Source organism: Lepidochelys olivacea, assembly GCF_965140295.1.
Source record: "Lepidochelys olivacea isolate rLepOli2 genome assembly, chromosome: 3".
Classification (NCBI taxonomy): domain Eukaryota; kingdom Metazoa; phylum Chordata; order Testudines; family Cheloniidae; genus Lepidochelys; species Lepidochelys olivacea.
The window spans coordinates 174,281,534-174,385,475 of NC_140413.1; the positions used below are offsets into that span (position 1 = coordinate 174,281,534).

The following is a 103,942-nucleotide window of genomic DNA, read 5'->3' on the forward strand; positions in this document are numbered from 1 at the left end:
TAATTTCTTGCATGATTTCCAGCTAACTTTCCCTTTTTTTCCTCCAGTGTGTGGCAGCATGTGATGATTTCTTGTTTGAGGTGGTCACTTCTGGGGTGTGTTAGGTGCAGTAAATGATTCCTCAGTTTTCTCTGAAGTCTGTCTGCAGAGCTGTTCAGCATATCTGGAGTTGTATGTACTGGTCAGAGGATTATATATGGTGAGACTGCTGGGGATGATGTTTTGTTTTTTGCATTTTCCCAGGAGTAAATGTAGCTGATAAGTTTTGCTTCCTTTTTTTCATGTTGTGAAGATTCCATTTCAGCTGGCTAAATGAGATCTCTTCTATTGTTGTATGCTGTGTAGTTGTAACCATGTTGGTCCCATGATGTTAGGGTGACAAGAGACAATATATGTTTTATTGGGCATTGTGTGAAGAAGTACTTCCTTATGTTTGTTTTAAATCTGCTGCATATTAATTTCATTGGGTGTCCCCTCCTTCTTGTGTTATGTGAAGAGTAAATAGCATCTCCTTATTAAGCTTCTCCACACCATTAATGATTTTATAGACCGTTAACATATCCCCCCTTATTGTCTCTTTTCCAAGCTGAAAAGTCCCAGTCTTTTTAATGTCCCTTCATCTGGAAGCTGTTACATACCTCTAAGAATTTCTGTTGCCCTTCTCTGTACCATTTTAAATATATCTTATTTGATATGGGGCAACCAGAACTACCTGCAGTATTCAAGGTATGGGCATACCATTGATTGATATAGTGGCATTATGATATTTTCGGTCTTCTTATCTATCCTTTTTCCTAATGGTTCCTAACATGCTGTTAGCTTTTTTGACTGCTACTGCACATTGAAGCAGATGTTTTCAGAGAATTATCTAATGAGTTCAAGATGTCTTTCTTAAGTGGTAAGAGTTAATTTAGACCCTGCCATTTTGTATGTGCAGTTGGGTTTATGTTTTCCAATGCGCATCACTTGGGATTTATCAACACAGAATTTCATCTGCCATTTTGTTGTTACAGTTCATACTATTCCTTTATTTTTGGACTTTAATACCCCAGAAGGGGTTGACTTAAAAGGTGACCGGGCCAGAGGGTCAAGTCAGAGGGTCCGCCTCTTCCCACAACAAGACAACCAGAGTGGCTGTGATCATGTGGTGCCAGATGTGGGGGAGAGGGTAGCTGCTACACCTCACCCACCCACCAGGAAACACTCCAGCAGTGAGTCCACTTTTTTACAAGCACGTACTTAAGTAGATTAATAGAGAATAGCCTTCTCCCACAATGAAAAATCAAAGCCTTTTCCAGGGACTGTTCATGAACTTTTGCCATTGCAGCCACTCTTTTAGACCTGAACAAAAGGAAAATGCCATGTAAACTGACTTTAATGCCCATGATCATGAGTTCTGTTCTTGACAAATGTGATGCATATAATTTGGGGGAAATGCAACTTTAAACCAATTTAATGAAAGGGGACGGGGCATCACATTGTTTACATCACTAAAAACTATTAGTAAAGGAAATATTTTATGCTACTGTAGAGATAATAGATTACAGCATGGGCACTCCAAAAACAACTTTGTGTGAAGTTTGGGTCAACTTTTTTTAGTTGAAGCCAAGAGAAGTTTTGTCATTGATTTCAGCGGGACCTGGATTTCACCATTTATGTAGATAAGAACATGATGGGGGGTGGGAGGAAGGAGAATGTACCTTGTTTTCCTTTTCTGATTAAAATGGATGACTAGGGCTAATGTCAAATTATAGGCAACAATACTCCTACAAGACTATGACACTACAGAGGTTAAAAAAAATACCAGCATCAATGGGTTCTTCTGCAGAAAGAGACCTAAATTCAACAGAACCTTCTGGTAGCCTGGAGCCACTAACCAGAAGGAGGATGGAAAAAAGGAGGGAGGTGCGACGGGCAGGTGCCTCAGGACACTGTGCTGATCGCATGCTGCTACCAAAGATATTTCGGAGGCCACTTTGTATTTGAAAGGAGAGAGTTAAATTAACAGCTGCGTTGGCTGTATACTAGCTGCACAATTATAATATGGTCTAAAAGGGTGGCACTGGCTGCTCACTGGGCATAGGACACACCCTGTCCTGTTACTGAAAACCACTGGTTGCAGCTGCTATCAGTCAAGTACCTCCCCTGTCCGCCTCCTCCTTATTGCTATTGCAAAGCCCTGGGTCCAGCCTGCAGCGCGGGACCCCGAGGGCGGGGACCGGGGCAGGGCCCAGTCCTGCTCTGCCGGACAATGTGCAGGCCAATGATCCACTGGGCTGGACCGCATGCGGGGTACCCAGGGCCCCAGCCGCCTTCTCCCTTAAGCCCTGGCCTTCCCCGCCTCTGCGCTGCGGCGGTCGGTCCCTCCTTCGAGGCCGGGCGCCTCCGCCCCTGCCCCCGCTTGTACTCCCAGCGGCCCCCGAAGTGCGAAGCACCAAAACGCCTTCCCTCCCCCCGCTGCGGTGGGAGGCTGAACCGCTCGCTCGCTCGCTGATTGGCTGGCGGTGATGTAATGGGCGAGCACATACGGGCATTTTTCATCACCTCTCCAACCCCTGTCTCCCCTTGCAGCTACCTGGGGAGGCCACCCTCTCCGCCTCCCGCGCAGCCAATCACAGGGCAGAGCGCTCTGCCGTTGGGGGTGGGGGGAAACGCTTGCTTGTTTTGTCAAAGCCGACTTCGCTCTCGCCGTCTCCTTCGCCTCGTCCCTTCGGAGGAGTGATTGGCAGGCATGCAGCCCAATGAGAGCAGGGATATTACAGCGACGTACGTGCCCGCCCTTTAGCCGGGCCGCTGTGAGGTATGGAAGGGAGATGGGATGTAATTGGACTGACAGCATCAAGAGCCTATGAAGTGTGGGCCACCAACGTGCTGTGTGGGAGGAGGTTGGTGTTCGTGAAAGAGGCTGCGGCGGGAGGGGCGGTGGGTTTAACTGACAGCGACGCCCGTCAATCATGCCCAGGCTGCAGTGCCCGGGTAAAAAAGTGCGCAGAAGTAAGGAGGATGACAGGAGAGGCACTTGATTGACCGTAGCCGCGGCCAATAGCTTTCAGTACTAGGCTAGGGCACACGGCTATTGCCATCTGGGCGGGCGGAGAGAGGATGGGGCAACTGGTGAGTGGCAAAGGGGTTAACCAATGCCGCTTAGCATATGTGCAGCAGGCAGGCGTGTTGGCCAATGGGAGTCAGGAAGAGGTGGGATTAACTGAATGGCAGACATGATAGCCAATAGAATGGGGCTGCCAAAGTTGGGTTCCGAGGCCGGGCTGTTGGGGGCGGATCATTTCACCCCGCACCCCGCCTTCTGCCTGCTGACGTGAGCGGCGGGAGGGGGAGGGCCCAGCATCGGGCGCTGGGAGAGGGGTTCCCAACATGTCGGTGCTGCTGGTTGCGTTCGGACTACGCGAGCGGGCGGCTGTTGCGGCGGGGGGAGGCCAACCCGGAGCGCCCGCAGCGTGAGACCCTGCCAGCCACACCCCACACCGGGCCAGGCCGGCCCTCGGACACCGGGGCACAAACGCTGCCCGCGGCCAGGTACAGGCCAGGGCCCGACTCGCCTCGGGGGCATTGCGAAGTGGGAGGCCTCTCCGCGGCGCCGGGAGCCCTCTGTCTGCGCGTACGGGGGGCAGGCGGCGCCTCTGCGTGTGTAGGGGGGAAGGGGACCGGCAGGCGGGGCCTGTGCGTGTGGGGGACGGGCAGGTGGGGCTGTGCTCGTGTGTACTGGGGGTGAAAAGGGAAGGCGGGCCTGCGTGTGAAGCGGGGAGGCGGGGCCTGCGTGTGTATTGTGGGAGGGGAACGAGGAAGGGGGCAGGAACGTGTGTCTGTGTTATAGGGGCCAGGCGAGGTCTGTGAGTGTGTATTGTGGGGGGAGTATGGGGAGCGGGCAGGCGGGGCCTGTGCACGCATGTACCGCAGGGGGTAGGGCAGAAGGCGGGGTGTGTGTTTTGTGGGAGGGATATGGGGAAGGGTGCAGGATGTGTGTGTGTTAGGGTCAGGCAGGGCCTGTGTCTGGGGAAGGCGGGGCCTGTACGCGCACGTGCGTGTACTGGGGAGATATGGGGGTGATAGGCAGGGCCTTGACCTGTGTGTGCTGGGACGGTGGGGGGCATGCGTGCAAGCCTGTATTGGACGGGAGTAGGGGGACAGGTGGGGCGTTTCTATATGCACACGTGTATGTGTGGGATAGGGGATCTGTGTATATTGGGGGGTGGGTATGGTGGCATGTGGGCCTGCGTTCCTATATTGGGGGTGCTGTGGTAAATGGATGGTCTGTGCGAGCATGTGTGTATGTGCAGTGGGTGGGTCGGGTAGCAGCTGGGGGGGCTTATGTGTCTGTATTGGCAGGTAGGGTGGCAACTCGGGGGGGGCCTGCCTGTACTAGGGGGGCAGGTAGGGTAGCTACTTGGGGGAGGCCTTCCTTGTGCCTGTACTGGGTGGGGGGGGCTTGCCTGTGCCTGTACTGGGTGGGGGGGCCTGTTTGTGCCTGTACTTGATGGGGGGGGGTAGGGCAGTAGGCGGGAGAACTTACCTGTGCCTGTACTGTGGGGTGCTGCCTGCGCCTGTACTCGGGAGGGAGGTGGGCAGGAGGACCACCTGTACTCAGGAGGAGGGCCTGCCTGTGCCTGTACTGGGGTGGGGTGGAAGGGCCTGCTTGTGTGTGTACTGGAGCGTGGGTCTGGTGGCAAGCGGGTGGGCCTGCGTGCGCTTATATTTGGGGGCGGGTAGGGTGGCAGGCAGAAGGGCCAGGGAGTAAACAGAGCTGTTTGTGCATGTGCTTAGCGGATGGGGGGAAGTGGCCTGCATGTGCACTGGGGAGGTAGTAAGAAAGGTGGCAGGCAGGGCCTGTGGGTGTATTGCGGGGAAGGGTCTGTGTGTTGGTATTTTGGGGGGGGGGAGCTGGGGCCTGTTCCTGTTTTTTTGAGGGGGTGATGGAATGGGTAGGCAGCGGGAGGGCCTGTATGTGCCTCTACTGGGGGGCGGGCAGGGCGGCAGTTGGGAGGCCTAGTACAGGCAGGCGTGTGTATGTGCATTTGGGGACTGCAGGAGCAGGTGTTGCCTGTGCATGCGTGTGCGCATTGGAGGGGTGGGGGAAGTGTAGGCATGGTCAGTGCATGCCTGTACTTGTTTGGGGAGGCAGGGGGTGGGGGAGGAGGTGGAGCCTGTGGGGGTGTGTGCATGCGCACATTTGGGGAGGCTGTGATGGGGGGAACGTGGCACCTGTGTGTCAGTGTGCGTTTGGAGGGGGCAGTGAGAGATGGGGCCTGTACACATGTGTCTGTGTTTTGGAGGAAGGAGGAGGGGGTGCTGTGGTGGTGGGAGTCAGGGCCTGTGCATGTATTTTGGGTGTGGGACTGTGGTGAGAAGTGGAGCCTGCACATGTTTTGGTGGAACAGCAGTGGCTACAGGCAGGGTCTGTGTGTGTCCATGCATTTCAGGTGCTGCTGGTGGCTGGCAGCATCTGTGCATGTGTATACGTAGTGGGGGTCGTGGCGACCTGTGCATGTGCGTATTGGGGGGGTGGTTAGGGCCTGTGTGTGTGGCGGTGGGGTAGCAGGCAGTCAGAGCCTGTGTGTATGTGTGGGAGGAAGAAGGGGCATTTGATAGTGAGGCTTGAATGTTTGTTGGGAGGGGAGGTTGGCAGGTTAGGCCTGTAAGTGTACTGAGGTGTGGATAGGGGGAAAGTGGCACACCTGCCAGCCTGTGTTTTTACTAGGGGTGGGAGGGTAGGAGGAAGGGTCTGTGTATACTGGGGGTGAGAGTTTAGGAGGAAAATGGCAGGCTGGTTGGCTGGCCTGTGTGTGTATGGGTGGGGGTTAAGGGGAAGGCAGCAGGCAGGCATGTCTGTTTATAGGCAGGGAAAGTGACTGCCTGGTTGGTAGACAGGCTGACTTCTGATGTTTTGGAGGGTGGAGGAAAGTGGCTGGTGTGTAGGAATGCCTGTGAGTGTATGGGGGTGAGGTGGCAGGGAGGTTGGCAGGCATACCTGCAAGTGCATGGTGGGGGAAGGGGGCTGGCAGACATTGGGAGAGAGGAGGAGTAAAGTGGCAGACAGGCACAATAAAAATCAAAGATTTTATTTAAATTGGATAATTTTTGTTTTTAATTTTATAATTTTTACTTTTAAAAAGCAAACCTTTTTTAAAATAAAATCTGAATTTAATACAAAATGGTAAGGCCTGAATTTTATAACTTGTTAAAACATTTAAATGAAATAAATATGCTGAATCTATGAGCTTCTATCAAAAACTTTGAGTTAAGAGGTTTTTTTTTCTGTATAAAGAAAGAATCGGGAAAACAATTTAACCTTTGAGGTCAAGCTTTATAAATATGGCACAATGGGTCATGTAGTGTATTAAGGGCTTGTTTTGTTTAGTAAGCATACATTTTATATCCTGTTTGGTATATTTAAATTCCAGTTACCATCCTAATGCAGCTTGCATGAGCAGACACTTAATTATATAGTAAATAAGCAGTATATCGTTCACAGTTTTCTAGCATACTAAGTGTACAGTTAATAAGAATCTGAAAATATTACGCTATGTGATTGCGTAAATAAATGTATATAGCTATAGTGTACCCTCCTAGGTAGCAAAAAGAGTACCAAATCTAGTGTAAAGGCTCTGTTTAGTTGTAAATCAACATGTATTAGTGGTTATATCAACCAGTGAGAGTGTACCTTTCTTTAGAAAATTACTGAAGTATAAATGAAAAGACTGATTAAAATTTATTTAAATTTAGGGTTTCTACTTGGTGATTTCCATAATTTGTCACCGACTTAAATCAATCCGCCCTATGGGCAGGCTTCTGTTGTATGAGGTGAGGGAAAGGAAAGTGGCAGGTAGGCTTGTGTGTGTATGCGGGTGGAAAGGTAGCAGGTAGGCCTTTGTGTGACTTGGGGTGTAGGAAGTGACAGGCCTCTGTAACTATTCCGTGGGAGGAAGAATTGTTGGGGGGGTACTGATATGTAGGCAGGCCGGCCTGTTTCTATTCGGGGGGTGGTGAGTCAGGTCTGTGTATGTATTGGGGGGCCAGAGGTCATAGGAAGACAGGCAGGCATGTGTCTTTATTTCTGGGGTTAGATGGCTAGCTGACAGGAAAGCAAGGCAATCTTGTGTGGTTTTGGGTTTTTTTTCGGGAGGTGGTGGCAGTTAGGCAGGCAGGGTTTGTGTATGTTTTCTTTGGGGAGTGCATTGTGTATCGAGAGAGGAAAGGTGACAAGCAGGCAGGTCTGTTTGTGTATTGGGGTAGTAGACAGGTGATTTATGTATTGGGGGGCAGATGACCGCTGAGTATATCGGGGCAGAGGCAGAGATGATGACAAAGCAGGCCTGTGCATGTCTGGGTTGGAGTGGAGGTGGCAGAGAGGCAGACTTCTGCGTTTTTTCTGGGGCGATGTGGCTGGTAGATAGGCATGTCTCTGTATTGGCAGTGGTAGGAAGTCATGCCTGTGTTTGTACTGAAAGTGATGGAGATGGCTGGTAGGCAGGCCGGTCTGTGTGTGTGGGTGGTGGGATGCCGTAGGAAGGCCTCTGTGTATTGATGAGGTGGCAGGCAGGCCTGTGTGTATTCTTGATTGGCTGGCAGGTAGGCTTGATGGGTGATGTGTCTTTTGGGTGGTGGGCTGGGCTGTGTGTGGTTATCGGGATGGTAGCCAGGCTTATTTTGGGGGATGGCAAGGAAGCAGCTGTGGGCTGTGCTGTGCACAAGCCTTGTGGGGGCAGGAGAGAGGAATTGGTGGGTGGACAGGGTTGTGCGGGCATTGATATAGGGGTAAGGTAGACAGGGCTGTGTGAGCATTTGGGGCTGGGTGGAGAGGGAGGACTAGATGTGCATTTAGGACTGATGGAGGGGATGTAGTGGATAGGTGGGCATTGTAGTTGGGGGAGAGGGGAGACAGAGGGTAGGCTGGGCTGTGTGTGGGCATTTGGGATAGGAGTGGGCTGTGTGTGGGCATTTGGTGCTGGGGGGAGGGGACAGGCATTTGGGGTGGGGAGGCAGGTGAGCCTGTGTGTATTTTGGGTGGAAATTGAAGACAGGTTGGTGTATTTTTTTTTTTATTGGGCTGAGGACATCTGGCAGGCAGGTAGGGAAGCTTGTTTGTGTATTTGGGGAGGAGGCAGGCAGTCTGGTGGGACCTGTGTGTGTATTGTGAGACGGGGTGGCAGCAGGGGAGGTGGGTCTGAGTATGCCAGAAAACATGCACAGGCCTGCCAGCCTCCCCCTCAATACAGTCTGTAGTGGGTAGGCAGTGAGACTGGCTGGGCCTGTGTAGGGGATTTGTGTGGCTGGTGGACTTATGCATGTATTCTGTGGGGGGCAAGATGTGGTAGTATGGGTCTGTGTGTGCGCTTTTTAGGGAGGAAGTTGGGAGGTGGTCAGATTGCAGCCAAGCAGGTGGGTCTACTTCTGGTGGATTGAGGTTCGTGGTTCTTTTTCATGCCTGATGCGCGTATGGCCAACCATCCTCCAAGGGAGCTGAATTCCATAGAATCTGGTTCATGGCCTGTACAGTAACCACTCTCACCAAGCTGTCTTTCCAAATCTTGTCCAATAATGCCAGCCTCTATATGAACACTTAAGTTTTTCTCATCTATCCAGAGAATTTGATTTATTTTTTATGTATCCAATGAAACAATAGTTCTTCTCTCATCTGCAGGACATTCGAGAGCACTAGAAACACTTGTTCCTCCACCAAATGGTATTATGCAAAGATTATATTTGCAGGCTAGTTCCACAATTTTAACTACGTCATCATGGCAACCTGGCCCATACAACTGTATCGGGAATTCGTTTAAACATTCCTTCGCTTAGCACAAATATCTCGTGTAGGCAGTGACAGGAGCTCTGAACACCCTATGTTCTGCTTCCCATGAATATGAAATTTTAGTGGCTCTAAGATTTTGAAGAAATTTTTCATTTAAAATAGATGGGGCAGGCAGGCTAGTCTGCCTGTGTACTGGGTGGATAGAGGAGTTGGCTGGTAAGTGGGGCTGTGTGTCTTGGGGACAAGGAGAGGATCTGGGGGACATGAGTGTTTTTCAGGGTGATACTAGGAGCTGGGAGGTCTGTATTGTCCTGGGGAGGGGAGAGAGGAGGCCTGTTTAAATATTGGGATAGAAGGGGCAGCTGGGATGCCTGTGTGGGGGAGAAGAATTGGGGGAAATGTCTATAGCATGGGAGTAAGAACAGGAGAAGCTGAAGGCTTATGCAGGTTGAGAAGAGGGAAGGAAGAATAGGAGAAGCTTTGCGGGAGCAGTGGCGGTTGTGAAGTGGGTGAGTTAGGAGAAGCTTGTGGGTGACTGGGGTATGTATCGGGGGAGGAGAAGTTGGGGGTGCCTTGTGTGTATATATTGGGAAAGCTGGGGGAGGGCTGTGTGTATTGTGTTACCTGCCTTGGCTCCATGCCGCTCCCGGAAGAAGCCAGCACCATCCCTGCAGCCCCTGGGGAGGGTGGAGGCAGGGGGTCTCCGTGCGCTGCCCCCATGCCAACTCTGTGAGCTGCAGGGGCAGTGCTTGCAGGAAGTGGTGCGTGGAGGCCTCCTGCCTAGGAGCTGCTGCCAGAGGTATGTGCTAGTTGCTTTTGGGAGCCACCCGAGGTATGTCCTGCCCCTCTCCTGCCCCAGCCCACACCCCCTCCCACACCCTGCATTCCCTCCCAGAGCCTGCAACCTGCATTCCCTCCTGCTCCAGCCGAGAGCCTGCACTCCTTCCCAGAGCCCGCACACCAATGCCTTACCCCAGCCTGATGAAAATGAGTGAGGGTGGGGAAGAGTGAGTGATGGGGGGTCAGGGCCTCAGAAGGGGCAGGACAGGGGCAGGGTAAGGGTCTTTGGGTTTGCGTGATTAGACAGTTGGCAACTCTGAGGCATGTATATTTGTATATGGGGGCTGAGGAGAGAGTTGGAAATCCTATGAGCGTGTTATGGGATTGGGTGTCAGATGGATGGCTTATGTGGCACGGTGGATTGATTTAAATCAAAGCAATTTTAAATCACCGTTTTCCATCTTGTTTTTGCATTTGAACTTTTCCTAAAGAAAGATTGATTCTCATTGGTTGGAAACCATTAAGACATGTTGATTAGCAACTAAATATAGCCTTTTTGCTTAAATGTAGTAGTTTTTTGGCTAACTAAGATAATATATTATATCTATTTTAAGCAATTATATAGCTTATGTACATTTATTCAGATTCTTAATTGTGGTTTTTTAGTATGTTAGAAAATGGGTTCTGTTTGGATGGAGATTTGCATTTAAAAATTCACAAATAGCATTGAAAACTTTTTATTAAAGTATCTTAAATGTGCTGTTTACATAAGGAAAAAAATAGGTTTATCAAAATGTGTTTTGTGTTTAAAACAGTCTGCCTTATTAAACAAAAGAAGTATTATCTGTAGGTAGTGAGTTGAACTGATTGTTTCCAGTCACCATGTCCTTCAGAATTTTAGAGCTGATAGGTCTCATCCTGTCACACACTTAGGGTATGTCTACGCTACGAGATTAGGTCGATTTTATAGAAGTCAATTTTTAGAAATCAGTTTTATACAGTCGATTGCATATGTCCCCACTAAGCTGCCCATTGGAATTCTGGGTTAAGCTCCCAATGCCTCATGGAGCAAAAACATTGTCGCGGATGGTTTTGGGTACATGTCGTGAAAGCAACGCAGACAATCGTTTCATGCCTTTTTTCGTGGGTTACCCATGCAGACGCCATACCACAGCAAGCATGCAGCCCACTTAGCTCACCGTCACCACTGCTGTTAGCATTGTAAACACCTCGTACGTTATCCTGAAGTATATGCAGAGCCGGGCTAAGAGACGCCAGCACGAGGAGGATTTTGATGAGGACATGTACACAGACGTTCCTGAAAGCACAGGATGTGGCAATTGGGACATCATGGTGGCAGTGGGGCTGGTTGATACAGTGGAATGACAATTCTGGGCCAGGCAAACAAGCACAGACTGGTGGGACCGCATAGCGTTATAGGTATGGGATGATTCACAGTGGCTGCAAAATTTTCGCATGCATAAGGCCACTTTCCTGGAACTCTGCTTTCCCCTGTCCTGAAGCACAGGAATACCAAGATGAGACCTGCCCTGATAGTTGAGAAGTGAGTGGCGATAGCCCTGTGGAAGCTTGCAACGCCTGACTGCTACTGGTCAGAAGGGAATCAATTTGGAGTGGGCAAGTCTACTGTGGGGGTTGCTATGATCCAAGTAGCCAGTGCAATCATTGACGTTCTGTTATCAAGGGTAGTGACTATGGGAAATGTGGAAGTCATACTGGATGGCTTTGCTGTAATGGGGTTCCCTAACTGTGGTAGGGCGATAGATGGAACTCATATTCCCATCTTGGCACTGGACCACCTTGCCAACCAGTACGTGAACCGCAAGGGGTACTTCTCAGTGGTGTTGCAAGCACTGGTGGATCTCAAGGAACGTTTCACTGACATCAGCGTGGGATGGCCGGGAAAGGTGCATGACGCTCACATACTTAGGAACTCCGGGCTGTTGGAGCAGCTGCAAGAAGGGACTTACTTCCCAGACCAGAAAATTACCACTGGGGATGTTGAAATGCCAATAGTTACCCTTGGGCACCCAGCCTACCCCTTGCTCCCATGTCTCATGAAGCCGTACACTGGCAGCCTGGACAGTAGTAAGGAGCAGTTCAACTACAGGCTGAGCAAGTGCAGAATGGTGGTAGAATGTGCCTTTGGACGTTTAAAAGCTTGCTGGCGCTGTTTGACTAGGTCAGACCTCAGCGCAACCAACATTCCCATTGTTATTGCTGCTTGCTGTGTGCTCCATAATATCTGTGAGAGTAAGGGGGAGACGTTTATGGCGGGGTGGGAGGTTGAAGTAAATCACCTGGCATCTGATTTTGAGCAGCCAGACACCAGGGCGATTAGAAGAGCACAGCAAGACGCGCTGCGCTTCAGAGAGGCTTTGAAAACCAGTTTCGTGACTGGCCAGGCTACAGTGTGACTGTGTGTTTCTCCTTGATGCAATGCAAACCCGCTCCCTTTGTTGATTTTAATTCCCTATAAGCCAACCACTCTCCCTTCTTCGAAATAAAGTAACTGTTGTTTTGAAACATGCATTCTTTCTTCATTAATTTAAAAAAAAAAAGATAACGGGCAAGGTAGCCCAAGTGGGTTGTGGGGAAGGACAAGGCCACGTTGTTTATTGTAGCCACACTAAAAATCAAACTGTTTGAATGACAGCCTTCTGTTGCTTGGGTCATCCTCTGGAGTGGAGTGGCTGGGTGCCTGGAGCCTTCTGGCCCCCCCCCCCCACGTTCTTGGGCATCTGAGTGAGGCGGATATGGAACTTGGGGAGGAGGGCATGCGGTTATACAGTGGATACAGCGGGGGGCTGTGCTCTTGTTGGCTTTCCTGCAGCTCCACAGACGCTTCATGATGTCCATTTGCTCCTCCGTTAGCCTCAGCATTGCATCCTGCCTCCACTCTTCGTGCTCACTTAATTCTTTCCTGGCCTCCGCCACTGAATGCCTGCATGCATTAAGCTGTGCCCTATCAGTGCGGGAGGACTGTATGAGCTCGGAAAACATGTCATTACGAGTGCGTTTGTTTTTTTTTCTTTTCCCCCTTCTAATCTGCTATAACCTCTGGGACAGAGATGATAGGGGGAGCGTAGAAACATTTGCACCTGGGGGGAGATAAAAAGGGAGAGTAAAATTTAAGATGATACATTTCTGAGACCAAAAGGAAGACTCTTTCATAGTGAATCAAGCAATTCACAGCAGACAGCAGTCTCATTTTGCCTTTTATATTGAGCGCCTGCGGGTATGGTGACACCACACACGGATGGGCAACAGAATTCGGTTTCCAGGCAGCCGTGGTAAGCTTTTTGGTATGTGGGGTTGGCTTCTTACGCCTACATAACATGGGGGAATGTTTTGAAACTGAAGCGCTCTCCTTTCCCAGAGTAAGAAATAGGTTGGGTTTCGCATTTAAAAGGAGGGCCTGCGGTTTTCAGGTGGATGTGCAGCACACATGTACCCCCACCCCGCCGCGTGGCTATTTTCTGGGATGATCCCTTTTAGCCAAGTGCAAGCTGCCCAGCATGAACAGGGTCCTTTTACTGTTCCCTTACAAAAATTCCCCTATTTCAACCAGGTGACCATGAATGATATCACTCTACTGAGGCTAACACAAAGATATAGACCGAATGTTACTTGAATGCAACCAAAACCCAGGACCATTCGCTGCCATGCTTTGTGCTGCAATGATTCCAGAATACTTGCTACTGGCTTGGCGTGGTAAAGTGTCCTACCGTGGAGGATGAAATAAGGCAGCCCTCTCCAGAAACCTTCTGCAAAGGTTTTTAGAGTACCTCCAGGATAGCTTCATGGAGATGTCCCTGGAGGATTCCCATTCCATCCACAGACACGTGAACAGACTTTTCCAGTAGCTGTACTGGCTGCGAATGCATCCCAATTCTTCAGGGCAAATCAAACATTAAACACTATTGCTCTTAAACCCTGTACTGTAGTTACAAATGTGCACTCACCAGAGGTGCCTTTTCTAGCTTCAGGGTCGGGGATTCCGCCTTGGGAGGGTATTGGCTCCAGGGTGATGAAAAGGTCCTGGCTGCCAGGGAGAACAGATTCACTGCTTGCCTGCTGCGCGTTCTCCTCCTCCTGCTCCTCATCCACAAAATCCTTCTCCCTGTTGTGTCAGACTCCCAGCTTGCAGTGTCCATGGACAGTGATGGGATAGTGATAGGGTCCCCCGCTAAAATACCATGCAGCTGATCATAGAAGCGGCATGTATTGGACTCTAACGCATGAGATTTTGGCAAATTTTGCATTTCTTCTTTTAGATCAGAGTTCGGCCTACACAGATGCTTCTCCCCATACAGCAATCCGATCCAGTGTCTCCTTTTCGGTCCCTGCTGGAGCTCGTTTGCGGTTCTGGGGGCACTGCATGGTCACCTGGGCTGCTGAGTTTGCCACACTGTCCAAACAGGAAATGAAATTCAAAAGTTCCCGGGACTTTTCCTGTGTACCTGGCTAGTGCATCAGAGTTCAAGGTGCTGTCCAGAGTGGTCACAATGGAGCACTCTGGAATAGCTCCCAGAGGACAATACCGTCTATTTGCGTCCGCACTACACCAAATTTGACCCAGCGCTACTCCCCTCATCGGGGAGAAGTACAGAAGTCGATTTTAAGAGCCCTTTAGGTCGACGGGATGGGGTTGGTTGTGTGGATGCAGTCATTTTTAAATCAACCTAACACGGCTAAATTCGACCTAACCCCATAGTGTAAACCAAACCTTAGACTTGGTCTATCCTACAGAGTTAAGTCAACATAAGCCAGCTTATGTTGCCCTAACTATGTCAGTGTCTACACTACAGCCTTGCTCCTGCCAATGTAAATGCCATAGTACACCGACATCATAATTGCACCTCCATGAGAGGCATAGGGCTTTTGTTGGTGTAGTTAGGGCAATGCAGTATCTAGGCATCAGCTGTTGGCTGTCTTGTTGGACAGCTGGGAGCAGGGAGGTGAGAAGCCTGTGGGACAGCTAGGCTCCTGGTGGAGAGCTGCATGGTGGTGAGAGCCAGGGCTCTCTTCAGTTGGTGGAAGCACTCTTGGTAAGGACACGCACCACTGACAGAAAGAGGGTAGTGTGGACATCAGCCACCGCAGTACTTACTGCAGTGGCTTTAAGCTAACCTAACACAGGTTGACTTAATATTGTAGTATAGACAGGCTTTTAGTCATAGATAGGAGTAAAACAAGCTTTTTTGTTTTTCCAGTTAACAGTTGGTTTCTTAACTTTGAGTCACAAGTTGTTGAACTGAATTAGTTAAACTGAACTGAAAAAAAATTCCTTCTGCACCTGCAGAGGAGACTACTGCTGTCAAAAATTGGTTTAGCACTTTAGCAAACTCAGGTTCCAGGTGCTTAGCCAATTACTTCCACCAGGTCAGTGATTTGATTCTCTTTAAAACATTGATAGCAAACATGCTGCTCAATATTTGAAATTTGAATGATTTTAATAGATTATAGGTTTCAGAGTAACAGCCGTGTTAGTCTGTATTTGCAAAAAGAAAAGGAGTACTTGTGGCACCTTAGAGACTAACCAATTTATTTGAGCATGAGCTTTCGTGAGCCTCTAAGGTGCCACAAGTACTCCTTTTCTTTTAATAGATTATGAGTTTAGGCCTACAACATAGGTTGTCATACTTCAAAAATAAAGTTTAAATTAATTTGTTTTAACTTTATTTAAAATAGATTTTTAAATTAAAAAAAAAGCCTTTACATTTTTTTGGGTGAAAAATCATTCATTTTTATCCATCCTATGCATGTGTGTATTGAAATGATGGGGCTGGGAGGCCTTAGTAGTTTTGTCTTCATCAGGCAAAAGGTGCATGCTTAACTGGTGTTAACTAACAAGGTAGAAAATTAGCAGAGATATGGCAGTTTGTATCCTTCACAATGTAGAAGGTTGGGGTAAATCTTATGCTCTCCCATAGTCCTGACCTCAACCTGTTAACACATGTGAAGGCTACAAACTGTCATGTCTTCACTAAGAGTTGTACTCCTGGGGGAATTCTGCACCAAAAAATTAAAAATAAATTATGCACACAATAATATTTTAAAATTTTGCAAAATTCTGTGAATTTTATCTGTCAATAAATAAATGTCGCTCCAGCATGGCAGTGTGGAGCACAGGTCACTGGCTGCACTGAAGTGGGAGATAACTCTGAAGCCCTCACTTCCCCTTGTACAGGGACTCAGTGAGGCTGCACCCAACCCTGACACACAGTGCAAGGGCTGGACCTGGTCCAGAAACACCCTGGGGTCCTGCCCCTCTCCACCCGGTGTGGGTGGGCATGCTCATCCCAGCAGGATCCACGTGTGGAGGGGCTTAGTGTGGGGGAATCTCGGTGTGGTGTGAGGCAATCTGGATGTAAGTGGCTCAGTGGGAGATCTGGATGCACGGGGGCTCATTGGGGGTTCTGGGTGCAGGGCCAATGGGACTCTGCAGGGGATCCAGGGGAAGGCGGTTGGGGCTCAGAAGGGAGGTCTGGGTGTGGGGAGATGGGGCAGAGGATTGGGATGGGGGGGTGGGCGAGGGCTCTGTCTGGGAGGATGGGCTGGCTAAGGGGTTTGGGGTGCAGGCTGCCCCAGGGCTGGGGCCAGAGGACCCCCCCCCCCACCCATCCCATCCCTCTCCCCGTCGGCAGACGCTTCAGGGGAGAGGCACTTATCTTCTGCTGGCAGCAGCCTTGCACGTCCCAACTTGCACCTCTCCCCAGTCCCCACGCACTCCCTACCTCTCTCCTCTCCAGGCCACTGTAGCTGCGCACCTACATGGCCCCTTTATAGCCTGCTGCGCATCTTAGAGTGAACTTAGGTGACATCATTTTGACAGCTATATGTTTCACCAACAAGGCTGGAGCATTTATAGTTACCACACAGACCTTTGCCCCTTGAGCTAATGGAATAACTGATAGGAATAGTAGGTGGTTGTTCTCTTATGTGGACCAGCAGTAGAGGGGCATGGGACACTTTGCCCCAGTGGGTTTCACAGATATTTGCTGAAAGATGAAGAGATTCAGGAATCTTAGGTTATTCAAGGAAGTGTACTCTAGTGGCCACAGATCTTTCTACCTATTCCCCTCAAGCTTGACCCCTCCTGGTTCAATCCTTGCAACCTATCCCAGTCTCGTCTCTTCCACACTCCTAGCTCTTTGTCCTGGTTGCATTCTCATTGCCTAATCAGTCAGTCTCTGATGCTCAGACTTCTCAGCCCAGTCTCCCATACAAGTTCTAATCGTATACATTCAGATTTCCCATCCAGTTTCTCCCTACTGTGCTCCCAGTTTCAGTATCCTTGCTTAGCCAGTCCTTGTTCCCCACACTCCTTCCAGGGTCTTCATCCAGTCTTTCCCCCACCCTGGCCTCTAGTTGCCTCTTCCTCCACTTAACTTGTATGTCCCTATTGGTTCCCAGTTGCTTCCTCCTTGCTCCAGTAGTTCCAGTCTTACCTTTGGCTCCTCATCTGATCTCAGCCCCTCCCCCCACTCTCCTCTCCTTGTCCAGCTAGTCTCGCTTTTATCCCTTCTGCAGTTGTCAGGCAGCTTGTGTTAGCACAGGGGAGAGATGCTTCCTGCTCTCATAGCACAGGGGAGAGATGCTTCCTGCTCTCATTTCTGGTGTCTGGCCCAATCTGCAGAAGCCCAGAGCTGTAATTGCAGGGAAATTGCTGTTGAGTTCTGGGCTGGAGCAGGCCCATTGTGGACAGAATCTTGAGGAAATTTAACTGTGAAGCTCTAGCAAATTGCCACTGAACAAAAGGCAACTGCAACTCATTTAGAGCTTATTACTGTGCCAAATGTGGGTGAAGTTTTATGGGGCAATAAAATACACATCCCTGACACAAAGCATGGATGTGGTAGAGCTTCTCAAAGAGAGTCATCAGAATTTAACATGGGCAAAACAATGTGTTTTTTCTGAATCCTATTCTCAAATGGCTTAATTGTTTTGGTTGAAGTTTTGAATTCTAACCAAGGCAGACACCTGACATGGAAAACTTCTCTCCAAATGGTTAGTGTTTGGCAAAATTATAAGCAATTGAAAGCAGGATCTTTTTAATGGGAAGTGTGGGGCAGTCTTAAGTCAGTGCTACCAGTCCTGCTTTAATATGATTATTGGTGAAGCTGTGTGGCCATGTGTGGTGGAGTTGGGAAGTATGTGGGGGAATTTGTGGGCTCTGAATGGGAATCCAAGAGGGTGAGTTGAGAGACCATACTCCATACTCCAGGAAGAATACAAATTTATGAAGTGCTGCCAAGTGTGATTGCACAAAAAATGAAGAAAACTGAAAAACTTTGTGCAGGGAGGCAGAAAGGTAGAGTAGGGGACGAGATGTTGCAATTCAGGTCAATTTCAGTTCAAATTTCTTTATTGGCATGATAGGATATACAAGCACTGTCAAAGTATTGCTACTTTAAATTCCACAAAATCCTTTTTTTGTCAGAACCTTGCTGAGCCTCTGTAGACCATTAGCAATGCTATATGCATTTTTGTCAAAGATTTTTGAACTAGATACTACATTAAGATCCTGCTGGTGTAAAGATTTAGTCATTACTAAATATGGAGAAACAGTTTTCTGTTAAAAATTGGAGGCATTAAGTCAAGAGAAGTATATCTTAAATTGGATAGTACTATCTGGAACATATATTAGATGCAATATAAATTATTTAAATCAGGAACTGTTAGATTGATAAATGCTGGCATTGTCAGGAAATGGGGTAGCAGTTTGATTCATGTGATGTGGAGTTGCCCCAATATTATTCGATTCTGGAAGGTCAGAAGTAATAACTTTTATATGTCATCTGACATTGTGCTTAAAGGAGAACATGCTATTTTCTGGTTAGTAGAGAACACTTGGCATCTTTTTTTTTCCAAGAAACTGTAGCTTTACAGAGCTTAGAGACTTACACTTCAGTATTAGAAATCAAAATCCAGGTAAGTGACTGAAGAATGGTATACAGATATGTCTGCACTGTCTGAGATGGAGAGGATGACCTTCTGTATAAAAATGATACAGATCAGTTCACTGACATATGGACAGCCTTTACAGAAATGGTGAAATAAGTTAGTGTGTGACTTTGTTTGAGCGCTGATCCCTATGTGTATTCCACAGTGGGTAAATATGTGCTCAATGGGCCTGACAAGATTTTTCTAACAAGTAGCGTCAGTTGGTCCACGCTTGTGCAGTTGCTTCCCTGATGCTTCATACCCCAGGTATAAGGAGTGGTGCAGACCAGCACCTTTCCAGTTCCTCCTTACTGCCTAATGACGTAGGTTGGAATCCTCCAGTGTCCAGAGCTGATCCTCTTCAATGTTTTTCTTGTAAATGTTTAAAAGTTTTATGTTTTTAGTTTAGGCTATGTGTACATTTAAACCGTTACAGTTGCACTGCTGTAGCACTTCAACGTAGACACTACAGCATTGGAAGGCTTCTCTAGTCACTGTAGGCAAATCACCTCTCTGAGAGGTGGTAGCTAGGGTGTTGGTGCTGTTGACAGTTAACTATCTCTCTCAGGGTGTGGGTGGTTCAGACCTCTTAAAGACGTAGCTATACCAATGTAACTTTTCAGTGTAGACCAGTGCTTAGTTTAAATCCTCACCCTAGGAAATCTTCTGATTCCTTGGGGCAGGATATAGATTGTCCTCTGCCTTCCAGGGTTTAAGAGTTGCATCTCCTGCTCCTTTTTGGTCAGTGACAACCACCACTGCTGCCTCTGTCTTTCAGAAACTCATATCTCCACTAAGGCTATGTCTACAGTAGCACTTTTGTCGTTAAAACTTAAGTTGCTCAGGGGGTATGAAACAGCCCCCCGACCGACATAAGTTATATCAACAGAAGTGCTGGGATAGACAGCACTATGTCAGCGGGAAAAGCGGTACTGCCACTAGTTGGGGGTGGTTTAATTATGTCAACAGGAGAGCTCTCTCCCATCAGCAGAGAGCTGCTACACTGGAGACCTTACAGAAGCACAGCTGCAGAGGTACGGCTGTGCCCCTGTAAGGTCTCTAGCATAGACATAGCCTAAGTGCAGTATCTGCAGCTCCTTTCCCAGCTGAATCTGGCAGGTGTGAGAATTCAGACTTTAGAAGCAAGCACTTAATGAGGCCTCAGTCAGATAGTTGGTGAGATGCCTCATACTTGAACCTGAGACATCGAGGAGTGCACCTCATAGTCTGATGTCTGACTCAAGAATGGGTATGGTTAGAGCGAAGGACCCTTCATTTCTGCATTCTCATGAAAGTAAGAGGCACTCTTATAAACATAAGAGTTGATTCCCTTCCTAGATCTTCTAAGAGACGGTCTCTCCCCATGTCCAAGTCAAGTGAGTTTTCTCACCCAGGATTCAAGGACTTAGATCCTCTTAAGCTTTGTGACTGTGATCAAAAGGTGCATAAGAGCAAGGCTCTTTCAGCCATTCTTTGCATAAGTAGCACCAACCTCAGTACTAAATAAAACCAAGCACCAAAGAGCCGAAGGACTGCCAATCTTTGGTGCCAACAATAGCCATGTGGATGGAGGCTCCGTCACTGGCGATGCTGCCACAACTCTGGAAGGAATCACTGACTACCAAGAGTTTCTTTACATTGACTCCAGTGGCATGGGGCAACGAGATTCAGCATTTAAGGCTCAAACATTCAACACCACTTCAGAGGATATCTTCATTCTCCCAGACTCTCATTCCCTCTTGTTGTCTGCACCGACCCTCACCAGTGAGATTCTAATCCCAGGGAGAAGCTCATCTCCCATTCCATTCACTGGCAGCAGCTTCCCAATACCAGTACTGATGGCAATGCCAATGGAACTGGACCCAACCTTTTCATCTTCTGGAGAGTCTGATGTTCCAGTGGATCCATCTTCCCCTTCACCAAGAGAGTTCAGTCTGGACAGAGGTTCAAGAGCCTCCTGCTTCCAGCCTTGTCCCTCCAAGTGGGACCCCCCTTTCAGGACCAATGGCACCTGTGACACTTTATGTTGGGCTCACTGGGGGCCACGTGACTTGTATGCACGAAAGCATGAGTCCATGTAATCCCAAAGGGAATCATATCACTCTCCCCTAAGTGATCAACCAGGGAGCCTCCTGAACCTATGGAGGAAGTCAAATTTGATCCACTTGTACCTCCAGTACTGACATGTCATCTTCCTTGCCCAATGAGGTGATTGTTCCAGTCTGGCTTTCTGCTTCAGATTACCATAAACCGTTACAATAACTAATATGGAGTATAGCAGAAGAGCTCTAAATCCCTTAGAGTAGACCCGGGACTTGCAACACAGGCTCTTGGACATACTACAGCCTATACGGATCTAGCCAAATAGTACTCCCAGTTAGAGGCCATATTGGAACTGGCAAGAACTGTATGGTGTGTATATATAGCCACTTCTGTCCCTATCCTTTAGAGGATGGAGAAGTGGTGTTTGTTCTTGGCTAAGGGAGCAGACATCTTGTTCTCTCACCATGCCCCAAGCTCCCTATTCATCCAGGCAGCCATAGAAACATCCAGACAGTAACACCCAGGGGCCACCCTGGCTGACAAGGAGGCCAGAATTTTATACCTCTTGGTGAGAAAGGTATTTACAACTCCTGGGGGAATTCTGCACCAAAAATTAAAAATTCTGTGCGCAGTATTTTGAAATTCTGCATATTTTATTTGTCAAAATAACACACAATATAATCATGCCAATTTCAATTATTTTGGTAATTTATTTCAAAATACTTGTCAGCAAGTATGTCTGTAACAATACAGACCAAAAAAAAAAAGAGGTAATGTATTTTTAACAAATAGATTCCTTATGAGGCATATTAATACATAACTTGGAGTTATTCATTTATATTAAATACAAAAACATTTTTTCCTTCACCCTTCAGAAGCAGTTCAAAGGCTTGGGGGAGTCATGGGTAATGAAGGAGCTGAGGGAGAGGAAAGGAGCTTGAGCGTGAACCTGGAAGGTTATTGGGTGTGGGTGGGAGAAATATGGAACTGGTGACTTTTTTTGTTTTGTTTGGTGGGGGGAGGGATTGCTAGGGAGTTGGGGAGCCTCCCCCATGCAGACCCTTGCTGACCGCAGACCTCTCCCATTCAGTCAGGCACATTTGCCCTGATCCCCGTGTGTCCCTGCAACCCCCATCCCCAGGTGGCCTCATTCAGCCCCTGGCTCAGTGCTGTCACCCAAATAGCTCCTGAGCCCATGCCCCAGCCCCTTAGTACCCTAGTATGTGATTCTCCAGCAGCCCTGGGTGCTGTCTGTCCTCATCTGGTTCCAGGGCTGGGTGCTGTGATGTCATCCAACTGGGTTCTGGCAGCTGGGTGTTCTGGTGCCACGGTGACTTCTGATGGGTGAAAGGCAGAACTGCAGCACTTCTGACAGAATGTATTTTCTCTGTGTGTGTGTGTGTGGGGTGGGTGGGAATTCTACGCCAGATTGGAATTCTGCGCAGTGGTGCAGAATTCCCCTGGGAGTAATTTGGTTCCACCAGCCTTCAATTTAGAATCTCCCACTATGAGGCTCTCCTGCCAACATGATTTTTTTAAAAACTACTCCAAGTTCATGGACTCTAAAGAGAAGTTGTCCAAGGAAGATAGGGCCTGATTTCAAGCCCTTATCAGTGAAGTAAGATTGGTGGCAAGAACCTTGCTACAAGCTGCTGTTGACTCTGATGCTTTAGAGTCCATGGCGAGAGCTATAGTGATGTTCCAGGAATCTTGGCTACTCTTTTCAGGGCTTCCCAGGGAGATATAGGACACACTGCAGGACTTGCCCTTTGATGAAATCTGCCTTTTCATCAGAAGGCAAACTAGCCTTTGCATTTGCTAATGGACTCCAGGGAAATTGTCCGCTCACTGGCCATATATACACATCAGCCCCGAAGAGGAATTACTATAAACCTTACAAGCTGAAGTTCTTACAGCAGTTGTACTACCAATGTTCTTACGAGCCACATCACAAAAGGCAGAGGGTACAAAAATTCAGATACGCTTCCCCGTCTGCCTCTGCTGCAACTACCCAACCTCACCCTCCAACCAAAAGATGCTTTAGATTGGATGCTTGAGAGGTGCAAGCCAGTTTTGATGCCATCTCCACCTGACTCCCAGATCCACTTTGGTGAACGCTTGACACAATTTCCCCACTATTGGAGGGCAGTAAAGTTGGATGTTATCCACTCTGGATACACCATTGAGTTTCTCTCCCCTTCCCTCTTCAGGGTCCTCTCTTGTGAGGAGATCCTCCTACAGGAGGTAGAATCTTTCCTACACTGGGAAGCAATAGAGCGAGTAACCTTTCAGCATAAAAGAAATGTTTTGCTCCAAATATTTTCTAGTCCCCAAAAAGACAGGAGGGTTCAGACCAGTCCTCCTCCAACAACAACTCAGTGTCCTTATTCGTAAGATAAAGTGCTGCATGCCAGTTTATTGGCATCGATTATACCATACCTAGAAAGATGCGTGGTTCACAGCTTTCAATATGAAAGATGCCTGCTTTCACATAGATATTCATCTTTTCACCAGAAAATCACTATCAATGCAAGGTACTCCCATTCTACCTCGCCGCTTCACCCAGAATCTTTACTAATATGTTTTCTGAAGTAGCTCCACATTTCAGATGGGACAGTTCCACCATCTTCCTGTATCTAGATGACTGGCTTCCTACAGGGACATGTGCAAAAGTCCATAGCATTTACCTCATTGCTGCTCCTTCTCCTAGCATTTCTGCATATCTCCGTGAACATAGAGAAGTCTACTCTGAGACCCAGATTATAGATTTAACAGGGCTAAGGTTTATCTCCCTATGGACCGATTCCAAGCTACTGACAGACAGAGCAATTTATACATAACCCTTGGACATCAATCCGGGTATGCCTTTCCCTCTTGGGTCACATAATCTCATGTATCGAATGATGATATTTGCTAGATTCCACCTCTGCTGCCTGCAAGCTTAGCTTTGAACAGTATATATCTGTGGTCTCCAACCTCTTTATGCACAAGATCACTTTTTGAATTTAAGTTCAACCCAGGATCTACCCTGCCCCTTCCTTTAGGTCCTGCCCTGTTCACTCCATTCCCTCCTCCCTCTGTCACTCGCTCTTCCCTATCCCTCAGGGGGTTGGAGTGCAGGAGGGGGTACAGGCTCTGGGCTGGGGCCAAGGGGTTTGGAGTGTGGGAGGGGGCTCTGGGCTGAGCCTGGGGCAGGGGGTTTGGAGTGCAGGAGTGAGGGTGCAAGCTCTGGGAGGGAGTTTGGGTGCAGGGGTCATATGGTCACACTGCACCTAATCTCAGAATCCACTGGACATTTAATAAGTTTTACTTTTTATTAGTGTCATTTGTTTATAGATCCAAAATCCTTCAGGGATTGTCACAAATCAGTGTAACATTCTCATCTGTGGGGTGTGCATTGGTTGAGCCTGGGGCAAGGGGTTGGGGTGCAGGAATGAGGGGTGCAAGCTCTGGGAGGGAATTTGGTACAGGAGGGGGCTCCAGACAGGGTGTTGGGGTGCGGGAAGGAGTGTGAGGTGCAGGCTCCAGCCGGGAGTTGCTTACCACAGGCAGCTCCCAGTCAGCAGTGCAGCGGGCTTAGGCAGGCTGCTTCCCTGCCGTGGCCCCATGCCGCTCCTGGAAGCAGCTGGCTGCTGGCACGTCTCTGCGGTCCCTACGGTGGGAAGCCGCTCTGCGCATTGCCCCCAGCACCATCCCCGCAGCTCCCATTGAGCCCCACTGCACCAGATTGAGCTTGGCTCCTCAACTGATTCACCTGGAGTGGCACTCAGGCGAGCTCGGAGGGACTTGGGGCCGTTCGGTCAGGATCGGAGGTGACTTTTAGCAGCCCGGAGATCGCGATCGACTAACAGAGGCTTCAGGATCGACCAGTTGATCGCGATTGATGGGTTGGTGACCACTGGTATATATGCTGAGTAAACCTAGCATAAACTCTGGAGTGACAATCCCCATCAGATAAGGATCTTCTGACCTACTGGAAGGATCTGGCACAAGTGTGAGTGGGCATTCCTTGCTTATCAGCTGTATCTGACAGAAGGATAATCAGAGATGCCTCTTTGTTAGGATGGGTGGCTCACATGGATGATGGTATGGCAGAGGGCACTTGGATTCCCTGGGAAACAGGTGTTCACGTAAACCTCCTGGAACTTGGAGCTGTCGAAGAAGCATGAAGGGCATTCTTATAATTAATCCAGTGTCACCACATTCTCATAATGTCAGACGATATTACCGCAGTATTGTACGTAAACAGGGAGGAGTTGCAATCCATTCACTTCTCTGTAGAAGTGACCAATTTATGGAACTGGTGTATCAAGAATCACATCACACTGTCAGCAGCATACCTCCTAGCAACCCAGAATTCACTGGCAGACCTCTTCAGCAGGCATTTTGTCATGGACCACAGGTGGTAATTGTACATTTTGAAATTGAAATTGTTCAATTTCAGTGTTGAACAGCATCTTTTCTCAGTTGGGATTCCCTATCTGAGACCTGTGTGCCTGTCAGAAAAATAGGAAGCGCATCATATGCTGTTCCAGGGGAGCTCAGGGCCAGTTCTCTAGCAGTGATGCTCACCTACTTCCTTGGGCAGACTGCCTAACTGTGTCTTTCCTCCTTAATTTACTGTTTCGAGTATTATGGAACATTCAAAATGACAGCACACAAGTCATTTTCATCATGCCCACATGGCCCAGGCAGTTCTGGTTTCCAGTTCTCCTGCATGTCAGCCCGACTGCCCATCAGCATTCCTTCCTGCACAGACCTCTTGACTCAAGAGACTGGCAAGATCAGACATCCCCAACTCAGAAGCTCTTCACCTCATGGCTTGGTATTTGGATGGGCATCTGATCTAGAATGTTCCTGTTCCCAGGACACGTAAACTGTCCTTACTAGTAATAGGAAGGACTCAACTTTTTTTTTTTATCTTGAAATATGGAAGCCCTTCTCTATCTGGGCCCAGCACTTCCGCCTCTCCTGAGTAATCTCTGGCTGTGTCCTCCTTTATGAACTGGCACATCTTCCTCCCCCACATGGGGTATGGGCTCGCTTTATGAGATCACAGGCAGCCTCAGCAAAATCACTCCGAAGAAGTACCTCTGCTTGACGTTTGCAATCAGCAGTGTGGAGTTCCGTCCACATATTCACAAAACACTATGCCTTGGTCCAAGCCTCCTTGACCTTTTGCATCCTTTTGAGACAATAGTTTTGCAAGCTGCTATACCACTTGCATCTTTGCACTCTCCTTCTCTCTCAGTATTTCTAGTGAAACATACATAGGCACCAGCCCTCAAAGAAGGAAAGGGCAGTTACTTATCCATTGTAACTGGAGTTCATCAAGATTTGTGGTCGCTATCTATTCCACTATTCATCCTCTTTCCCCTTTGCTTCAAATTCTCTGCGAGTCACCATAAGAGGAGAAGATGGAGACTTATGAGTCTGCGCCACTCCTTTTATTTTTGATATGGACTATGGCGGGAACAACTACACAGGTATGGACCAGTGCACACTACTTAGGCATGTGGAGTGCATGCTTACCTGCAGTGGAATACAGATAGGGATCGCACATCTCCAAGAAATCTAGTTACAAAGGGTAAGTAACTTCCCTTTCTGATGCCCTCTCCCATCTTTCTTTTCTGTTTTTCCCTTTTTGTTTCCTCTCTTTTTATTGCCTTTTATATCACTTGTATTTAATTTTGTGAATAGAAGTTAATATGAATGATAGTTTTATCATCTGTTTGGTAACTTCCACTGTAATGTTTGTTTTATTGAATTTTTAACATAAAAGATGTGTAAAGACGCTCGAATACATCCGACAAGATATGTACAGTTCACCCAGGAAGGGGCAACATACTGTTTGGAGTCTGATTCCCCCTTTGTCAGTTTGTCAGCAGTGTCTGTTGCTGGCTGGCAACAAGATTGCTACATACTGTATTGTGATGCCATCCACTATTTCTGCATAAAAATAATTTCCATGATTATTCCTGGGGGAATTCTGTGCCAAAAAATGAATAATTCTGTGCTCAAGAATTTAAAATTCTACATATTTTACTTGTCAGTTACACAATATAATCATGCCAGTTTCAATTATTGATAATTTATTTCAAAATTTCTGTCAAATATGTCTAACAATATAGACAACAACAAAAAATCAGGAAATGTTTTTTGCAAATAGATTCCTTACTAGGCATATTAATACATAACTTTGAGTAACTTATTTAAACTACAATACAGAAACGTGTTTTTTTTTTTTTTTTTTGTTTGCTGTTTTTTTGCACCCATCAGAAGCAGTGCAAAATCTTGGGTAAGTCAGGGTAAGGGAGGAGTTGAGGGAGAAGGAAGTAATTGCTGAGAAAGAGACTGGGAATGAACCTGGAGGGTTGTTGCTTGTGGGTGGGAGAAATATGGAATAAGGAGTTTTTGTTTTGTTTTTATTTATTTATTTATTTTGAGGGGGGATGGATTGTTCGGGAGTTGGGGAGCCACCCCATGTAGACCCTTGCTGACACCTGACTTCTCCCATTCAGTTAGATACATCTGTCCGCACCCCCCCTTCCATGTGTCCCTGCATCCCCACTCAGCCACCCCCATCCGCATGTGGCTCTTCACCCCCTCTCGCATTCAGTCCCTGCCACAGTTTGTGTCCCCCCCCCACTAGCCCTTTTGAACCCCAGTGTGTGACACCTCACTCTCCCCCCCCCCCCCCCCAGTAATCCTGTGTGCTGTGATCTGTCTGTCCCCCCTCCTTGCTTGGCCCTGCCGGCCGGGCGCTGTGAGGAATGCATTCTCTCCTCCCTGTGTACTACAGACTGCTACTGCTGGTGAGCCAGCTGTCTCTGATCTGGTGCCACAGCAGTCCCTGGTGGGCGAAAGGGGTAACTGCAGCGCCTCTCCAGCAGAATGTATTTTCTGCAGACATTTTTTTGTGGGGACATGAATTCTGTGCGTATGCAGTGGTGCAGAATTCCGCAGGAGTACATGATAGTTTGGAGATAATTGCATCAGTAAAGGTTAGGGTTGTGCCCTGTTCTGTTCGAGTCCCTTGTTGATAAAGCAAATTTAGTATAGACTACTTAAAAGAATGGATTAATTTTCTATCCTAGTTCTAGTTTTATTAGATTTTAAGACTTGCTTTATATATTTGAAGACAAGAACCAAGATGTTTTCATGTGATTATTCTTCCTTCTGTTACCTATTTAACACTCTTCTCCCACACTAACTTAAGGTGCTTGATGGAATTATTTTAAGTCTTTTTTGTTGTATCCTTCTTTCTCTTTTCCTTCTCTGTATGTTGGCCAAACATTTCACTCAGCTTCCATTTTATAGCTTGTCCTCCCCAGTGTTGGTTCCTCCTTTGTTTTTTCTGATATTTCTTGAAAGAAAATTTCTTCCAGTTTCTATGAAAATCAAATAAAGCCAACGTTTTCTTAGAGGTGCCAGTGTTTGAATGCAATATCTTTTACATGTTTAATATGAGGTTGGTAAGCAATCTTGTAGTAAGGGAATATTGAGGAAAGAGTCTTAAGTTTATGGAGCTATTTTGCAATATTTTTTTTGAACTGGTGTTTTTCTTCTAATTAAATCAGGGGAGGAACGACTGAGAATTTAGTTACCCAGTATGCTGACCTGACCTAATATGCAAATCTATTTCATTCTGGGCCCTATAGAAACTCTAAAATATTAGACTTCTCCTGGGACAATTTATCATACCAGTATTACAAAATGTCCTTAATTGAGAAGGCGGGAAGTCTTCCATTCTAACACTCGTGAACGTTACTGTAACTGTTTCTATTGCAAACTCACTTTTTAATGCAGCATTCCCAAGTAAAAATCAGTTATTAATTATAGTTTTAAAATGGTTTTCTAATATGTTAGTGCATTACTTTAAGAACAGTTACAATTCTGTACAACTTTCTGAAAACACTAATGTAGTAGTGAAAGTGTTTAATGGGATAGAATTTTTTTGGATGTATTTTGAAGATTTTGCGATGAATTCTTTTGTATGCTTGGTAGTAATAAAATTCCACATCCTCCTTATCCCACATTCTTGATTTCCAATTAGAGGGCATTCATTCTCTACTGTGGACTTCTCTTGGTGCTCTCCCACCCTACTAGCAAAAGATTTCTGTGCCTCATGTAGCTATCCTTCGGTTAATTCTTATTTTTCGTTACAGCACAACTTCTATAGCTGTCACTTAAGTAAGTGCATTTCCAGCATGGATTGACATTTCCACAGCCTCATGGGGTTTTCTGCAATGTCGAGAGGAATTAATATTTCCTAAATTTCCTGAGCACTTAGTGTTTGCTGACTTTCCTTTAATATGTTTAAAAAAATCAAATCAGTAGCTACTAGCTAACAAGTCATTTCAATTGTGGAAGCTCTTGTGAAATTATTTCTTTATCCTTTGGCTTAATTCTGTGGTATCATCTGAGTTTCCAGCTTTTCTTGTTTTTAGAAAAGATATTTCCTGTATGTGAACTGGAGCTCTTTCCATCACCAAAATGGTTCTGCTTGACAGGTTGTGAATACTTTTGGTACCAAATTCCCATTTAAACAATTGTGAAAAAGTAATTACTCATAAGCTTTCCAAATTTTCTTCAATGTGGGATTACTGATGTGTAAATATTTGCCGTATTGAGGCCTACGTTTTTCTTCATATAACTAGACTTCCAACAAAGGAGGGATAGCTCAGTGGTTTGAGCAGTGGCCTGCTAAACCTGGGGTTGTGAGTTCAACCCTTGAAGGGGTCATTTAGGGATATGGGGCGAAAATTGGTTTGATGAGTTAATTGGGGATTGGTCCTGCTTTGAGCAGGGGGTTGGAGTAGATGATCTCCTGAGGTCCCTTCCAACCCTGAGATTCTATGATTTTATGAATATGGGATTTTTACTAACTTGGAATCGCATTTTTGCAGATCAGAAACTCATTTGTCTGATGCAGTCTTCAGGGCTATCTCTTTGGGAGAGAGAAAGTGTGTGTGTGTGTGTGTGTGTTTAAAAAAAAACGAAAACAGTTATTCAAAGTTTGTACACTTTTTATATTCTACAGAAGTTGATTACCCTTTTTTGATGGATGTGGCAGAAACTAGTCCCTCTAACTCTTCCATGCCTGCATTGGTTCTGCATTGCTAATACTAGTTTAAAAACTTGTTTTTGTTAATATAGTAATTAAATGTGCCAGATACACAGGAAGCAATGCAGTGAGTAAAGAATGCTTTTTTACATACTCACTTTTCTGACCAAAGCTACACTTTTTATATACCAGTTGAATTCTGTTTATCAGATATTCTTCTGTTATGCTGGAGCTAGCTATTATATGTAGAAAACTCATTGCTTTGTCTATAAACATGTTTTACTCAAGGAAAAAATGAGCTGTTTTATCAGGAACTGCGCTCTTGAGCTGTTTAAAGGAGCGGAGACATAATTGTCAAATGATTAAAACTGATGGTTCTACTGAATTATTTTGAATTATGACAGAAGAATGAAACCAGTAGATTTTATTTCATATTCTCATTATGGTCCTTCCAATAGAACTTGGGTGTTTGCTTTACCTAGAAAGTGATTAGGTACTGCATTTTTAAAATACCCCTATTTGAATATGTTTCATCCTTGTGTTCAAATCATTGGCTTTGATCTTGAATTAATTGAACTATTATGTTTATCTCTTTAAAAAAATATTTAAAAACAATTGAAAGTCATTTTCCAGTGCTTTACCATGGTGACTTAACAAAAGATGCAAAAACACTACCCTTCCATATTATTGTTAATCTTTATAACTGTTGTTTCATTTTATTACCATCTCTTGTGTTACTTGAGTGCTCATTTGATGTACTGATAACAATGCTCAAAAGTATTCTGAACCTGTTCCCGTGTTTCAGATATCGTAACTTGGGAAAGGAGGTGGAGGAAACCATTCAGTCTGCTAATCGAACACCTGAAGTCTTTCATCCATAGAATTATAAGCTTCTGTCCTTGGAACTTCCAACCTGATTATTTGTGGTATTTTGTTTAATGTAGGCAGGTCTAAAGTGGACTGTGTATATTTTGTAGCCTTCTTGTCGTGGACTGTACAGTACTGGTGACTGTGTACATTAGCACTACATACAAAATATTTGGATTTTCTTGTTAGGGTAAAAGGTAATGGAAAAACACTTGAAAATTTAACAGTATATTGAAACTGCTAAGAGTGCAGTGTGCTCTAGTTGTTAGGGCACTGGACTGGGAATTGGGGGTTTGGGTTCTGTACTTGATTTTGACTTGTGTGACCTTGGGCAAATCATTGAACTTTTGCTTCCCCATAAAGAAAATGGGGATAATTTTCCTTTGTAAAGTGCTCTGAGATCTACAGATGAAGTTCTGTGTTCAAACTAAATAGTATTTTTACAAACCAAATACACAATGAATTCTGAATTTTCTCTCCTCCATAGATAGGATGAGTTCTACTGAAAAATCTGATACTTTGACACAGGATAGAAGGTATAGATTTAAAAAAAATGTCTGTAGAGCAGTTGAAACTTCCCCCCCTTACTATATTTAAAATTCGAGTAAAAATCCAGGTTTTTATTTTATAACTTGGGTTTTGTCTCTTAAACTTTTAGAAATTAAGAATTTTGTCATGGTGAAAGTGGTACTGTGCAGTTTCTATTGAATTTAAACTTTCACTGTTTTAGTGCAAAGAGAAGCTTTATCTTTTTGGCTTACCTTGTGGTAGACCAGGACTTGAGGAACGTTCTTAATTCTAGAATGATCTTGTGTGAGTAAAAAATCTGTGATTTATCAGATTTGTACCTACTTTTTAAAGTTGTAGAAATCTATATTAAAGTTCAATACCTAGATTCTAACTTAACCAGTGAAATGGAACTTGCCTTGCTTCCAAAAAAAAAAAGTGTGCAGAATTCTAGCTTTATTATAGAAAGTGAAGTGCCTCAAAACAAAAGCTCTGAGTCTTTTCAACCATAATACTACTGGTGTAGATGAAACAATTACCATGAGAGTTGACTGTTGCATAGTGCAGTTTAATGGGTTTGAAAGAAACTAAAGGAAAGTATAATGGACTTCTTACAGGTACCATCATATTTAAAAATAAAAAATATTTTTCTTTCTGATTTTGTATACCAAATTTTGTATAGTCTTTTAGCTTTAAACGATCAGTTAATTGTACACTTCAAAAAAACAAACTATCGTCTGACCCCTTTCCCTGCAAATATGTACCAGAAATTTTCTAACTTTCAAAAGTTCTACAGGTACATTTCCCTTTCTTCCATTCTCAAACCTATCGCAGGTAGTTGGGACCAGTTGAAATAAGAAGGTCTCAGGCTTCCTAAAGCACTCCGCTGACTGGCACTATTGACTTTTTATTCCAATGTATGAAGGCTCCTGACTTAGAAAAGCTTACGATATACCAAAGTGACCTATTTCAGAGTAGCAGCCGTGTTAGTCTGTATCCGCAAAAAAGAACAGGAGTACTTGTGGCACCTTAGAGACTAACAAATTTATTAGAACATAATCTTTCATGGGCTGCAGCCCACTTCATCGGATGCATAGACTGGAAGAGAGAGAGAGAGAATACAAATTGTAAATTACCAGCAGGACAGTCGGGTGGGAGGAGGTATTGGTTCATATTCTCTGTGTGTATATAAAGTCTGCTGCAGTTTCCACGGTATGCATCCCATGAAGTGAGCTGTAGCTCACGAAAGCTCATGCTCAAATAAATTGGTTAGTCTCTAAGGTGCCACAAGTACTCCTTTTCAAATTGTAAGAGGCTAATTAATTAAGATGAGCTATTATCAGCAGGAGAAAAAACCTTTTGTAGTGATAATCAAGATGGCCCATTTAGACAGTTGACAAGAAGGTGTGAGGATACTTAAGGAAATAGATTCAATATGTGTAATGACCCAGCCACTCCCAGTCTCTATTCAAACCCAAGTTAATGGTATCTAGTTTGCACATTAATTCAAGCTCAGCAGTTTCCCCTTGGAGTCTGTTTTTGAAGCTTTTCTGTTGCAAAATTGCCACCCTTAAATCTTTTACTGAGTGGCCAGAGAGGTTGAAGCGTTCTCCTACCGGTTTTTGAATGTTATGATTCCTGATGTCAGATTTGTCCATTTATTCTTTTGCGTAGAGACTGTCCGGTTTGGCCAATGTACATGGCAGAGGGCATTGCTGGCACATGATGGCATATATCACACAGGTAGATGTGCAGGTGAATGAGCCCCTAATGACGTGGCTAATGTGATTAGATCCTATATGGTTTCACTCGAATAAATGTGTGGACATCGGGCTTTGTTGCAAGCATAGGTTCCTGGGTTAGTGTTTTTGTTGTGTGGTGTGTGGTTGCTGGAGTGTATTTGCTTCAGGTTGTGGGGCTGTCTGTAAGCGAGGATTGATCTGTCTCCCAGGATCTGTGAGAGTGAGGGATCATTTTTCAGGATAGGTTGTAGATCTTTGATGTGCTGGAGAGGTTTTAGTTGGGGGCTGAAGGTGACAGCTAGTGGCATTCTGTTATTTTCTTTGTTGGGCCTGTCCTGTAGTAGGTGACTTCTGGGTACTCTTCTGGCTCTGTCGATCTGTTTTTTCACTTCAGCAGGTGGGTATTGTAGTTGTAAGAATGTTTGATAGAGATCTTGTAGGTGTTTGTCTCTGTCGGAGGGATTGGAGCAAATGCGGTTGTATGGTAGAGCTTGGTCATAGACAATGGATCGTGTGGTGTGTCCTGTATGGAAGCTGGAGGCATGTAGGTAAGCATAACTGTCAGTCGGTTTCTGGTAAAGGGTGGTGTTTATGTGACCACCGCTTATTAGCACAGTGGTGTCCAGGAAGCGGATCTCTTGTGTGGACTGGTCCAGGCTGAGGTTGCTGGTGGGATGGAAATTGTTGAAATCATGGTGGAATTCCTCAAGGGCTTCTTTTCCATGGGTCCAGATGATGATGTCATCAATGTAGCGCAAGTAGAGTATGGGCGTTAGGGGATGAGAGCTAAGGAAGCGTTCTAAGTCAGCCATAAAAATGTTAGCATACTTTGGGACCATGCAGGTACCTATAGCAGTGCTGCTGACTTGAAGGTATATATTGTCCCCAAATGTGAAATAGTTATGGGTGAGGACAAAGGTCAGCCACCAGATTTGCCGTGACATTACTGGGGATACAGTTCCTGATAGCTTGTAGTCCATCTTTGTGTGGAATGTTGGTGTAGAGGTCTTCTGCATCCATAGTGGCCAGGATGGTGTGTTCTGGAAGATCACCGATGGATTGTAGTTTCCTCAGGAAGTCAGTGGTGTCTTGAAGATAGCTGGGAGTGCTGGTAGCGTAGGGTCTGAGGAGAGAGTCCACATAGCCAGACAATCCTGCTGTTAGGGAACCAATACCTGAGATGATAGGACGTCCAGGATTTCTAGGTTTATGGATCTTTGGTAGCAAATAGAATACTGCTGGTTGGGGTTCTAGGCGTGTGTCTGCACAGCTCTGTTCCTGTGCTTTTTCAGGGAGTTTCTTGACAGATGGTGTAGTTTCTTTTGGTAATCCTCAGTGGGATCAGAGGATAATGATCTGTAGAATGTGGAGTTTGAGAGCTGCTTAGCAGCCTCTTGTTCATATTCCAACTTATTCATGATGATGACAGCACCTCCTTTGTCAGCTGTTTCGATTATGATGTCAGAGTTGTTCCTGAGGCTGTTGATGACGTTTTGTTCAGCACAGCTGAGGTTATGGGGCAAGTGAAAAATTGATCCCTCTCTGTCTCAGATCTTGGGAGACAGATCAGTCCTCGCTTACAGACAGCCCCAGAACCTGAAGCAAATACTCTCCAGCAACCACACAACAAAAACACTAACCCAAGAATCTATCCTTGCAACAAAGCCCGATGCCAACTCTGTTCACATTTATTCAAGTGACACCATCATAGGATCTAATCACATTAGCCACGCCATCAGGGGCTCATTCACCTGCACATCTACCTATGTGATACATGCCATCATGTGCCAGCAATGCCCCTCTGCCATATACATTGGCCAAACCGGACAGTCTCTACTCAAAAGAATAAATGGACACAAATCTGACCCCAAGAATCATAACATTCAAAAACCGGTAGGAGAACGCTTCAACCTCTCTGGCCACTCAGTAAAAGATTTAAGGGTGGCAATTTTGCAACAGAAAAGCTTCAAAAACAGACTCCAAGGGGAAACTGCTGAGCTTGAATTAATATGCAAACTAGATACCATTAACTTGGGTTTGAATAGAGACTGGGAGTGGCTGGGTCATTACACATATTAAATCTATTTCCTTAAGTTAAGTATCCTCACACCTTCTTGTCAACTGTCTAAATGGACCATCTTGATTATCACTACAAAAGGTTTTTTCTCCTGCTGATAATAGCTCACCTTAATTAATTAGCCTCTTACAATTTGTATGGCAACTTCCACCTTCTCTCTCTCTCTGTGTGTATGTATGGGGTGTGTGTGTGTATATGTGTGTGTACATATGGTAAGATAGATATATATATGTATATATCTTACTATATGTTCCATTCTATGCATCCGATGAAGTGGGCTGTAGCCCACAAAAGCTTATGCTCTAATAAATTTGTTAGTCTCTAAGGTGGCACAAGTACTCCTGTTCTTTTTCAAGGTGACCTAGTTTATCCAGTTTGCAATAGATTTTCATTTGAAGATTTGTAGTAGAATTAGGCTTCCAGAAAGGAGGCTGCTAGTCAGGATGTCAGAGACCTACTTTAAAAATCAAGAAAGTCTTCTATAATTAGGACATAGAGGCCCCTTTTCTGTTAGTGCCTAGTGTGTTATAAAGCCATTCAGCACTCCTACTTCTGTATAGATGGGGTGTATAGATGAGCCTCAATCTGAGCTTAAGTACAGGGTGATCTGTTGGCAGAAAGATCTTTTCCAAAAGGCAGACATAGTGGTCTGAACCTTAGCCATCATGTTGCCAGGTTTCTGAAGGCTTCTTGCTGTCATTTCAGTTATCCATGCTTTCAGCCATCAACTTTGTAAGAAGAGTCAAAGTGAATCTGGAGTCTTTCAAGGTATCTTTCCTCCATTTTCTCCCTGAAATGGACTACCCTTGGCCAGTTATAAAATTAATCCTTCTGTTCCCTTAAATCCCTGTTCATGTACCCTTCCTCAGACCAAAACAGGATGTTGTGAAATTTTGTTGCAAAAGAAAGTGGTAATGTGAAACAGGCTCTTTCTTATTTGAAAAGAGACCAAAATAATTCCCCAATGGATTAGGTTATAAATTGGATTGGCCTATATCCTCAACAACAAAATACCTTCCTTAATAGGTGTTGAAGATCATTCTGCAAGAAGTGCCTACTTCCTTGAGCTTATTAGTAGACCCTGTTCTCTGTTCATTCCTTTCTATGCCACTTTCTGTTTTCATTGACAGATGCAGCCTTTGACCACAATATTCTCGAGGCTGCCAGTTGCCTCCTGGCTAGTAAATGATCTATAATAGAGAAGGAAAAGGTTTTGTTTTTTTTTAAACTGGGGTGGTAATTTTCTCATGGATAGGACAGCCACTATTCCAGATGAGCCTATTCTATGAAATTTGTTTAATTGGGGGCTGTTGGTCTCAACAGTTTTGGAAAATCTCTGCTTGTGAGCTGCAGCAGTTTCTTGTGCCACCAAAGATGAAGGATACGAAACTGGGTTTTTGAGTGAACATAATTTAGTTATAGCCAATGGGAAGGATGACTTGTAGCTGAAGAAGAACTGTCTCATGCATTTAAAATTCTCCATTAAGATGAATTAGCGAATATAGGCAAAAATACTCCTTGCCCTTAGTGTGGGAAGGGAGTAACAAGAGTGATATGCAGATCATTAGGTTGTACCTATGAAAAATGCGTTAGTGGAGATAAGTTCTCTTCTTCCTTTTATTTGCTTTACTTTCTCTTTCCCCCATCCCATTTCTTTGCAGTTACCTTTATCCTTTTGACTATTCTTTTCAGAAGTGGGAGGAATTGTATTTGTAAGTCACCTCTCCATTTCTTCCCTCCCTCCCCCTCTTATTTGGCTTATTTCCTGTCATTGCCACTTGAAAAGAAAAGCCTTAAGAAATGGGTGCTGCCATACTTTAATTGTGAAGCTGTGTGGGTAGGTGTCATGGAATATTATGCTTGCTTCATGCTGTTACCAAGGAAACAGAAGATGCAGATTCTATAAGATCTCTAGGGGTGAATGAAAAGGCAGTTTAGTCTCGGAGAATCATGTGCAGAGAGCAGAAGAAAAGTCTCGCTCCTTTGGTGAGTGGATTGAAGGGTTGAGTACTCACCCTAAAGTTTCTCGGTTCTCCTTCATGGAGAAGGAAAAAGGGGTCAACCTGCTTGACTGGGCTATTGAGTGGTGGCATCTTCAAATTTCTAAACCAACAGTGGAGGTAAAATTACCTGAGGGCTTTCACCACAGATACAGAAATAGCTGAATCTTATCATTCAACCTACAATTCTTCTTTTCTTGATCCTGAATTTTTTCTTTTCCTACCGTATTACAGCCTTGTACGTTAGCTCAGTAGCAGTACTGGGCTCTAAGTACATTTTGTTTCCTCCACGTATAGGCTGCATTATTTTTAAATAACTGTAATGAAATACAGGACACAGTGTTTGGGGAATAGGTTTGCTACACACACAACATACCTGAGACAAACTCAAAATCAAGGAAATGAAAAATTAAGTCATGAGGAGTACCACCCATAAGTATGCACCTTACTACTACAACTACTGTACACCACATACCTCTACAATGAAGAGCATTGGGAACCTCTGTTAGATCTGCTTATAGACTTTCTTAGCCACCTTTCTTTAGTTAGGCTGATTTGGGTTTTCAGTGACCTGCATCTGCACTGAAGCTCTCTTTTTATGAAGGAGGTAGAACATTGGCTCCCATCCTCAGCTTCAGCACTGGTCTTGCAACTTCCTTAAGAAAAGACTCAGACACTGTTCCTGTGAAGTCAGTGACTCAGTTGACACCAACTAGACCAGGGGTTCTCAAACTGGGGGTCAGGACCCCTCAGGTGGTCACGAGGTTATTACATGGGGGGGTCGTGAGCTGTCAGCCTCCATCCCAAACACCGCTTTGCAGCCAGCATTTATAATGGTGTTAAATATATAAACAAGTGTTTTTAATTTATAAGGGGGGGGTCGCACTCCGAGGCTTGCTATGTGAAAGGGGTCACCAGTACAAAAGTTTGAGAACTATTGAACTAGACCTATTTTCCAGTGCCATTTGAATTTGACAGTGCATGCTCTGGCACAGTCCTCAGACTCCTTTAGTGTTGGTCTTACATCCTGTTTTGCCTGTGCTTTCCTGATATACATTCTGCCCCTACTCCGCATATTTCCTCTGTCAGAGCTCAGTCTCCAAGCAAAAACAAGAAAAGAGGCACTATAGCTCTGATTCTGATGAGGCCCTGAAGAAAGAAGCAGCACCAGTGATCTGATGAAACCCTGGCACTACCAGCACTAATGCTGTTTTTGGTACCTCACCGCTGGGCAGTAGATGTATGGGTGGGAATACAGAGGAAATCCCTGCTTCAACCCCACAGAAAGGAATGTTTTGTCCTTGCTCACTCTGGAACAGAACTGATGACATTTGGTATCTTCCTTGATAAACAGATGTATTGTGGTAGATCCGCACTTGGAGAATGTGTTGAACCACTGAGTCCTTAAGAGACTGTTTATGCTGGTCCCATTTCAGTCTGTTCAGGGCGTCTCCTTGAGTGTTCTTTGTCTTGGCAGATGTGGAACCGTCTGGTGTTTGTGATGATAAATACACTACATCCAAACTTTACATCTTTCTAACACAACATCGGGGAATGAGCTTCCCCTTGCTTGTTTTACTAAAGTATGATGGTGATATCTAGTTGATTTATATCATCCTTCTTGAGGGGGAGGGACTGAAAGATTATAATGTCCAATGTATTGCTTGGAGCTGTGTAATACTGAAGTGTAATCTGGATTCCTACTGATTCCAAAGACTTCAAACCTGTAAGTCTTGAAAGTGGAATCTCCAGCCGTGGTTGAAGTCCTCTGTAGTTACTACAGCCATTGGGATTGGAGAGTTAAAGGTGGTGCATAGTGGAAGTTCAAGTCTTCTAACCTTCATGATATGTAATTGCTTGTACTAGGAACTAATATGGGCTTTTTATGAAACTTAGAATGAAATTAAATAGTTCTTTATTTTTAATCAATATGTAAAAGCCTTTTGTTGTCCATAGGCATAATTTCTGGCTTTTTTTTTTATGAAGCAATTACAAGTAAGATTTAATTCAAAATAAAACACTGCTTGGGTGTGCTGTGTTACAGTAATTGGGATGTAATGCTGCCAAGATTCCTGATATTTTAAAAATGCCATGCGCTTGTAGTGGCTTTTTATCCCAGGACCTCAATGCTGTACAAGCAATAATTACACCTGGTAAAACTTGTGTGAGGGATCATTACCCATCTTGCAGGTGCATAAAACTTAGACACATGGTAACTTAACTAAGATAATGCCAGAGTAAGAACCCAGGATCCTTGACTCCTTCATGTGTTCTACCTATTAGAAAATACTACTTCTATCAAATGAAGGCTGGTCTGCTGAAATCTGCTTTCCATTGAGTGTAGAACATGCTAAATAAAAGCAGGTTTTTTTTTCTAGGGTAGTTCCTCTGTGTGCCTTAACTGTTTCCAGCAAGTAAAACTTAGTTTATTCATCCTTGCATGTATTTTGCCTTTGATTCCTTCTTTGGGCCAATAAATGTAATACAGCTTTGCTTGCCTTTTCACCCTTTCCTAACTTCAGAGATTCAGTCTTGCAAATGGTGGTAAAACTTTGCTGGTCTATAGTGTGATGGGTTCCCCCTGGAATTAGAGTACCATTGAGCCCTTTGATCTACTAGCCTGGGCGCTCTCTCACACTGTGCTGCTGTGACAGTTTGCAGACCTGCTTCCGGCTCTACACTTCTTCCAGTATTCACACAGGTAGGAATGCGCCTAGCTGTAGTTACATGCAGGCTCTCTGACCTACCTACTGCATGAACCAACAATAAAGAGGCTACAGCCAAAATAACCACCAGCTTCCCACCTTAGGACCCCTCTACTGGAGTGTAAACCCAGAGTTATACCATCTTGCGCTGTACAGGGAACTGTACAGTGTGAGGTCCTAGAGTTCGCCCCGCTCTCAAGTTGGAGAGGAAATACAACACCCCCTGGAGCTAAGATTCCCAAGCACTTCACTCCAACTTACTGGTTTAGATTAAAACATAAAATAAGTTTAAGTGATACCAAACAAATCAAAGCAGATCACCTAGTAAACAAACAAGAATGCAAACCAAGCATAAGATACTAGAAAGGATATGAATTAGCAGATTCTCATCTTCTCTGATGATACAAGCTGCTGTAATGTCATTAGTCTACCCCGTCCCCCCAAACCAAAAAACAAACAAAAAAATGAAGTAGGACGTTAACCTAATACTTTTCACGTAGCATGGCATTCTAGACCTACTGTTTATAGCCTTGATGTTAGCTCTTTTCTTGATTAATCCCAGAAAAACAAGGTTTTCCCATGCCACCAACTTCACTGAATGACACTTTATTTCTTGTACTTTTGTGTTGTTGTTGTGTTCGCTACTGAAGGATTAAACAAACACGGACACATTCCCACACCTCCCTTGGGAGGTCTGCCCTGTAGTTTGTAGAACATGCAGTATTAACTCTCTCCCTACCTCATTGCATAAATGCAGATATTCTTGTAAGTCTTGAGGTCAATGCTGCAGAAGTACATTAGCCATATCTGCTACCATCCTGGACAGAGACAAAGAACAAAAGAAGGAAACTGGTCCAGAACAACTGGACCAATACCATATAGCCTTTCCCAAACTCCCCTCAACTTTGTCACCTTACAGGGGAGACTCAGTTGCGGTTCCAGCACCTGATGACTTTCAGAATTTACTATTTTAATTAGCTGATATACTAGAACTTGAGACAACATTAACTGAAGAGAAGACCTATAAGATTTTAGGTATCTTGTACTTCACTGATCCAGGTAGAATAGCCATGCCCTTATAAGGGGAACCTAGACCCATCTGTAAAGTTCATGTCAGACCCCTGCTACTCTTGCCTCTACAGCAAAGAGAGTAGAGAAAAGATACAGTGCTACAAAGGAGTGTTGAGTAATCCGTTACCCATTATCAGGAAGACCAGTAGCCCAAGAGGAAGCTAGTCAGTTGGCCCAGTGGGAGTGACTCCCAAGGATAAAGATCGTGAAAAGCTCACTTTTTTGGTAAGAAAACCCATTCTACCTCTCTTCAATTATGTATAGCAAATTACAAAACATTATTTGAAGTACGAATTGCTGACATGGGACAAGGTATTTCCCTTTCTCAACAAAGTAGGGCTCAACAAACAAACAGACAGTTTAAAATTTGTAGCTGATAACTGGTAGGAGACAGTTCTTCAGGTGGCCACAGATACTTCAGACACTGCAGCTCAGTTCATGGCCACTGCAGAGACAATGTGAAGGGCATTGTGGCTGCAAGCTTCAGATATTCTTAGGGGGGTGGAGAATGTAGTTGAGGACTTGCCTTTCAAACAGAGTGGTTTGTTGAGTAATTGGATTGACAAGGCATTGCATTCTCTAAGAGACTGCAGTGCTATGTTGAGGTCATTGAGGATCTGTACCGTAGCCTGAAGGTGGCAACCTTGTATACTCTTGCCAGCTTAGAGACTATTAAACCCCCTAACTATATCAGCCGTGTGGTTGAAGGGATGATTTGCAATCCATTATCAAGCCTAAATCTTTTGGGAAAAAATAGGAACATTTTGTGAAGGCTGGAGGGATCACAATATGGAAATATACATCTTGGAGGTCAAAAGCCATGAATCAGTTTTGAGCTAGCTAGGGGCTACTGTTACCATCTTGAATCTGAGAAGGTGTATGTATTTGTTTGACCTTCTCAGATAAATATAGCATAAAGGCTTCCCCCTTTTCTCTTTTTCCAGAATAAGGAAATTTTAGGAGTAGAAATTTCTTCCTTTGAATTTCATGGCTCTAAGACAGATCAGGGAGACTATCTCTTCTTTCAGTTGGGTCTTGTGAGAAAGACTGAAAAGGGACAGGGAAGGAAAGTGCAAAAGGAAAAAATACTGGAATTGGACAGAATACCTTTTAGAGATAAGTACCCATCTATCAGTGGTTGAGGGTATTCCTGTCTAAGCTGATAAAACAGGGAAGATGACATCTGAAGGTCAGGTTCAGGGATGGCTGTCTGGTTTGGTTGTGAGACTCAACTTTCATACCAAACCTGCTGTTCGGATGACTATACAGGAGGCTTGATGCCCACTGAAGGTAGTGGTTTCCTATGGGAGAAACCAGGCTTCTTTCTCAGAAGGTAATAGGTAGGCTACTGTTGGGAGTAGGCAGGTGCTCTCTTCCTAACCTGGGGTTGGTATAACCTTTCTAAAGACACTTCACTCCATTTTGACATTTATCTCCTGTATCAAAGCAAACTGGTCACTCAATCTTGAGTTGTCTCTGAAACTCATGGGTCACTTGCCAACTTGCACTTCCATGCTAATGAGTCTTCTAAGACTATTGCAAGGCTGGCTAAGATCAGTGTATGGAATGAGACTCATGGACATGTTTAATGATCCTATTTCATATTGTGGCATCAATAAATTGATGGATAGACAATGCACAGAGGTGTACCTTTTTCCACTCTTCCACTTCAAAGACAGTGATCACAGATGTTTAAGGAATAAAATGTGGTGCACTCTTAAAATACCTTTAGATACAAGGAGTTTAGTGTCAAGAGGAGATTCATGACTTCATTTAAATGTTGGAACGTGGGCAGTCAGAAAGCCTATCACACAAATTCTCACAGACCCTGTGTCTGCAATGCATTAGGTAAAGAAACTAGGTGGAGCTCACTCATTGCCCCTGTATTGCAAGGCCATCAAGTTTTGGAATTGGTGCCTGACACATGGGATAGCTCTGATAGCCCTTCACCTACCAGGTTTCGGAAACACCCTAGCTGATCACAACAGGGAATCCATAACCAATCACAAGTAGTCCCTCAAAACATCTGTCCTTATTCGCATGTGTCACCCTGGGGGTACTCTTATCATAGACTTATTTGCCACCAAAGAGAACACAGTGCTCAAAACTCTGCTCCAGAGCACACGAGTCGAAGATCCGTAGAAAATGCTTTTCTCATATCCTGGAAACAGGGCCTTCTGTTTGCTTCTCTACCCAAGATAGTATGAAAAATGAGACAGAATGCAGCACAGACTATACCAAACTCCTTATTGGCACAGCCAGTTTTGACTGACAGATCTAGTTCACATATCCGCTCAAGCCCCGATTCACACTACCAGGCTTCCAGGACATATCATTGAATCAGAATAAAATTTTCTACTCAGACTTGAAGTCATTACACCTCTCAACCTGGAAGTTGGTTGGCGAAGTGCCACCGATAGACTGTTCAGTGTTGGTTTGAGAGAGATCACTGCAGAGCAGGCTTCCACAAAGAAAATCCTGTTCCTCCAAATGGAAGAGATTCTCAATAAGGACTGCTTAGAATTATATTGATCTTCTGAAGGCTTCCATTCCCAAGATTCTTGACTACAGTAAAAGCTCTCAGATCTCTCTAGTTCAATCAGGGTTCACCTTGCAACAATTTCAGCATGCCACCCTCCAGTTGAGTCATGCTCTGTGTTATCTTACCCTACTGTTCTGAAGCTCTTTAAAATAATTTATCCACACTTGTCCAACAGGGAGCCAGCTGACTTCTTCCTAAAATCTCACTGTCCTAAAAGGTCTTCTGGAGCCCCCTTTGCAAGTGCTTTCTTCACCACCTTACTCTCAAGACAGTTTTTCTTGTGTCCATTACATCAACAAGAAGGATTAGTGACTCCCAAGCACTTGTGGCTGACCCTTCCTACGCTATCCCACAGATAAAGTGGTGGTATGGTCTCCTAAATTTATTCCCAAAATTGTTTTTTAATTTTACCTAAACCAATCAATTATTTCCCCTATTTTCTTTCCAGAACCCCACTCCACGTGAGAAATAGCATGCTCTGGATGTGGCTAAGGCCTTATATTATCTGGCTAGACACTGCTGTCCCTCAATATAGTTAAGGGACAAACTGTTCTGGCATAGAGAATATTTACATGGATTACACAGTGTATTTCTATCTGTTATTAAATGATGAGCATACTTTGTCTTGTGGGCTCATTCTGCTAGAGCCCAGGCTTTTCCTAGAAGGAGATGTAATCAGGACATCTTTCTTGGGGGGGAAACTAAGTTCCGAACAGATCTTTGATCTCTAGGTTCCACATGCCCCAGAAACCCACTTCTTTGTTTGTTTTTGTATATGGGTAGGTGAAGGTCATCTTTAGCTAGAAAAAGTGTGGACCTACCTTAGAATGCCGCTAAGCCTATGCTAGTCCCAGACTTTCACTTTAGCATGCACTGTTAAGGAATTCACTGAAGTTAAGCAGAAACTAATCCTACAAGATAAAACGTTCAGCAGTGTTCAGTGTTTCCTGTCAAATCTTATGCTTAGACAATTCAAATGACTGAAGCTGGATACTTCACTCTTGGCTTTTCTTGTCCATCTCACTGCAATTTAAAGTACAAAACCAAATTTCTTCAAACATGGCTTAAAAATAAAATTGGTTCAATTTTTTTTAAATTGATATAAAGCTCTTCAAAGCCTTTAGTATTCTGAGGGTTCTTGCTTTGATTGAAAGGTCTACACATGTACTATAGCTGTGGCTATATTTTTTGTAAAGTCTCTAATACTGTTTAAATTGCTCTAAAGGTATAGAGTGCTTTAAATAGTTGTTTGATATGCTGGGTGTCAGTAAGTGATGTCTCAAAGTGCAGTACCCAAATATTTCCTTCTTCCTTAAAAATAAATAAATAAAATGTAGGGGCAGAGTTTAAATGGAAAAATTTAGCACTTAATGCAACATCAATGTTGAGAAAACAAATGCTCAAGTTAGAATTTTCTAAAATTCAGGTAATTCCATGGCATCTTGTTTATACAGAACAAAGTATATGTTAGCACTGAGCAATACATAAATAATGTCTGAAATTTTTATATATCTTGTTAGATTTAAATGTTGGTTTGTTCATCCCATAAGATAAAGGGTGGGCAACACAGCTAAGGAAAAGTATCAGCTTCCCTTTTAGGACAATGTCTTAGGGTATGTCTACACTACGAAATTAGGTCTAATTTATAGAAGTCGGTTTTTTAGAAATCGTTTTTATATATTCAAGTGTGTGTGTCCCCACAGAAAATGCTCTAAGTGCATTAAGTGCATTAACTCGGCGGAGTGCTTCCACAGTACCGAGGCAAGCGTCGACTTCCGGAGTATTGCACTGTGGGTAGCTATCCCACAGTTCCCGCAGTCTCCTCTGCCCATTGGAATTCTGGGTTGAGATCCCAGTGCCTGATGGGGCTAAAACGTTGTCGCGGGTGGTTCTGGGTACATATCGTTCCCTCCCTCCCTCCGTGAAAGCAGCAGCAGACAATCGTTTCGCGCCTTTTTTCTTGAGTTACCTGTGCAGGCGCCATACCACGGCAAGCATGGAGCCCACTCAGGTAACCGTCACCGTATGTCTCCTGGGTGCTGGCAGACATGGTGCTGCATTGCTACTCAGCAGCAGCAACCCCTTGCCTTGTGGCAGCAGACGGTACAATAGGACTGCTGGCCGTCATCGTCATGTCCGAGGTACTCCTGGCCAGACATGGGTTCAGGGACTACATTAGAAGTGACTTGACCAGGTCATTCTCTTGAGTCCTGCAGTCAGTCCTATTGAACCATCTTATGGTGAGCAGGCAGGCGATACGGATTGCTAGCAGTCCTATTGTACCATCTTCTGCCGGGCAGGCAAGAGATAAGGATGGCTAGCAGGCCTATTGTACCATCTTCTGCCGAGCAGCCATGAGATGTGGATGGCTTGCAGTCCTTCTGCACTGTCTGCTGCCAACCAAAGATGTAAAAGATAGATGGAGTGGATCAAAACAAGAAATAGACCAGATTTGTTTTGTACTCATTTGTTTCCCCCCATCCTCCTGTCTAGGGGACTCATTCCTCTAGGTCACACTGCAGTCACTCACAGAGAAGGTGCAGCGAGGTAAATCTGGCCATGTATCAATCAGAGGCCAGACCAACCTGCTTGTTCCAATAAGAACAATTACTTAGGTGCACCATTTCTTATTGGAACGCTCTGTGAAGTCCTGCCTGAAATACTCTTTGATGTAAAACCACCCCCTTTGTTGATTTTAATTCCCTGTAAGCCAACCTTGTAAGCCATGTCGTCAGTCGCTCCTCCCTCTGTCAGAGCAACGGCAGACAATCGTTCCGCGCCTTTTTTCTGTGTGGACGCCATACCAAGGCAAGCATGGAGGCCGCTCAGCTCACTTTGGCAATTAGGAGCACATTAAACACAACACGCATTATCCAGCAGTATATGCAGCACCAGAACCTGGCAGAGCGATACTGGGCGAGGAGGCGACGTCAGCGCAGTCACGTGAGTGATCAGGACATGGACACAGATTTCTCTCAAAGCATGGGCCCTGCCAATGCATGCATCATGGTGCTAATGGGGCAGGTTCATGCGGTGGAATGCCGATTCTGGGCTCGGGAAACAAGCACAGACTGGTGGGACCGCATAGTGTTGCAGGTCTGGGACGATTCCCAGTAGCTGCGAAACTTTCGCATGCGTAAGGGCACTTTCATGGACCTTTGTGACTTGCTTTCCCCTGCCCTGAAGCGCATGAATACCAAGATGAGAGCAGCCCTCACAGTTGAGAAGCAAGCGGTGATAGCCCTGTGGAAGCTTGCAACGCCAGACAGCTACTGGTCAGTCGGGAATCAATTTGGAGTGGGCAAATCTACTGTGGGGGCTGCTGTGATGCAAGTAGCCCACGCAGTCAAAGATCTGCTAATATCAAGGGTAGTGACCCTGGGAAATGTGCAGGTCATAGTGGATGGCTTTGCTGCAATGGAATTCCCTAACTATGGTGGGGCCATAGACGGAACCCATATCCCTATCTTGGCACCGGAGCACCAAGCCACCGAGTACATAAACCGCAAGGGGTACTTTTCGATAGTGCTGCAAGCTCTGGTGGATCACAAGGGACGTTTCACCAACATCAATATGGGATGGCCGGGAAAGGTACTTGACACTTGCATCTTCAGAAACTCTGGTCTGTTTCAAAAGCTGCAGGAAGGGACTTTATTCCCAGACCAGAAAATAACTGTTGGGGATGTTGAAATGCCTATAGTTATCTTTGGGGACCCAACCTACCCCTTAATGCCATGGCTCATGAAGCCGTACATAGGCAGCCTGGACAGTAGTCAGGAGCTGTTCAACTACAGGCTGAGCAAGTGCAGAATGGTGGTAGAATGTGCATTTGGACGTTTAAAGGCGCGCTGGCGCAGTTTACTAACTCGCTTAGACCTCAGCGAAACCAATATTGCCACTGTTATTACTGCTTGCTGTGTGCTCCACAATATCTGTGAGAGTAAGGGGGAGACATTTATGGCAGGGTGGGAGGTTGAGGCAAATCGCCTGGCTGCTGGTTACGTGCAGCCAGACACCAGGGCAGTTAGAAGAGCACAGGAGGGCACGGTGCGCATCAGAGAAGCTTTGAAAACCAGGTTCATGACTGGACAGGCTACAGTGTGAAAGTTCTGTTTGTTTCTCCTTGATGAACTCCCCCCGCCCCCTTGGTTCACTCTCCTTCCCTGTAAGCTAACCACCCTCCCCTCTCCCCTTTGATCACCGCTTGCAGAGGCAATAAAGTCATTGTTGCTTCACATTCATCCATTCTTTATTAATTCATCACACAAATAGGGGGATAACTGCCAAGGTAGCCTGGGGAGACTGGGGGAGGAGGGAAGGACAAGGCCACACTGCACTTAAAAACTGAAAAACTTAGTTACTGAATGCCAGCCTTCTGTTGCTTGGGCAATCCTCTGGGGTGGAGTGGCTGGTTGGCCGGAGGCCCCCCCACCGCATTCTTGGGCGTCTGGATGAGGAGGCTATGGAACTTGGGGAGGAGGGTGGTTGGTTACACAGGGGCTGTAGCGGCAGTCTGTGCTCCAGCTGCCTTTGCTGCAGCTCAACCAGACACTGGAGCATATTGGTTTGATCCTCCAGCAGCCTCAGCATTGAATCCTGCCTCCTCTCATCACGCTGCCGCCACCTTTGAGCTTCAGCCCTCTCTTCAGCCCGCCACCTCTCCTCCCGGTCATTTTGTGCTTTCCTGCACTCTGACATTATTTGCCTCCACGCATTCGTCTGTGCTCTGTCAGTGTGGGAGGACAGCATGAGCTCAGAGAACATTTCATCACGAGTGTGGTTTTTTTTTTTTCTTTCTGATCTTCACTAGCCTCTGGGAAGGAGAAGATCCTGTGATCATTGAAACACATGCAGCTGGTGGAAGAAAAAAAAGGGACAGTGGTATTTAAAAAGACACATTTTATAAAACAATAGCAACACTCTTTCAGGGTAAACCTTGCTGTTAGCATTACATACATAGCACATGTGCTTTCGTTACAAGGTCACATTTTGCCTCCCCCCACCGCGTGGCTACCCCCTCAACCCTCCCCCGTCCCCGTGGCTAACAGCGGGGAACATTTCTGTTCAGCCACAGGCAAACAGCCCAGCAGGAACGGGTACCTCTGAGTGTCCCCTTAAGAAAAGCACCCTATTTCAACCAGGTGACCATGAATGATATCTCACTCTCCTGGGAATAACACAGAGAGATAAATAGCAGATGTTGTTTGAACGCCAGCAAATATACACTGCAATGCGTTGTTGTACAGTGATTCCCAAGTACGTGCTACTGGCCTGGAGTGGTAAAGTGTCCTACCATGGAGGACGCAATAAGGCTGCCCTCCCCAGAAACCTTTTGCAAAGGCTTTGGGAGTACATCCAGGAGAGCCGCGAATGCCAGGGCAAATTAATCGTTTCACATGCTTGCTTTTAAACCATGTATAGTATTTTAAAAGGTACACTCACCGGAGGTCCCTTCTCCGCCTGCTGGGTCCAGGAGGCAGCCTTGGGTGGGTTCAGGGGGGGTACTGGCTCCAGGTCCAGGGTGAGAAACAGTTCCTGGCTGTCGGGAAAACCAGTTTCTCTGCTTGCTTGCTATGAGCTATCTAGAACCTCCTCCTCCTCATCATCATCTTCATCCCAAAAACCTGCTTCCGTGTTGCCTCCATCTCCATTGAAGGAGTCAAACAACACGGCTGGGGTAGTGGTGGCTGAACTCCCTAAAATGGCATACAGCTCATCATAGAAGTGGCATGTTTGGGGCTCTGACCCGGAGCGGCTGTTCGCCTCTCTGGTTTTCTGGTAGGTTTGCCTCAGCTCCTTAAGTTTCACGCGGCACTGCTTCGGGTTCCTGTTATGGCCTCTGTTCTTCATGCCCTGGGAGATTTTGACAAATGTTTTGGCATTTCGAAAACTGGAACATGGTTCCGATAGCACGGATTCCTCTTCCCATACAGGTTTCAGAGTAACAGCCGTGTTAGTCTGTATTCGCAAAAAGAAAAGGAGTACTTGTGGCACCTTAGAGACTAACCAATTTATTAGAGCATAAGCTTTCGTGAGCTACAGCTCACTTCATCAGATGCATATCGTGGAAACTGTAACAGACTTTATATATACAGAGAGAATATGAACCAATACCTCCTCCCACCCCACTGTCCTGCTGGTAATAGCTTATCTAAAGTGATCATCAGGTGGGCCATTTCCAGCACAAATCCAGGTTTTCTCACCCTCCACCCCCCCACACAAATTCACTCTCCTGCTGGTGATAGCCCATCCAAAGTGACAACTCTTTACACAATGTGCATGACAATCAAGTTGGGCTATTTCCTGCACAAATCCAGGTTTTCTCACATCCCCCCCACCCCCATACACACACAAACTCACTCTCCTGCTGGTAATAGCTCATCCAAACTGACCACTCTTCAAGTTTAAATCCAAGTTAAACCAGAACATCTGGGGGGGGGGGGGTAGGAAAAAACAAGAGGAAACAGGCTACCCTGCATAATGACTTAGCCACTCCAAGTGCTAGCAATGCCCCTCTGCCATGTACATTGGTCAAACTGGACAGTCTCTACGTAAAAGAATAAATGGACACAAATCAGATGTCAAGAATTATAACATTCATAAACCAGTCGGAGAACACTTCAATCTCTCTGGTCACGCAATCACAAACATGAAGGTTGCTATCTTAAAACAAAAAAACTTCAAATCCAGACTCCAGCGAGAAACTGCTGAATTGGAATTCATTTGCAAATTGGATACTATTAATTTAGGCTTAAATAGAGACTTGGAGTGGCTAAGTCATTATGCAGGGTAGCCTGTTTCCTCTTGTTTTTTCCTACCCCCCCCCCCCCCCCAGATGTTCTGGTTTAACTTGGATTTAAACTTGAAGAGTGGTCAGTTTGGATGAGCTATTACCAGCAGGAGAGTGAGTTTGTGTGTGTATGGGGGTGGGGGGGATGTGAGAAAACCTGGATTTGTGCAGGAAATAGCCCAACTTGATTGTCATGCACATTGTGTAAAGAGTTGTCACTTTGGATGGGCTATCACCAGCAGGAGAGTGAATTTGTGTGGGGAGGTGGAGGGTGAGAAAACCTGGATTTGTGCTGGAAATGGCCCACCTGATGATCACTTTAGATAAGCTATTACCAGCAGGACAGTGGGGTGGGAGGAGGTATTGGTTCATATTCTCTCTGTATATATAAAGTCTGCTGCAGTTTCCACGATATGCATCTGATGAAGTGAGCTGTAGCTCACGAAAGCTTATGCTCTAATAAATTGGTTAGTCTCTAAGGTGCCACAAGTACTCCTTTTCTTCCCATACAGCGATCGGATCCCGTACCTCCCGTTCGGTCCATGCTGGAGCTCTTTTGCGATTCTGGGACTCCATCAGGGTCACCTCTACTGATGAGCTCTGCATGGTCACCTGCAGCTTGCCATGCTGGCCAAACAGGAAATGAGATTCAAAAGTTTGCGGTTCTTTTCCTGTCTACCTGGCCAGTGCATCTGAGTTGAGAGTGCTGTCCAGAGCGGTCACAATGGAGCAATCTGGGATAGCTCCCAGAGGCCAATACTGCCGAATTGTGTCCACAGTACCCCAAATTTGGCCCGGCCAGGCCGATTTAAGCGCTAATCCACTTATCAGGGGTGGAGTAAGGAAATCGATTTTAAGAGCCCTTTAAGTCGAAAATAAGAGCTTCATTGTGTGGATGGGTGCAGGTTTACATCCATTTAATGCTGCTAAATTCGACCTAAAGTCCTAGTGTAGACCAGGGCTAAAGATGTTATGGATAGTTTTATCCTCAAGTGAATTTTTGTTTTCAATAGATGTCCTCAATCAATACTGATTAGTTTGGAGAACTCTTGACCATTAGTTTTCCTCAGTAAAAGAGATTATAACTCTGGAGGTTGTAGTAACCGTCTGCCTCATCCTTGTCTTGTTTAGATGCAACCACATGTTGAACTACTTGATACTTTAGGCTTATCTGTGTTTAAATACTTGTAGGCCAACCAAATCTCCATCTACCTTTCAGCCTAACAATGAAAATCAAACACCCAAAAACTAATAATCAGCTCATTCCACCCATGCAGCATTTGATTACTCATATAAGGCCACCTCTGTCACTCATGTTGTTTTGCAAGAATAAAACCTGCACATTGTAGCTGTCACTCTGAGCAGGATCTGGTGACCTGTGATAGGGATGAATGTTGAGAGCATTATTGAAAAAAACCACAGCTTTAGCAGCTTTTTTTTTTTTTTAATGTCCCTCTGTACCTGTTCATTTTGGATATTAATGCATAGGTAGTTTGCAGGAATTTATAGAATTAGACATCCATGGAATAAGATGGAGGTTCTCTTTTAATAAAAGTATTTTTAGAGTAATCATTTATATGCCTTGATTTTTTTAAAATTTCTGCTTACGGAATTATACATTTTTCCAGAACTGGGTTTGCATGTCTCGTTCTTTAAATTGTTGTATTTTTTTTTTTTTTGTTTTAAGATACCTACAGTTAAGTAATACCTTGGCAGTCATTTTATGTTCTGTGGTGGTTGATTTTAATTTTCTGACAGTTTAAGGGCTTTATCTCCTGAGGCAGTTTTTGGAATTTAAAGAAAAAAAATCTTTGAAATCTATTAGTAGTTAGAGCATATCATATTTTGCATATTTACATGACTTGTAAATGTCCTAGTATTGTTTTACTTGTTGCCTGAATGTTTTAACAGCAATTAAGTCTTATTACAATCACCATGTATTTTTTAAGCAAAAAGAATTCTAATATGTTATTTTGGATTAATTATATTCTGTCTGCTTATGAAACGCTTTGGTATTCTAGTCTCCATGAATATTCAAAGGGAAGGATATTTAATGTATTTGCATATAATTCTTTTAAGCCTTAAAACTGAATGCTATGAAAGACTGTCTTTTATACTTCTGGTCCCACAATTTATAATTATTGATTTAGCTATAGCTGTTGAATATGTATTTGAGAGCTTTTCCACGCATTGGTTTCTGAGGACTGGGAATGACTTTTGGGTATTACTTCTTGTTACTGTGTGTGTGTCTTTCTTGTGAATATTTCAGTAGTTAGTGCATCGAGGGTATAGCACGGGCGTTGCTTGGAGAACTCTGCTTCAGCCAGAAGCCAAAATATCCTTTCTCCTTTTTAGGAACTCCTAGTTCCAAGCAACGTAGGCAAAAATGTTTGTTGCTTTGCTAGATTGGTGCTCTGTTTCTGCACTGACACTGAACAGTGCGAGGGCTAGGCTGTGGCCACACACCCTTCACTCTGGTCATCAGAGCTGAACAGGCATTTGGGTAGTCTGCATTTGCATCCATTTTAAAGTAATGAATATTCCAGTAAATCTTGTACTCCCGCCCCCCCCATCCCGGGTGAAACTCTGGCTACTTAGCCAGATTTTTTTTTCTTGGGGCTTTTGCTGCAGTCTGGTTCCTTCCACCAGTGTACTAGTCTTGGTAACTTTTGTGGAACAGAACCATGTTTGATATAAATATATTATTTTATATTACTCATCTCTTTTCTGTTGTGAAAACGGCATTTAAAGTATTTTTGGAGTTAATTTTTTTTAAATGTATCTATCAGTTATGCAGTATTGTAGCCATGTTGGTCCCAGGATATTGGAGAGACAAGGGGGAGGTAATATCTTTTATTGGATATACTTCTGTTTGTGAGATAGACAAGCTTTTCAACTATACAGAGCTCTTCCTCAGGTCTGAGCTGACCTTAGGCTGAAATTACACATTTATTTGAGGACCCATCCCCATAGTGGTAGGCACTTTACAAACATCTAACAGAGACAGTCCCTGTCCCAAATAGTGTATAAATTAATTATATATACTCAGCTCTCTCTCTAGTGTCTCTTCCAGCAATAGCAGTTTTGTGCTTTAAAATCAAAATATACCCCATACATAGAACTCAATCCTCCTAATTCACAGGGATAAAAGTAAAGAAAGAGCTGTTGAAATATGAAAGCTGCCTTTTATCAACCTAATAACTTAAACATGCCCAAATACCACTTGACACAAACTAATCTACCAAAAACTCATATCAGCTATATTCAGTCATCAGTGAATCTTGAATGTGTAGATTAACAGGTTATACTGATATTTTTGACAACCGGGCTAGGAGTTTTAATACAACCAGTGTATCAAAAAAACAAACCCTATTCTAGTCTTAAAATTCAGTTAATTCTTTGTATACCTATCTGAGTAAATAGCTACTTTCTTTTTTTCTCTCTCTCTAGGAAATTTCAAAATAAAGCAGATGTTGCATCGTGCACTGGTATCTCAAGGTTTTCCAACTTACTCTATTCTGTACGTGTTGGCAGGAGGAATGTAAACCTAATGCTCTAGATTTAATGCTGGAGGAATTGGCTAGAGGTGCAGTTAACAGGTAAGAACAAATTCTGCCGTTTTGAGGGAGGTAAGATGGAAAGGTAACCTGAAATCTTACCTTGGTGACTAAGGTAACACTCTTTGTTGTTCAGCTGTTTCAACTTGAAATTGACTAAGGATTTATAATTTAGCATTTCTTGAAACTTGTTTTGAGTTTAATTGATATTTCTCATTCTTAAATGTAGTCGTCAATATTTTAATGTACATTTAACATTTATATCCTGGGTATATGTTGCAAACAGGTAGGTCATTTCAGCTAGACATATTTTTCTGATTGAAGGATAATTAAATTTTTGTAAAACTTTCAATGGAAAACATTTGTAGTAAGTGGAAAACTCTAATTAATCAGTACACTGGTTTCCCACTAATCCAGAATTGATGGGTTCTTGCTCTCCAATAAAGATTGTCCTCTAGCGACAACTAGTAAAAACTCTTGAAACATCTTGGCGTCACCTGGCTGAGATCAGTTTACTGTCTCCTTTCCCTTAGTGTCTCTCTTGCCTTAAATGTGGCAGTTGTGGCAGTAATGTGAAAGTTTCCTTTTTGACTCAGTTACAGAACCTTCTGTAACTTTTTTGTTAACTATCCTTCGTAAGTATATTGTAGATTCAACTGCTGAAAAACCTCTGCAAGGGGAAAGGTATCTGAGGTGTTGCGGACTTCCCCAGGTCATTGTTGCTGGTTCTCGTTGAAGTTTTTTTGTTGAAGAATTGCCACTTTTAGGTCTGTAGCTAAGTGACCAAAGAGACTGAAGTGTTTTCCTACAAAAAAATTCAAAAACAGACTCCAACGAGAGACTGCTGAATTGGAATTAATTTGCAAACTGGATACAATTAACTTAGGCTTGAATAAAGACTGGGAGTGGATGGGTCATTACACAAAGTAAAACTATTTCCAAATGTTTATTCCCCCTCCCCCCCCCGCCACGCTGTTCCTCAGACATTCTTGTCATTGCTGGAAATGGTCCACCTTGATTATCACTACAAAAGGTCATCCCCCTTGCCCCCCGCTCTCCTGCTGGTAATAGCTCACCTTACCTGATCACGCTGTAGCTCACAAAAGCTTATGCTCCAATAAATTTTAGTCTCTAAGGTGCCACAAGTCCTCCTTTTCTTTTTGCGGATACAGACTAACATGGCTGATACTCTGAAACCTGTCACTGAACTTCGAATTTCCTGATTTTATGATGGTTTTTGCCATAATTTTAACTTCCATGTAGTTTGTTTTATCTACAAATTACTGATGCACAGTCAACTATAGTTACATCTTAAAATTTGCCTGGGAACTTCTTTAACTTTTTTAAAAACTGGAGTCCCAAATACTAAAGAAGAAACACAGAGAGCTTTTATGCAATATTTCTAAAGATTTGAAGATATGTAGTATGAACCTAAATCATTAAAAAAACAAAACAAAAAAATTTAACATCATTCACTGGTGCACCAAAGCAGGCAAAGTACACTAATCAGTGAAACTGGGTTTACTGGTTGTTCTGCAACTGCAGAACAGCACAAGGTAGCTGAAGCAACCTGGTGAATATCTCCTTAATTTGCAGTTGACTTACTGTTTTAGAATGCTCCGTTAGTGAGACTGGTTCCACATGAAGTGGAGCGGACACAGAGAATCCTGTCCCCAAGCCACAACTTCTGTGGACTTGAAGGGCTCCTCCTGCACATGTACATCAATTTCCCCTGCAGTGTTACTCCAGTGTTGTGCAGTGGAGCAGATTCAGCAGTGCCACAGAGAATCTTTCATATACAGTAGCCCAAGCTAGCATGTGACCACAGAATCTTTGAAGACCAGTGACATTCAGGCCAAATAATTTTATCCTTGATCACTCTTGACGTGCGTCTGGTCTCCCTCATACCACTGTCCTTGCAAGCATTAGAATTATTGCATGTAAATTAGGTGTAGAGGAAGAGGGATGTTCTTCTTTGAGTGTTTGCTCACGTCGATTCCATTCTAGGTGTGTGCGTGCCCATATGCACCATTGTCGGAATATTTTGCCGTAGTGGTAGCCGTAGGGCGGGCTCTGGTGCCATCTGGAGTCCTGCACTCATGTGCCGGTATATGAGGCACTGCTGGCCCTGTGCCCTCTCAGTTCCTTCTTACTGCCTGTGATAGTTAGATCACCTTTCCTCTTGCATTTGCAAGTGTGATAGCGGTTTCTCTGTGTTTCATTGTATATAGTTCTCAATACTTAATGTTAGTAGTTTTTATATAGGTTTAATAGTTAGAGTCCCCGTTAGGGACCTCATCCCAGAGACGAGGCAATTCCCGGTCCCCGGGCTTCAAGTCATACTCAATCTGCAACAAGCCTGTGCCTATTAGTGACCTCCATAACAACTGCCTAAAGTGTTTGGGGGAGTTGCATGTGAAGCATGTGTTGCAAAAACTTTCATCAGACTCCTCATGAAGATGAACCTCATGTTCCAGAGAGGATGGTTCTAGACTATTCTCAGTGGTAGAAGAGGACAGGACAAGGAGTAATGGTCTCAAGTTGCAGTGGGGGAGGTTTAGGTTGGATATTAGGAAAAACTTTTTCACTAGGAGGGTGGTGAAACGCTGTAATGCGTTACCTAGGGAGGTGGTAGAATCGCCTTCCTTAGAAGTTTTTAAGGTCAGGCTTGACAAAGCCCTGGCTGGGATGATTTAATTGGGGATTGGCCCTGCTTTTGAGCAGGGGGTTGGACTAGATGACCTCCTGAGGTCCCTTCCAACCCTGATATTCTGTGATTCTATGATAAGACGAGGTGAAGGTAATCCTGATAGCTCTGGCTTGGCCTCGCTAATACTGGTTCGGCATTCTGCTGAAACTCTCCATAGCAGCTCTGTTAAAACTACCGCTGAACCACACACCAAAATCTGACCGCTCTGAACCTGACAGCTTGGTTGCTGCATGGTTGAATGCAGAGGGAAAGGCGTGCTCGGGTCGTGTTCAACAGGTACGGATGGGTAGCAGAAAGCCCTCCACCAGGGCGACCTACTTGGCCAAGTGGAAGTGGTTAGCATGTTGGGCCTCGGGCCAAAATCTTTTGCCTGAACAGACCTCACTCCAGTTGTTCCTAGACTATCTTCTGCATCTCAAGCTCCATGTCCTGTCACTTTTGTCGGTCAAAGTCCACTTGTCAGCTATTTCAGCCTTCCACCCTCCAGTTCAGGGCAGGTCAGTCATTGCTCAGCGCATGATGGTCCGATTTCTAAAAGTTCTGGAGTGGCTCTGCCCTCAAGTCCGTGACCCTGTCCCACCTTGGGACCTGAACCTTGTGCTGTCAGGGCTCCTGGGTCCTCCCTTTGAGCGGTTGGCTTCTTGTTCCCCCTTTCTTCTCTCATGGAAGGTCTCCTTCCTGCTGGCAATAACATCAGCCCGTACCGTCTCCGAAATCAGAGCCCCTTACATCAGAGCTGCCCTACACAGTGTCCTCTAAGGACAAGGTTCAACTACAGCTGCATCCAGCCTTTTTGCCCAAGGTAGTTTCACAGTTTCCTACTAACCAGGATATATTTTTATTGGTCTTCTTTCCAAAACCTCATAAGTCAGATGAGGAGCGTAGGCTACACTCTCTGGTCATCAGGAGAACGCTAGCCTTTTGTGTTGACAGGACTAAGTTGTTCCATAAGTCGATGCAACTCTTCATTGCGGTGGCAGACAGCATGAAGGCCTTCCTGTTTCTGCTCAGAGAATTTCTTCATTGATTACCGCCTTCATCAGTTTTTGCTATGAACAGGCAAACATGCCACCGCTGGTGATCATAACCACCCATTCGACCAGAGCACAAGCCTCATCAGCAGCCTTCTGGCCCAGGCGCTGATTCAGGACATCTGCAGGACCGCTACCTGGTCATCCATTCACATGTTCACGTCCCATTATGCGATTACCCAACTGACCCGGGATGATGCTGGCTTTGGTAGAGCAGCATTGCAAGCTGCACAACCATGAATGCCAAGCCCACCTCCGGGGATACTGCCTGTGAGTCCTAGAAGGGAATCGATGTGAGCAAGCACTCTAAGAAGAAAAACTGTTACTTACCTTTCGTAACTGTTGTTCGAGATGTGTTACTCATGTCCATTCCATTACCCGTCCTCCTACCCTTCTCTCGGAATTACTGGTATGAAGGAACAGAGAGAGCATAGGGCCAGCGGCGCCTCGTGTACCGGCGCATGAGCATGGGAATCTAGAGGGTGCCAGAACCGGCTCTATGGATACTGCTAAGGCAAAAAATTCCGACAATGGAGCATGTGGGTGCGCGCACACCTAAAATGGAAAGGACATGAGCAACACATCTCGAACAACAAGAAAAGGAGTACTTGTGGCACCTTAGAGACTAACCAATTTATTTGAGCATAAGCTTTCGTGAGCTACAGCTCACTTCCTCAGATGCATATCGTGGAAACTGCAGCAGGCTTTTATATATACACAGAGAATATGAAACAATACCTCCTCCCACCCCACTGTCCTGCTGGTAATAGCTTATCTAAAGTGATCATCAGGTGGGCCATTTCCAGCACAAATCCAGGTTCTCTCACCCTCCACCCCCCCACACAAATTCACTCTCCTGCTGGTGATAGCCCATCCAAAGTGACAACTCTTTACACAATGTGCATGACAATCAAGTTGGGCTATTTCCTGCACAAATCCAGGTTTTCTCACATTCCCCCCACCCCCATACACACACAAACTCACTCTCCTGCTGGTAATAGCTCATCCAAACTGACCACTCTTCAAGTTTAAATCCAAGTAAACCAGAACAACAGTTACGAAAGGTAGGTAACTGTTTTATTGGCTCTCTTTGTCACAGTGAGCTCTCAAGTTATTTATAGTCCATGTAATTAACAGTTGTGTATCTAATTGCTGTAATAGCTTAATTGTAACGTAATTTCTTGAGTGCAGGCTATCTTTGAAGATTGCAGTTAATTTTAACTGTGTGGAAAGTAATGAAATGCCAATGTTGTTCCATTGTTAAAGTCATTCAGGACAAAGAAAAGACTGGCATACATAAAACTGTTTAAAGGACCCAGTTCTTAATTAGTTTAAAATATAAACTAATGGATTTACTTGCAGATTATCAGACAGTTGATTCTTCACTTGGAGTAAAATGTTGTAAATTTGGAAGGGTGTACTGTATTTTTCAGACGAAACTAAAGTTGAATCCCTGCGTTAACTGCAAAATAGAATGCAACTTTAGCTATGTGATTACCAGCATTTCCATAATGTTTTTTTCTTATTATTGAACATGGAGATAAAACTTATCTCCTTTTTATAAAGTGCTATAGATGAGAAGTGATATGTAAGAAGAAGATGCTGCATGTGATACTGCATGCCCACTTACGTTAATTACCAGGTAACAGTACGGTGATTGGTGTGTAAAATCAAGTAATAGTTTTAAGTTCCTTGACTTGTTTTGCTCAGTTCAAATGCAGACAGGTGAGTAGTATTCATTTTTCTAAGAAGGACTTAAGAATAAAGTGGAATGTGTTAATCGATGTTTTATAAACTTGTTAAAAACAAACCAAAACCTTCTGGTGTATTATTAGTGCAGAGCATACTGTACTAGTTCTGGGCCAGGGATTTAAATGTTCATTTAGCTCCAAATGAAATATATGTTTTCCTTTAGGAGAGTATTCTTTTCATATTGCCTGCTACCCCAAAATAAAAATATCTAATAACCTACACTGTATTTTGTGACAACAAGACTTCAGATACATTGGTTGTCACTTCCATCTTCAGTTTACAAGCATAGAGTTTTTTCTGTAGAAATGTCAGCCTTTTTTATAGTAGGAACACATGCACTTTGTAACAGGCAACTCTGGCACTGCTTGTTTTTTTCCATAGCACTAACTTATTCAAGATTACTAGCCCATGGAGTGAACTCTTCAGAGGAAGAGAATTATTCTTTCATAGCGTGTTTCCAAAAGATTGAGACTAGGCTACCCTAATTATATTAAAAGAAGGTTTGTTGTCTTTGTACGGATTGTAAATCATCAGAGCATTAATTTACTTCAGAATAGTTTATTTGAAACTCACAAGTTATCTGAAACTTACTGATCAATAAATACATCAAAGATTTACTGTTGATAGTATCTTTTCAAACCTGTACCTGATGATTTAAGTACACTTTTTGCCTTGCAGCAAAACATCCTATAAGCAGGTTTTTTTTTTTTTCAGCCTCTTAACTCTGAATATATGTGGAAAGCAACATGCAGGTATTTTCTTTAAACATAAGGTTAACAATTCTTTTCCATTCTTCCCTTCCCCCTCCAAATACCTAAACCAAAAAGCCTCACCAAGAATATGCTGTAACTAAATAACAATAATTGGTTCTCTGTCATAACATTATATAACTAGTAATTGGAGATAGGGATGGAGATTAGTAATTTTGCTCTTCTTCAGTGGAATTGCAAAATGCATGGGGCCATCCATTGTAATGTTACTTTCCTCATTGATTTCACCTTGGCTCTCATCTCCTGATGAAGGTGTCTTCAGGAGCTCCCAAGATCAGTGCACTCTTCCACATGAATCAAAATATTTTCCTTTTTATTTTTTCCTAAATCTTTCTAAATGTCTCCCCCAATCCATTAAATAGTGCCTAGGTATTGTAGAAGCATTTTTTGTAGCTCATGGCCATTAAAAAAAAAAAAGTCAGTTTCCAAGACTACCATTTTCTGCAGGTAACCATCTGGAGATCCTTTAGTGAGATCTAGAAGGCCTCCCCTGTCAGGGATTCCTGCTTCTTCCATCAGTTTGATGGCAACCTGTTTGATTCTGCCTAAACAAGGTCTTTTGTAAGATCTGTAAAATGTTGCAATTTGGCATCTCTTCATATTTTTACTGAACATTGTATATATGGGTATAGTAACCTCAACCTTCCATAACAACTGTAAGTGGTCTGACTTGCTGAAAGAATACTTCCAGTTGGCATATGTGTGTGGCAAAATTCAACAGTTACAAGACAGGCAGAATTTCAGCTTATATATTTTCTCATCTTATACATTTCTCTGTAGTTCTATATCTTCACAGTTTATATATAATGAGTTTTTGTTATTCAAGCCTGGATAGAAATTCCATGCTTGAATAATAAAAGTATAGCAGTAGGAATATACTACTGATCACCTGACCAGGATGGTGACGGTGACTGTGGAATGCTCACAGAGATCTGAGCATTTCTGGCTATAAAACCTGAAAACCCAGTAATAATGTGGGAAATCAGTTATCCCCATATTGACTGGATAGACATCACCTCAGGACGAAATGCAGAGATAAAATATCTAGACACCATTAATGACTACTTCATGGAGCAGCTTGTCCTGGAACTCCAATGGAAGAGGCAGTTCTTGATTTAGTCCTAAGTGGTGGAGTACAGCATCTTGTCCAAAAGGTGAGAACTGCTTGGTAGTAGCGACCATAATGTAATTAAATGTGACATCTGTGTAGGGCAGAAAATACAGAAGAAACCCATCACACTGGCATTTAACTTCAAAAAGAGGAATTATAGAAAAATGAGGAAGCTAGTTAAATGGAAATTAAAAGGAACACTCACAAGAGTGAAGTGCTTGCAAGCTGCATGGAAACTTTTTAACAACACTGTAATAGAGACTCAAACTAAATGTATACCCCAAATTAATTAAAACAATAAGAGGACCAAAAAATGCCACCATGGCTAAACAACAGAGTAAAAGAGGTGGTTAGAAGCCAAAGGGCATCCTTTAAAAATTGGAAGTCAAATGCCACTCAGGAAAATAGAAAGGAGTATAAACTGTAGCAAGTCAAGTGGCAGGCCAAAAAAAAACTTGACAAGCAACTAGCAAAAGACATGAAAACTAACAGCAAACAAATTTTTTAAGTACGTCAGAAGCAGGAATCCTGCCAAACAATTAGTGGGGCCACTAGATGATCAAGGTGCTAAAGGAGCACTCAAGGAAGACAAGCCCATTGTGGAGAAGCTAAAAGAATTCTTTGAGTCAGTGTTCACTGCAGAGAATGTGATGGTGATTTCCATGCCTGAGCCATTCTGAGCCAAATTGTCTCACTTCGTCCCCGCTGTGCCTCTTCCTGCCCTGTTCTGCCTCCTCTCCCGAGCACACCCCACCGTCGCTCCGCCTCTTCCTGCCCCACTCCTCTCCCTACCCCTCAGTGCCGTCTGCATGCTGCTGAACAGCTGGTTACTGGTGGGCGGGAGGGGGTGTGGAGGGGGAGGAGCTGGCTGGTGGGACCGCTGGTGGGTGCTGAGCACTATTTTTTTCCCATGGGTGCTCCAGCCCTGGAGCACCCATGGAGTCAGCGCCTATGCTTGGAGTCAGCGTGAATAGTTCTCTGAAAACATCTGCACAATGTGCACCAACAGTCAAAAAGCTAACAGCATGTTAGGAACCATTAGGAAAGGGATAGATAATAAAACAGAAAAATCATGCCATCAAATAAATTCATGGTATATACCCACCTTGAATATTGTGTGCAGTTCTGATCAGACTCTCTTAAAAAACATGTATTAGAATTGGAAAAAGTACAGAGAAGGTCAGGTTCTTTATGAGGAGAGATTAAAAGGACTGGGACTGTTTCTCTTAGAAAAGAGATAGAGGTCTACAAAATCATGAATGGTGTGGAGAAAGTGAATAAGGAGGTGTTATTTACTGCTTCACATAACACAAGTACCAAGGGTCACCCAATGAAATTAATAAAAAGCAAATTTAAAACAAGCATAAAGAAGTACTTTTTCACACAACATACAGGCCATGTCTACACTAGCACTTACATCCACAAAACTTTTGTCTTTCAGGGTGTGAAAGAACCCTGTCTGATGAGCAACATAAGTTTTGCCGGCATAAGTGGTCATGTGCACAGCACTATGTTGGTGCCGCTCGTAGAGCTAGTTTTATAATGTCGACAGGAGAACTTTCAGAGTAACAGCCGTGTTAGTCTGTATTCGCAAAAAGAAAAGGAGTACTTGTGGCACCTTAGAGACTAACCAATTTATTTGAGCATAAGCTTTCGTGAGCTACAGCTCACTTCATCGGATGCATACCGTGGAAACTGCAGCAGACTTTATATATACACAGAGAATATGAACCAATACCTCCTCCCACCCCACTGTCCTGCTGGTAATAGCTTATCTAAAGTGATCATCAGGTGGGCCATTTCCAGCACAAATCCAGGTTTTCTCACCCTCCACCCCCCCACACAAATTCACTCTCCTGCTGGTGATAGCCCATCCAAAGTGACAACTCTTTACACAATGTGCATGACAATCAAGTTGGGCTATTTCCTGCACAAATCCAGGTTTTCTCACATCCCCCCCACCCCCATACACACACAAACTCACTCTCCTGCTGGTAATAGCTCATCCAAACTGACCACTCTCCAAGTTTAAATCCAAGTTAAACCAGAACATCTGGGGGGGGGGGTAGGAAAAAACAAGAGGACACAGGCTACCTTGCATAATGACTTAGCCACTCCCAGTCTCTATTTAAGCCTAAATTAATAGTATCCAATTTGCAAATGAATTCCAATTCAGCAGTTTCTCGCTGGAGTCTGGATTTGAAGTTTTTTTGTTTTAAGATAGCGACCTTCATGTCTGTGATTGCGTGACCAGAGAGATTGAAGTGTTCTCCGACTGGTTTATGAATGTTATAATTCTTGACATCTGATTTGTGTCCATTTATTCTTTTACGTAGAGACTGTCCAGTTTGACCAATGTACATGGCAGAGGGGCATTGCTGGCACATGATGGCATATATCACATTGGTGGATGTGCAGGTGAACGAGCCTCTGATAGTGTGGCTGATGTTATTAGGCCCTGTGATGGTGTCCACTGAATAGATATGTGGGCACAGTTGGCAACGGGCTTTGTTGCAAGGATAAGTTCCTGGGTTAGTAGTTCTGTTGTGTGGTATGTGGTTGTTGGTGAGTATTTGCTTCAGGTTGCGGGGCTGTCTGTAGGCAAGGACTGGCCTGTCTCCCAAGATTTGTGAGAGTGCTGGGTCATCCTTTAGGATAGGTTGTAGATCCTTAATAATGCGTTGGAGGGGTTTTAGTTGGGGGCTGAAGGTGACGGCTAGTGGCGTTCTGTTATTTTCTTTGTTAGGCCTGTCCTGTAGTAGGTAACTTCTGGGAACTCTTCTGGCTCTATCAATCTGTTTCTTTACTTCTGCAGGTCTCTCCCATTGGTGTTACGTGACTAAACAACTGCTCTTATAGCAGCACAGTTGTTTTGGTACAGGAATAAGTTGTTCTGTGTGTGCCGCTATAAGCTTGTAAGTGTAGACATGGCCACAGTCAACCTGTGGAACTTGTTGCCAACAGATGTTATGAAGGCCAAAAGTATAACTGGGTTAAAAAAAGAATTAGGTAAGTTCATGGAGGAAAACTCCATAAATGGTTATTAGCTCGTATCGTCAGGGACACAACCCCATACTCTGAGTGTCCCTAAACCACTGACTGCCATAAATTGGAATTGAGATTGGGTGACTGGATGGATCACTTGATAATTGCTCTGTACTGTTCATTCCCTCTGAAGCATCTGGCACCGACCACTTTTGGAAAACAGGATACCAGGCTAAATGGGTTATTAGTTTGACCCAGTGTGACCATTCTTGTGTTCTTATAAGTTTATTTATAGGACTGAGTTGGCCTAACAAATAGTTAAGAATAGCCTCACACTTAGTTACATAGTGATGACAATTAAGATTTATTAAAAAAACTGGGTTAATCTTGTTTATTTGTTCAGCCTGCTAAAAGTATGAAAAACTTGTTGATAAGAAAACCCATTTCTGCAGGTCCTGGGAAGTTTGTTCAGTTAGTTTCTTTTTATTATGGAGTCTAATTTAAAGCGTCAAAACAAAAACATCTCAGTGGGGAAAATAAGAAAAATTAAGAGTCTCTTGATCAGACAGCTTCCTGAGATGTCAGTTCTTTGGCTCAGTTGGCATGAGTTGCTCTGTGTGTGTTTTTACACTATTGAGCAGCAGTTTTATAACTGAAAATCAGACTCTATTTCAGATAAGAATATAAACATGATGATGTAGACAGGCTGAGCAAAACACTGCACTGGTATGTCACACTAATTTGCAAGTTACAAGTAATTTGAGGCTTACAATCTCAATTTCTGTGTATCCAGTTTCCTTGTTTATGATATGCTAGTTAATAGCTTTTATATATGAGGGTCATTGTATTATGTCTACAAAGAGTAACAGTAAATATGACATACTGATCCCTGTGTCACTTGTTTTTATGTAAAGTTGAATTGCATGCAGTCGCTGTGCTGTGTGCCAAACTTTTAAATTGATAGCACATACCTGCATTTTAGAAGCTGGAGGTACTCTTGGGACTTCTGGCATGTGGGGAATTACTGGAGGCTGTTTGGAATTGTGGGATAAATGTATTAGCTGCCTATTTCTGCTCAAATAATCTGTGGTGAAATAACTAAGGAGTTTGACTTTTTAAATTGTCAACTTCAGTTAACACCCTATTAGAATGAATGGGGCAGTTTCATAGTTGTTGTTCTCTGAATGCTTGTTCATGTCCATTCCAGTGTAGGTGTGTGCTCACCTAGAGCACCGCTGCCAGAAAGTTTTTCCGTCAGTGGTATCCATTGGGTTGACTCTGGTGCTCCCTGGAGTCACACATTCATAGCGTCGGGATAGAGGGCCATGCCGACCCACTGCCACCTCAGTTCCTTTTTACCACTTGGGATGGTCGCTGGAATTACTACTCGTTCTTGCCTCTGCAAGTACTCCTCAGTGGACTTTTCTCTCTCTTATTGTATATAGTTGATTTTAGGAATTATGTTTTCAGTTATTAGTAGATAGTTAGGAGTTAGTGAACCCCACTAGGCAGGGTTAACTCTGCCCAGCACCGGGGCATGCCTTGGTCTCTGAGATTTAAGCCTTCTCACCTGTGCCAGGAGGCACTTTGCTTATGGGAATTTTGCGTGACCCACTTTTTTCACCTCAAGGCCTCCAACTCATGGCCTGGAAGCTCCATGGCTGAACCCCTTGGAACTAGTATGCTCTGAACCAGTTCAAGAAGTTCTTTTAGGAAGCAGAAAGCTGTCCACTAGAGCTACATATGTGGCAAAGTGGAAAAGCTTCTTGATCTGGTCTGCGGTCATCAGTGCCATTCTGGACTACTTGCTACACCTGAAGCAGCAATGGCTATCTGTGTCATCAATTAGAGTCCACCTGGCTGCAGTTTCGCCGTTTCACCCATGGGTAAATGGCCTGTCCGTTTTTACAAACTCTATCTGTAGTCGTTGTCTCAAGGGGTTTGACAGACTGTATCCCCAGGTACAACAACCAGTCCCACCCTGGGATCTCAACCTGGTATTGTTATGGCTCCTGGGTCCTCCATTCGAACCATTGGCAACATGTTCTCTGCTCTTCTTGTCCTGGAAGGTGGCCTTCCTGGTGACTATTATGTCCCAGAAGGGCCTCGGAGATTAGGACCATTATTTCAGAGCCTCCATACACAGTATTCTTCAGGGACAAGACCCGGCTGTGCCCTCACCCAGCCTTCCTCCCAAAGGTGGTTTCACAATTCCATAGTAACCAGGATGTATTCCTTCCAGTCTTCTATCTGAAACCACATGCCAGAAACAGGAACAGCGACTTCATTCCCTGGATGTCAGACATGCACTTGCCTTCTATGTAGAAAGGACTAAATCATTCTGGAGAACTTCTTAACTCTTTTTGTGGCAGTTGCACACAGGATGAAGGGTCTCTCAGTCTCAGCCCAGAGAATTTAATCATGGATCATTTCCTATATTTACATATGCACCTGGCAAAAGTCCCTGCTCCTGCCTGAGGGTGCATTCCACAAAGGCCTAAGCATCTTCACCTGCATTCATGGCACAGGTTCCTATCCAGGACATCTGTAGAGCGGGCAACGTGGTCTTCAGTCCACACTGTTGCGTCTCACTATGCCGTCAGTCAGCAGACTGGAGATGATGCTGAGTTTGGCAGAGTAGTGCTACAGTCTACTTGTCAATGAACTCCGAATCCTCCCCCACAGCTACACTGGAATGGACATTTTCAACATACCTCGAAGAACAATCGTTACAGAAGATCCGTAACTGATTTTTCATGCTATCTTCATATTCAGGACGACACCATTGTGTTGATTACATGTTTGTAGTTAGTTTCACAGCCATAGTAGAAAGATTCATTTTAAAAAATGAAGGCTTAGATCCTGGAGCACATATTTTTGACAAGGGATTGATTTCTCTTCAAATTGCACATCTGAGGAGTACACAGCCTTGTGTATACAATAGTAGAGCACATGACCGCTTAAACAAAACCATGTTTTTCTTCCTTGTTCATATTAAAACATTCCCTTTCACTTTTTAATAGCCACTCAAAGGAAAGGAACTTACTATGTTTAAAGTTTGGACTACCTCATCAATCATTGCTCTACATCAAAGCAGAGGATTAATCTGCGAGAGGATTTGCTGAGAATTTCTACATTATATAACAAAACCCTTTCATTAACTTTTAATAAAATATGAGTTTTGCCAGTCTGATGATAGTAGAAGGTTGAAAATTGTATTACTGTCTTGAAGTCAAGTTGGAAAAAGAGCATTACTATTAATATTACATGCAAAAAACTGTTAAGAGACCATTAATGTTGCAAAGTCAAGCACTCAAAAATTAGTAAACTCAGAATTAATGAATTCTGCCTTGTTATGTATATTGCTTAACACCACAAAGTCTGATTCAGCCTGGGATATAATTCTGTTCTCCTGAATCCAAGTCTAGCACTTAGTTGTAAGAGAACATTTTTTTCAGCTTGCAAATGTCTCATTCATCATTCATTCTGTGCACTGAATAATGGGGCTCTGCAGAGCAAATTATATGTGGTAATTACAGACTGTATCATAATGCATATGCCAAAATGGAGATATGTTAGTTACACAAGCAACTTTAATGGAGTTTCCTAACGCTTTTGTGTGCTTGATTTTTCAACTTCAGTATTTAACATTTTGTATATCAACTTTCTATACATTAAAAAAAACCAAACTAAAAATTAGAATCCATCATGTGGAACCATATAGATCCCACTGCATGTGTCGTTAGCAGTGTTAGTACCCAAGACCTTTAGGTACCTGTCACAAATTCTTAGAACTTGAGCTAAAATAGTAATTGGTAGCAGCAATAAGCAATTGTCTTCCATGTGGGAGGACCTGCTATTGGAAGGGAATGCAAAACCCACTTCAATGGATTGCACAACTATTTGCTAGACAGCAGAACAGTATTGGCAATCAAGATTCTATTTCAGGCTCAAGGGCAGAATGGACTAGAGGATAGAGCAGTGGTTATAGACAGAACATCTGAACCCACAGATTTGGCATGTTCGTTCTGAAAGACAGTTTGGTTAAATGGGCCTTTCATATTAGAGCTGTAGGTTTTTACCTAGTCGTGCCAGTACTCATCTTGTGCAATCTGTTATCCCATCTGTAAAATGGGGGTGAATGATGATTGTTTGTGTCTTGAGAGGGATATGAATGAGCCCTGGTTCAATAATAAGACACATGAAGGGCGCAATTAGTACTTGGTAGTGGAAGAGTTGAAACTAAACTTCACGGTTGCCTCCTAGGTTCTAATCCAGTGCTTTTCAGCCAAAGGTTATTTTTCAGCTACTGCTTTGCCTCGCTACAATACAGGGTCATGTAAGGGACTCCATAAGGATAGAAAACATGCTCAATGCTTAGGGAGTTCCAAGGGAGTCAGAAGTTCAAAGATTTTAGCAGCTGACCTCGAACCAGCTCTGTTAAGCATGTACCAATGGAAATTTTTCAGGGCCTTAATTGGCCAAATCTGGATAAAAATTTTTATGGGGCCAGCAAAAGACCTCTCTTGAGCCCCAAGACTTTCCCTGTGCCAAATTTAAGGCTTTTGCTCCTAAGTATGGCATTTCTAGACCTCTTCAGGATGCCTGGAAATAAATTAATTTTGGAAACACTACCTATTTCCTCCTAATTTTATAGTTGAAAACCATTGCACGATTTTTGCTGATGGCAAAAACAACCATAGAAACTTTCAGCCAGAAATGTTAGTTTGACAAAGTTGTAAGCAATTGAAAACAAGGAATTTTATTGGAAAACGTTAGGAAAGCACAACTATATTTTATAACTGTAACTATTGCGACCTGCTCTGCCTATAATGCAGGATCAAACTTGATGGATCTTCTATGGCTTTGTCTTTACAATTAATACACACACAACTTAGTTGTGAACCAGTTATGGTGGTTGTACACACCACATATCTGACAAACCCTTGTGGCTGTTTGGTGACAGTGGTTGTGTTGTGAAAGGGTAGTTGAGTGGGTGAATTATAGAAAGGCAATTAACGGGATTGATGGAAGACTGGTTTTGCTAGAGGAGCAGAGTTAAGGGTTGTGGGTATGTGATCTATAAGTGGGGAGATAGGAAAGTGTATATGTTGCTGAATGAAAGAGTGAAGTGTGTGTAGTGTAATATGGCTTAACTTTTAATTTCCATATTTTCATCTATTTGTGTCAGGTATGTTTAGGGGAAACAACACTACTTGCTTCCAAACAAGGGGTTTTGAGAGTGTTAATTTTTTGGGTTTTTTTAAATTGTGCACACCTGCAGGTGGGGAGGGGGGTATAGAAGTGCAGCTGTTGATAGAATGTTATCCATTTGCAGCTGACCATAAATCCCTCTGTTTGTAGCATAAAATCTGACAGAAAAGGGACATTCCTAACGAAGAAAGTCTTGTGTATGCCTAATCCACTCAATTCGATTTGGGTTTGCCCTCCCAAAATCCAGCAGATTTATGTGCATATATAATCTTTCAGTAATAATGTGAATTACAGCTGCAAAGTATGCTAAATCCCATATTAACAAAAGAAAATCCTACCTGTTGGACCAGATGTGCTCAGTATCCACCTTTACCAAGTTTTGTGTAGCTAGTACTCTTCTCCTTTGTCACAGTAGTGCTTTGGGCTAGTTGCACCAGATCCCTTTGTTACACCAACAGGATTGTGAAGCCAGCACATTAGTATACTACTGGCACTAGTCTTCTTCAGCTCAGTGAATCATAGAATACCAGGGTTGGAAGGGACCTGAGGAGGTCATCTAGTCCAACCCCCTGCTCAAAGCAGGACCAATCCCCAGTTTTTGCCCCAGATCCCAAATGGCCCCCTCAGGGATTGAACTCACAACTCTGGGTTTAGCAGGCCAATGCTCAAACCACTGAACTATCCCTCCCCCCATTAGCACTAGGCCCACTTAATCACATTAGTGCTGTGCAAGACCAGCACCTGGGACTTCCAGTGTTGGGACATCAGCAGCTGGGGTGGTCAGTGTTGTACACTTCCTCCCACGCTTTCAGCTCCAGCATCATGTTGGCTTTATCTGCTGGTTCCTGTTGTTGTGCAAGTGCCTTCTTGGCAAATGGCATATCAGGCTATTGGCCCAATACCATTTTCTCTCTGGTGCTCATTAGTTAGTGCTTTGGGGCCTGGTAACATCAGTGCCGTGCCCATCACCCCTCTGACACCTTGCTGAGTGGGCACAATGTCAGAACTTGACTGACTTAGTTGGTGCTTGCATCTGACTTCAGTGCCTCACTTCATAGGGGCTCGTATTTTCTTGGCATATCCTCATCCTTCTTGAAGGATGAGAGGAGCTGGGTTCTTCTTGGCGGTTGAGAGGATGGAAGACTCAGTCCATGCAGCCGCGTCATTGGTGTCCTTAGGATCCATGTAATTTTCCTAATGAGTCCAGTTTATTATATCAGGATGGTTGATTGGAATTGAACCCTGGTACTTTTGGCACACGCTAGGATTTTAATTAGGATCCTAGGCCATTACTAATACAATTGAAAGTCAGCTCCATCTTGATTGTCCTATCTCTGTCAGCTTGGCCTATGGTGGAGCAGATATATAGCCACAGTGCCTTTAAGCAGATGGCCCAAATCATTCCAGCCTCTCGGAAGCAATCTACACCAGAGGGATTTGCTTTGTAGGTAGGTGAGATGAGAGGATTGCAAATGGGCCCATGCAAATCCTGTTCTTTTTTTAAAAAAGGAAAAAAAAAAAGCTACATCTCTCATTGCAAGGCTTTACAACTGCCTTTGTGTTACTGCAAAATAGGAGGAGCCAACTGGTAGGGTTGGTGGACATGCCTTTTAACAAAAAATAGTTGAGTAGAAGGTGGTTGTGTTTTAACAGCTTGGATTCTGTAGAAAATAGCAGGGAGAGCCTAATGTTTCTTGGTATTTAATATTTTTGCCTGATGTTTTGCTCAGCCAGGTCATAGATAAACATTAATGTTAGTTACTTTTATATATAGTTATGGAACACAGCTTCTGTATTTAAAATCTGATTTGAAATTCTATCAAAAGTCAATGGGTGCGTGAACATCTTTAACTGGTTTGTTTGTTGTACTAGACTGGCATATCTTTGTGACTGTAGATGTGAATGTTAATTCTCATTACCTATTATGTAACTTTGCTAAATAGGTTTGTAATTGGCAAGATGAAATGCTTATTATGTTGACCTATTTTACAAACTGTATAATGCTCTTAACCTAAAGGCTATTAAAAGTCCTAGAGCATCATAAAGAAGTCCCATAGAAAAAGTGATGTGCTCTGCCAGTTGTTTCTCTTCTCTTCAACCCCATTAAAACTATTTAAAAGTTGAAGGGATACCACCTGCATAAACCTTAATTTAAAAAAAAAAACCAAAAACCTTTTTTGTTAATAGCTTAGCTGGGGGGTAGTAAAAAGTAGAGAATAAATTGGTCAAGGAGTTTACAGCAATACCTATCAGCTTTTTGGAAAAGTTTAATCTACATCAGTATCTAAATAAAGATGCCAAGGTTGTCAAGGTTCCTTCCCCACTCTGAACTCTAGGGTACAGATGTGGGGACCTGCATGAAAACCTCCTAAGCTTACTTTTACCAGCTTAGGTTAAAACTTCCCCAAGGTATAAATTAATTTTACCCTTTGCCCTTGGAATTTCCACTGCCACCACCAAACTTTAACTGGGTTTACTGGGAAACGTAGTTTGGATAAGTCTTTCCCCCCAAAATCCTCCCAACCCTTGCACCCCACTTCCTGGGGAAGGTTTGGTAAAAATCCTCACCAATTTGCATAGGTGACCACAGACCCAAACCCTTGGATCTTAGAACAATGAAAAAGCATTCAGTTTTCTTACAAGAAGACTTTTAATAGAAGTAAAGGAATCACCTCTGTAAAATCAGGATGGTAGATACCTTACAGGGTAATTAGATTCAAAACATAGAAAATCCCTCTAGGCAAAACCTTAAGTTACAAAAAAGACACACAGACAGGGATAGTCATTCTATTCAGCACAGTTCTTTTCTCAGCCATTTAAAGAAATCATAAACTAACACATACCTAGCTAGATTACTTACTAAAAGTTCTAAGACTCCATTCCTGTTCTGTCCCTGGCAAAAGCAGACAGACAGACAGACACAGACCCTTTGTTTCTCTCCCTCCTCCCAGCTTTTGAAAGTATCTTGTCTCCTCATTGGTCATTTTGGTCAGGTGCCAGTGAGGTTACCTTTAGCTTCTTAACCCTTTACAGGTGAGAAGATTTTTCCTCTGGCCAGGAGGGATTTTAAAGGGGTTTACCCTTCCCTTTACATTTATGACAAAGATAGAATCCAGTGGACATACCCTGCTTGGCAAAACATCCTAGGACAGTGGTCCCCAACCTTTCTGTGGGAGTAGAACATTCCTATTCCCAACAGACTGTGGCGGGAGCCAAACACCCCACTGCCAAAATGCTGCCAAGAAGTGGCAGCGGAAGGAAGCCTCGCCGCTGAAATGCCTCCGAGAAACGGCAGCACTTCTCGGCGGCATTTCAGCAGGCAGTTCTCAGGTAGCCGTGCTCAGCGGCAGCATTTTGGTGGTGTGGTGTCCTGCGGGCGCACACAGCTGCCCCAGCAGGCGCCATTGCGCCTGTGGGCACCGCGTTGGGGACCCCTCCCCTAGGAAGTATAGAATCTGGATGGGAGGAAGGGGAGTGAGGGCTCTGAATGGCACAGCTACCATAGAACTCCATTTACAGTGGGAAGGTGCAAGATTTTGTGGATTCTTGGGTAGTGGTGGCCCTGACCTCTGTCAACTCATAGTGCAAAGCAAACTATAACTGCCCAAAATGTGTCATGGGGAGGGCAGCCAGTGTGGTATTATTCCCACTCTCATTTGCTGACTTTGTAGAAACGTTCCAGGCAAACATGAGGCTATTCGTTCTTTTCAAGTTTAGTAGGTAGATAGAGGCATAGGCATGGTCAAGGAATCAGTCATTTTTCATGGCAGCATCCTATAGTAAATCCTTCCTTAATTCTTTCAGGTTCCTGCTTTATGCAACCAGCCACCCTGGAAATGAAAGGGAACTGTCCCTGACATAGTCAGAGAGGCTATGGCATCATGGCTTTTGGAGCCCTAGGAGGAGCATAGGATCCTTAGGATTTGGGCATCTGGTAGTTTGCAGGGGCACTTCTGCTCATTCTGTGGAGTGATAAGGCAAGTCTCCTCTCTTCCCAAAATCTCATAGTATTTTAGTTCTAGGTGAACTTTCCAAGCAATTTTAGCCTTTCCACATGGACAGGCTTCTGTGGGAAAGCATAATAAAGCCTTTCATTCTTCATCTGTACCTAGATTATTAGTTCAAAAATCCCACATAAAAACTGGAGATGTATACCTAATTCTTCAGGCAGCCCATACCTCTGGCATTTTAGGCAGTTCTTTAGCTCACAGGGCCTCACTTTTCTGTTACAACTGGTGTGGTTAGTGGAACTTCTGAATACATAAGGTATTTATTACATAAAATTAAGATACTATCTGGGGGGGATTTCTTTTAAATTACCAGGCATGTCTTTTAGAATATGGAGGACAGAACACAGAAGTTAGTCACTTAAAATATATAGTCTGAAATTGTCACAATACTACGGAATGTCATACTTACTTTTTAATATCAGTAGCTTCCAGTACTCTGCTTAATGAAAAAAAAATTAGCTGAGAAGTTTTTGATTTGCAATATATATGAGGATTATGTAATTAAAAGGAGACACCTAGGTGTACCTTAAAGGTTTAATAACATAATACTGGCAGGGTCATGTTCCTGCCTTGCAGCACAAGATAATCTAATCCTAGAACGAGAGAGGAGAACATGAGTGCAAAAAAAATAAAAGGGGGGGGTGCGTGGCACTTTCAACCTTTAAATTAGAGCTTGAACATGGATATTGCTTCCTGTAGATTTCCACTCCATTCACATTTCTTCCTTCAGTAGATATTCTGCCATTTGTGCACTTGGGCCCTCAGGGTTGATTACAGAAAACTCTGCCTTGATCTGTCTGTTTTTCAATTCTGACAGTATCTGCCTCAGGACTGTATAGACCATTTAAGAAAAGGGTGGAGCTGAATTATGTCATTTAGTCATACCAGTTTCTATCAACTCTAGCTTGACCCTTAGTTGAACTTGAAACTTTTGTGCTGAAGGGAATGGTAATGCAAACAAGAACTGAAATGACTTGGAAAAGAAACATATAAACCAAGACAATACAACATAAAACTAGAACAATAATTAATATTGTTTCTCAGTAGAGCACTAAAAATCATTGTGATAATCAGAGTGAAGATACGATTTCTATCTAAAACAAGGCCAGTAAAAGGACATTGTTTAAAAGGAAGGTGTATGAACTACAAGTTCGTTATTTGGAGTAAATTATATGTCATCTTAAAAGGTTGCTGTCCTTGTATGCATTTAGTTATTTTATTTTAAATAGGTCTTCTCGAATTAGAGTGGAAGAACTGTTTTTGTTTTGTAGTTCTTGATTTTTCCTAATACTGTGAATGGTGTGATTTATTTGCAGGATGATAATTTTAATTTAGGCAAATATATATTTTTGAATTTTAAATTGCATCCAAAATTAGTTTAAGAAATGTGTTTTGGAAAAGTTAAAAATTGGAACTGCTTACACACACAGGAGGCCAGATTGTTCCCAGACTTCTGTTTAAGCAGGGACTTCTCTGAGGATTCTCTTCTGGAAATTACCCCCATCATCTTGTTGGTGGGTGAGGGAGAAGGATTTGTCCTCAAACTCCTCTTGGAAAAGTTGCCCCCAAACTCAGTGTTCCAGTAGTAGGCCGGCCACGCCTTACCAGTGTTACTTCTATTCCCCTGCACTATGCAGAAGTCCCCTATACTGGACAGCTTCTGGGGAGCTATGGAGAAAAATTAGTGAGAGACTATACTAGCTTTTCCTGGTAACTTTTATGGAATTAGAGGGACGTGGACTGGGGAGGAAGGGATGGTGCTACAGAGACAGAAAAGCTGCTCCTTCCATTTGAAGGACTCCTTCATTTATATATGTAAGTGAGCATGAAATGTTCCTAAGACAAAGGTAAGCCCCCTCCCCTCCTTGAGGACAGTGGCAGGTAAGCTACCAAAATGTCTAATTTGACAGGATCATAATTGGTTACATAATCATGTTACAATATGTTAGGATTGGTTAGTTAAATTTCAGGAGAATGATTGGTTAAGGTATAGCTAAGCAGAACTCAAGTTTTACTATATAATCTGTAGTCAATGAGGAAGTGACTGGGTGTGGGTGGGGGTGGGCACGGGCATGTGGGTGTGTGAGATGGGAACAGGGAATGGGGGTAAGAAAATTGGAATCATGTTTTGCTAAAGGGGGAAATGGGAACAGGGAATGGGGGTAAGGAAGTTGGAATCATGTTTGGCTAAGGGCAGGAATGGGAACAGGGACACAGGTGTAAGGCTTTGTGGTGTCAGAGCTGGGAAGGAGGATACTAAGGAAGGAAACTGGAATCATGCTTGCTGGAAGTTCACCCCAATAAACATCAAATTGTTTGCACCTTTGGACTTCGGGTATTGTTGCTCTCTGTTCATGCGAGAAGGACCAGGGAAGTAAGTGGGTGAAGGAATAAGCCCCCTAACAAAGGACTCCTTCATTTATATATGTAAGTGAGCATGAAATGTTCCTAAGACAAAGGTAAGCCCCCTCCCCTCCTTGAGGACAGTGGCAGGTAAGCTACCAAAATGTCTAATTGACAGGATCACATTTAAAAAAAATTGAAACAGACCTTTTTCCCCCATAGCTGACCTGAATAAAAATGCATACTTTGTTGTACACACTTCGTTATACAGTAATTCACTGACTGTACTGTAAGAAAAGCCACAAGGAATTATGTATGTATTGTTTGACAGATTGCTGTACAAGACTTTTGTGGGATAATAGATTTATAAATAACATTTTTTTTTGTTTTCCAGATTCAATATTAAATAAACATGGGTGCATTCTTGGATAAACCAAAAACTGATAAACATAATGCTCATGGTGCAGGGAATGGCTTGCGTTATGGCCTCAGCAGTATGCAGGGATGGAGAGTGGAAATGGAAGATGCTCACACGGCTGTTGTAGGTATTCCCCATGGCCTAGAAGACTGGTCCTTTTTTGCTGTCTATGATGGTCATGCAGGCTCTCGTGTGGCAAATTACTGTTCAACACATTTATTAGAACACATCACCAACAATGATGATTTTAGGGCATCAGAAAAACCAGGATCAGCTCTTGAGCCTTCAGTGGAAAATGTCAAGAGTGGAATCAGAACTGGCTTTTTGAAAATTGATGAATATATGCGCAATTTTTCTGACCTCAGAAATGGAATGGACAGGAGTGGCTCAACAGCAGTGGGAGTTATGATTTCACGTGAGCATATATATTTTATCAACTGTGGTGATTCGCGTGCTGTTCTCTTTAGAAATGGACAAGTGTGTTTTTCAACACAGGATCACAAACCTTGCAACCCAAGGGAGAAGGAGCGAATCCAGAATGCAGGAGGTAGTGTAATGATTCAGCGTGTTAATGGTTCATTGGCAGTTTCTCGAGCTCTGGGCGACTATGACTACAAATGTGTTGATGGCAAAGGCCCTACAGAACAGCTTGTTTCTCCAGAGCCTGAGGTTTATGAAATTTTAAGAGCAGAAGAGGATGAATTTATCATCTTAGCTTGTGATGGAATCTGGGATGTAATGAGTAATGAAGAGCTCTGTGAATTTGTTAAGTCTAGGCTTGAAGTATCAGATGACCTGGAAAAAGTGTGCAATTGGGTGGTCGATACTTGTTTACATAAGGTATGTAACCATTTTTCCTAAAAGTTGTTATACAATTGTTGATCTTTAATTATTTAGATGAATACAATACCAGTTAAAAAGAAGAATTTCAGTTCCCTCTGGTTGTAATTCAGGTAATGCAAATAGCTTGCACTTCCTTCTTGTTACCCAGAGAATTCTTCATGGTTGAATTGTAGCGTGCAGCACACACTGTAAGCTTCGCTTGAATGTGGTGGTGTTTTTCCAACCAACAACATCTGCAAGTCTTGTGCATGTGGAATGACTACTACAATATATTTAATGCTTAATTGAGCCCTGATCTTGCACTGAGCTCCGTATAGGCAGATTCAATATAGGGCACTGATGTCCAAATTCCATGTGAATAAGTTCATACCGCTTGCAAGATTGGAGTTGAATTTGAAGTTTTAGCCTCAATATTCTGCAACTCTGGAAGAGGAGGGAATTTTTTGACTCCCAACAGCTATCTTTTATTGACTGCGAAAGGTGAGAATCCTTTTAGGCCTGGTGCAGAAGGAAACTTCAAAAACAAAGCCCTTTCTACTATGGTATTCTCTCTACTCCACAGTCCTGTTGTACTCCTGCAGGAGAGTGGGTGTGATGATGGGTGCTAGGAACTGCCCCATGGTGTAGGTCTGAACAAAAAAGGCGATGTAAGGACTAGTAACCCTGGGTTTACCATATTAGTTTGGCTACTGGTGGTTGTCACAATGTTCTCTACAGATTTGCAGTGCAAGAATGGATAATCTCTTGAAACCCTCTTTCAAATCTTTATGCTATATAGCAGCAGCTAGGATACCTATTCTTCTTCCAGTCCTTACTAAACTCCTTTACAAGCTTCTGGGACTATACAGCATCAAGAGTTGCAATTAAGTTTATACAAACATGGGAGGAAGAGGAAGGGAAGGCCAAACTTTTGATTAATCAGCTCTGTGAGGGTATTAGTATACACTCTGGGAATGGGTGTACAGTAGTAAATTAAATTAGTGCTGGGATTACAGTTTTGCAAATTACTACTGAGCAAAAAGTGAAGTACAAGAGAGAGATTCTGAAAGAAAATAGTGTTGATATGTTTGCACGGTATGTGTTGAACTGTAAGATCAGCTGGAAATGTGTAAACATTTCCAAGTGGAGATTAAATTAATATTAAAAATTTGTAGTTCTGCACAATTTGCAAGAAAATTGGGAGTTCCAGATTAACTATATATTAGTGGCTGACCTGGGGAGGTGGATCGAGAAACGTTATGTTAGATCTTGGCCATATCAGTGATCGTATTCATTTTTGGAACTTCATAGCATCAAAGTGAAATGCAATTTAGGCAGTGGCACAAATAGAATTCAGATGAACAAATATATTTGAAATGAGCTGTAGTGTCTCACCTGAGTATTTTCATAGAATGAAATATTAGCTTTTTTAGTTTATTGGTTTGGGTAACAGTTAAACAATTTCTTCATTTTAACTTGTGGCCTTTTTGTCGTTACCTTTTAAACAAGTGAAGAAATGCTTAATAGTGATATATTTATTATTATTTGTAAGATAATATATAAAATTTCAAGACTATAAAATCTTTTTCTACATGAAATATATTGCAGCTAATTAACATGTTACAAATGTGCAATAAAGTAATTGTGTTAACAATGGTTCATTATATCTTAGAACAAGCGAGAGTGATTAATAACAAGGAAGGCAAGAGGTTTAAAACTAAGGATCCCTCTCACGTACTTTTTTTTTTCCCTCCACTATATAGGGAAGTCGTGATAACATGAGTATTGTACTAGTTTGTTTTTCAAATGCCCCTAAGGTCTCAGATGAGGCAGTGAAAAAGGATGCTGAGCTGGATAAGCACTTGGAATCACGGGTTGAAGGTAGGAAAACCACTTCGTGTATTAAAAATGCTGCTGTCTTCATAATCGTAAAAACCTAATGGTTCTCAAGTTTTAAATGATGCTGTGCCAAATTCAGAGCTGATGTAAATAGATAAAACTCTATGGATTTTCATAAATTAGGAAAAGGTTAAAAATTGTTTGGGGTTAGCTAACCCTGATAGAACCAGTATCTCTTCCTTAATTTATACGTAAGTTAACACCTTGTACCTCTGCTTAGTTGGTTGAAGTCAGTCACAGGCTTCACCCTAGGGTAGACCTCGACCTGTTAAATTGTGGTAAAATGTTAACCTGTGCCTGTGGTAAGGAAAAGGTTGGGGTTAGCACTTGATTTAAGCATAACTTCTTTGCCTAATCTAGGGAAATCTTACTGAAGTTGGTAGAGATGAACTTGCTTATATCATATTCTGAATGTAGCCCATTATATTTAAACAATGCATGCTAATCAAGCCTATAGGGAAAAATAGCATTTAGGAAATAATGGCTATTGTCTCCCACCCTCCTTTTTTATATTTTATGTTACACACAAACTTTTTCCTTCAGTGATTATTCAGCATTATTTTATCATGATGCATCTTGCTATCTTTTTCTTCTGATGGCAGAAACACCCTTCTTTTGTAAGCTATGCTGCCACTGAGGTAACTTGAGTAATCTCTTGTTTTTAGAGAACATATGCCTCATATCAGCCATATGTATTGTAGGATATATTGGTAGTTTGGTATTTTAAATTATTATTGCAGCAAATACTCAGACTGGCTCTCGAATTGGTTTTCTGTTTGTCTCCTAAATTTTGGCATAAATTAGGTATTACTTGTTCAACAGATAAATATAGATTCTAAACACTTTATCATTACTTTATCATTACATGATATTGTAATCTCTTGCTAACAACTTATTCTATATTTATGGTTGCGAAAGCACTTTTGATTTACTCTTTTAGATTCTATTTCTAATGTTTCATTTCAACCCATAGGTGTGGGGTTGGTTTTTTTTTTTTTTTTTTTTTTTTTTTTAAGGTTTGAAGGAAAGTTGTTGTTTTTGAGTTAATGTGAAATAAGCTCTTCATGCACTTAAAATTGTTCAGGCCCTTTTAACATTTAAATAATTCAACCAATTTTTTATTTTAAAACTTTGAAGTTAGCATATAAATAGTCCTCAGTGAAAAATGCATGCTTTGCTAAGACTTTAATTTTAAAAAAGGGAAGAAAAAGAGGTTTTATGACTGAAAACAACTATATGCGCGAGTGCATTCTATTTTCCTGAAGGGTTTAAGTGTGCGCCAAGTGCAAATACTCTGTTATATGTGTATGTATAAGCGTGTGTGTATGGATATCTGCATGCAGAACCCTATCAATCAGTGACTATGTTAATTTCTACAATTCAGAAACTTCAGTAAAGTTCCCCTCTCTCTTTCTCTGTAGATGCAGATTTGCATAACTGTAGGGAGGATTAGTGAGAAGCATGGGTTGTGTGTTTTCAGTACATTGATGATGGAGCTTTATAGCTCCATCTTCACTGACTTGGCTAAAGATGTCAGTTGCATTACTCAGCGTTTTGGGGGACAGTGTAGGTAGAGATCAGGGCTACCTGTCTGAGGCCCAATCCGGATAAGACTCAGGTGAGAGAGGTTGGTTGGGGAAGGCAACTGGGAGAGATGGTGGTGGGTTATGTTGGTCTTTCTGTAAGTATGTGCCTTCTGTTTGTTGACCAGTTTCACAATCTGGGGTCTGATTAGAGTCATGGCTGCTACTCGCTGATCAGGTAGCCGCCACAGCCAAGTCAGACTTTGGATGGTTGGTAGGCTGTTGGAGTTTCTTTTAGATGCAGACTTTGCAACTCGCAGCCAGCCTTTGTCACTTCAAGATTAGACTGTGAGACTGCTTCTTATATCTATTTGGAAACTGCAGCTAGTGCAGAATTCAGTGGCTTACTTGTTTAAACAGTGTTTCCTGCCAAAGGCTTATCAATGCTGTGCTCTACAAGTAGCAAGTCATACAAGCAAGTACAAGTAGCAAGTCATAAAATCTGCACTGGCTACTTGTTAGTTTCAGGTTTGATTTTAAGATGTTGGTTCTGACCTGTAAAACCTAAATGGTCTGGAACCTACCTGCTTTTAAGAGATCACCTCTCTCAGCCCATTGTATATTGCTATAGTTCAGGTTACTGGAGATGCCTGAGCTGAAACCCTTTCAGTATGAGAGAGGGCATGATTGGCAAGATGTTTGCCATTCTAGCCTTGGACTTGTGAAATGTGTGTCCTCTCTAGACGCATAAGAACCCAAGTAATGTTACCTTTCAGGGTGTGCTTTTCTGTTTGGAGATGGGTGTTGGGTAAGGATGGGTAATGGTGATGTAGGAGTCTGGTGGATATTGCTTTAATTCTTGTTTTTATTCTTCTATTGCTGCTTTATTTAGCTTGATCTGGGGAAAGTGATGGTGGGTCTATTCAATGTATTTTAAAAATATTGTCAAGTGGGCTAGGATCATTGGATGTACATGCTTTTATTGTGTTGTAGAATAGTAAAAATCAAAATCAAAATAGTAAATAGGGTTAGAGATAACTAGTAATTTTTTTACTGAAAACAAATTTTTTTTACTGTCGATATTAAGGAGAGAGATTTTTCTCAGACCCTTGAAAATATCTAAAAGAAAAGCATACTACTAACTGTTGACAATTTATTGTGTACTCACTACAGTAATGTACCGGACACAGCATTTTCTCGTGGCTAGACCATATGCCTGGCCTTACCACTGTTAACCTTGTGCAAATCACCTAACTTCTTCATCCTTAAGTTTCCTTATATGTAAAGCAGAGGTACTATTACTTTATAGGGATGTTTTGAGATTTGTTTTAAAATGCATTGAGATCCTTGCATGAAACTTGCTGAAGAAGTGCTCAATAAACATTATTATTAAGCATTTACTTGCTTAGAATTATGCAAAGTTAGTTTTGTGAAAATATCACAACAGGGGTAAGCCCCCTGGCAGGCCAGGCTGGTTTGTTTACTTGCCGCGTCCACAGGTTTGGCCAATTACGGCTCCCACTGGCGGCGGTTCGCTGTCCCAGACCAATGGGGGCTGTGGGAAGCAGCGCGGGCCGAGGCATGTGCTGGAGCGGCAAACTGCGGCTAGTGGGAGCCACGATTGGCCGAACCTGTAGATGTGGCAAGTAAACAAACCGGCCCCAGCTTACCCTGGTGGGCCGTGGGTCAAAGATTGCCGATCCCTGTACTATTATAAGCTACTGCTTTTTGTTTATAATAGTCCACCAGATTTAATTTTGGACAGAAATATATATAATTCAGATTTTGAAAGATAATAGACCTATATTACATAAACATAAAATAAAGTCTGAAACCCATGACCTTTATTTCAAATATAGGGGAGTATTCCTTTTGATCTAATACTATTTTGAAATATAAATGACTTGTAAGCCAGAGTATTCAACAGAAATAAGTTATCCAGACATTTGTCCGTCCTATTATTTCAGTTGTTTTTGGTTTTCCCACAGGAGTTCCCCCTGTCATTCAATGTTCTGTACGTTGGATAAAGTATAAGACCTTTAAGTGACATACACTTGACAAGGAATGAGAGTTAGTAGTCAAGGAATTTATATCCAGAATAGAAGCAAGTCAAGAAAACAGAAGACAAAGCGGAAGAACCCACAATATTTCGCCTCCCTATTTTTCTCCCAGCATATTTCGTCTATCCTCAATAAGTTCATTCTCTCTCTATCCTTTTGACATATGTCTATTGATTCCTTAATAAAGTGGCTGAATTCTGGTTTGAGAGATTGGCTGCCTATAATTTTACTATTAAATTTTTTCATCAAATATTTATAGGACAGAAGTAGACATTTTGTTGGAGCTTGAAGTAGACATTTTAGATGGTTTGTTTGCTATCTGAGTGTGGGAAAACTGTCTTTGTTGAAAAAATTGTTTGACTCCATTGCAGCTGTTGTGCCCAGAAAACGTATATAGCTTGTCTTTAAAACTTTACGTTGTGACATGTATTTAGTCTTCAGTGAGGAATATGTTTGGTGTCAAGTTTGGAAAAATTGGTTGAATATCCAAAAAAAAAAAAAAAAAAAAAAGGCGGCTTTGTAAATGAGAAGGAGCCTCTTTGTAAGAAAATATCAGAAGAAGGCTAATTGCTCTCACCAGTTTTGCATGCATTTTTGGATACAATGCACTCTGGAGAATAGAGTGGAAGAATTTGTAATTTGTGAAAGTCATTTAGTTGATTTTGCAATCTAATACACTTTATAGTCCCAGCCTGTTAAATGGAAGAGTTGTGTTGCCAGTGGGAGAGTGCCTGCTGACCCACTCTTTTTGTTTGACTTCCTGCTTCCTAGTGGATTTTTTATTAGTATTTTTTCTGTAGGTATATTCTTGATGTACTCGTGGCCTGTTATGATGGTCAATAAGACTGTGTCTTCCCGTGATCCCAGTCACTGTAGAGATTGTTTTCAGGCCCAAATTCAGCAAGGTACTTAAACATGTGCCTAACTTTCAGCACATGACTCGTCCCATTGATGCCAGTGAAACTACTCATGTGCTTAAGTTAGTCATGTGCTTAAGTGCTTTGCTGATCAGGCCTCAGAGCAGTGTATGGATACATAAAGATTTGCCTATCCAAACAGAGTGAAATATAACGGACCTTATTTGAAAAGAAATTACTTAGTTGTCAACTGAAGGACATGAGTTCACTCAATAATCTAAGGTCTTTGATCTTTGAGAGGTGGTGGTGGTCCAGTGGATTGCAGTACGAGTATTATTTTGTTCTTTGGAATGAAGAATTGGAAAGTGGTATCTTCATTGTTCAACCAGTATTTTTAATTAACAGTTCTTTTGATATGAGACATGATCGAGTAGTGAATAAAATAAATATGGGGGATTTTAAGGAAAAGCTTAAAGCTATTCTAAACTGAAATCTGCAATTTTTGCTTCCGGCCACTGTCCAGGGAATGAGAAATATCAGCCAGTTTACACTGCTCCTCTCCTCCCATTGCTCCTGTAACCCAGAAGACTTGGTTGTTGGGCAAAAACCCACTGAGATATGGCAGCTGGTGGGGCACAGTCCTGCTGTGTGTCAGGCTCACTCGACTCCTCCTTAAGACACGGAGAGGAGGGGGGTCAGAACCCTTGTAAGACCCAACCCTTGCTAACCAATAGGCAGGTATGCTCACCCTGTTCAAATTCTTCTACGCCTTTTAAACAGCCCCTTGGAAATCAAATTCCCAGCCCGGCTGGCAGAAGTTTTTTGTAGAGGAAGTCTTCCCCAGTTGCACACAGAGGCAAGCCAGAGGGTTGCTATCAATTTCGCTCAATGTGTCCAGCCACAGTATCTGTATCAATTCAAAAAGCTTCCAAAAGTTACAGCTGTGAAAAAACTGATTATTTTCAATTCGCTGCTTGGCACAGGATTCTCAATCTCAACAATGATAATTGACAAGACTTTGGTCAGCTTTTACTCTACTTCAATGTGACAAAATTGAGTAACATCAGAGATACTGTGAGCTGTTTGTCTGCAGGCTTAAGAATACACAGCATCAGTTTATAGTAAGTTAATATTTTCAAGGTTCATTGCAACCATAAGGACTAAATACCTTTTGTGTGTGTGATGGTTTTAAAAAAAAAAATTTTAGGCTTGCAGAATTTGCTGGCACTCACCAGGGAAAGCTCCCCTCTCTTCCCAGGAGAGTGGATTTTTTTTAATGCTCTCCTCATACACCAGTAATCAGAGTGTACCAAGAAAGTAAAATTCTATTTCCGTGATGCAGACAATGAGGGGAAAATCATGCAGGACCTGGACTAATGTTTGAGAATGGAGCATAATAAGTAATTGCAACTACAGTTAAGTTACGTGTGGTATTTCACAAAAAGACTAGGGTAGGATTTACTTGCCATGAGGAATCAGATTTTTCAAACGTTAGGTGTTAAAAATGTGCATGTAATTTCAGACTAATTTGAAATTGCAGTTGTACGTGTGGTGGTAGTGGTCTTTTATGTTCCATATGTATATTAAAAATTGCCTCAGAGTGACTAATTCTGCCCAGCTACATAGAGGCACTCTCCCATATACTTTGCAGAAAAGCAAAGACGGTATCATAGCCCAAGTGTATGTGAATATATAGTCTTTATCCAAAGGATGAGGTCAGGAGCAGACAATAAAAAAAGACCTAGCAGAGAAGAAATTCAGATTTCCAAGATCCAACACTTCATCTTTCTACCATTGCTTACATATCAGAAGAACTTGGTCCCACTCAGCTACTGGTCCACTGTTTTTGTATGGGAGCAAAAGTGACCTCTGCTTCCCACTGAGAAGAATTAAGGAGGGAGGAAGTAAGAAGAGAGAGTGAGTGTTTGAGGAGGGACAGAGTATGGTGGAATGTGCAAGAAAAGAGAATAATCTATTCTGGGGGTGAGAGGGAATGGGACGGGGAAAGAAAATATAAAGATTTAAAGGATAGGAAATACTGGCTTTGTCATTTTGTTTGTTTGGGTTTTTCTTGTTTTAAGATTTTTTTCAAAGAAAAGGAACTTAAGGAAAAGGAGAGAATGAAATAGGAACATGTAATGGAGAGGAGGAGGGAAATTAACTTTTAGGATGGGTGAATTTTATTTCCTTTTAACTTGTTCTCTACCAGATGGACACACAATACATTTCTTCTAATCACATTGGTCATTTATTGAAATTACATTTAATAAAACTAAAGTGTTTACAGGGGAAATACAATGGTAGTTGCGCTTTCAAATTTTAAAATGTTATCTGTACCCTCAAAGAAACAACTTTGTAGAAACTGCCATTGAGTACTGGATGGCAAATATATGTTGCCAGTTAAAATATTGTGTGAAAGTGCACTCAACAGCAAAAGTAAAAGCAGTATGGTTTTGTATTTATTTAATTTCAAGATAGCGTTATAAAGAAAAGATATGGGATAATTCTGTTCAAATAAGTATAATAGAACTTAGAACTGTTAGAATGTAAAATAAGACACTAGATTGCAAAAAAACAAAAACAAACCAACAAGATTGTTTCCTAAAAGGAAGACTGGCTTTGCCCCCCTGTTAAGTTACCACATAAATCTTATCATGACACTTTTATTAATATCTACTTATTCTGCCTCCGTAAAGTCTCTTAAATTGCAGAAGTTGTGTAAAGTTAATTGTGTCTAATAAGAATGATGTAGCATTTGTTTTACTTATGAAATACCCATGTCAAAAACATTCTAAATGTTGTTTTTTTAAAAGAGTTCTTCCATGGTGTATTAAACTGTGATAGCTAAGAGGCTACAAAAATTTAAATTACTTTCTTTTTTATATGTGAGATACTGGCACCTTTCAATAAAAGTGCTTTAAATAAATATTGTTCTGATGTGAGTTAGAAAAATACCAGACCTTTTGACTGAGAAATATACTTCCTGAAGCAAAGCACTTAAGTCAACTATTTCCATTCCCAATAAACATACTGCTCATAGAAATGACATTTTTTTCCACTCACGACAGAAAAGTTCTGTAGATTTTAATGGGATATTCTAGCTCAATTTGATAACCAAGACATTACTTTTATGTTGGTGGTTATGTAGTGTGCTAAGGATGGTGGTGTGGGTATAATCTTGTGTCTTAAATTACAGTTAGTCTTTTACTATAAAACCCCAAAGTAGTGAAGAGTAAGGTTCTTGTCAGGTTTGCACACATCATTAAATTGTGTGGTATGTAATGGTCTGTAAAAATCAAGCTGTTCTATGGCTTACTAGTAAAATTCAGTGACCCTGTGTGCTTACAATTTGATTTGACTGTTACATATGGCTTTCTCAAGTGTTCAGTGCACTGCTTAGAAATCACTTACACTCTCAGCTGGGTCTGAGATTGTTTTTAAAGGGGGCTGTATACTGTAACTCTTGTAAAGCTACTTTTGTATCATGACATGTACAGAGTGTTCTACCATATTCCAAAGGCACAAGCTATGACTACTGAAGTGTATTTGTAAGGTTGCATTTTATGGATCAAGGTCAATAATTCATTTATTCAATAATGAACATGGCTAACTATCCGATGAAGTGAGCTGTAGCTCACGAAAGCTCATGCTCAAATAAATCGGTTAGTCTCTAAGGTGCCACAAGTACTCCTTTTCTTTTTGCGAATACAGACTAACACGGCTGTTACTCTGAAACCTGTCAAATATTTTAGTTTCTCCATTTTTATGGGAGCTCTGCAGATGATTCATTTACAAAACAAACAAACAACCTTGGCAAACAAGTGATGTGCATGAGACAATTGATTTGGGGGGTGGAGGAGAAGTTAGCTACGTTTTCTAATATTAACTTCTTTAGAAATAGTACAGTGCATCAGCCAAGTGTTTTTAAGAAAAGCTACAGATGAGGCCATAGAGGGAGGAAAAACAGGGACATGACTCAACTTTATTTAGTAAATGAGTTAATTATTTGGAGAGACGCATTGTGGTGTGGGGAAGATAGTTATTTTGTTTAATTAAAGAAAGGGAATATTTCTTCTAAACAGATAGTTGCCGTGAATAACTTCAGTTATTTTTTAGTTCACATCATATTCTGGTAGTTGAATGTTGGCTTGATTGATGTGGTGTGTTTTGTAGTCATTTTGTTGATACTTTTCATGATATGGAATGGCTTTTATTCTGCTTGTGATATATGAAGCAAAGGCTGTCAACTACTGGATTTATACAGTAATGGCTTGGCTCTTTCCTGTCTGACGTATCTTCTCTCTCTCTATGCCATACTGCTGCAGCTACGGTCATCAGAGGCACTTCAGCTGGAGTCCCATAGTTATAAAAGACATTGGCAGGGCATTCTCTGTGAGTGCTACAAGAATCAGGAACTTACTCCTCCTCTTGGTCTAAAATGTCCTGTATTTTATGACTTTTTGGGCATACAGCAAAAGATACATTTGATAAGATTTTTGAAGAGAGCTGGAGGTATACTTCCTGAAATGACAATAGGTTGGAAATGAGTTGTTTTTGTAGCTAGCTAGCTAGCTGGCTGGCTGAGAGAGAGTTCTCTTTTGAATGTTTGTTTTACTGCTGGTGAGGATTTGTTTTAGTGTTAACTATGTGTTAGGGTGCCCAGAGTCTTGTATAGGTGTCTTTATTATTTAAATCAAAACAAATATTTTATTCTTAATTGATTGCATATACACTCTGGATTTAAAGAACACTTGCATCTTTTGGTTCCAAATTTTAGGCTTTGTTTAAAAAGTTTTAAAAAGTAATATGCTTGTTTTTATTTCACATAATTGTCTTTCTTGGGTTGCAGAGGTTTAAATGATTGTGTCCTAGTAAGTAAATGTGTTGATGTACGAGACAGAATAGATTCCAACTTACTCAGCCTTAGCTAGGTTGGGTCTGTGGGAATACAAAGGATCTTCTTACTCTGAATATACCAAAAAACAAAACAAAATCTTACCAGAAAGATGCTGTTTTTATGCAGTCACTTTTTAAAACTAGAGTGATGCTATAAAATTGTCCTGTATAAGTTTACACGAAGTGTGGTCAATAATGAATTACTCCTAGTTCAAAACTATACTTTGAGTTACTTTCTGTACAGTGAAGTTGCCAATAACCATAAGACCATAACATGCATGTATATTACAGGCTAGCATGTAACAAAAGTAATACCCATGTTCTGTTTTACTTTTAAATTCTTTGTTCTCAGGTTTTCCAGCACTGAGCTGACTTAGTTGAAAAGAGAATGTTTCAAGTACTAAATAATGTGGATTAAATAATTCAATTCCGCAGCAGGAACAGAAGCAGTAGATAGTTAATTTCACCAGGAACTTGATTAGTAAGGTTATTTTCTCCCACTAATCATAAAAAATAGCTTTTCTCTTGGCCCAATTCAAAGCCTACTAGCCAGTGTAAAGTGCGTTAGAAAGTAAAACGGCTGTTACAGAAAATGTTGGTAGATAATCATAACTTAAACTTTTTTTAGTTCCTGCTTGAGGAGTGGAAATGTGGTTTTTTTCCTCAGATATATCTAATAATTTATTGTACAGCTATATTCTGTTTGTGTTCAGTTCATTACTGTTTGTTCCCTTTTAATGTACACATAGCTAGAAACTTTAAATGCTTCAGTTTTTTTAATCTAGTATATCCTGTACATTACCAATCCATCTGGAATTTGGCATGAGGTGAAAATAGGCAAGAAACATCAAGTCTCCTACCTGTGGCTGAAATGCCTTGCTTCTAAAATCTGTTGGTAGAGTATATGTATACTCTACCACACAAAAACCTAAAAGAACAATGGAGCAGCAGTTCTGTGGAAAAGATAATATGTGATCATTTAATTAAACTGTACCATAGTGCATACGTAGAAGAAAGCCAAATTGAGGTTGCACAAGCAACCTTAATTCTGGCATTTCCTAGTTTTTGAGTGCTTGAGTTTACAGTCTAAAAATGTTGTTTTCAGATAGAGAGAGAGAGAGTGTGTGTGTGTGTGTGATTTCCTACATTTTTAAAAAGCAAACTGAAAAAAACAGATTCCATCATGTGACAACATACTGACACCCACATAGGTCAGCAGCAGGGTTGGGAACCTTTAGATTCACTGCACAGACTTTTGGCACTTGAACTGTTGAATAGAGGGGAACGATCACATCCCTCGATCTGCTCGCTATGCCCCTTCTTATACATCCCAAAATGCCATTGGCCTTCTTGGCAACAAGGGCACACTGCTGACTCATATCCAGCTTCTCGTCCACTGTCACCCCTAGGTCCTTTTCCGCAGAACTGCTGCCTAGCCATTCGGTCCCTAGTCTGTAGCTGTGCATTGGGTTCTTCCATCCTAAGTGCAGGACCCTGCACTTATCCTTATTGAACCTCATCAGATTTCTTTTGGCCCAATCCTCCAATTTGTCTAGGTCCTTCTGTATCCTATCCCTCCCCTCCAGCGTATCTACCACTCCTCCCAGTTTAGTATCATCCGCAAATTTGCTGAGAGTGCAATCCACACCATCCTCCAGATCATTTATGAAGATATTGAACAAAACTGGCCCCAGGACTGACCCTTGGAGTACTCCACTTGATACCGGCTGCCAACTAGACATGGAGCCATTGATCACTACCCGTTGAGCCCGACAATCTAGCCAGCTTTCTACCCACCTTGTAGTGCATTCATCCAGCCCATACTTCCTTAACTTGCTGACAAGAATACCAAGAACTTGCTGACCCCTTGCCAACATTTTATACAAAACATATTTAATTGAACATCATTCCACAAATAGAATTTTAGAATGTCTGTGTTCCTAAAACTCGTCATCTAAGTGAGCTACTGCCATCTTTGGTATTAATAAGAGACATGAGCCACAGTGGGCAAACAGGGATCAAGGAGCATTTTCCAGAAGCTACTAAAAGTGGGGCCATCAGCAAAACCTCGCCACCTCATTATATTTGTGTAATCATTACTACAGTGTTTTTGTTTTTAGGATTTTACAAGTATCTCTGAAGACAGTAGCATGGTATAATTTTTTTCTTGTCTACTATATAACCATTTTTATGGTTGAAGTATTTATTTTTATGTGCTCTGTTTTTTCATACTGTCTCTTCTGTTCCCTTGAAGTGTTCCTCTGTCAGTCCAGAGCCACTTCTGCCTAAATCTTGCCAATTCCTATCTGGAGAGAAGTATGTAAAAATTTCTCTTTTCTAGGCTCTAACTTTGGCCTTTTAAAATCCAGGGCTGGAATCTAAATGCCAGTTTTTCTGCCTCCAGCAGCAAACTAGCACCTTCAATAGTTTTTCTCATCTAATCACTTAGAATATTTTTCTTGGGTTCTTCTTTTTTCTGCTGCCTTCTCTCCTGGGTCCCATTCCACACCTGTGGGACCCAGTTTCTGGTCAGCAGTTTCTTCTTCTCCATATTGATTCACAGTCGGTGGTGGGATTCTTCAGTGAGGTGCAACAGCAGTTGTGTGTTGTCTGTTACCAGCTACAAGCATTTCCCAGCTAAAGAGTGGTTTGAGTAGGGTTTGTCAATCTGCCGAGTCTCCAGGTACAGTGACCACTTCTGTTTGATCAGTCTCTGCAATGTAGCTTAGTCTGCTTCCCCTAGTATTCTTTCCACCTGGACTGATCTCCCATTCCTTGAAACAGCAGTGCTCAGTAGGGCTCCAAACTGTATCCCAGACCCCATCAGGTTCCCTCCTGTTGTTGGAACAAATTTTCAACCTGTCAGGTGCAGCAATTCTGAGTCTTTGGTGGGACAGCACTGTTCTCCAAGGTCAACAGAAAGCAGAAGATGCATGAGCTGTTTGGGTCGTCCCTAACACCCCCCCGCCCCCGGTGTATCTCACCTTTCTGAGGAGACCTACCAGTCCCTCACACTCTCTTTGTGGAAGCCTCACTCACCTATCCGATCTCCTTTGGGACTTCTGTGGCCTCCTTCAGTAGGTTCAAGAAAATCAAGCAACATGGATCCAAGAAATCTCTGATTTCTTATTTTCAGAAGAAGGAAAAATTGCATTCTTATGCTGTTCTCCCTTCCACAAAAAGCACAATTTTTAGGAAGATAAGACAAAGCCTAGTGCACCAGGCTACTGCTAAGGAGACAGATAATGTAGGCATACCCCAAAAGGAATTCCTTCCAATTAAAGAAATCTGAAGAGAAGCTGTCCTTTACTATAGCAGAACATTGGGAAATATTTATGGATTTCTTGTAGTTATGCGCAGAGTGCAAGTGATCAGCATACCTTGTATAAGGTCTAGAAGGACAGTTATGCAGTTTGCCTTGATACACAAGCTGTCCTCTTAAGAGCAAAGCTTTTAAAAGGCTAATCTTGCTAAAAGCACTGTCTTTCACAAAGACCTGCTTGATACGTACATAGAGCAGTCTCTTAAGAGACTATAAGGCTTTCTGGATCTGCCCTAAAAATCACTAAAACCTGTTTACATCTAAGGTATCTCTCTCTCCTTTATTCCAACAAGTCCCCACCCTGTTCAGATGCTTTTATTCTCCCTGTGTTTTGTTTATGGTAATTTGCATATACCTGATAATAGATGCAAGTGGTATGACCTTGCCTTGCAGCTGCTCTGACTTTTCTTATGAGCAGTCCTTAAGGTAAATTAACAGATAAACCAAAGTTGTTTTATTTTCTGCAAAGAATTCATGTAACATAGTATACATACATAGCAATTCAAAAATTTCAGATTGCCAAAATGTTTTAGAAAAATATATCTGGTTATTTGGAAATGCATTCTGTTTACAGAGCACTTACTGCAACAGGCCTCAATCCTAACTGGGCCTACATACCACCATATGAATAATGTTGCTTATGTACAATGGGGAAGTAAGAATTTTCATTTTGAAATTTAAATCTTTTTCCATGCTAAAGTAATAGTACCTTGGATTTTATTTTACTGTTTGCAGCTGATTCATTTTTAACTAATAATTAGGACTTCTTTTGTTTTAACCAGAAATTATGGAGAAGTCGGGTGAGGAAGGAATGCCTGATCTTGCTCATGTAATGCGCATTTTATCTGCAGAGAATATCCCAAATTTACCACCTGGGGGTGGTCTAGCGGGCAAGTAAGTACGGTGCTGGAACAATTTATGGCTTTTAGTAATTATAATTTTGAATATAAGTACAATACGTTTCTTCATTAACTGAAGACTTGGCTATCTTTAGTAGAGAAGATATACAAACTTAAGTTACTAAAACATGTAAAATTGCTCAGTTTTTCATACATTAAACTAGTTCACTGTCTGCACTATAGAAAATACAGGCAATGCTTTCTATTCTGCCACTACCAGCCCCCCACTCCATCCCAAATAGGGGGAAAAAACAGACTACTTTGATACATAACATATTGGTTTACCATCCCATACAATTACATATAAAGATATAAAATTTGGCATATTTTGCTTTTTAGTTCTTTATATTTGTTCACTATCTATAGAAAGTGATAAAATAGAAAATTGAGCAATTTTCATGGTACTCTGAACTTTTGGCTTCAGGGCCCAATGTGTACTTGGGTCAGTGACAGCGTAGCTTGCCTCTTCGAAGAAAAATTGCACCTATTTTGCTTAACATGTCAGCCTGAAAGTTTGAAAGGTAGAAAGTACTTTCCATTATTAATATTGTGAAATGTTTTTTAAAATTAAAATTAGGAAAAACTGAGATAAGCCTATGGTGAGACACCAGTTTTTTTGTAAGCCTATAGATGGGACACCAGGTTTTTTTGCTAATAATTTTTTTGTGTGACTGGCAGTATGAGCCCAAGAGAGAATTTTAGTGAACTGTTGTTCTGGTTGTTTAAGTCATTATTAAGCCAAGGTACAAACCTGTTTACAATCTTCTACATTGGGATTCCCATACATGGCATCATTTCCCTGCATAAGACTCAAATATACCAATTTTAAAATATATATTTTCACATTTCACAGTGTGTTTATGGTAAGAATTGCAGCTCACCTTAGGAATTCTTAGACTGCTGGGCTAAGCCGAAAGTTTGGATTTATCCCAGAACTCCTATAATAACACCTGGGACATTCTGCATGTACATAGTGGGAATTTCTGAAATGTTCAAGCAACTCTGAAGATGTAGCGGGATAAAAACCTGAGAGGAGAGGAGGGCTGGGAAGCAAAAATTCAGAATAGGGAAACGTCGGTTGCATACAAACCGAAGCCTTGAAAAATCCTTCGTTACCATTAACTGAACTCTTTATATGCAGGGTAGACAAACAGAAGTTTAGACATGAAATATCTCTCTTCATTTGAGTGGTAGGGTGTTCAAATTTGTACGGCATTTTTATGCTATATTACATTTTTTTTTTCATTTTTAGGCGTAATATTATAGAAGCTGTGTATAACAGGCTGAATCCACACAGAGAGAATGATGGGGTAAGTTTTACTTTGGGGTCTTAGGCTTCACTAATAATGAGGAAACCATAATACTTCAATGCAGGTGGCGTACAGAACAAAATTTAAGTAACCTGTATTTAAGTATGTATGTGTTTAAATATTTGATATATATTTTAATTGTACATCACTGTTCTAGAACTTTATTGTTAAAGGGACAGTGATTTGTGTATGATACCTAGTTCTGATTGATTAATTTTTAATATAAATGACTGCTTCTGCTTTTCATTCAAGACCATGGAGCCACAATATGGGGACTTACTTTAGGAGCTGTTGTTAGTTTAAATGTACTCTGGCTTTGAAGTAAGTAATGAGATTGAAATTTTGTTACGTGCCCTGTACTTGAAAATCTAGTGTCAAATTCTGTGTCCTTGTAAGAATCATATTCATTTAGAAGATTTCTGTTGAGTGTGCACTAAGTGAAAAGGGTCATGGTAGTGATACTGGCTATGCTTTTTTAGCATGTTGCACAGATAATTCCAGTGAAGATTAGTGTATTTCAGTTTTGAAGATCTTTTGTGAAATGGCCTAGAACAGTATAATTTACACTTGATTGAAAGTAACAAATTCTTTGTTCATTCCTGATTTAATTTTTTAAATGAATTATTTACACCTATCTGTTCAACTCCTGGACAGTTGAGCTTTCAAATCTTTAAACATTAAATTACACACACAAAAATACAACACTATGAAATATAGTGGGTTGCTGTAACTGTTTAAATTACTACGTTACTGGACTGAGTAAGGAATAAATGTGAAATTTACAATTTACACTTTTTTAACATCTGTTTTACAAAGTAATTGTAGCAGTCATTCTATGTCAGTCAGCTCCATAGTGACAGATTGGTTTAGAGACTTCATGTCTAGGAGACTAACAATTTTTTTTTTTTACTTGTTTAGAGAGTAACTTTCAAAAAGTGGATAATTACTCATTGCTTCGCGAAATGTTGCCTCTTACCCACAGGGTTCACTCCCTAAGCTAATTTGTAGAGCTGCTACCCTGTTCTCTAAATGGTCCCCAGGAACCATGCATGCATGAGATGCCTAAAAACAATTCAGTTGGCAAGTGAAGGCTCTGGTGAGAGGGTGGGTAGGGATGTCAGATTTTATTTATTTATTTTAACTACTTCGAAATTATTCTGAATCTAGTTGTGCATATAACTAGCCTCTGTAATTACATTATCTTATTGTTATCACTGTCTTTCTTGCCTCACTCCATCTACTTCCCTTCTGTTGGCTGTTACCTTGATATGGTGTGTTGTCTTAAGAGTGCATGTGCAATTGCTATGTTGGCAGCTGTATGCCAGCAATAAAGTTACTGTAAAACTTTCTTGTGTAGATATGGCCTTAGATTGCAAGCTCTTCAGGGCAGGAACTGTCTTTCTATGTGTCTTTATAGAGCCTAGCACAGTTGGGGGCCTTGATTCTGATTTGTGCCTTTGTGTGCTATCACAATACAGATAAATAGCTAATGGTTTCATTGTCACATCTGTCTTTTTAAAAATTAAAATTTGTGGTTTGTTATTATTTTTTTGTCTTGGATCATAAAGGTTACAGTTAAATTTTACATCCTTAACCCCTTCAAAGTGTGCCACAGTTCCTTCCAAAGTATCCTCAAACATCTGCTGTTTCCTCAGTCCTGCAAGACAATGCATCCACCCAACCCACCATGACTCCTAACAGTTGGAATACTACATTTTCTCAGTGCCTCAGTGTCTTTTTACCCACTTCCAAAAATGGAAATGTTTAGGATTAATTAAAGCACCCAATTCAGAACATTTGCAATGAAAAGAAAAAATCTGGCTCCTCTGTCAGATAATTATAAATGCCTGATGTTGCTGCAGCATATTTGTGACAGAGCAAGACTTTCAAAGGAAAACACAAAGGACCAAATTGTTATAATTTGTGTAGCTCCGCAAAGGTAAAAACCACAGTAAACAAATATGTTAAGCATTCTCTCAGCTACTTAGAATCTCAGGAAATGTCTTGGACCTGCTTCATTAGTGCTTAAATATTATCTATTTGTATTTTATTAAACTAATTGTTTAATTCTTGCACAAATGCAGATCTGGCGGGCATAGTAAAAACAAAGGGAGGGCAGGCTTACTATTAAAGGTTATATTTACACTGAATACCGTATTATGCAAAAAGTGTGGACAATACAGTGCAATGCACTTTTTGAGCTATGTAAATATAGTTTTCTTTTCTGCTAGAATTGAATTAAATCCCTATATTAAGGGAAATCTCTGTGATCTTTGAGTATTGGAGGATGGCTGATAGCCCAAGAAGTCACTTAGACCTGAGACTGCAGTTTAATGCATCAGCCACACTAGGTAAAGGATCGGGTTTAATCCTCTGATAGGAATATCTACTTCATTTGGCAACAGCATTATTTCCCTTCTCTGTCCTTGGCTCATATGTCCCAGAAAGACTTAAAGGGAGGAGAAAATTCAGTGCTGCCAGAGCTGACACCTCTTTATAGTACCTCAGTAGAGGAAAGGTACTTACTTTCCTTTCTCGTTAAGAGAGGCTGAGTCTAGTAGTTCATGTGCTGTGCTGAACCTGATAGTCTAGGTCAGTGTTTCGCAACCTTTTTGATACCAGGGACTGGCTTGCTGCCTTCCTAAACTGTGTCAGGCAGGGACGAACTCTGGTCCATGGACCGGTCATTGAGAAACACTGCTCTAGGTCACTGTTAAACTCGCTCCCCTAGCCACTGGACTGTCCTTCAGTCTCCTGAGCTTGATGCTTAGACAAGAAAACTGAAGAAGGAATAATTCCATTATTAGTTAAAATGCTTCTGTTCTTCTCTATATTGTGATAGCATAACTGGAGTGCCCCTGCAAACCTGCGTTCAATCAGATACCAAAGCAGAGGGCTGGATACATACAACACACCCAGTTGGTGGTGGCTTGTAAAGTGTGTTTCAAAATGAAATATCACAGTGCTCCCAGTATAAGTCATGTTATAGCAAAAGCAGAGCTTTATATTAAAAATTATGGGCCAGATCCATAGCTAGTGTTAATTTGCACAGTCTGGAGCTGCACTGATTTTACACTGCTGAGAGTCTGACCCTATTTTGGTGAACTGTGTTCTTACATATACTAAGAAAAATGTTTACATCTGTTTAATATTTTTCTATATGCAATATTGCTGTAACAGTCTTTGAAACTCCTTACTTATGACAACATTCAGAAATCTTCAATCATTCATTCAGTGATACATAATATATTTATCAACATTCCATATAATTAATTTGTACTGTATTGATAGTCATTATATATAGATGTGATTTGCATTGCATATTTTAATGTACAGTCAACAAAATATATGGTGTGGGATAAAACCTGAACTGATGAAATTATAAAGTAAAAGGTATTTATATGAATTATTGCAGTTGAGCGGATGTCTAGGTTGTAACAATATACTGTAGTGTGAACAGCTTAAATAAAAAAAAAGTAATCTTCATTTGATGACAGTGATCTTTATAGCTTGATGAATCAAGAATTTTCAGAAAGCATCTTTTATCAATTATTTTTTTCAGAATACAAATTTATTTATATTTCTCACAAGTATAAAGGCTTTTATTTAAATTGTAGTCAAGCTCAAGAATTTTGTCCTCGGGTGTAGTGCACTTTCTGTGGTAACTGTTTAATTTCTGAAATATATTTCTGTTATATAATAACTTAGGAGCAAATCCTTAACACAGTGCACAGCCTATATATGCTTGCACTGTACTGGAAGAGATCTGTGGAGGAAGGAATCCTCCCTGTAATGTTGCAGGGTTGTTTTGTGGGTAGTATTGGAGCCTCCAAGATGCAGTAGTCACTGGGCTCCAGTGCGCTCTTACATGGTGTGGAGTGGAGTAATTAGGAGCTCTGGCTCATCACTGATCCCTAGAGGCATGTCTGGTTACCAGGAACCCCTGTGTAGCACTCTTGTGCAGTAATTCCACCATTTCTGCTGTAGACAAGGATCCCCATAGATAGGAAGGCGGAGACAAGATCTGCTCCTTAATAGCGCTATAAATGTATGTGGTGCTATATAGTGCTCAGTGCCCAACATGTAATAGACCCTTGCACCAAAAGATTTGCCATCTAAATGAATAGTATAATGTAGTTCTCCTAACTTGCATTTGATTTTCTCAATGCTGTAGCTAAAGGATAAAAAATATTTGAAGAGGGTTACAGTACTACCAGAAAAAATCATTAGAGGCTAGCTAAAATGTAATAGGAAGAGTAGTTATTTTATTAATTTAAAAAAGAGGTTGGATTGTTCTCAGACACTCTATTTTTTTTTAAATGGCTGTATTTTTCAGTTCTTCTTTATACTTACACTATGTACTGATTCGGGCGCAGTCTACACTAGATTGATGTAGCTACAGCATTCTGGGGTGTGAAAAATCCACACCTGAGTGACATAGCTATGCCTGATGTAGATGCTGCTAGATTGATTGAAGAATGTGTCTGTCAGCCTAGCTTATCATTGCTTGGGTAGGTGGTATTCCTACCATAATGAAAAAACCCCTTCCGTCTCTGTAGGCTTCATTTACACTACAGGGTTGTGCTAACATAGCTATTGCACTGTATCTGTGTTCCTATAGTCCCTTATTGTAGCCATGGCTTGGGCCATTGCAGCTGGCTTCCCTTGAATGTAGAAATGTGAACTGTCAGTACTAGCCACCTGGGGAAAGTGTTTCAAATTTCACAGGACAGGAAGCCTCAGTGGAGTTTCAAATATTAACATTTTGTGTTCTCTGAAATAAAGATATTTTACAGTTTTATATTCAATAACAACAAATTTTGAAAATGACACCCACACTTCAAAACCAAGTTATTCGATTATTGGAATTGAAGGGTAGAAAAGAGATAATATGTTATGGCAGCCAATATTTTCATGAACCCCCTAGAATTAGATATCGTTCAACATTTGTAAGGTTAGGATTCCAAGTTTTCAGATAGCTTACAATGTTGATTACAGCTCTGAAAGCTCTCAAGAATAGGGGCCTCTAAAATCAGATCAGAATTGAAGGAGGCAGTTGGAAAGCATGAATGGCAATCAGGATGATTTGCCTTTAATGTCATTTGTAGTGAGACTCACCAGCCTTTCAGTGATATCTAGCTACTATTTTTAGCGTGATAGTTTGGGAGGCATCAATAATTAAAATATCTTCTGGTCCCTCAAAGCAACAGAGTTGTTTTGGCACTGATCCAGAACTTAAAATAGCCAGTTTGGACCTCAGATCCATGCAACTTTTTACCCTCGCAAAGGCACACTAATCACCATCACAGACTAAGAAGAGGTTTTTTTGGTTTGCTTTGTCCATTTGGTTGAAGTGGTCTGCAACACTTCTGCAGCTTAGGTGGAGGGAGGATTCCTTCCCACATCTTAGGACACAATTCAAGATGGGTGCCTAAATTTAGGTTGTTGGCTTTGGCTTTAGCTAGATATTCTGGATATTCATTTTTCTGACAGCATCTGAGGGAAGAAGAATTGCTAGATCATTGGAGTTTTTGTGAAACAGTATCTTTGTGATGCTGATTGGCAATAGCTTGGCCCTCTATCCGCTGCATTGTACACATGAAGAAAATCAGATTTCAAATGTCAAAGGATTTTTATTTTGCAATGCTTATCAGTTAAGTGAATTCTGATACTACAGCATCCATTGTTGGCAGTTAACATTTTTTAATTAAGCTGTTCACATAGGGTGTATATTGCTACTGAATCAGTAGTACTTTACATTTTAAGATATTGACTCAGTGGCTAGTGTAAATTTAAATGGCCGAGTTCTTCATTCTTTGGCTTTCACTGAAGTCAGTGACAGTTGGCTTTCACTGAAGTCAACCAGACAGCTATGTGCATCAAAGGACATAGTTTGAACTAAAGGCCAGTTTATTCCGGGGTCATCTTTTTGATATTGTTCTTTGTGCCTTGCATAAAGTAGATTGAAATGTTTGTCAATACTGTAAGTCATAACAGAGGCAATTTAAAGACAAGGTATTTTCTTAAATGCCCATTCTAAAATAAATAAATAAACATGGATCAAATAACTTAATTTTAGGATGCATGTTGCTAACTTAAGGTATTTTTATATATACATAGGAGGGCATAAAGCTCAGATCTTTTCCTCAATCAGAAATGACTTTTTATGTAATGTATTTTAAAATATATGTATCATTCTAAAATATCCTAGTTTAACTACTGATTTTGGGGTCTTGAATCTTAAAAAAAGGACCCTGGCGAACCCGAGGAAAGTGGAACACAGGGGAAATTGGTGGAAGCTCTCAGGCAAATGAGAATTAATCATAGGGGCAACTACCGCCACCTTCTGGAGGAGATGCTGACTAGTTACAGGCTAGCTAAAATACAGGGAGAAGAGTGCACTGCTGAACCAGCTACAGCATCTACTTCTGATAATCTTGCTGGACCCAGTGACCCAGTGGCAGACACCCAAACAGAATCTGAGAATCATCTTGCTGAAATGCAGAGCTCTAATGAAGATTCAGGGAGAAATGAGATGAGTGATAAACAGGTGTAATGTCTTTGTGTTTCGCACAGTCGATTTGATAGCTTGACCTAGCTGTTCTAATGTATTCATATGTCAGCACATCGTTGCATCAGTTCTAAAAAGTTAGTTTGTTTGTACCTACATTTATATGTACAGACTTTTTATATGAAAAATCATCCTTTTCTGAGTAATTTAAAAGTTACTATTTACTGTAGTTTGGATTAATAAACAAAATGTAATTACGTTTTATATTATGTGTAGCAGGAAGCAGGACATCTACATTACTGGTAGTTGGTAGTCTTAAGGTTTTACTTTTTTTAAAACCCTGTGACGCCAGTGATAGGAATTTTTGACAGATGCAAAAGTGAGTTTTTCTTTGTGTTGTAAGTGCATTCCTAGTGAATGCTGAATTTTAATACTTTACATTACATATATTAATTGGCATCTTAGTCAAATACACCTTTTGTTCAAATTTATTAATTGAATTATTTCACAGCATAATATCCTACATATTGCATGGTTTTTTTTTGAATTGTATATAGTTCACATTATCATAGTTACAAAAATAATTATTCACTTGTTTTAGGATTTGTTATGCCACTTTTGTTTTCCTCACTGTATGGTCCTTTCAATTTAGACTGTATCCTCTGTTCAGTGTGAATATCTTACTTATTTTCTAGAGAACTGTATCCTTCACTATACCATAGGTTATAGCATAATGTATATCAGACAATAATATGTACTTAGAATTAGTGTTTAGTGTGAAGCTCTAAAAATTTGTTTACATCCAAATAAAAAATATGATGTGGAATAATATCTGTATGCATATTGACTTTATTTAAGTAATTTTGTTGATATGATGCTACCTCAAGCTTTTTGGAAGTTCATTTGAAATACTAATTATTTAGTCAAGGTTTGGAAATATTTGTAGCTACTGTTAATAACAGACAACAAAGATCGTGACACTGTTTATTAAACTAGCTATTCCTACAAATATGCTGGGAGTTTTTATTATCATAACTCTAATCTGTGTTCTAGCAATATTTCATAATTTTAAATTAAACACTGCAATAAAATTGAGGTAAACGTGCTGTTGTATTTTAGGTTCTATTCCACCTTTTTTGTGATATTCCTCTTCATTGTGTGTACACACATGCACATACACACATTTAAGTAGATTCGTGTATTACTATGTTACTGTGAATCTAACTGCCTGTAGTTTATTTCTGAAATGCCATTGTCAAAAGTATGCCATTGTCAGCAGTGACAAAGGTATTTTGTCACAGTTCCTATTATATATTTGGTTGCAGTTATTGAAGCACTTGCACAAAATTATAGCTTTTATCATCCAGCAAAGGTGTAAATAAAAGTTCACTACCTCAGTGAGTAAGATCCTGTGGGAACCTCTTGCTAAATTTGGATTATCTTTCAAGAGTTCAGAAATCTCCCTTAGTGTTTCACAGATTTTTATGGGTTTTGTTTTGTTTTTTTAAAGTAGTGGTTAGCTGATGGATTGATGGAATAATACACTAGGTGATTTGTTTAGGATTTTATTTATATTCATTGCAGTGCATTATTTTTATTGCATTCATATGTTCTGTAAGAGAAAAGCATAGCTAAGCTTTTAATCAGTTAATCATGCTGCTTCCAGAGATGAATTCCAGAGATTCTGGGGACAGAGATATATATGGAAAAAGGGATTTTGTGTATGTGTGTAAATTAGTATAGAAAACGTGGCCATTCCTTTCATTCTTTACTTGCTCGTTTTCCACTTTATTATGTTGTTCAAATTCAATTAATTATGGATGTAGTTTTTTGTATTGGTGAGTATTAATATTTTTCCTCTTCTTTTCCTGTAGGGTGCTGGAGATCTAGAAGATCCGTGGTAGCCTTACAAATCTACTAAAATGCTTTTGATTCTGGGGGAAAAAACTTAATCAGTTTTCTTCAATACAAGGGAAAAAATTTGGTGGATTTCCAACATTTTGTGAAATGGGCAGAAAGATATTAGTTTTCCATCACTTGTTTATTTTTGTGTTTTCTGATATTGCCACTCTTAGCATTGCCTGTATTACAGTATCTTTACCAGCCTCAGGCATACTGACTCCATCTTTGTTGAACTTTTAGCCCTAAAAACCAAGGAAAAAGTGATTCTTTTAGCAGATCAATATATGTACCTGAGGTGCATGGGATTGTAGTTGTACTCTGAAGATACATTATGGTTTAACGAAACTTAACATATAAGCATGAAAGAGTACAAATAATTGTATGAGACATTACTTATTTCACTTTACCAAGTTGGAAGGCTTTTGCAGCTCTGTGGCTTGGAAGTAATTTCAGTTGGGCAATATGGAATAGGATTTGTATTTTTTTTTTTTTTTAATTTCCAGTTTTACCTGTATTACCAGACTGTTAGGTTTCCCTACAGTGTCCAAATTGTGATATGTTGCCTACTGCTTGCTTGATGATAAATGTATTTGGCAATAATAGAAGAAGATTTTAGGCGTCTAAAACTAATAAGAATTTTACGCACGTGTACAACACATCCTTAAACTCTTTCTAGGAAAAAAAAACTTTTAAAACCAAACTGATTAATTTATGGTTAGATGTAACTTAATTTGACATCTCACTCACTGCTGCAGGTTTTTTTTAAATGCTGAAAATTTGCCTTTATTATAATGTAAAATGTGATTTTTGTTCCACATGTGGTTTTCTATAGTTTCCTCTAATTTTTCATCTTAAGATACAGACAGAAGTCTTGTGTAATATGAATATAATTTTTAATTGTTTGCATTATTTTCAAAGCTCAAATTTATCACTTTGAGATTACTATAAATACAGTTAAAATTATCTATTTTAAATCTAAGAAAATATTAGAGATATTTTCATGGGTTCAGTGACCTTTCATTTTATAAACAATGGGCATGGTACAGAGTGGCTGTCATGTAAGGTACTTGAAGATTCTTAGTTTAATTCTATTTTTGCAATAACCTTGATTTTTTTTCTGAATTCTTTTGAGTTGTGCATGTATTGAGTCCAGTAGATGCTAAAAACGGAGAAGAGTAAAGTATTTATCTAAAAAAAAAAAAAAAAAAGCTATTGGGGAGGGGAAACAATGAATGTATCCATCTGTACATGCTTTACATGCTGTGGATGCCTTGTAAACATTTTCCTATTTGTTTAAACTGTGTTTCAGCGAGGATGTAATTGCCCTTGTGTGTAGTTTAAGCTAATGACAGTCATCAACTGGTTTTGTGTGAAATGGAATTCATGCTATTTTTCTGTAACTTTATCCCCATGCTGAGTCTGTAAAAACACACACACACGCTCACTGGTGCCTATGGGCAGCTTTCCCAATCATTTTGATTCATTGTGTATCTGATTTTTTTTTGTTTTGTTTTGTTTTTTGTTCTAGAGAGGATTATTGCCACAATATATTTTATTTATTCATTAGATTTTAGCCTTGTAAGTTAAATTGTTCTAAATGATGATGTTAACAGATATTTGTCCCTTTGCTGGGTTTTTGGGGTTGTTAAAAGATAGGGAATGAAGAATGCAAAATGGTTTATTGTTCAGACTGTCCTCTCTGGTCCAACCCTGTACTGATAGTACCTTCCCAGTATGATATTGTGATGTTTCATACAATACAGTGAACATAACCAACTTGTTATCTTCAATAAAGGATTGCTAAAACTGTGTGATACACTGCTATTTTGTGCAGAAAGGATTTATTCCGAAAAGGTAGAAAGTTTGATTATCTTTGCTTTTGTGTAATTTTAAATATTCACTTTTGGTTTTGCTGCCTATATATGTATATTGACAATGACAAGACTTCAGGGTTAGTCCTTTGGTGACATACAAAACCAAAAATCTCTGAATAGGTACTTCTGTCACAGAATGGTACAAACAGTGGGATGAATTTGGCTTTGTAACTGCCATCAAGCTTTCACCTTAGTTTAGTTGTAATTTTACCTATTATTCTAGAGTTTGGAGAGTGTGAAA

At 41.9% G+C, this 103,942-nt stretch overlaps 1 protein-coding gene across 4 annotated transcripts; it reads left to right on the top strand.

Moving 5' to 3' along the window:
- Positions 1-2,584: 2,584 nt before the first annotated feature.
- PPM1B (protein phosphatase, Mg2+/Mn2+ dependent 1B) lies at positions 2,585-103,638 on the top strand (the record flags this gene model as incomplete). Of its 4 annotated transcripts, none has more annotated exons than XM_084623777.1 (7): positions 2,585-2,800; positions 53,376-53,524; positions 75,803-76,666; positions 78,412-78,529; positions 91,988-92,099; positions 93,357-93,414; positions 99,665-100,388. In XM_084623777.1, the coding sequence occupies 5 exons, from the start codon at positions 75,821-75,823 to the stop codon at positions 99,968-99,970; spliced, it is 1,440 nt and encodes a 479-aa protein (XP_084479903.1). In that variant the 3' UTR covers positions 99,971-100,388. The 4 variants fall into 4 exon arrangements, with proteins under 4 accessions (XP_084479903.1, XP_084479902.1, XP_084479904.1 ...); XM_084623776.1 differs by lacking the exon at positions 2,585-2,800 and adding an exon at positions 3,320-3,534; XM_084623778.1 differs by lacking the exons at positions 2,585-2,800; positions 99,665-100,388 and adding exons at positions 3,321-3,534; positions 101,800-103,638.
- Between the last annotated feature and the right edge of the window lie 304 nt (positions 103,639-103,942).